The 144,179-nt window shown below is 44.6% G+C and overlaps 1 protein-coding gene across 7 annotated transcripts; it reads right to left on the bottom strand.

Annotated features, from left to right (window-relative positions):
• Nucleotides 1–27,843: 27,843 nt before the first annotated feature.
• ZNF704 (zinc finger protein 704) lies at nucleotides 27,844–143,288 on the bottom strand. 7 transcript variants are annotated; one of them, XM_075415959.1, is made up of 9 exons: nucleotides 143,007–143,288; nucleotides 122,468–122,715; nucleotides 68,138–68,241; nucleotides 63,821–64,053; nucleotides 60,280–60,380; nucleotides 57,971–58,232; nucleotides 52,872–52,976; nucleotides 37,248–37,318; nucleotides 27,844–36,679 (listed from the first exon to the last, which is right to left on the bottom strand). In XM_075415959.1, exons 1-8 carry the CDS (start codon nucleotides 143,286–143,288, stop codon nucleotides 37,289–37,291), a joined length of 1,365 nt encoding a protein of 454 aa, XP_075272074.1. In that variant the 3' UTR covers nucleotides 27,844–36,679; nucleotides 37,248–37,288. The 7 variants fall into 7 exon arrangements, with proteins under 7 accessions (XP_075272074.1, XP_075272073.1, XP_075272072.1 ...); XM_075415954.1 differs by lacking the exons at nucleotides 27,844–36,679; nucleotides 37,248–37,318 and adding exons at nucleotides 44,948–45,615; nucleotides 47,386–47,480 and having other exon boundaries at nucleotides 143,007–143,107; XM_075415960.1 differs by lacking the exons at nucleotides 27,844–36,679; nucleotides 37,248–37,318; nucleotides 143,007–143,288 and adding exons at nucleotides 44,948–45,615; nucleotides 47,386–47,480; nucleotides 142,441–142,517.
• Between the last annotated feature and the right edge of the window lie 891 nt (nucleotides 143,289–144,179).

Here is a 144,179-nt window from a genome sequence, read left to right as displayed (position 1 = left end):
CAGGCTTTAGGAATCTCTTCTAAAGAAGGTCAAAGATTGCTACACTCACATGGATTTAAAAACCCACCTTTGAGCCGGTAGCTGACATGCCCTTGCCTTCCAGTTCCCGCAAAGCCACCTCTAGCGCTATGTTACTTGCAACACCCGCTTGTGAGCTCCTGCACAGAGCTGACAATGTCATTTACGTACAAATCTGCCGTTCCTGTCTGGAATTCTGATTCTTCTCCTATACTGGTGCTTTGTATCAAGTTCTTACTTGCAACTTTCCAAGAGTTGTTTTAGCCCACAGGCAGACCTCTCAATTACTGTTGCAAGATCTCCTAGTAAAATCAGGACCTAATTATTAGTGAGTTTTTTCCCTCTGAGGAGTCGGTAGGCAATCGGATTCAGTGGGGCATGGCCTCTGACCAGCCTACATCCTGAATACCGTCCCTATACCCTTGTGGGCAGCAGTGGCTGCTAGCTGCTCCAGTCAACTCTGTCCCTGGAAGGTGACAGCAGGCCTCCTAGGTGTGGTCCTCGGAGCTGGCTGCAAGAACAAACACAGCGTTAGACCCTCTAAAGAGGGCAACGCAACTGCAATTTTCATGCGTATCATCTGATGCTCACTTTCCATTGCTCAGCTGAGGGCTAGGTCTCTGTTCAGAGCAATGTTTTTCTGCTCCAGCAGAGACTGGAGCTCCTCAGACTTTTTTTGCTGGTAACAACCGCACAATCAATAAACACTGTGAAAGGAATACTGGGAGGAGTGAAAAGGTTGTTTTGGCTTTAAGGAAATAATGCCCTCATTCCATAAAGTTTCCTCTTCTACTGGGAGAGAGGGGAAAGGTGGGGAGGAGCAGGAGGAGATTCACGCATCTCCCGTTCCGCTTCTCTGCGACACAACGGAGGGAGCTGCATTACACATCTGGCCTTAAATTGAGCGCTGGACAGACCCCAGCCCAGCCACTGCTGCTCAGCTACACGCTCTCTCTCCGTCTCTCTCTGGGCTGTGTTCATCCCTGGGAAGGCTCTCTCTCTCCAGGCATGCTCCTACCTCCTCTTCCCACCCACCCACCAGAGTTTCCCTGGCAGCTGTGTCTTAGCCTTGCTCCAGCCCTTAGGATGTCTCCACCTACCACTTCCTGCTACGAAAGCCCGTTAGATTTATACCACATCTGCTAACTTGGATATCGAGGCACCAAACGCTGAGCTGCATCACCTCTCCAAGGCACCAACGGCGGAAGGGGTGCAGAAGCAACTGAACGCGCCTTGGCAGCTCTTTTTCTGCCTGGATTCTAGGGGATGCGCAGACATCAGGGACTGAGTCAGTTTTAGCAGCCCTTGAATTCCTTGAACTCATTCCAGCAGCTCCCATAGCACATAAGAACCACCACAGTGAACACTCCCTGCACAGCAACTAATGTGTGGGAGGGTTTATGACTGTCCTACACAGCTCTCAAGATAGGTCAATGCTCCTGCTATGGTTGTGATCCTTCATGATTCTTCAGCTGCAGCAACCTGTCCCTGATGTGATCCTCAGCAACTGTCGGGGCCCTTGTGCCATTCTGTTGTGCAGAACACGAGCACAAATACTCTGCTCCAGCCTAACCGGGTGTGGAAGGGTGCAAAGGCTTTCAAGATGGAAAGAAGTTGGGAGAAGGAGGAGGAAGATGAGAGCTGCATGGCTCTGCGGAGATGAGGAAAGGAGCTGCGAAGGGCTGCAGTCCCTTTGGAGAAGATATTCCACAGGAAGCTCAGCGAGGAAGAGGAGCGTGTTTCACACTCCCTCTTGACATCTTTTTTGTGGAAAAGGGAGTGAATTAGTTCAATGCATCGTTATTCAGGAGGTGACTTGTTCTGTTTGCTCCACTCCAAGTTATTAAAAATAGAAATACCAAAAATGAAATCAATTTTCCAGAATCTCACTCTGTCAGCAACTGAAAAGAAACAAACATTTTCACATTTCATTTCTAACTGGTATGTCATTTAATGTTGCAAAACTGTAGTGATGAATGCTTCAGGGAATTTGAAAGAAAACTATTTCCACTGGATCTTAAACCACAGAAACATTTCTATTACTACAAATTTCTCACACTGTACAAAAATAAGCTTTGATGCTTTCAAATTCAGCTCTTCTTTATTTACCTCTTAACATTGTAACAGGAAAGCATTCAGAAATATTGAGTATTATACCCCAAATAATGTCAAAACAATGAATGTCAAGATTCCTGAAGAGAAAATCTGTAGTTTTATGACAGTAGGCAGCAGGGACAGAAGAGAGAGAGACAGAGACAAAGAGAGAAGGTCATTTATCAGAAGCTGAACATTATACAGAAGCAAATATATGACTTTATTTCTAATAATGTAACTCATAAAATGTATGCTATGAATCCTTTTGAACCCCCTCAAGACTCATGTGTGGAATGCAATATGTGCCAAAGGCCCAAAACAAAGTACGCATACAAATATTTCAAATTTAAAATACTGTAGGATTCCTGCACATAGTGTAAAATATTCTCACTGCAATTTCAAGGCTCTTTATGCTGGAGATGAATAAAAGCAAGTTTCCTATATTCCCAGAATATAGGAATATAGCCGTGAAATGAGTGATGTCCGTCAAAATAAAGGACATGTGAGAACTCTGAAATTCTGCTCGACTGCATGAGAAATCAGGCCTTTCTTTCCTTGCCTTTACTGGCTTTCTTATATTAGGAACATCTCAGCGCTGACCAAAAGGAAGGGTTTTTTCCCCCTACAAGAGACCAATGACTGTAACATTTCCATCCTGTGTTTCCTGGAGACTCCCCCCCACGCCAGCCTAGTTGTCATGATAATAAAATTATGCCCTGATGAGTTTCTGAAAGACAAAACAAGATCCAAATCCAGGAAAGGGTTCACGGCTGTGAATCAGTTAAGGAGACTTCCTCCAGTCCAGAGTTAGTTAAGTAAGATCCTGAGCCTCAAAGATTTAGATGTCTAACTTGTATTTAAAGATACCTAATTACCTTTAAGAATCTGAGCCTAAGTCCCTTGGGGTTAACTTGTGGCCCTCTCCTTAGTGTTTCAGAGAGATCCCTGTTCAGTTTGCTAGGCATTTCAGGAGGGAACAGGTCTCACTTCAAACCTGTGGATGCTGTTAGGTAGCAGAGCAGGTAAAAATTATGGTGCTTCAAAGGAACTGCTGGCACCTTTTAAATCCCGATCATGAATTTAGCTTCTCATTCCCACCGTTTCGACTTTGCACACACCTGAAATCCACCTGCTGTCCCTTCTTACGCTTTCCACCTTCTGTATGCTGAAATACAACAACTTCTTCCTACATAACATGCTGCCTTCCTCTAAGAAGCAGCAGGCTTCTTCTTTCCTCTCCTGCTTTGCAACATCCTTGCTTTGGAATCCATCCAGTAAGCTCCTTAAGCACATGGAGTCACAAGTACTTAGCACAGAAGGGTATTACATAAATAATAATAATAATATAGTTAATAGCCCATAAACGGAACCTTAAGGGGCTTCTAATCTTCACACGTGTTGGAAAGCAACTTTCTGAAACTATTTGATTTAGGTGAGAGTTCTTAGCAGCAACATAATAAGCAAAATATCAAACAAGTTTGTACAATTACAAAGCCAAGAGGGCTCCAGCAGAAGGCAATAGGTACCTAGTTTGGCTGTGGCAGAGCGTCGCCCATCCCCAGATTCCTGAAGTTGATTTTTAAATAAAGTTTGCAGGGAACGTGTAGGATGTGTTACTCTGCTGCACTACTCACTGGAAAATGGGTGCCAGGTTGGAGGAGTGAATAATTTTGTGGATTTCTTTAAGTTTCCTGCAATAAAAAAATGACATAATGTATGCAGTTATGCACACGCTAGCAACACACTGTTGATGCCTACATTTAATGGTCTTGATTTTTTTAATTTAAGTGATGTCATATATAATTTGAACAATCCTGGTGTTTGTAAGAACATTTTGTTCTCCATTTCCACGGTGGATTTCAGTACTAAAATCGCGAGCAAAATGATGCAAACATCACCGCTGTCGTTTCTAGCCTTACTTGTGACTGAAATGTTGCTTATGTATAAAAGACAGAGATATCCTCAGATGATGATTTTTGCTTCAGACCGATTTGGCTACAGCGTCATCCCCTCACTACCCAGCAGCGGGACCTTCGAAGCGATACTCCTCATCGAAGTTCTCCATGAAATACACATGCTTTAGTAAAAACTTGAACGGTGTAGAGTGCAGTGTTGATCTGCACTTGGAGAAGAGCCGTCCTGGAAGCCAGCATTCCCAAAGGCAGCTCAGACGCAGGCTACAGACCCTCTCCCCGCTGCGCCTTGTGCTTCTGCGTTGGCCGAGACTTCCCATTCCCGGTGCCCCGCAGCACGTCCTTGGAAGCCACCGGCGTGTTTTTCGCCGGGACGTGGCAATCTCCTGGGGAAAACCACCCTCCCCTTGGAGAAAAGTAAGCTGTCACTGCCGGCCTACCTGGCCATGGGGGAAACCGCTGGCTCGGAAACCAGGGCGCTGAGGCAGCCCTCAGGCCTGTGCCCTCTCACAGGCTGTCCCCATAGCTTGGGGGGCGGGTTTACAGAGGATCCTCCGTGGTGAAAAAAAACAAAAGATTCGCCCATATCAGCCCTTCCTTTCCCTCATCTTTCCCTCATGTTTTCCCTCCCGTCTCCTCAGAGTGGCCTCCGGCAGCGGGAAGGAAGGCGCCACTGACTTAATGGCCGCTGCCGCCATGGAAACGCGATCCCCACCTCCGCCTCGCTCGGCCTCTCCTCCTAAGCCTGCCCGAAGGAAGCAGAACAGCACAGCAGCTTCAATTCCAGCACGCTGGGTGCGCTCCGTTGCCAGCCTGAGCTGTCACAGCTACAGCTGAGGTCACCAGACTTTGACTCCCTGTAAAGAAAGCGCCACAAAAATACTAAATAAACTGAAAAACTTAGTGAAACAAAAGCTGGAGGTGTCTCGGACTGAGAATCCAAAGAAGCGTGCCCCTTGTTCATATTCTCCACCAGCCTTAAGGTGTAGTTAAGTGAGCATTTCCTGCTATATCAAAGCTAGATTATGTTTCCCCACGTCGCATCTGCACGTACGCTGTTGCCAGCCCTGGCGCGGGAGCTACCAGCTCCCCAGACACACTAACGCAGCCGTTTCTGGGCCTGTGGTGCAGATGATTTACAGGCCAAGCTCATAAACGGTTGCATCAGCGCTACTATGGAGGCAGTGAACTGTGCTGCGAGAGTGGGACTGGGGGCCTGGAGATGGGGCCAAGAGAGAGAGAACGTCTTCAGCTGCTGTTACCGTGGGAGGAAACTGTCCTGTAACTACACCCCGAGTCCCTCGTCGCTAGAGTAGTAAGGAGGGTGTGAAAACTTGCCCCTTGCCTCCAAAAGGCATGTAGCAACACACACGTTAATGCTGGTGAGCTACTGTGCCATCTGAGCCCCTGAGCAACATCAATGAATAATTCGTTGTGCAGAGCAGAGTTAGGGCAACATTTGGCATATAGAGACACATGGACAAAGGCAGAACAGAGGAGAAGTCAAATTATTGACCAGGTGCTCACCAAGTAGTCACTGGCTGTTCTGCTCACCCAGTGATGCCAGAATCCTACAGGAAAAACCCCTAGAACATCACAGGTAGAATCATAGAATCATTAAGGTTGGAAAAGACCTCCAAGATCATCAAGTCCAACTGTCAACCCAACACCACCATGCCTGCTAAACCATGTCCTGAAGTGCCCCATCTACACATTTTTTTGAACACCTCCAGGGATGGGGACTCCACCACTTCCCTGGGCAACCTGGTCCAATGTCTGAGCACTCTTTCAGTAATGAAATTTTTCTTAATACCCAGTCTAAACCTCCCCTGAAGCAACTTGAAGCCATTGCCTCTTGTCCTATCGCTAGTTACCTGGGAGAAGAGACCAACACCCACCTCACTACAACCTCCTTTCAGGTAGTTGTAGAGAGCGATAACATTGTAGAAAGTATCTTTGCGTGGTTGTGCAGGGGTCTAAGTGAACCCAGCTCTTGCCTAAAATACTTATTTCCTTTGAGATATTCTGTTTATCTAAAAACACCCATTCTCTTCCCATTTAGATCTAGTCAGGATGCCTGTGTCTCCATTTCAACCTGCCTGTGACACCTGGGAGGGTGCTGCTGACTGCGAGCAGCATCTGGGCGCCCGAGGAGCGGCGATGAACTGGTGGAGGCCTCCCGAGGGCTGCCTGCTGCTGCGGCAGCCCAGCCCAGTGCAGCTCATCTCCCGCTCTCAGCCGGACAGGGGCTGCTGTGTGCCTTTCCTCCTGCTGAAAGCGGTGTGGGAGCTGAGAGCTGGGCAGCCTCAGCTGGCTGCGCAGGTCGAGCGAGGCAGCCCGCGTTCCCCAGGGAGAGACAGGCTCCGGGATACATTATTGATTTTCCGGGGGAGAATCTTGCTGGAGGGCAGCTGGGCCCTGCGAGAGGTTGGCTTGCCGCACCAGAGATCAGTATGCTTCAGCAGACCGGGGAGCAAAAGCCAGAAGTTACAAGGGCAGAAGTTTCCTTTGTTCTGTTTGTCTTACGGAAAAAAAAGAGATGAGGAGGTAGGTTTGCATATTCTGGAGATAGAGAAGGGAATAACCTCTTATTACGGAGTAGCACAGCCCATCCAGCAGTGACAGGTTTTTTTAAAGGCTGTTTTAAGGTTGTCTGTAGCTGAGGAAACGGTGACTGGTAAGGAATGGGGAATCCAGAGTTTAGTGCATGTTTGCTGGGTTACTTTTGGTTTGAAATGAGGGCAGCCTCAGGGACAAGTGGCCAAGTTCCCAAGCCAGTATTTTGTGGTTTTACAATCACACTTGCAAAAATGCTTTCTCCTTCCTGTTGCTGTGCAGAAGATCCACCAAAATAGCCCTGAAGATTGCCAGCACACCAGGCAAAAGGAAAAAAATATTCGTAATAGCATCTGTTCTGCAGTTTGTGTGACATACAACACCAGAAGACAAATAGGTTTGAAATGCAAATGTGTTTTCTATTGTTTTTAATTTGACAGTGACTCTTTAAGAACATAACATTGCCTTCAGAGTTTATTTTACATTTCCCAGTAAATAAGAGTTAGGCTACCAGGCATGGTTACTTTGGGTTTTTTTAGTTGTTCCTAAAATCATGGTCTAAAAACTCCTAAAATGCAGATTGTGCTCTTGCATGCTTTTGGAAGAACTCGTTCATTGTGTGTGTCCCCACAGCACTCCATACTCTGCTTTACAGTTGCACTTTTGCCTCTAAGTCTGTGTTTGATTATGTCATTTTCGTAATTTTCTTCTCTTTAAGAAGGAAATATGAATTACTATGATACAAAAATAATGAGCTAAACAGGGCACAAGTGGTGACTGACATGTGACTGTTTGTGCTGATAGAGTGCCTCTTGGGATGGCTTTGGTCCTTGCAGCCAGTACTCCTCAGGCAATGCCCAGGCACCAGCCAGAAACCGTTCCCAGTAGGCAGCGTGGAGACTAGTTTTAGGAGAGAAGGTGAATGCTGCCACACAAACACAAGCTGGGCAGTGCCACTGGCCCTTGGATTCAGAGAACGGGCACTGAACCTGTTTGGGTTGCTAATACAGTCGTGGCTGAAATGATTTATAAAGGAGGCAATTCCCCGTTTTCAAGTGGAAGGCTGAGGAGCAAAAGGTGAGGTGAAGCAGCCAGGGCAAGCAATAGGAGAGCGTGGGATACAACGCAGATCTTCTTTTTATGAAGTTTCAGGCCATAAATTCACAGTGTTGATGTTTCAGGTTTTGATAATCAGGTAACTAGTATGAAGAACTGCCACAAATCTCAGCTTCACTAAGTCCTTCATTGTCCTACACCTTTCCTGTGTAATAGTCCTGGTCCTCTGCAGAATCTGTCAGGAGGGTCTCAAGCTGGCAGAATGTGGAGGGTGCATGGAGATGTTTGCCTGGTTTCTTTATGGAGTGGATAGTGATTTAAGTAACTAAATGCAGATTTTGGCTGCACCAGATATATCTCAGTAGTCTTCTCATCAGAAAAAAGTGCGTATCCCCTAGGATGTGAAATACGAGCTCCAAGGTAAAGGGAGAGAAAAGCTGGATACAATTTGTGTTTTTCTTCTGACAGAAGTCTGTAACCTCTGGCAGCGAGTATCGTGTCAGCTGAGTGTGTTCACGCCTCTGACATTACTGCTATGCCTGCCAGCGTTTGTCTGTGAGAGACCAACATCAATTTGAAGGAGAAGGGACATGTCAGGAACCTGTCTCCTTCAGCATGCTGCTTCAGCTATTCAACCTCTAAACCTAGGGATACAGCAGTTGTAATACAACAGAGTAAATTCCAGCTTCTCTTCCCCTCCCTCCCCAAACACCCTGCATTCTCCCTAAATAATGTCTGTGGTCACCTATTTAGGTTACTTGAAAAGTTTCCACTTACCACAGTCATTTCGGAGGAATGAGTGTGTTCCTTCAGTGCTAGAAAACATGGCTTTGTGATAAAAAGAGCAGAAATAGGGAATGGAAAAAAGACCAGAGGAAAGCAGAGGCCTTGCCTAGTACTGCCCTTTTACCAAGCAGCCTGAGTAAAGGATCAGGGAAGAGCCAGGCAGCACTTCATCCTGAGCTATCACATCAGTTTAGTAAGACTGAAAGAAATTACTGATGGTTTTGCAGGGTTAAGACCACGTTTAGGGTTGGATGGTGTTTGTTCAGGCAAGAAGGCTGGCTGTGCAGTTAACTCCAAGCACTTCTAATTTGTCTGATTCACAGATTGCCACATCTGAAGACAGCGAAGTCCAGTGAAGCTTGGGAACAGAAGGAGAGCTACATGCACCTTCAGACCGCCTGCCTGAAAAACAAGATAGCGTATGCAAGTCCTCCTCTTCTAAAGCAGCTCTGCTTTAAAACCTCTGAGGTTTTGCTCCTCTCCCGCCTGTTCGGCTGTATGAATGGTGGCGGAGTTGAAGTCACAGAGACTGTCACTGGAGTAACCATCTTGCTGACTGGCAGCTTCATCGGAGCAGTAGTCTTACAACCCAAACAGCTGTCTGTAGAAGAGCAGGTGGGCTATGCAGTTCATAAGCCCTTAAAATCAAGTAACAAGCTCACCAGCTACATACTTATGACAGGTCTTTTTTAACTTAGGAAAGACACAGATGTTAAGGAAAAGGTTATGTGCGTGCATACGATGGAGAAGGAGAGCTATCTCCAGCACAAAGCTGGATGTGTGTGGAATCAGGATGTGCTAATCCAGACTTGCAGATAACATGCTGAGTTCATATAATCCTTTGTTTTATGAGTTTGAAATTTCCAAAGGTGCCGCTGGGATTTGGGTATTCAATTTTCACTGGTACCAGGGTGCTTAGATGCAGTAACTAGAAGTACAGACTTACTGCGAGGGCACAAAGAGAAGAGCTAAGCGACTTTCAGAAGTCATGTTTTTTCAGCAAGAGCGATGCCAGTGCGTGCTCCCAGCCCCCTGGCAGTGGCCGTAGCTCTGCACCGTTTCAGTGGGAGTGGCATCTGTGAACAACTCCAGCGGTTGTGCTTTTGCAAATTGGCTTTCAGAGGTTCTAGGTTTTCCTTTTCAGTGTGGAGGAGAACAAGCCACTTTATCTTACAGGGGGTGCATCCTGGCTTGACCTGAAGAAATCTGCAGTGCTTCTGAAATGAGCTGTTGCTGCTTTTGCATCGCTCTTAAGCGGAAGGCTTTCTGCACTTGGCATTGTAAGTGTCAAAAGCCTACACAAGTCTACAGCCACATAAGTGTGTAATTCCCTTTTCATTTCAGTCTTTATTCAGAACTGTGGAATACAGAAAAAATGGTTACGTTTCCCCAAACAATTCCAGTAACCAAATATGAGAACAGTAGAAAAATCTGTGTGTGAACTTAAAAGAAATGTTACAGAAAATTCAACTGGATTTTTGTATAGCATATTTTACAGCTAATAAGTAGCTAAAAATGTACTTGATCTTTGGAATTTCACATGAAAACCACTTCTGAAAGAAAACATTCCTGTTTCTCCTTTTTCTCAGTCCCTGGGGTACTTGCCACAGCTTGTGTTTTGTGTGGTGAAATCGATGTATTGGGCACTGAACTGAAAGAAACAAAGTGATAGAACTTGGCCATCATTTATCCTTTTTTTATTTGCTTGCTTCTTGCCTTTCAGGCCTGAGTTGATACCTGCTGTCCTTCACAGAAATAGTGCTCCTTTACACTACATGCCCGAGCCACCAGCCCCTTGGAACAGCCCACATTTTAGCCGCCAACAACGTCTCCCAGCCCCCTCTTAACAGGCTGGTGGGCTGAACTTGTGGAACTCTTTCTGTGGACTCTAACGACATTTAAGGGGTAAGAAGAGAAGAGGTGAACGTGGTAGAGGGGTGAACTAGAGTGCACAGTGATGTAGCCGACAGGTATAGGAGATGGCTAAAGGAGCACTGTGCTGGTTTTGGCTGGGATAGAGTTAATTTTCCTCATAGTAGCTACTATGGGGCTACATTTTGGATTTGTGCTGAAAACAACATTGATAGCACAGGGATGGTTTAGTTACTGCTGAGCAGTGCTTGCACAGAGTCCAGGCCTTTTCCCAACAAGAAGTCAGGAGGGGGCACAGCCGGGACAGTTGACCCCAACTGACCCAAGGGACATCCCATACCATGTGACGTCATGCTCAGTATATAAAGCTGGGGGAAGAAGGAAGGGAGGGATGTTCAGAGTGATGGCGTTTGTCTGCCCAAGTAACTGTTATGCATGATGGAGCCCTGCTTTCCTGGAGATGGCTGCACACCTGCCTGCCGATGGGAAGTAGTGAACGAATCCCTTGTTTTGCTTTGCTTGCACAAACGGCTGTTGCTTTACCTGTTAAACTGTCTTTATCTCAGCCCTCAAGCTGTCTCACTTTTACCCTTCTGAATCGTTTCCCCACCCCACTGTGGGGAGGGTGAGTGAGTGGCTGTGTGGTGCTTAGTTGCCAGCTGGGGTTAAACCATGGCAAGTACAGAAAGGCTGAAGAAAGGAAAAGAAAGAAGAACATTTTAAGACACTTAGAGCAAAACACTTGCATGTCTGTTTTACAGTGCTGTGTTTTGTGGCAGTGCTTTACACAGTTTACCAGGAAGACCTTTAAAAAGCCAGCCTCCACCTCTCTCATTTATGTTATCATCTAAGCCAAACATTTCACTGGCTTCCCCTCTTTCTTTTTGGTCATCCATTGGGAAGTTCCTCCTCTCTCTCCCTTTTTCTCCATACAGGAAGCTCATTAGCTGTCTACAACTTTCTAGTCCTTTTTCCTCCTATGCCAGGAACTGTCTGACCACATCTCTCAGATAATTTTAATGTACTTTAGAAAATACTGTGTGAAAATTCCTCCAGTTTGAAGACTCTCTTGTTATGTTTCCCTCAACTATACATCGATAGATCAAAGAAGCGGAAATCATTGCCAACTTAAGATAAAACATCTCCACCGCATCTAAGCACAGCTCTGTGATGAGCACAGACTGTCTTCTCTTTTGTCTGTTCTTTCCCTGTGGCTGCTGTCCCTACAAGCCCATTCTTCAATTTCCTACCTCGGCTTGTGCCAAAAGTGGGATCCAGCTATTGAGGTATAATGAAGTGCTCCAGCAGGGCTCAGCAGTTTATCTTCACAGCAGACCAGCAAGGACTGGCCTTTCAAAAAGTAGGATCTACAAAAGGGTGCCTCCTGCTTTACCTTCCTAGAGCAAACAGAGAATTGCACAGAGATGTGAATTATACGGATGGCACAAATAATGGAATAGGAGCATTCTCAGAGTAATAATTTGGATTACCTCAACAAACAAGGTGGGTACCTTGGACACCTAACCTGAGTCCTGCTAATCTAGACCGTCACTTGCCCTCTAGCAGCATATTTTGCCTTCCATGTAGATTTAATTCATCAAATTGAATTGTGTTTTAACAGGGACAGATCAAAGAAGTTGCCATCAGACATCTTTGTCAGATTTTAAAAAGTCTGTTTTTAAATCAGAAACTAGGTGACAAAGCGTCTGGTGGCCTGTCCTCAGAGAAAGTCATTTGCTCAGTTTACAAGATGCAATGCTCTGCCTGCTATAACCTGCCAGGGAACAGTTATAATATTCTCAGAAACAGTTTAGATGCATGCTGGCCTTAAGTGTGTTGCACCAAGCTGGTTTTAGAAAGCCTCCTTTCCTGTCTGGTTCAGGACACAGCCTTTCCACGCCGGGGAGGTTTCTCACGAAGGGAGAGTTTTGATCTGTGCTTGTTGCAGTCTGAGCAGGGCTGGTTAGAAACGGCCCTGCAGTGATGAAGGCAACTGGCCAGCCCTTTGGGCTAGCTGTAGCACCCCGTTTTCTCAGTGGAGAACACCCTCTAACCCCACACACCTTTCAACTCCCAGGCAACGAGCCCTGCATCTGCACAGTGGGTTGCGTGAGTGGGGACCGCACCTGCCGTGCTCACCTGTGAGTGCTGTGAGACAAGGCCAGCACGAGCCCACTGCGGTAGGTTGCCCCTTTACATACTCTGTCAGTGCTCAAAGAAAGCGTACGCGCAGTCCTAGGTCTGTAGGAGGGAAGGATGCTCCTTAGGGCATGCTATAGGAGAGAAGGCATCTTCCACCCTACTGCTTGGCTGCACAGTCAGCGTTGGTGTAGAGTTTGTTGCTGTTGTAGTTACCATTCTTTTTAGAAACTTTGACTTGAGCTGACCTCAGTGAAAGTTGAGGGTGTTTTGCTGAGCAAGTAAGAAATCAGGACACTTTAAGTATTTCAACACGTTGAAATGTTTTTGACTCATGTTCGGAGTAAAGACTGAAAAATATGACTCCCACCACCAAGGAAATCTTTAGAAATGTTCTCATGTGGAAAGTTTCATCTTGACATTTTCCAGTTCAAAACAGGTAATTTCAGTTTTATTCATGTGGAGCTGTATACTCGCAGGTAGTTTTAGTGCCTCTGCTCTGTAGGCCTCAGGATCAATATCCAGTTCAACACAGAGTCACAGTTCTCCTGGTCCAATGTTCCATTCCAGCCAGACTGCATTAAGGGAAAAAAAAGATCTTGACATCTATTGCATCCCACAGAGGAAGAAGGATGAAGTATCTCAGATTACATCTCCCGGAAATGTACTGCGGGGCTTAGGCACAAACAGGTTACTACCAAAGTGATCCAGTTTGTTTCCAATGTGTTCCAGCAAGCCATGCTTGAATCAAGATGATTGATTCACTGATCAAATACTTCATTTTTCTAGGAAAAATTATGAACTTCTCCATGCTTGCATTTTCCTATAAGAAGTGTTTTGGTGCAAGTTTTAAAGCACCTGTAAAACTTAATATATTTTGACATTCATCCTCTTATTTACAGACCTTAATACAGATGAAGGACACCCAAACTCAACTCGTCAAAGTTTTGGTCAGGAAAGAAAGTGTTTGAATATTTAGTGAACAGGTCTATTATAAGATGGATTAATCTCTGCCATAGTTATCCTAGACAGAAATGTCACTTCCAGCTGGATTCCCCCCTGATGCTGATCTTCTCCTCCAGTAACTGGGTTCTTGTTGTCTGCAGCACAAGCAGAAGAACAGTTCCGCTGCGAAAGAAGGAAATCAGCACAGCCACAAGTTCTGTGTCAGCTCAGAATAAAACTGAAGTCTCAGAAGAAGGGCTGAGGTTGAAGGGAGCCATTCAGAATTTCCAAGAAGCCAGATTAGTTTGAAATAGACCAATCGGCAGGGAAGTGTTACCGTGAAACTGAAGCAGAAGTCCTCAATACTGCAGCTTTCACAATGTAAAAACTGTGTTTTCACCTTCTGTCACGAGTCATTAGGAATATCAGTTCCTGTCAGGATAACCTCACTGCTGACTGTACCGCAGCCAGAGGTACTGCTTTTCTGATTTCACTGTCCCTGTCTATGCCTTAAGGCAGCTGCACTGAATTTCCCGGTGACACCTGCAGTTATGACGCCTGCAATGAGAATCCAATAATTCTTCCTGTCTGTCTGGATGAAGAGCTATGGTGGCCAAGTGTTCCCTCTGAAGTCCACGTGTGTCATTCTCCCCCTTAGCCTTTGTATTTGTGCTCTGACACAGTGTTTGAGGTCAGCAGGTGAACAATGCATGCTGCAGAGTCTCCTTTCTGAATTTTGGGATTGCAGTTGCCAATGCACTCTCCGCTTCCCCCAGAAGTAACCTGGAGTAACAGGGAGGAGTCACGGCCCTGCGGTCCGACCAGCTTCCACTTTGGGTAATTACACCCTGCTCGTCTGTATCCCCTTTGCAGAGTCAAGTAGCCACAGTGCGCGACTCACTTCCCCCCAGAGCCTGCCATGTAGTTTGCTAGGTGATTAAGATACAATTCACCGAGAATATGGTGGATAGCCTTTGTGTATCTGAAATGTTCTGAAGTCCTTCTAGATGAAATATAGGCTGCGGGCATCTGAGAGAAGACAGCATCTGAACAGACTCAGCACAACCTTGAGTCTCTAGGCTGCGAAAAAAGAAAAGCCCTCACGTATGGTACTGAAACGCAGTTCCTGATGGGACACGCACCACACAGACTCAAGATCGCACCTTAAGATCAGAAGAGAAATATATATATACACCCACATTACGGTGGGTGTATACTACAGGCCACCTGACCAGGAGGAGGAGGTTGATGAGGCCTTCTACAGGCAGCTGCAAGCAGCCTCACAGTCACAGGCTCTGGTTCTCATGGGGGACTTCAACCACCCTGACATCAGCTGGGAAGACCATACAGCTAGGCAGGCGCAATCCAGGAGGTTCCTACAGAGCATCGATGATAACTTTCTGAAGCAAGTGGTGGAGGAACCAACAAGGAAAGGTGCGCTGCTGGACCTTGTATTAACAAACAAGGAGGGACTGGTGGAGGATGTGAAGGTTGGAGGTAGACTCGGCTGCAGTGACCATGAAATGGTTGAGTTCAGGATCCTGCGTGGAGGAAGCAGGGCGATAAGCAGGATCAAAACCTTGGACCTCAGGAGGGCTGACTTTGCCCTCTTCAAGGAGCTACTGGGAGGAATCCTGTGGGCCAGGGCTCTCGAAGGCAGGGGGGTCCATGAGTGCTGGTCGCTCTTTAAACAACACTTCTTCCATGCACAGGAGCAATGCATCCCCCTGAGAAAGAAATTTAGCAAAGGAGGCAGGAGACCTGCATGGTTAAACAAGGAGCTTCTAGCGGAGATCAGGCAGAAGAGAAAGGTCCATGGAATGTGGAAAGAGGGACAGGCCACTTGGGAAGAGTACAGAAACGTGGTGAGAGCATGCAGGGATGCGATGAGGAAGGCCAAGGCTCACCTGGAATTGAAGCTGGCAAGGGATGTCAAAAACAACAAGAAGGGCTTCTTCAACTACATCAGCAGCAAAAGGAAGGCTAGGGACAACGTGGGGCCGCTGCTGAATGAGGCAGGTGTCCTGGTGACGGAGGATGCAGAGAAGGCAGAGCTACTGAATGCCTTCTTTGCTTCAGTCTTCAGTGCTAAGACTGGCCCTCAGGAATCCCAGGCCCCAGAGGTAAGAGAAGAAGCCTACAAAGAGAACGACTTTCCCTTGGTCCAGGAGGACTGTGTCAGGGATCGCTTAAGTGATCTGGATGTCCACAAATCCATGGGCCCCGATGGAATGCACCCACAAGTGCTGAGGGAGCTGGCGGATGTCATTGCTGAGTCACTCTCCATCATCTTTGAGAGGTCCTGGAGGACAGGAGAGGTGCCCGAGGACTGGAGAAAGGCCAATGTCACTCCAATCTTCAAAAAGGGCAAGAAGGAGGACCCAGGGAACTACAGGCCGGTCAGCCTCACCTCCATCCCGGGAAAGGTGATGGAGCAGCTTATCCTGGAGGCCATCATGAAGCAAGTGGAGGAAAAGAAGGTTATCAGGAGTAGTCAGCATGGATTCGCCAAGGGGAAATCATGCCTGACCAATCTGATAGCTTTCTACGATGACATGACTGGCTGGGTAGACGAAGGGAGAGCCGTGGATGTTGTCTACCTTGACTTCAGCAAGGCTTTCGACACAGTCTCCCATGATATCCTCCTAGGGAAGCTGAGGAAGTGTGGGCTGGATGAGTGGTCGGTGAAGTGGATTGAGAACTGGCTGAATGGCAGAACTCAGAGGGTTGTCATCAGCGGCGCTGAGTCTAGTTGGAGGCTGGTAACAAGTGGTGTCCCCCAGGGGTCAGTACTGGGCCCAGTCTTGTTTAACTTCTTCATCAACGACCTGGATGAAGAGTTAGAATGTACCATCAGCAAGTTTGCTGACGACACCAAACTGGGAGGTGTGGTAGATACACCAGAAGGCTGTGCTGCCATTCAGCGTGACCTGGATAGGCTGGAAAGCTGGGCAGAGAGGAACGTGATGAGGTTCAACAAAGGCAAATGCAGGGTCCTGCACCTGGGGAGGAACAACCTCATGCACCAGGACAGGCTTGGGATCGACCTGCTGGAGAGCAGCTCTGCGGAGAGGGACCTGGGTGTCCTGGTGGACGACAGGTTAACCATGAGCCAGCAGTGTGCCCTGGCTGCCAAGAAAGCCAATGGGATCCTGGGGTGCATCAAGAAGAGTGTGGCCAGCAGGACGAGGGAGGTTCTCCTTGCCCTCTACACTGCCCTGGTGAGGCCTCATCTGGAGTACTGTGTCCAGTTCTGGGCTCCCCAGTTCAAGAAAGATGAAGAGCTACTGGAGAGAGTCCAGCGGAGGGCTACGAGGATGGTGAGGGGACTGGAACATCTCCCCTACGAGGAGAGGTTGAGGGAACTGGGCTTGTTCAGCCTGAAGAAGAGAAGGCTGCGAGGGGACCTTATAAATGCCTACAAATATCTGAAGGGTGGGTGTCAGGAGGATGGGGCCAAGCTCTTTTCACTGGTGCCCAGTGACAGGACAAGGGGCAATGGGCACAAACTGAAGCAGAGGAAGTTCTGTCTGAACATGAGGAAGAACTTCTTCCCTCTGAGGGTGACGGAGCACTGGAACAGGCTGCCCAGGGAGGTTGTGGAGTCTCCTTCTCTGGAGATATTCAAGACCCGCCTTGACAAGGTCCTGTGCAGCCTGCTGTAGGTGACCCTGCTTCGGCAGGGGGGTTGGACTAGATGACCCACAGAGGTCCCTTCCAGCCCCTACTATTCTGTGATTCTGTGAGAAAACATCGAGACACGAGGCAGACCTCAGTATCTAGGGGCTCACTCCTCTCCCTTTACGACAGGGGACACCGCACCCAGGGAACTGGAGTCCAGCTTGCCCCAGGGGAGCAGGCCGCTAAGGGGTTTCCCTGCATGCTGCAGCCCTGAAGTCCTGGCAGCAGGAGGCTGCCTGTGAAGTTCCAACACCCCAGGAAACTTGAACTGCCAGAATGGCCCGTGAGAGCCCTTCTGCTTTGTGCTGCCAATCCAGGAGAGGCCGGACAGAGAACCCCAGAGCCTGCATCTCACGGGAGCAACGTCAGAAGTCACCCTAGGGCATCTGCCTTCCGTGAACATCAGGCACATCACCACATCAGACAAAGAGCACATTTGCACACATATTTCATCAGTGCTTTACACATTCTAGCTCCAGCCCTGCAGCCCATCCACAACTTCTTGTTCATGCTGTGAACCAGCAGATTTTCCATGCGTCATACCTCTTACCAGCCTTCTAAGATAACTGCTACCACTATGAATTCAGTAGCCATGCATACAAAGCGTTATTTCTCTCCTAAAGCCTAGGAAATCAGAACACCACTACCCAGCAAAAATAAACCAACAGATACCACTGCTTACTTTCTTTATTCAAGTAGATCATAAGAATCATAGAACCGTTTAGGTTGGAAAAGACCTTTCAGATCACCAGTTACAACCATTAACCTAACCCTGACAACTCCACCACGAAAACACGCCCCCAAGCACCAGGTCTACAGGCCTTTTAAATACCTCCAGGGATGATGACTTGAATCACCTTGGCAAACAACCTAGTCCCCTCCCGAACTGGAAGCCTTTGAGCTAGGCATCCAGCCCTGTGAGTGAATTCATGTCAGCTGTGCCCATCCACGCTCCCCAGGAGGGCAGCTGCCCTTCCCAGGTCTTAAGGGGCCTCCACGGTGTGTTACATATCCCCTGCGTGTAACCTGTCCAACGCCTGTAGCCATTTGTTGGCTTGCTGATGTTAATGTTCTGTGAACTCTTATCAGATATATTTGTCACCACAGTTGTTAATGTTTTGGGAAGGCACAGGCTGGCTTGAGTTCAAAGGAGGATAATGACAACGAAAAATAAGCCCTGACAGTGCTTAATTCAGGAGCCTGAATAATGTTCCTTACGAAAGAGAAGGTTGAAAAAGGCAACATGATGGGTGGGTGTTGATACTCACACCTGCAAAAGGTGTTTTAGTGCAAGGCATCTCAGTTCTGCATAGCAAGATCCAGTTTCTTGCTCTTGATATTAGAACCTCCAACAACATATCAAGTGAAATATATTTCTGAGAGGGGATTGTAATTAATCACCAGGGCAGGGTGCAGGGGACATCAATAAACTCGCCATTGTTTGAGCTTTTAAAGAGAAAAAGCAAGCTCCATCATCAGAGACATGCCAGTGTGCCGAGCAGGGTAGGGCACGTGAAGGGTGTCAGGTAGCAAGATCATGAGGTCACTCTTTTAGCTCAATAACACATGCAAATCCTTTGTGTTTCTGCAGTGTAGTCTGTGCAGGCGGCAGTGGGAAGGTGTTCAAGGTCATGTTGCGATCTAAGAGTACTAGAAAATGAGGTGCTGCATCTTGCATTATTACTAGGGGATTTATTTGAGTGCAGAGCAACGTAAGACACAACTGTGGTCGCATTTAATTCAAGAGAGGCAATGCTGCATGTGCAAGAGCTTAAAGCAAAAAATCTAAATACATTTTGTCATCCCCACCTCTGCAGATCCTTTGTTCAGTGGTTATCAGTACAAAACTCACGTGAAGGAAAACAAAATTAAATCGCTTGTTGCTCTTTTTATATCTCAAATAGCTCTCATCTTCTCAAGGAAGGTGATAGTGAAGACAGGACGGCATTTGTGATGAACAGAAGTTTGTAACTGTGGATGTGGAAGGCGAGGAATGATGGGGAATGGATCTGGAGGGGGAACTGATAATCTGGAGGACATGAGGAGCAGATGATATTTATAGCCAAGGAGAATACAAGCTTGCTTTTTCTGGAAGATGTGTTGTTCTGTGGAAGATTTTTGTAGGCCAGGATGAGAGTTACAGTTTTGGTGCTGTCCTAGCTTCCTTTTGTGGTGCCTTTCAGTGGCTTTTTTTTTTCCTGAGCTATCAGGATGCTTATTGGAGCTGTTTGACAGGAATTCAGCCTGTGTGAACAAGGGAAGGAAGAATATTTCCATCATGTTCCTCTTCAAATCAAAATGTTTAGTTAACAATATGCATGCTACAAATTGCTTAAATATTATGCAGGCTTTGGTATTTTTGGTATTTTTTGCTGAATGGCCGAGTGCAGAGAGTGAATGGAGTTAAATCCAGTTGGCAGCCAGTCATGAGTGGTGTTCCCCAGGGCTCCGTTTTGTGTCCAGTCTTGTTTAACATCTTTATCAATGATCTGGATGAGGGGATTGAGTGCTCCCTCAGTAAGTTTGCAGGTGACACCAAGCTGGGTGGGAGTGTCGATCTGCTTTAGGATAGGAAGGCTCTGCAGAGGGATCTGGACAGACTGGATCAATGGGCTGAGGCCAATTGTATGAGCTTCAACAAGGCCAAGTGTTGGATCCTGCACTTGGGTCACAGCAACCCTGTGCAACACTACAGGCTTGGGGAGGAGTGGCTGGAAAGCTGCCCGGTGGAAAAGGACCTTGTGTTGTTGGTTGACAGCCAGCTGAACGTGAGCCAGCAGTGTGCCCAGGTGGCCAAGAAGGCCAATGGCATCCTGGCTTGTATCAGGAATAGTGTGGCCAGCAGGAGTAGGGAGGTGATCGTGCCCCTGTACTCGGCACTGGTGAGGCCACACCTGGAGTGCTGTGTTCAGTTTTGGGCCCCTCACTACACAAAGGACATTGAGGTGCTGGAGCATGTCCAGAGAAGGGCAACGAGGCTGGTGGAGGGTCTGGAGATCAAGTCTTGTGAGAAGTGGCTGAGGGAGTTGGGGCTGTTTAGTCTGGAGAAGAGGAGGCTGAGGGGGCACCTTATTGCTCTCTACAACTACCTGAAAGGAGGTTGTAGTGAGGTGGGTGTTGGTCTCTTCTCCCATGTAACTAGCGATAGGACGAGAGGCAATGGCCTCAAGTTGTGTCAGGGGAAGTTTAGATTAGATATTAGGGAAAATTTCTTTACTGAAAGAGTGATCAGGCATTGGAACAGGCTGCCCAGGGGAGCGGTGGAGTCCCCATCCCTGGAGGTGTTCAAAAAAATGTGTAGATGGGGCACTTCAGGGCATAGTTTAGCAGGCATGGTGGTGTTGGGCTGATGGTTGGACTTGATGATCTTAGAGGTCTTTTCCAACCTTAACGATTCTATGATTCTAAGAAGAAGAATGAAGATGAGACTTCCTTGCCAACCAGGGTCAGTGTGTTTCATACACTCAAGAGGCTAGAGCACAGTTGAAAAAAAAAATTGAAAAAGGCCTAAAACCAGTGAGAAAACAGAGAATAGTTGTTCACCTGGTCTTACCTGGTGCTAGTCCTGTGAGAGAGCGGCTGCCCACAAGGGATGGGGCCAGGCTGGGCTGGGCAGCTCCGCTGTGCCTCCTGTTTCCCACCAGAGAAGGCAGCTAGGTTTGTCCTTCGCAGCAGGAGCATCTTCCCTATTGACTTTCTGATCGACTCTGCCACTTCCCTGTCATCTCAGGGCTCTTCTCCTGGCCCTCAGGTCCTGGCGTTCCTCAGTGTATCATCTCAGCCCTGCCAGCCCTGCCATCAAGCCCGGTTTGCAGGGACACGGGACAGGGCAGGCTGTGGCCCCAGGAGAGGCTGGTAGGAGGGTGGGAGCAGCAGGGGAGGGTGGCCATTTTTCTAATAAGTTGAAAAGAAGAGAGATAATCAAGGATCTGCTAGTAACAGATTTTTCCCTTCACATTGAGCTCAGCTTAGCCTTGCATTGAAGGGCATAATTAGGTGTCCCTCTCTGGAGCTCATGTTCTTTTATTGTATGAAATTATAACTGTAGCTTACTTGCAAAAATAAAACAAAGAAGTTAGAAGGAGCTTTCCATTTGTATCAGTTTTGTTGGGAGCTGAATCCAGCCTGACTGAGGTAAGCAGAACGCACAACTTTGCCTAGATTTTGTAAATTTAAACTGGAGACACAATGGGGAAATTAGGTTGGAAAAAAAAAAATGGTTTTACATACATATGCAGCATTCACCCAAGCAGTCATATGGCAAGAAGGCGTGTACTGCGCTGGATCAAAGGGGAAGAGCCTAGCATGAGATTAAAGGGGGGATAATTGCAAGCAACCAGAAAGTTTTATAATAGAGGTGATAATAACATACAGCAGAGGAAGGAAACTGCAAGGAACAGAAATAAGGATAAAATGCAAATAAAAGAGATCCTTTGATCCTTCTGGCTTTCTCCCGATACAACAGAATTATTTTGTCACCCACTGACTTCATTTCCCTTCCACTCTCACCTTGCTGCCCTCTGATAGCTTTCCATCTCCCCTGTCCTGACACTGCACCAGGTCTGCCCCCCACCACGTGTCCCGTCGCAGTGCAGCGCAGCGTGCGTCTTTGTCAAGTGCCAATTCCAAATAGGAAACACCTTCAGTGAGAGCCCGCACTCCTCATTTTGCTGCTGACTTTGGGAAGCAATAGAGCTGGCAGAGGGACAAGCTCTGAAAATCACCCTGTGTAGCGAGCCACACAGCGTGAGTTCAGCCTGAAAGGCCAAAACTCCTGACCACCGTTCTGGGAGAAAAACGTAAACATTTGAAGAGGAGAGAAGCCAAGAAAGAAGAAGCCTGGGAGTGGGATTTTCCAGATATTTTTGGAAATTTCAGATTTTTACCAAAGCTATGGAAGTAAAAAGCATTTTCCTTCCTCCTTCCATCCCTTATCCTGTATCCTGTTGGGTTTCACAGGTCAAGAATTCCACGACTTTTAGAAAGGGAACCAGCCCTTTCTAAAGAGGACGTCATCTGCATCTTCTGACAGAAACCTCTGCACCACAGCACTCCGGAAAGCCTGGTCAGTCCTCGCGAGAAGCTCGGGCTAAACTTGGTTACGTGAGTCACCACTTTGCAAACACCATACCTCAGGCATGACGGGGAATAACGGCGGTGGTACTGATACACACCAGAGCAAGGAACCTGCGAGCGACAGAAAAGAGGGGAAAAATTAAGAGGAGTGAAAATAAAGAGCCGTTTTCTGCTCTAAGATGGCTCTAAGATGGCTAGAAGGTGTGTTGATGGCCTAAAAATGGGTAAAGAGCGTGTCTGGCAGTGATTTCTGGGGGTGGCTTGCTGTGAGGGCCTGAGACTTCAAAGCAGAGGGGCTTTAGCTCGAACGACTTGTCACGTCTGTGATCGAGTAGCAGCTCCAGCTGGCGGGAAGACGGAGGCATCCTCCGCGCACGCCCATTTCTGAGGGAGCGCTGGGAAGTCCCGCTTTGGACACAGCGCTGTTTCTGACCGCGCCGAAGAGCGAGGCTGCGGGGACCGTTTGGTTCCCTCTTCTGAGGTAGGACTCGGAGCACTCTCTTTACTGAACGCTTGTACAGGTGCTGTTAGCGAGAGCCGTGTGGCTTTGAGGGCAGAGGATGCCCCGCATCGGCTGGAGAGTGGGTGAGTGTGGTGGGTTGGCCTGGGCTGGGCGCCAGGTGCCCACCCAGCCGCTCGATCCTCAACAGGATGGAGGGGGAGAGAAAATAAGGTGGAAAAAACTTGTGGGTCAAGGTAAAAGCAGTTTAACACAGCAAAAGCCAAGGCCTTGTGCAGAAGCAAAGGAAAACAGAAGATTTATTCCCTACGGAAGCAGGCAATGTCCGGCCACTTCCCGGGAAGCAGTGCTTCAGTACGTGTAGACAAGCGTCATAAATAATGAATGTCGTGTGTCCCCCCCCCTTCCTCTTAGATTTTATTGGTGATCATGATGTCACATGGTATGGAATATCCCTTTTGGGATAGCAGCCTGGGTCAGCTGTCCCAGCTGCGTCCTCTCCCGAGATCTTGCCCACCCCCAGCCTACTGGTGTGTATGTGGGGGATGTTGGAGAGACAGCCTCGGTGCTGCGGGATCATGGCTCAGCAGTCCCAGGCGTGTCATCACTACCCTTGGAGCTACCAGTGCAAAGCCCAGCACGGGGAGGGCTGCGATGGGGAACGCTAACGCCATGCCTGCCGGACGCGGAGCAGCACAGTGTGTTGCGGGGAGCAGGGCTGGTGGGGCAGCTGCGGGTGTACCACCAGGAAGGAGTTCCTCGTGCAGCTGGGCTGCGAAGTGGGGCGAGATGCTGACTGACCCTGCCTGCCTTGGCACGGCCCTCGGCCCTTGACAGCTCGCTCCCAGCAGAGCTGGTAGCATCTGCTTCCCGTGACCTTAAAGAGGCTCACCATTGAGGGGTGTTGTTGAAAATGTTTGGCACTTACTGACTCATTTCATTACTTAAAGGGAGCCTATAGGAAAGATGGGGACAATCTTTTTAGTAGAGACAACAGTGACAGGACGAGGGGCAATGGTTTTAAACCAAAACAGGGTAGGTTTAGGCTAGATATAAGGAAGAAATTCTTTACAATGAGGGTGGTGAAACACTGGAACGGGTTGCCCAGAGAGGTAGTGGAGGCCCCATCCCTGGAAACATTCAAGACCAGGTTGGACAGGGCTCTGAGCAACCTGATCTAGTTAGTGGTGTCCCTGCTCGCTGCAGGGGGGTTGGACTAGATGACCTCTAGGGGTCCCTTCCGACCCAAAACTTTCTATGGTTCTATGATTTTCTGATCCTCTGGAGGCCGGAGAGAGTGGTGAGTTGTTGTGGGTGATGCGGCCAAGCGCTGGGAGGAGTGAGTAACGGCGGTGCGGAGCGCACGCGCCTCACCGTGCAGGTTACACCATGCTGGTGAGAACGGGGCAACAAGGAAGGCGGCAGAAGCGAGACGGGAGGCTTGGACTCCCACAGGTTAATTAGTCAAATGCACTCGACCATGAGTAATGAGAGGGATGCCTCGTACGCAATGAGAGAGTTCCGTATTGGTGACAAAGCGCTGCGAATACAGCTCTGCTCCGCGAGGATCGATGCCAACACCACTGTCTCTCAGCGCTTCCCAGCCAAAGCTGCTCCTGAAGCTGAGGGAAGGACTGAGAGAAGTCCTTCCCAGGCTGAAGGACTGTTTTTAGCGGACTGGGTGGCCGTGTGTCGGTGCGGTGGGTCCGCCGAGCGGGGCGCCTGCAGGCGCTCTGCCCGCCACAGGAGGTCAGCGCGGCACCAGGTTCCACCTCGGGGTGCTCGGGCCCCAGACACGGGCGCTCCCGCCCGCTCCGGAGGGACTGGGGAGCGCCGGGTCGCTTTCAGGGTATGCGGTACAGTTTTGGCTGGCACATATTTCTAATCGTCTCATCTATCCTAAAAAGGATTGTTTTGTAGTTATTTTCCCTTTCTCTTTCTCATCCTCTTTATCTATCTGTTGTCATTTTGAAAACTAATTTTGTGAAAATCACAGAATCACAGAATGGTAGGGGTTGGAAGGGACCTCTGTGGGTCATCCAGTCCAACCTTCCTCCCGAAGCAGGGTCACCTACAGCAGGCTGCAGAGGACCTTGTCCAGGCGGGTCATGAATATCTCCAGAGAAGGAGACTCCACAACCTCCCTGGGCAGCCTGTTCCAGGGCTCCGTCACCCTCAGAGGGAAGTTCTTCCTCATGTTCAGATGGAAGTTCCTGTGCCTCAGTTTGTGCCCATTGCCCCTTGTCCTGTCACTGGGCACTACTGAAAAGAGTCTGGCCCCATCCTCCTGACACCCACCCTTCAGATATTTGTAAGCATTTATTAGGTCCCCTCGCAGCCTTCTCCAGGCTGAAAAGGGTCTCTGAACCACATTTATGCACACATGCTATATGTATTATTATACGTATATAAAAAATAATATACCTATTAAAACTGTCACTTATAGTATTACGAAGCAAAGCTAAAAAGCCTGCAAACTAGTAAGTTAAAAAGTCTGGGAAGGAAGGGTCAGTTGACTTCTAGTCAAAACAGATTGTTCACATAATCACTGAAAAATAGTGAAGTTCGGGTCCGCTCAGCGATCCGCAGAGTCAGCCCAAGACACCTGGAGCTATGCCATAAGGCTGGGTGAAAACAAGCTTGGTCGTTCAACTCAGTCCTTGGCAGGGGTTCCTCCCGCTCTCCCTGTCCATGGGTTTGGCTTGGGCTGATTTTTGCCACCCAGGGGAAAAAAAAAATCGACGAAGGCTTGTTTCAGAGTGAGACGCTGCACTATAGTGACTAGAAGACACAGCTGAGACCGAGAGTAATGAGAAATCTTCTTGTCATTGGCCTTGCATTGAAACATACGTGTTTGTTTGAAAACTCTGCTCCTTCTCTGAAAATCGTAAAAGAAAAAAAACACCCGCTGCATCTGTTCGTGGTGGTATCATCTGGGGATAGAGCAGGAAAACATAATTCAGCTTGGTGCACATTCTTTCTCCCTCTGTCTCATCTCCAAAGCTAAATTTAGAACGTAAATCTTAGCATGATGTTTGCTTTTTATTTTGTTATCCAAAAAGAGAAATGTAGCTTAGTCTTCAATATGGCAATTTTTATAACCTAAATATTTTTCCTGGCATCATAAAAAAGAGTGGGTGGGAGAGAGAAAAAAGTTGGCAGTTTAAGCGAATAAACCAGAAAATAATGCATTCAGTTAAGGGGCACCAAAACACTGTTACTGCTCTCTGAGTGGCGTTTTGGTTGCTCAAGCTGCTTTTGGTGCAGCAGCTTCCACTAGGACCTCGCAGAAGTAAAATGGTAACTCAGTGGCTCTGCAACGCCACGTTTGGGGAACAGGCCTCGAAGGTAGCGGCATGAACCAACGACGGCAGCATCTGAAGCACAAAATGCACAGGACTTTCCAACAAAAATTGTTTTCTTGCAGCCAAAATTTGGAAGCCCAAATTTTAATTTACTGAATTATTTTAGCTGAAAGAAATGAGGTCAGAGGGGCTTACTGATGCAGGCGGAGAATGAATCGTTCTGTCTCCCAGCTTTCTAAAGGAAGCACATGAGAGTGAAATGTTTCTAAAGCAAATGCAGCTCAGGTGCTGTCACTTCCAAACACTGCTCAGAGCTGGCTCAAAAGCAGACCAAGCCTGTGCAGGAGGGGAGAGGGGGGAGCCTAGGTGTTTGGGTTTTGGGCTAAAATGAAATCCCTTCTCTTCACTGTACAGAAGTAGAAAACGTTTGCGTAAAGAGAACTGTAACGGGCGTCTGCCTGTCTTCAGAAACATCAATTACAGCAGAGATTATTATCTCTGAAAGTGGCATTTAATTAGTGGAATTTAATCTCAAAGACCACTAAAACCCTTCCTTGCTAATTAGATGACTTCATATCCCTTTCTTTTTGTACCTAGAGGAATCGGCAGTCGGGTGACCGCTCTGAGGGTAGAAGTCTGGGAGTGCTGGGTAGCTGCCTGGCAGGGGTCGGGCTGCGCAGACAGCAGGGTCCTCCAACAGCAGCTGCGAGGAGCGCTGCTGGCGCCCGCAGAGCTGGGGATCCGGGGGATGCAGTCGGCCTGCGGGAAGCTGGAGAAGGTCTTCTACAAGGGCATGGAGTGACAGGACAAGGGGTAACAGCTTTCAACTGAAAGAGAGGAGATTTAGATCAGACACAAGGAATTCTTCACTGTGAGGGTGTTGAGGCACTGGCACAGGTTGCCCAGAGAAGCTGTGGCTGCCCCCTCCCTGGCAGTGTTCAAGGCCAGGTTGGATGGAGCTCTGAGCAACCTGGTCTGGTGGAAGGTGTCCCTGCTCATGGCAGGGGGGTTGGAACCAGGTGATGTTTAAGCTCCCTTCCGACCCAAACCACTCTGCGGTTCTAAGGGAGCGCCTGGCCAGGCCTGACGGCGAGTGACGACACGTGATGTTGGGTAGCAGGGCTGAGGCTCTGCCCGAGCGGTTTTGCCTCTGGCTGAGAGCAGAGATTAGCTCAGAGATCCTCTTTACTGCAGATGGATGACTGAGTGTGCACGTGTGCGGTGAGGAGGTGTTGCTTCAAGGGAGGAAAATGCAAACAGAAGAAGAGTGATTAAACCGCTCATTAAATTTAATAGCCTTGCTATTTATATTGGAGCTGGCTTTGCAGCAGTGGGTTGGAATGCATTAGCCAAAGGAAAATCTAAATGCGACCTCACAAAGCTCGTTGGGAACTTGGACAGAAACGGTACTAGCTTATACCTTTTTTTTTTTAAATTAACTACTCCCTCTTTCAGGAATGTCTCTCCAACTTGCAGGTCTAAAGCAGTAGCTTCATTAGCTTTGCTGTGAGAAGGGCACATTCCGTTCAAAGGAAGCTTTGCCCGTCGGGAGCGTTCCTCGGTGTGCAAGGGGAGGCCATTCCGCTACTGCCGGGCGAGAGCAGGACAGGAGCAGGGCTGCTTGCTTAATGCATCAGGAGGCCCAGCGCTGTGGCGTGCATCCCCCTGGAAGTGGGAAACCAGAGTCGCTAGCTAGAGGCTGCACTTCACAGGGCCAGAATTTAAAAGTCAAGGGCCACGTTCCTGTCCCGTGTGTCTGAGCTCATGTTACGGTGTGTAAATGTCTCCTTCTGGCCGAAGGGCAGGAACGCGGTTCTGTTCGTGATGACGTCGACGCAAGGGCTGTCACTGACCCGTGTCGGCCCGTGGCTGACGCGCTGACATTCTTGGCTGTGCAAGAGCTAAAGTTCACACAAACAAGTAAGCAAAAGTTATACACAAGGGTTTTATTATGTGGATAATTTGACATAGTCCGCGGCAGTCAGATACAAGTGCATTTAATTAACGTTTTGTGGACATCGTAACAGTCGGAATACTTCAGCCAAACGGTCAGTATTTGGCTGAATTCAGGCCAGTGCAATTCATGACATAACCATAAACAGGAACTTACAGGTCTACAATGAGGTTAGACTAGAGAGCGACAGCGTATTTATTGTCACACCAAAGCATTACGAAGTATGAAAGCCCAGCATTTCTACTATCTCTAAAACGGCATTTGTACAAACCTGGCACAGATTCCTAAGCGTAAGCATTCGTCGCGTCAGTGACGGATCATGACTTTCGCTATTTTTGGGAGTTGTTTCAATATTCAGAACTATCTGGGGCCACGAGAAGAAATGTAAACATCTGATGGTCCTTTGAAAGTCCCTTCTGAGAAAATACATCGCGTGCCACAGGAAAAGTGCATGCTAACTGCGGTGTCTGCTATGGCCAGGCTGATTCAAATTCACATAGCACCAGGTATTTATCCATTTCTGCAGTAAAAAGTTAGAAAATCTTTGTATTAACTCAGAAAAGAGAAAACAAAGTCAAAAGGTTTTTTTTTTCTTCTTCTTTCTTTAGAGGAACAACAATTAAATAAAAAACCCCCTGCCCAACATTTAAACAGTCACCTCTTCTGTACACGGGAACCAAGAGCTAGCAAAGCGCGTAGCCAGTGAACAGTCTTTATTATTTTTTTTTTCTTCAGGTTCATGTACCTGAACATACGAGTTTATTTACAGGTGGACAGGTATCCACAGAAGTAATAATCAGAATACCTCTATTTGGCTAAAAGTTGTATAAAAAAAGACAAAACACTTTATTTTCAAATACTTTCCAAATATATATATATATATATATTAAAAGTATTCGGTATTTCCATTAGTGCCAGAATTGGAAGCTCTTTCTCATTTTAAAAAGTGAACTTTGTAACAGCGAGCGACGGCAGAGGGCTGGTGGCTGCAGGCAGAGCTTTGCTGTGAGGGATGGCAGCTGGAGCTGCACCAGGCCCAGGGCGCAGGCAGAGGAACGCTGCCGTGCCCCCCGCCGTGCCGCAGCCCGCGTCCCGGTGCGGGAGACCCCCGCGCGCGGCGCCGGGCGTCCCTGCGGCGTCACCCTCCCGCGGGCAGGCCCCCGCCGACGGGAGCGGTCGCAGCAGACCTGTCCTGGCGCGGGTTCTTGCTCGAGTCGCCGGGTGCCGCGGATGGCGTCGCGGGAACCCCCGCTCAGGGATGTGTTTTTCGATCGAGCAACGTACAAAAAGCACTGCGTTTTTTTTTAAAAGGATGGTTTTTTAAACCAACAACTCACAGACCTCTGAAGCAGTGGAAATATTCCTTCTGCAAATGGACAACCAGCGTCGGCGGGTAGCTCAATACATGGGAAAACACAATTTCCACACTGATTCCTTTAAAGAATATAAAATGAAAGGCCTTAGCCCATCAAATACAAATACATGCTGCAAATATATTTTTCAGTTAAACATAACCTAGATGAGTGCAAACCTCTGGACAGGTAGAGAATATACGAACACTACTGCCTACACACCGGTATCAAATATTTGAATAGTTTGCATATAAACAAAACCTTTCTTTGTTGTTGAGTCCAGGCTTGCTTTACTCTAAAGCAAGGACGTTCTTAATACATCTTTTTTTTTTGTGTCTTTCTCCCTGCAGGACGAACTGTAAGAAACACACTCCAGTCACCGACCAGCCTGGGCCGATGCGTCTCACAGCAACGACCCGACACTGAAGTCAGAACGGTGCACGCAACACCTTTTTCCTTCATTTAATCACACCAGCTACGAGAACGAGACCTCCATTTTCCATCTCCCCTCCTCCCTCCCCACGGACGTCGCGCTCACCCCAAGGCCTGGCCCTTCCCCTCGCGCACCCCCGGCCCTGCCGTCCCCTCGGCGCGAGGGATGGAGGAAGGACTGAGCGCTTTTGCGAACGGCAGGCGGCCGGCAGGGCAGCGTCAAAGGGCTCTCACCAGGGCTGAGAGTTTGCCATGGCCGCCTCCTCGCAGCCCGTCCCGGTGTTGCCGCAACCCTCCCAATGCCGTGCGAGAGAGCAGCTGCTGGCCCCGCTCCACTGCCCCAGCGCGCGAGACGCCGAGCAAAGGTGCGAGAGGTGCCGGGGCCGGGGCGGCAGCCGCTCTGGCTGAGCGACCACGGGTACCGCAGCCCTCCGCTTGGCCACGCTGGGCCCCCGAATCCCCACCAGTCCCCCCAAGCCCCGACCAGTCCCCCCGAGCGTGCCAGGTCCCCACGCCTCCCTGCAGCCCACCACGTGTCGGGGTCTCGGGGGGCAGAAGCGAGACAGGAGACAAACACCCGCGGAAGGGGATGGGAGCACCGTCAGCTCTGCCGTCTGGGGGCTGCTGACCCAGGGCCAGAGGCTGGGGTTGAACCGATTCACGGTACAGCAGTACGCAGCTGCAGGAAAGTGCATAGTTCGGAGGCACACATTCACTGACGCAGCGCCAAGGAGGGTTCTTTGCTGTGCAGCGTAACCGCCATCAGCTTTCACCGAGAATGCGACCTGACAAGGCCACAGGAGACCAGTCCAGCACACAGCCGGTGCGCTGATGGCAACGGAGTGGCACTTCCCAGATAAAGAGTTAGCTGCTGCTGCTTCTTGCTTTTCTGAGATAATGTTAAGTAGTTTTTCAGTCGAAGACTGTTGTTTCTGTAGTAACGTGTAAGAGATTTGGGGATTTTGAGAGATTCCGATTCAACCACGGCCATCTGAGTACGGGTGTGCCCTGCTCTGAGGTTTGTTAGCAAGTCCAGGCCCTCAAACCAACAGAAGTCCGGTTCTAACTATGGTGCACAACCCAAATGAAAACACAATTCTGTTGGAATGCTGAAATTCTAGTTCAGTAGTGAGTAGTGCTTTTTTGCTTTTTTTTGGCAATAGCTGAGCTAGTATTTAGAAAATTCTACGAGTTTGCTCACTTTTGCTTTTGTTTCAGTTCACGCTTTGGAACCGAGCTGCTTCCCACGAGGAACGTCTGTTGTCCTGAGCACCCCTGAACGTACAGCAGCAACGCACCAGGCAGGGCGGGCTTCACAACAAGGAGAACACCTTGATTTAAACGATCTAGTTTCATCTTGTTTTCCATTTGTGCTTTTTTCTGAAGAAAAATTGCCTTCTCACTTGTGATACTTACTAAAATACAGTGGTTTGCTACTAAAACGTAATTTTAGCAAAGATCACTGCTTTTTACTAATCAAGATTTCTATAAATATTTAATTCAGCAATGAATTGACTTTGCTCATGATACTTCACCTTCATGTTTCTTCATGTTCTTAATTTTTACTTAGGAAAAAAAGTGGTTAATGCACTTATTAGATGACTTAGATTCTTCTCTGCAATTTTTATTCAACCTATCTATGAAAATTGCACAAAAGCATTTTTGAAATTAGAAAAAAATACAATAATCAGATCATCAGGATTCACAAGCAGGAGAGTAAATTTATCAAAGCGTATTTTGCAATCTAAGTGAAGAAACATTGCCTACTGCCGGTGAACTGATCATTCACTGGGAAATGAAAAAAGCAGAAAAGGGTTTTTTCCATACAAACAATGAATATTAAATGTGCAAGAGGATGCGGCTTGCTCATTCTGAAACCCAGCGACCAGAAACAAATTATTCATTACCTGAATTACTTGAGTAAAATACTCCTTTCTTAGAAAAAGTACCTCTGTCCAAAGCTGTCTTAGTGCATTAACAAACTCGGGAGCCGGTGCTTAGCAGATTAGTAATTCAGTAGTCTTACTACAAAGTTTCAAGTGCAAACACATACTTCTTAGTATTTTAACTCAGTTATTTTCATAGACTTTTAGGCATTAATATACACAAGGCTAATTTCGCAAATGTTTTGAATTTCAGAAAAAGATTTGAAATGCTTGGAGCATCATGACTTGTACCGAGAACGACTCCCGGCATACCTGAAGTCTGTCGGAGGTGCTCTCGGTTCAGCAGGCAGAGTCAACTCAGAAGCAGACAAAAAGGTTTTGCACTAAAACATTTTCAGTGGCAACAGACTGCGGAGGCTTTTTGATGAGCTACGGCCAAAGTGCTCTGAACTCTGGAGTTCTCCCCAGCTGCCGGCGCTACAGGGAGACAGTGAGAGTTTAACAAAGGTCTGCATGGTCATGGTGGCATTTTGTTGTTTTGTGGGGTTTTTATCTTAAGAAGAGAAGAAGCACCTGCTTCTAGGGAGAAACAGCTTTTTGCTCTGCACAGGCCACCGGCTGTGGAAGCAGCTTAGCTGAATCTGCTGCGCTGGCCCACAGACTGCCCCGGAGGGCAGAACTAAATCAGGCTGCAAAGGAGTATCACCTGCACGCAGAGGTCTTCTCTTCTAAGCTTTCCTTCAAACATACACGAAATACAGAAACCAGCTGAAAATACAGAACTGCTGTCTGTGCTGCCTGATGGCTCACCTGAAGGCTCTGCTCTTGCTCCTCAGCCAAACACAGGCTGAGTTCTCAGAGACAGCCTGTGCTCGGGGCAAAGGTTCTGAGCTTAATTCTCATCTCTCTGGCAGGATGCACAGGTACCACTGACCTGTGCGTTCTCTCCAGCGCGGGTAGCACGGTGCTCAGCAGCGCCAAGCACGGAGCCTGATGCCACTGCGCTGCGCTCGCCTCGCTGCAGGGACTCCCGTCGGCCCCTGAAAGGACATGATGGCTTCGCAGAACCCAGAAACACCCAGATCCCACCCATCTTTTGTGCAGGACACTGAGGCTTGAGTAAAGATGGCAAGATGACACGTTTGCAACTCCAGGTGAGACCACAGTCACGCCACTGGAGCAGCTGTTGGCTCCTACCTACGGATGCAGCAATGAAAAAGCCAGGTGTCTGCGAGTCTGTTAAACGGAACTGGGGACTCAGGGTGGAGGCTGACAACGCTTATGCAGGGGTTTCACATCACGGTGCCGAGGGCTTCGTGGTCCGTGCGGACGCGTGCCCACCAGCCTGGGAGAAGGCAGCCTGGGAAGGACTCGCCCTGGGAAGGAGGTGGGAGCGTCGCCGTCTCTCTACCCCCTGTCACTGCCGTGGGCTTTGTTTTCCAGTCACTGCAGGCTTCCACTTTCCTAGGTGTGATTTGGAATAAGGAGTTTGGACAAAGTGAAAGTAGAAAGGCCTTTATTTTCCAATATACTCCACAAGATCTGAATGGATTCAGCGCTGGGGTAGAGAAGCTGTTCTTTGTTCAAAGCGCTGAAACTGGCATCTAAAAATTCTTCAACCAAACTACAGGCAGTAGCATCAGGCTATGAATACCAAAACCAGGGGGAAGACAAGCTCTTCATTAGCTCATTTAGGAACAAGAAGATCATCTTTAGGACACCGGTTTCCAAAATTCGGGGGGACGAAGGCAGAAAAAAACAAATGTAACTACCGCTGTCAGCCTGGAAGCAGGCCCGTAAGTGTGAGGGCTTGGAGAGCTGCTGTTCAAAGCAGGAAAATATGTACTCGCACGTGGTGTCTGGCGGTCTCTTGGACCTGCAGGAGTTCAGCCCCGCCAGCGACGAGGGGCTCCTCCAAACGCCCCCAACGCAGCACTGCACCAGCGCAGTGAAACACGTGTCTCTTTGCGAGTTAACTCCAACCCATTTCAACTTCTCTGTCAGCTCTTTTCATTTTAACCCAGCTTATTAAATAGTTTTGTGCTTCTTTGCAGTAGACTAGTCTCAAGACCCATGTCAATTAAACTAATGCAGGGTTTGCATATAAGCAAATCCCATGCCTAGAACTCTGTCTTCTGCTTATTCCTATTCCATTTTAAACCACTCTACCCATTAATGTACTGAATTTACCAAATGGTAAATCATTTCAGAAGCTATACTGTTTTTCAACACATCATTAAAACTGTCTCTGATCTAAATAGTTTATTTGCTGTATGTTACGGAACTTCCATTTTTATAAAACCATCTTAGTTTCACGGTTAATTTCAAGTTAAAACTAGATTAATAGAACCTTTGTTGTTTTGTGTATCAAAAATAAATGGCCCAACAAGTGAGAAAATACATAAAGTGCAATGCAGAGCAAATTAAAGCTCAGTAATTTTACGCTGAAAGAGGAAATGCTCTGGTTCTCAAAATAATAATTCAGAAAAAAGTTTTTAAAAAAGAACTTAGATTTACTTTATATTCTCCCAAACAATATTTGGTAGGAAACAAAGGAAGAACAATATATGTGGGCAGATATTTCCCATTTGTGGCTAAAGTGAGACAAAGGGATGCATGGATCTAAACACTGCACTCTTATGCAAGCAGAGTGTGTTAGAAATCCCATATTCATAAGAACTGGGCAACTGGGCTTTTGTTTTCCTCCAGCTGCTTAACTTGTCCCAAATTCACCCCCTTCTATGATGAAATATTTTTCTTATATGAAATAATGTACGAGTAGCACATGACAAGAAAACAACACTGCTTTTTCAACAGAGCTTAAAAAAAAGCAGCGTGACTGAGGCTGACAGGTACCTTCCTTCCGCTGCCCTGCGAACCTCCACCTTCTCCCCGGCATTCCCATCACTGCCAAGTTGATGCTGTGATAAAAAGAGGCTGGAAAACGGCACTAGCAAAGCAGCTGAGCATCTTCCCTATTTGCTACCACATCCGGATAAGCGGTATACCCTGGTTTTCCACGGCCCAGAGATCTCATGCAGAGGTCATAGAATCACAGAATCACAGGTTGGAAAAGACCTCGAAGATCATCAAGTCCGTCACCCCAACACCACCATGCCTTCTAAACCACATCCTGAAGTGCCACATCTACACGTTTTTGAACACCTCCAGGGATGGTGACTCCACCACCTCCCTGGGCAGCCTGGTCCAATGCCTGACCACTCTTGATGACATTGCCCCACCCCGCAATAAACCTCACCTGGCCTGAGATCCGCCTGAATAACACCAGACTGGCTCCAGGTTGCCCCTGTGGCCAGGGGAGGAGCAAGGTCCAGTAAGGTGGCTTGTCATGTCCCTTAACTCCTCCAACATCTGCTTAGCAAAACCACGGCACAGTTGAGATGTAGTCTTAAGACTCATTGCATGAAGGATTATTGATCTAACTCCTCTTTTTTCCCCTATAGACTCCGTTTCATATCAAAATCAATGCTGTTGTAACGGTATTTGAGTAGTGCTAGTGCTAAGCAACCACCCGCTGGCGGAGCTCTCTTGAGCTCGCTACTGGAGGAGAATGTGCGAGTGCAGGCCCTTAATGAGTGTCCAGCCAAGACAGGTTGGGATGATGGCGGTATTGTCATGCCTGCCGCATGAAGAGCAGAGGTACAAACCCTCAAGCCGTTTACTGATTTAGCCTTTAGGCACTTTATACAGACCTACGCTCTCAAGAGTGGTTCAAGTCAGCATAAGTCAGGGTGTTTCTCTTCAGAAATGTCTCTGCCAGGGGGCAGGCACAGCTCTTTCAACAGCAGCACAAGCTTACGCTAACCTAACCTGCTGTGGACCTACAGTGCTAGGTCAAATGTAGAGATCTAAATCTAAAATGATATTCCCAGCGCCCCACGACTGACAACGTCAGGTTCCTTGCGAACGCAGTGCTAGCTGGTGCTGCGTTGGAAATGCCACTGGAAAGGGATGGGGCAATGGTGCCTTTATAAAGGTCTACTAATAAAACACCAACGTAGGCAGTGGAGGAGCTGGAAAGAGCCTCCTTTACCCAGGGATCAAACTCACATTGGTCTGGTTTTAGGGCTCTTTGCTGGGTTCCAGCAAATCTTGGGAAGAAGACTTAGTCAAGATGACAGGGCTCCACTTAAGCCCGGGCGGGAGCGTGTTCCCACCAGCTGGTCAAGGAGCTGCAGCACGGCTCTGAAGGAGGGACACCACCACTTCTGAATTCAGCTCTGACAACACCGTAGTTTATTCAGTGACCTTCTGTAACACAAAAGTTTTCCAGTCATTTTATTTTAATCTCTGAAAGAACGAATATTCTTCAAAAGAGCTTTCAGTGCTGTGGGCACGAAGGAATGCAGATGACAACCTCCCTCAAGCTGGACACAACAAACGGAGCACTTGCTCCAGCTGACAGCATGTGGACTACGGTGGCGATTCCCTCCACAACAGGCTGGCTCTCCTGGATCCCATTCCAAGAATCCTCCTTCTCCCCAGGCCTGGCATCAGCAGGGTGGACTGCAGGCTGAACACCATGCGCTTAACAGCTCTTCAGTCTGTCTCTAGGTGACACACCCAAAGTACTGCCACTTTGGTATTGCCAGAAATCGAGCCACCACCTTCCAACAGCCGCACACAGGTGCCCAGGAACGTATCCATCTCTCTCACGAAGCCTAACAGCAAAATTCTCTTCTCAAGCACTCAGAAAGGGGGACTCAATTCCACGCTCCCAGTTACAGTGGAAACGGTCACAGAGAGGAAAACCCAAGAGCCTTCGTGCTACAACCGCCACCCGTGTGAGCAGTCCCAGTCACTGCACTTCTTCACGGGAATAACTGCAACTCGCCTGAGAAAACCCGAAATGCTTCGAGGGCTCGGCCAGTTACGGTGCTATCTGCATTGTGCTCTTAACTGTGTAACAAGACTTCTTATCAGGCTTGTAATTTTTTGAAAAATAAGCCTTCTGTAACTGATGGCTTCAGACTGGTACAAACACGTAAGACGGAACATGCAGCACTGGACCTCTGGGCTATGGACAAATACGCACAAGCTTCACAAGGGTGGCTTGTTTCAGAACAACGCTTTCAGTTTTCCCTCTCCTCCTGAGGTTAATTAGAAGTAATTCCCATTAAACTGTTGGCATGTCTAGGGAGGAAAACAGAAAAGATCGCATTGATTTTGTCTGGGTTATGGTCAATTTATTTACACAATCTAATTTTAAGTATCTGCTGTAATTTTAGTATCTGATCATATCTGGCTTAAGATACTTCTGAGAAAATATGACACATTTGGGCAAGAAAGACTACTCAGCGGGATTAAGTGCTCTATTATAGAGCAATAAATAAGACCAGTGTTAGTACGGATGGGATGGCAGAATCTTTCCCTTATACATTTAAAGGAGTGCAGTGTTTCGGCAGGTGAAAGAGAATCTGTATCAGAAACGATGGTGACAAGGCTACAGGACTAACAACAGTACACTAAAAAGTAGCATCTACACAAAGACGGTACTGCAAGGTTTATTATGTGTAACTTGCTATTCTCAAGCCACTGGCCGCCTCACGAGTAGAAAAGGGCCAAGAGAGAGACTTTTCTCCTCCCGGGATCCAATTCTGAGCAGTTCTGCTCCAGGTTTCACCTGACTGGCTCAAACACGTTTCCAGTAATGTCTCTAAATTGGCGCTTGTCCCTTAGCCCTTTACTAGCAGTCACTCACCCAGGGAAACAACCGAACAGCCTTCTGTTCTACAGGTCCCATTATTTCAGTCTTTCAGTTAATTCTGGATTCTGAGCGTAAGAAAAAACAGTAAAAGAGCTGGGAAAATGGTGCATATGTCATTATTTAACAGCAAAAAAAGGTGTAAGATAGAAAGATACATCATATTCGGCAAGCTGTATGCTGTTGACCCCATGGTGCAGACAGAGAAAATAAATTATCTTGGAAATATGTGAGCAGAGCTTTTAGTTTGATTGTTCAAACCCTTTTCACAACTCAGCGACGAACCCTCAAGGTAATCTTTTCCTGTATGACCTTCTGCTTGCACGAACTCTCCACTTCAGCTGCAGCAGATCACATTGTATGATCTCACCCAAACTGCAATACAATGAAGAACTGTCTCCATTAATAAGTTATTTTCAAAAGAATACAGTTTCAAGCCAAGTATGGGGAATTTAGGAACACCTTCACAATCCGAGTACAAACAGATAAAACCCAGTAATAAGATGCAAGAGACAAAATTCTCTCTGAACACTGAAGTAGGCATTTTTATGACATCACTGCAAGTTTCAGACTAAACTATCACTGTAACCAAGGGCAGTATTTTTTCCTCTTTCAGTAATCCAGATTTGGTACAGGTGTTTTAGGTTACTTCTGCCATGTAAAACATCATACCACTATTCCATGTAATTTACAATTTCCCCTCTCCTCCTTTGGTTCTTAGTAAATCCTGTTTCATAATGTAGAATAAATGGTTATAAAATTATACCAACGTTATCATTTCAGAGAGGTAATAAGATCCCAGTGCTATAAAGTCAGTTTTAAAAGAGTGCACATTTTGCAGCGATGTGCAAACACACACCACCTGTTTCCATAATTTAGCCCTTTGTAAGTATTGCACCTTGTTAATAAGGCTACTGCCTATTTTCCTTTAACACTACAAATTACACATAGACAACATCATTTGTGGCTTAAACGCACAGTATTCCTAAGGTTTTTAGATAAGCTTGTTTATCTCCCTGCATACTCAGAGCTCCTGTGCCTCTGGTTGCCTGGCGGAGCGTTGAGCATACAGGGAACACAGATGGAAATATATGAATTTATATAACATGACCTGCTTGTCATGCCTTTTTTTTTTCTGCTGTGCTCAAATAAGTTCCTTTGAGCTTGATGGCAAACAGACACCTTTTACAAAGCTAAGCAATGCTTTTGCATGCTGAAATGTGCCGTTGAGCTTTTCTTCTTTCTCACTTTCCCTTTGCAATGCAAAAAATAATAAAAAAGAATTCTCTAAATTTGTCTGGTCTTCTAAATACAAGATAAATTGCATAAGATCAGAGAAAGATAGATTGTCTTACCAAGCACACACTTCAAACGAAGCTGTAAGAGTACCTGCCCGTGCCAAGGTCTGATTTCAGCCGAGCACCACAGCGAGTGCCTGGCGGCAGCAGCACAACCAGCCTCGCCAGCACGGCCAGCCTCGCCAGCACGGCCAGCCTCACCAGCACAACCAGCCTCACCAGCACAACCAGCCTCACCAGCACAACCAGCCTCACCAGCAGGCCCTGCCAGTGAAGCCGACCACACGCTCGAGCGCGCCGATGAGCTGGAGCCGACATTCTCCCGTCAGGCCACCAGCGGCTCTACCTTGGCATAGCCATACCTGCTGGTTTACAGCTTATGTGCGCCCCTACCATAGAAGAGTTGTTGGCATCACTGTAAGGATTAGTTACTACAGTTAAATGCTGACACCAAAAATTCTGATGCCATGTCTTAATTACATTTTTGGGTCCTAATATCGAAGGTTCTGATTTTTATTCACTTCAGTATGTATCTTTGGGAATTTGCAGAACGGATATCCTGGACACAGGAAAAAGAGCTGATAGGAAAAATTACTATGGATAATTTAATTACGCACAAATAAAGAAAGAATTGAGAATTTGCTATGTATTCCTTCAAAATACTAGTTAACACGGTTCAATAAAACCTTGGGTTTATGGAAGCTGCTACCTTTGCAGATAGGATTTTTTTTTTTTTGGTGGTGGCATGTTTTCTTTTAATTTCACGTAGAAATGAGCACTTTGCAGAGCAGAGTACTCAACACCTCCAGGATATCACACTATCGTATTATTTTTTTTGCTTGCTGAAGTGATTTGTAAGAAGTAATCCAATTAGAGACAAAGTATGCTTTGACAAAGCAATTACACAAAGAAGAAGCCTTTATATTTACAGTAGATTCTGAAAAGATTTATACAAATGTATAGATTTATACTATAATTAGGTTATGATTCAAGCTCATTTTCTCTATTTTTCAATCATTTAAAATGTATTTTCTCTATATGGAACTTCATAAACTAGCATTAAGTAAGACCATGCTCACCAACTAGTGCTCACTTCTGATTTTAGTAATTTAAGTAGTGACATATTGCTTTCAGTTTTGCCTAGAATAGAAAAAAAATCGTTTTCGCACCCATCTTCCATTCAAACCCACATCCCACCTTTACAGCCCTCTTATGTTCCCTGAGGAAAGCTGTATTAACTGTATCTTTTTTTTTTTTTGGTGTTCCCAAGGCATTTTTTACAAACATTTTAGTAACTTTTGCTTGTCTGAGCATTACACACCACACACTAATTGCTGTAGGGTATCACATACCAAGATAAAGACTCCGAAGTCAAACCTGAACTTCTGAAGACTGGTAAAGACGGTAAACACTCACGTTCAAACATCTCAAAGTGTCTGAGTACACCTTCAGCACTGAATTACATCAAGAATTCGGATTTAATCTCTACCTCATCAGTATAATACTGTGTATACGCCCAAGTAATAGAAAAGCTGAAACCGTGATTCTGTTGCTAAATTGATTTCCCTCGAGGGTGTATCAGAGATCTCACCTTCAGATTCAAACACGGAAGGAAAAAAATTCTTAGTGTTAAGATGTGTCAAAAAAAAGAGTAGAACGCTGGCTTGTTACTGAATTTACCCATTCCCTCACGCTTCCTCAGCTGAGTGGCCACATGAATCCCTGCTGTTAGCATCAGCAAGAACAGGAGCAACCTGTATTTTATTTTGCTCGGTGCCATCAGAAACAGACTGATTTCTGTTCTCAGGGTCTTTCCGGATTGCTGTTAAATGTGGTCTGTGTGAAGCCCAAAGAACACGATTAGTGTTTTTTGTACTGAGGAATGAACCCAAAAAGCTGCAAGGAGAAGATATACACCTTCTCTAATCTTGCATTTCGATAGAAGTGCGAGTGTGGTCCATGCAAAAGCACTCTAGTCCAAGACGGAAAAACCAGGTCAAGCGGCCACTATCAACTGCAGGCGCCCACTGGCTTTCTGCAGTCTTGAAGAAGTTTTTCCAGCTCCCCGTAGATGCAGACAAGGGCTGCTTACGTCTAGCAGATGGAGCATGTGTTTAAATTCTCAGCTTGATTAGCTGTTCCTGATAACTTGCTTTCTAATTCTTTTGCTAAAGGTGCCACAACACTCTCCTGTGTTTACGCTAGAACAAAATCTCCACTACGACGCGTTACAACAGCCCATAGTCATCTACCAGAAAAGTCTGGTCAGATAAAGGTTAAATCCCTTATTCTACACAAGTCTTAGTTCCAGTGCTACCACCTTACAGGAAGATTGAATAAAGTGCAAATAGAAGACCAAGAGGAGACTTTACAAACAGTTCCTGACCAAAATATTTCTAAGAAAAGGCGCAGCACAACTTCCTCCAACAGGTAACTGAAGTTGGAACCAACAGAAGCAAGCCTCACTGGCAACCTGCCGTGTGTCTACACATGGGCCAGCAAGCTTCTACCTCCAAGTCCTGTTTCTGAGATGGTCTTTAAACGTATTTACAGGCAGGAGAAGACTGAAATCACTTCGTATTGCCACACTTAACAGCGACTGTCTTGAATTTACGGCTGGGCCACTCTCGATGACCCCAGACCACAGCAAGAAACAGAAAACCATCCCTCACTGGATCAGAATGAATGAAAAAATAAAAACTCAGTGTCAAAGACATCTGGGATACGACATGGTACTGGAATCCATTCTCACTTGTAGGTTCTACAAGAACTTTTGGCTAAAGCTTTGCCTTCTGTTGTGCTGCCTACCTAGTCATCATCTTAAAAAAACGAAGCGGAGAAGGAGCGAAGACAGCCATGTCAGTGATAGCGAACGGGTGCAAGACATCTGTAGTTAGACAGCTAACGTTCATACCAGGCTAATAATCTGGGTAATGTAATCCAGCCGACAGACACGCTGCTCAGCTGATTCACACAAGCAGGGCTTACAGGTCTGGTTTACATGACAACAGACACCTGCTAGGTGATGACCAGCATTGGTTAAAAGTAAGTGTAAACTGCAAATTGGAATGGAAGAATTTTTGCTCGCTTTTCATCTTGCGTATCCTGTTACATTTGTGCAAGGCACTAGAGAATCAGGCACATTGTTTTGGGTGGAAACCATTTTAGAGCTAAGATGATCTGAGTTTGTAACGTCCAATAGCTTCCTACAGGAGCAGTTGGAGCACAGTCACATTGTAAGAATTGCCATTAAAATTTCCCACTTCTAGAATTATCTCCTTTTCCAGATCGTTTCGGGGGTGGGGTAAGCAGGGAAGCGGGAAATAGCTTTGCTATAGCAAGAAAACTCCTGAAAAGAAGTATTTGGGATCTATACAGTTGATAGCCACTCTGATACTGATGTTGGCAATTTCTGTTACCAGCATCAATATCAATAAGTGGTGAAACCCCATAAAGTAGAACCTTCCATTTTTATATCTCAAGGGGAAGCTCTGGCTCTTGACATAAACAAACCCACATTCAGATCCCCACAGCACAGAGAGACTGCGCGATGCGCTCAGGCTGTTCTTTCTGACTCCTCTGGGAGGTCGGAGACAATGACCTGTCTCCCGCAGAGAAACCAAAAATAGGGGAAACAGCGTGTACCAATGGTGATAAATGACCAAAGCATTCAGGCTAGCCCTTCCTTGGAAAACCAGAGCATTCTGACTCTTTCGGAGAGGCTGGTGTGGAAGTGCGAGATGAGTTGGACGTTAGGAGGACAGCGACGCAGCTTAAAGCAACACTGAAGCAAGAGACTGAAAAATGGAAGAGCTTATTCCCGATTACGCTCGGCACTGCCAGCACAGGCAGGACTTTGCCGGCATTTCTGTCCTTGCTGGCTGTGCCAGGAGGGCGAAGGGGATCTCGGTGGATGCCAAAGCGCTTGTGTGACATGAAGTAATCCCAGTTCCAAGCACGAAGCAACTGGTGACCGCTTCATGGAGGTCCAGACGGTCGTGCCACCTCGCTATCGCTGGCCACGGCTGAGACATGGTGACTGGAGGACTGCCTCCTTTGGAATCAAAATGTCACAGCCATGAGATGCAAAACTGATTTAATATAAACTGCTGATTAAAGGTTGTGTAAAAATACTGGTAATTTAGCTTTGTCCTGGCGGGATCTATCAAGTATCTTCTGTCCTCTGTTTTGTCAACACCAACTTTCTATTCCGGTTTCATGATTTGTGGCTTTGGTGCCTATGTGTAATCCACATCAAATTTATACCAGAGGGCATCTGGTCTGGCAACAAAACCATTCTTCCATGCAGAAATTTATAAAGAATATTCTTATTACAATAATTCATAAAGTGCCCTCAGAAAAGGTGCTCGCAATGCCATGATATTATAAAAACAATATACAATCTGATACATTATTTTCAAAAAAATCCTCCAAAGCAAAAAGGGAAAATATAGAAGGAGGGGAACAACAAATATATGGGCAAATTCTGCCAGTCTAACAACAGTCAGATCAATTATGGAACGCTTTGTAATTAGTCTTGGAGTGCTTGTAAAAATGGGGGGGCAAACTGGCAGGAGTATCTTGGAAAAGCCCCAAACTTTCTAAGTTCTACCAAAGTAAACACACCACCAACAAGCTCAATATTTTAAGATTAAATGACTATGAATTACTATGAGGTATTTTACTGAGGAATTTGAAAAATAATACAACACCCAAAGAAAACCCATGACCCACATTTTTACTGAAAGACAACAAAACTGTGGCTATGTATATCCACTGACCTTTAGTGTCTTGTTTTATAAAGAAAACAACTTTTCTCGTCCCTGTTTGATCCCAGATTTTATATATATATATAAAGTTATATATATATATATAAATAGTCATATACACACACACGTGTATATATTTCAGGGTTTTACCAGATTTATGAATCCATTTTTCTTTTTTTTTTTTAAATGACTTAGAGAAAACAACTGGGCAAAAAAATCAAGTAATTGCGTGCATGCAAGCATATCTTGCCACTTCTGCATGTAAATTACACAAATTGTAAACAACTGCAGAAATGGCATGCTCAAATTAGGCATCTGATTGCCCAAATAACTTGTTCAAAGAAAATCAGATGAAAACCACCAGTAGCTCCGATTATAAATTTTGCTCCTCAGTCCTACTTTACGGAATTCATAGTGTGTATTCTACACAACTGCACTGTTATTCTGTGCTTTTACATAGGCACAAGCAGCGATGCACGCTTAATAAAGCTGTCAAGTGAACTTTGGATGAGATTTCAGAAAGCTTTTTAGATACTTGGAGTCCCCTTTTTCAGTGAGACTGAGCGAGCTTAGACAATTAAAAAAAAAAAAGAAAAAGATCTGGTCTAATTTCAAATGGTACAGAAAAATAAAAATCCAGGAATTTGTGGGTCTCCATGCCTCTATTAATGGCCAGAATTTTGCTTCTGTGTATTTGATTTTTTTAAGGTGTTTGGTTTTCTTAAACAGTATTGTTTAACTGTATACATTCATATCCTAGTAAATCCTTACTTTATTTTTGCATTGAAGTACTTGTTAATTAATGGTAGTTCGATACCAGTTGAGACAGACCACCAGCTTGCTGCATTCTGGTGTATACTCTCCTAATGGGCAGAGAAACTAAAGCACCCAAATCTATCCTAGTACTCCAAGTAGAGAAACTTGTTAACTGGTGTATCAAAATGAGTTAAGAAATGGACTTTTACCATAAATACGTTGCTCCTTTGCTGTTGTACTTCTTTTTCTGAGATGATGCTGTGGAAAGGGGGTATTTTCTCTACCAATTTTCATGTCAAATAAATCTCAGCAACTTTAATAAGGGGGAAGAAAAAAAAAGCCGAGGAAATCATTATCTTAACAACAATCTCTCAAATACGAGAAAAGGAAGCAAGAGCAGAACTGCTGGGCTGGATCGTGTCCCTGAATAGGTATTACATATAATCCTAGTGGCTGCATTTACCAGTTCTTTACAGGCCTCCTGCAGCAACAGATGTGCTGGTCCAGCTGGTCGTCCTCCCTCGGGAACAGCAGAGCGCTGAGAAAAGCTACCGGACCCCCATTATATTCTTAGGGGTTTCAATCAAGCATCACTGGATTTCTTCCCTCAACTTCTTGCTGTGACAGTATCTGCTGGTGACTTTCCATTGCTGCTTTTCTTCCTCCAGAGGATCAAAATCCAATTTGGTACTTAAATTACTTTGTTCCACTCCACTGGTCTGTGCCTGGTTTAAAAATCTTCCAGGAGCACTGCCTGTCCTTCTCGCGAATTCAGACTTTGCTTTTCTCCTATAAACAAACAAACGAAAATCCCAACTCCTCCCCACATTCTCTTTCCAAAAATATAATATAATCACAATCATTTGTATCAGGAGAATTATGTACCAGTCTCCAGTCTTGGTACAGTTTTGTTGAGTAAACTGTAGCTTATACGACTCAGAAGTGTTTATTAGAAAGCTTTCAAAAAGAGATCTTCGTTTCAGGAAAAGAAAAATTGTTCAGTTTAGCAAATACAGACGTTCACAGCACAGAGACTGAAATGGTTAAAAATGATCCTAAGGAGCAAGTAGCTCACCGAGTTAGCAAAAAAATTAACTTTTTCCTTTTTTTGTACAGAAAAACACTAATAGCTGCTCTGGTTTCCATACTTAGTAAGACAGAAATTTGTTGTATGTTCTTGGTTTTGCTTTTTTTTTTTTTGCTCTATTGCTCCACACAGGTTTTGATTAGTGCTTCTCCTTGGCTAGAAGTGCTTCACTTTGAAATACAAAGCTCTTTTAGAAAAAAAAAACAACACTCCGAAAAGCCAACAAAAACCCCCCAACAGCACACCACTGGAGGGAAAATGGGAAGTGGTACGGTGCAGCTGCAGCAATCTGGTTCTGCTGTTGTCCTCCCCCACCCCCAAATCCTCTGCATAATTGCAATCTCTAGTCGATGAACCTTTGGCAGGCCTTCTTCCACCGGCAGGCAGTGCACCACATATCTCTGTTCTCCATCCCATAGACCTTCCGACACTTTTTGCCCTCCCCTCTAGGCTTCCTGTCGGAGAGAAAGGGAAGCTTGTTAACGAGACGCTTTTGTAGCTTTGCTTTATCACCCTAAGATCAGGACAGCAACCTCAACGAGTGCAGGAGGCAGAGAACTCCCAGCCTTTCACAGGCACTCGGGTTGTTTTCAAGGAGCTGACGAAGCGGACAGACATACTGCCGTGACTCCACAGCTCTGAGGGACCGGTCCTTCTCCTCGCCTGGCTTCTATGGCCTCTGCAGCAACTGCTGAGCCTGCTCCTCTGCTCCAGGGCTGATCCTGGGAACATACAGCCCCGACTTTAGTCAGCGATTAAACCCAGTCTAGATGAACGGTACTTTGGCCCCGTTAAGTGCCGAGCCGTAACGGACAGTCATAGCTACGCCGCAATACGGTCCAGGCCACACGAGGCAGAAGGCCGCTTCACTTTAGAGCCGTGGTACAAATATTTTGCACAGCTCTGAGCAGCAGACCTTGACCACCAGCAGGCAGCAGTTAGGCAAAAGAGGGGAAAAGCTACCAGCTTCTAAGCTCGCCGGTCCTCCCTGCATGGTTCGCTCTGAGCTCACTGACTGAAAAACAGCAACAAAGTGATGGAAACCAAGTTGTAACCCTTGCCCTCGCTTGCAGCATGTTCACGTGGGCTTCTCCTGTGCCGTCCCCAAAGCCAGCAAGGCAGGCAGTATCTGCTTTTAAGTCTTCCACCTTATAACCACACTCAGGAGTTCACAAGTTTAGAAAACAGTCAAAGTAACTGTTAAAATGGAACTTTTTTTTATTCAACACATAGCAAGCTGGCAAGCCTGAGAAGCAATGCTACAAGTAACCTAACACTCACTACAGCAGTGCCATCCATCCTGGCATCTTTAAACGAAGTAACTGTGCAGGCAGAGTTGTTCAATACCTGTATTCCACGCTGCATGGCACACATGGGAACTGCCTGGTGATTCCGCTCTTGCATACCTATATGTTTTTTGATTACTGAACATTCATTACTGGGCACAATCCACGAATTGGGAAGATCCTAAGTTTGGTTTGTAGCCTATGCAATGATCTGAGAGTCACGACGAAAATACAAAGCATGAAATCCTCCTTTTGTCTCGTTTTAGGGTACAGTCACCTTGAGGACTGTGAGAAATAAGGAGTTTCTTTACTGTAAGACATTTAGTGTCACAGTTTGATTTTTTAACACAACTTCTTGAATACTTGTAAAGAGGACTCCAGTCAAACATCAGTCAGCTTTAATGGAAGTGAATGCAGCTTCTGTCTAGGATTACAGGGTATAAAAAGGTTTGCTTTGATACAATTTATTGTAAGCTACGGTTTCTTACAATTCAACCGAAGCCAAATACCATACTGACTGAATGGTGATGAACACACAAAACAGTCCAGCCTTTCAGGGACAAATGCAAAGCCACATAATGCAGCTCAGGAGGCTTCAGCTGGAGCAGTGAATCTGGGCAGCACTGCTTTACAGGGCATTTTAGATCTGCATCTGAACTCCAGACACGCCTGGCGTAAGGCCTGCAGTTTTGCCTCACAGTCTCCCTTTTCCATTTCACAAGAACTCACTTTTCCCCTGAACTTTACCTTTAATGGTAATGAAAAGCAATGTAGGTCCAGAACGCTTACTCTGAAGCGTTCTAGTAGGAAACTGCCTGACAACTGCCATCACAGTTGGTGGTGTGCTTTCTGTTTCTTTAGCCACTGACATCTTATTTACTAGATGCCCTCCAGGTTCTGAGGCTGCTGGTCTGTCAGCAGGAGCTAATGGTCCCGTACCTCAAGCCAAATGCTACTCTAGGCGGTGATGAAAGAACTGTGTGGGACTGTTTCTGCTCTCCACTCCCTGCAGGACGATTATGAGTTGGTGAGACCTGTCAATACAGACAAAAAAGCTGCTTATAAAGAACATACACATACGAATGCAGTAGAAATACTTTTCCCAGAAAACGCAGTTCATGATGCATGATGGCAGGGATACCCAGGGAAGGCTGCTATACAACATACAAACGTAAGGTAGTTGTAGGGCTGTTTAGAAAGATGGCCATTTAGCGTTAGGTACATTATATCAGCTCCACTTTGTTTTCCTGTACTTCCAGTCATCCTAACAGAGCAAATCAGAACACAGATCAGCATCATTTCAGGTTTTGGGAAATACAGAAAACGCATTCATTCTTATTTAGGAACTCCGAATAGCTCTTATGAAAACCTTCTCCAATTTAAGCAGAGAAAATAACTGTAAAAAATAAACTCTGGCCTGTGCTGAGAACAATACCAATAACCTCTCACAAAATAAAGGGATTTCACGTGCTGCTCCTGTCTGTCACTTGGCACTCTTCGTGGAGAGACAGCCTTGGAGCAGGGGGTTTGCTGCAGGGCAGTCAGGATGCGGCCCTCTGGGTTTTAGTGGGAGTGTGAGGCAGCCCTTCTGAGCCAGGCTGCTGACAAGATGTACTGGAATATTCCCTTTATTCTGCACTGTAAACCTGCTCAGCAGGTGTCCTCCTTTCTGAATGTCCCAAGTGAAGGGTGCAGTTTGGTCTTCTGAGACTTTCCAAATGAGCCTCCAACATGAGCCTGGGGGTTGGCAACATTATTTGTGTAATTACCTGGCATAAAGCTTGGCCTTAAATAATTCCTAAATTATTTACTGCTAGGGTCTTCTTTTGCTCCTGGGTGAAGGCCGCAACCACTTTACATCTAAAACACCAGAAAAAAAAAATCTACAAACACCCATTTTCTGTTATGTACAGAATGTGGCAAGCTTCACTTGGGCATCTGGTGCACGGAGTCACTGCCTCCTGCAGCCAGGAACTGCAGGTATTGCCATAGTTCCCTGCATTGCTATGACTTTTCACTCCTGCCCTTTTGAAGTCTCATAATATCTGGAAGAATGGGAACTGACCTGATTTCAAGAGAGTTACTGAATGTGCTTTGATTTTTGACATAAAGTCTATTTTATAGCTACTCCACAGCAGCAGAAGACTAACTAATACTCGTAAAGGAGTGCAGACACTCTTTCAACTTCTACTCTTGGCTGGTAGCTACAGAAATTTCTGATTTAACTGCATGTCAGCTCACACTCTGAACAGGCTTAGGCCATTACTGATATATGAAATGTATCTCCAAAACTTGAAAGGAATTTCCTCTCTCAGCCTGCTTACCATAAGTCATGTTTTATACACTGAGACCACACTAGCTCCTTCTGTGCTAGCACTCCAGCATATTCAGGGCAGCTTGTTGTCTACTACATTTTTTCCCTATCTTTTATCAATCACTTCCCTTGTTTTACCAAAGCATGACTGAAACACTGAAGATAAAAAGCAAAGCAGTAACACTTTTCTAGTCTTTGGCATTTACCACACACCGCACGGTTTTCCAGGCATTACCAGCAACCAGAGATCTCCAGTCAATTCTGCTAGGGTTCTTAACAAAAACCAGCAAATTTGTATATCTACCACTAATAACTGATACTCAACATATTCCTTGGTTATCAGAGAACAAAAGAAGTACTTTGATGGCCCCCTGTGTTACAAGCAATTATCCTGATTGCTTCCAAACACAGAACAGGCCTTAGCAGTAATTGCAGTGTGCAGACTTGCTGCCCTCACATTCTCCAGAGAGGGACTCTGCACGATGGTCTCCACGGACTGGTGTACCAAGGCAGCTAAATTGCAGTGAAGTTGAGCTTTACTGTATTTTGCATACGCTTTGCAGCAGGTCTAAGCAATACCAGTTGGCTGTACTCCTTTGTAGGTGACACTAAAAGCAGATCAAGAGGAGGGTGTGAGAAGGCAATCCTTGCCCTTGGAGGCTTTTCCCGTTTGAAGTGTTGTCTAAGGCAGAGAATTAATGTGTAATGGTAGTGTGCATTTGAAGGGAGGACCTGGAGTTTCCAGTTACATCTCCTGGGGGAAAGTGTGGTTACAGAGATTTGTGATCTGTAAACATCAGATTATCAAACTTCAAGATGTATTCCTGTTCAACATTTTTGGGTCTTATGAGCAGGCAGGTAAAAATCAATATCACACAGTGGAGACCATGCTGGTGTTCAAGAAGACTTTTATCCTACACTGCTGAAACTGGAACTATATGTCATTATGTTAAGTTCTCCAGTACCAAGAGATACAGACTCCATTGTTGCTCATCCCACTTGCATCATTTAATTCGTCCTCCTCATACATCCCCATGCTGTGCCTTATTTCTTCTCCTAGTTCAGTCTCAAGCAGTAGAGCAAACACGAACTTGTCCTTTCTGCTTCACACCGCAAATTGCACCTATCGAGGACTCACAGCTTTGCGAACACTCAACCTCCGCTGGCACCCGCAAAGTTATCTTAGGAAAATGGTACAAAAAAGTGTATTTCCCATCTGCCTTGGCAACCTAACTCACACATGATTCAGAGCACAAGATATATGGACTTTGGAGGTTCCCCTAATTCTCCTCCTTTATGACTACAAGACTTCTAGATAAATCCCTGCGGTTGGATGCTTCGAATACCGTGAAGCCTGAAATAGCTGCATACTGAACCCCGACTGATCCAGCTGTGCACACAGCTTGTGTGGAGGCGCTTAGGAACATGCTGATAAGCACACTCACGTTCACAAAGGCCTTTCGGTGCTGCTCTGCTAAAGACTGCTCGAAAGCGAGGACTTCATGCAAGTCACGATGTCTGTCTGAACACCGCACGTCCTAGGACAGCAAGCAGGGAGTGCTCAGTGTCATTGAAATTCCGTGTCCACGGGTATGAACGGGGAAACACCTGAAGCAGGTGTCAGAAAAACCACAAAAGAAAAGTATTTTGGAATTTCATCTCTCTCGTGGACTTAACTGCTGACATATAGGCCTAGAAAGGAGATCGTTTAAACGAGGATTCAACAGCCCTCTAACGAGCCAAGGACCGGATGGCTCCATTCCAGCATCACTAGTAACATGAAGAAATACGCAGACCTACACACTTTTGCAAATCTATACCTAGTCCTTCACTGCTCAGTGGTTTGTTCAGGCCAAAAAAGTATCCCAAAGTAATTTTAGAAAACTGCTTGAATAAATATTAAGGGTCAGGCAAAAAGTAATGGTTTAGCCTTATTGTCTGAAGTTCCCTTGTGTGCTACAGACCTGCATCTAATCTCAGGGACCATCTATGTATACAATTGCATGAGTTTATAGCATGCTGGCTCTGTCACATAGTCTAGGCTTAAATAAACCTCATAAGGGAAGGAGAAAGTCCCCTATGCTATAGCTTTCCTAAAGTAGTTACACTCAGTGTAAGGGTGGGAATTGACATAGCCCTGCTTTTGTAAGGCAATATCTAATTTACTTTGAAACAGGAGAAATTAAACGTTCAGTTGTAGCCTCACTTACTGCACATTGTTTTCCACTACAGGCAAGCCTCTGTAATTCCTAAATGATCCCACTGACAGCAGAGTAGTCATATGTTTTTTCTCTCTCTTTTTTTTTTTTTTAGCTAAACGGCCTTATAGATGTTGTCAGACAACTACAAAGGCAGTTCATACGATTCCCCGAGTGGTTTATAATTCTGCCATCACCACTGCTTCCCCAAGTTTTTGTACTGGGTTTATTTTTAAATTGTACTTAAATCATTGGCATCTCCATACAATTCTCAAAAGTGATCTGGCATTTCATAAATTCTCTTGAGAACTCTCAGCTCTACAGTCACAGATAAACGTTGTTGCTTGAACAAGTAAACTCAACACATGCATGTCCTGTCCTCTTAAGTGTCTGATTTACAATGTGGCTAATTGCATTTTTAGATTCCCAACACTCCTGGCACCAATTTCTGCTACTCCACAAAAGGAGCCAGTTTCATAATTACTCTGTATCAACCCCATTGTTGAGAAATCAAATTCTCAGGAACTTTATGGATAGCATGCTCTGTCAAGGCACTCTTGTTCAAATTGCTGCCAGCGTGAAGTCTTTCACTGTTAGTTGTTCCTTGATGGAATTTAATAAATATTCATTGGCAGAGTGCAGTGTAATTGATTCAGCCACTTTCATTTTTTGTCAGCCCTGCAGGATGCCACAGCCTCTGCAGAAAATCTGCCAGATTTGCCAAAGGTTGACAGTAAGAAGCTTTGGAGACTCACTTGGTGAAGGGAGGGAAACAGTATCTCTTATCACCATGTATAATATTCACTGTCAAGAGGGAGAAAAAGCTATATGGTTCTTTGGATAACCAATGTGCCTTATACAACACACCTGAAATATTCATACATTCATGAAGTATAATATTAAATGAAATGTTATGATATCAAAAAGGTTTATCATTAAAGAATATCAATTTATACTGAAAAATGCTTTTGAAGAAAAATTAGGATACATTACAATAATATTTATTTCTATTTACTATACAGAAGATTTCCCACTGCTTATAAATAGCGATTTACATTTACTTTCAGTATTCACCATGCTAGGCAGCAGAAACCAAATCCCTTTGAACTCTTCATAAAGGTTTTTAACTCCCCCACAGTATCCACACCTATATTGCGTTATGTTTAGGACTACTGGAAGTCTGTGTTAAAGCAAACATTGCATTTCTGCAGTCCTGTTCACGAAATTAGACCTTGTACACTAGCTTTTTTGAAGAAAGGGTCAGAATTGCCTTCACATTTAATACATACATCTAATACATCTTCATTAAAAAGCTGTCAAATTGAAAAATGTATTAATATCAAAATGCAATATGTATTGAACGTATTTTCTGAATAAAACCACAATTTTCTGCCATCAGCAGGGGCTACATATATGTAGCCTCCTAGAATTAGACTTTGCCTTTCATCTTACTGTTTCTTTCAGTTTGCCTTTCAAATATGCTTCATCTTCAGAGTTCATTTAGGTAACAGCCCTACTGCCTGAATCCAATTAGCCTGTTGGCATAACCATCATGTTGCTAACTTTCCATTCAGTTTTGTAAGAAATCTCTTAGTGGCACAAAAAGGAGCAGATGGTGCCAAGCTCTGTACCTACCAGAACGTTCTTTTGCAAGCATATAGTTTAAAAATCTATACTATAGATCCAATTTTCTGCTTGTAGACACTGATGCAAAAAAAAAGTAACCACACGGAATTAAAAAGACTGCCAAAAGTATTAAAATCAGCCATGCTGGCAAACTGAGGTACGTCTTTCATTTGTTTTTTTTCAGTACCTGTTATGTCAAATTTACTTCTATCATGAGACACTGTTGAAACAAAACAGTAAGTTCGAAAAACTTATTTCTTTTTTTTATTTTGGTGTCGTTCACTTACTGGAATGCCAGTGAAGGTAACTGGAGGCGACTGCCAAGAGATGCTAAAGCTACTGCCATTTGGAGTGAATTTTGCTGACCCTGGAATGTTCACCGGAGGAGTGGCCTGTGTGAAAAGAAAATATTATTCCAGTTAGAAGAACCATTCCTCTTCCCAAGCATTTCAAGGGATCTTTCACTCCTTGAAACTGTAAATCTACAGATTTACAGATACAAAGACTTTCTGAAGTAGAAAAAAACCTTTGTAGTGCTGACGGCAACAAGCATTTTACCCTTATGAGATGTATAAGCCAGTAAGGAAAGGAGGTACTTATATATATCACTGTTCTTAAAACCTTGTTTAGAGAAAGACAATAGCTCTCACAAAAATCCATGCAAAACCCCTAAAAGCTAGATCTGATAAAAAACCACACAAAATCAAACATTGTATACAAATAACTTTTAAAATAATGCCAACTAGTAGCCAAAAATATTCAAAACCATCACCTGTTCCACGGTGATAAACAACAGTATTTAAACTGATGGTAGCTGGTTTAAACAACTGAAGACTGGTTGGCGAGTCTGCCTGGACAACAGGGTTAACGATCAGCTGTAAGGGTTGGCCGTTTCTCACTTATCAGTTCAATGTTGTTAAGAATCATCCCAATTAAAATAGTCTTTCCTATTAAAAACAAGGAGCTGAAAATCATCCTTCAGTTTCAAAAAACAGCTCTTCAAAGACTAAGCTAAAGAAAACATATGGAGGACCCCCGGGCCCCTTGAACTCTTAGGTTCTTCCACTCTGGGCTGTAACACCCAGCGCTGCCCTGGGGTGCAAAACCCGATAACCTGAGCTCAGACTGTTGAGCATCTTTCATCTTGTGCCTTCCCTCCAGTTTTCTCACTGGACTATGAGCCCTCACGAATTCTTCCCTGTCCCTTTTTGAATTCCACTTAATTTACAGAGTCAGGAAATTCATACCTTCGCAGTTACACTGCCTAGCAGGTGCGGAGCAGCCACCATGAACACAGGCTCCCTCTGACACTTTAATTTTAAGCTTTCACTTCAAAAAAAGGTTACCTGGTTTAAACTTCTAAGGAACTTGCTATTAAAAATGAGCTTCTACTTCCACCTTTCAGTTGCCTGCGCCTGACAATAATGCAATACACTTCTTTAAGCATTGTTTGTGTTTGAGGCTACTGAAGTTGTCTCACTGCTTCAGGGAAGATGCTTCCCTGAGCCATCAGGCAGACAGTGCTGATGACAAACTACAACCTGATAGTCCCCATTAAAGATGATTTTCAGAGTAAACAAGTGCTGAAGCAATCCCCTGGAGTCTCTACAAGGAAAGAAACTGAGACCACCGGATGGCTCTGTCTACGGCAGCGATGTTCTGCGGGCTGCTGAGCCTGCTGACAGCTCCAGAGAATCCACAGACACGCAGAGCAAACGTCCACCGAGCTCCTTAAAATGTAAAAACCTGGCTAAAAGGCATCAATAAAAATTTGGCAACTCCAGATGGTACCAGTATTGCTTCATCACAACCCTGCTGAAACGGGAGGGAGTGAATAACCATGGCACTCCTGCCAGAGAGAACTGGAAGCAGCTGGGTGGGCAGCGAGGTGGCACAGCCTCCCCTCTCCCCTCAGCATCCCACCGGGATACCAGTGCAAAGCCGGGGTCAGCACAGCGACTTCCTCACGTACTCGGAGAAGACCTGCATGGGAAGTCATAGATGCTGAACGAGCCTGCCTGTAGTTAAATTTAACAGGCACTAGTTTCATAATGAAACGTGAAGTAGGAGAAGTTTAAAATTGCTGTAACTTGCAGTTGCCTGAAATACTATGGTGCTCAATTCTTTTTTCTCAGACATGCCCAGACTCAGACAGTCAATCACCTTGTCCATTTGCTTCCCAGATGTGCATCTCTGCTCATCAAGCACAGCCACCTTTCTCAGGCTAACATTTTAGCCAATCTCTCCCATAAGATACGCAACTGCAACATTACAACAAACTGAAGAGTTTCTATACCCCAATCTCACTTTGCTGAGAGACCTCCATCTAATTTCCAATCAAAGTATATTCATGGATAATTTATAATTATTTATTTGTGCCAACATTGCCCTTCTATCTGAAAGAGCATGTGCTCGCCCTCTTCCCCTCTCACTTTCTTCCCAGGCAGCAATCCCACCGTCTCCTCGCCCTGCCTTCACCGTGCTGTCAGTCCCGGGGCTGGAGGGGCCTCTGTGTCCTCCCTGTCCTCCCTCAGCACTCTGATCACCTTCTTTCTACCTATTCTCACTGGAGCCCAGCATCCGTGAACTTGGTTGACCAGAACTCTTACTCAGGATCTCAGCTGAGGTTGTCCAGGGGTCTTGTACAACAGCATTAAAAATTCCCTGTCTCTCCTAGGTATTTCTTACCCAAGAAAGCTGACAACTTTTTTTTCTCCTTCACAGCTCTGTTGCTGTTGGCTCATGCTCATTCTGTGCTTGATTAATGAACATAGGTTTCCTCTTCATGTAATCTGCTAATTACCCCAGTTTATAGCAGAAAAATCTCATCGGTTTCTAAGGTGCAGGACTTTGCATGTTCTGCCATTAAATTGCACCCAAAACCTATTATTCTTAAGATCACCCAGTCATGTAAGCATATATACAAATCCCTGTACTACTGACATCTCCTGAGTTCATTATCAGCAAAGTTTATTATAGTATTTGTCCAGTACTAAAATGATTTAATGAAAATGAGATCTGGCCCACATACAGCTTTTCATTCAACTTCACTAACAACATTCAACAGCCCTTTCAAATTAACTCACTGCTGCTCTCCCTGACTCCCCAGCTCTCTCTCCTACACTAAATTTAATCTCTAGCCCAACAAATACTGCCTGTATGTTTTAAGATCAAAAGCTCTCCTGCTTCTTCGTTGTTTACAAAGCTAACTTGTCCAAGGACACTGTTAGACTGTTCTAGCACAATCTTTATTTGGAGTTCCTCCATTGCAGTTCACTTCATCTGCTGTACTTTGCACAATTTCTTCGATTATTCTTCTAAATCTTTCCTCATCCATAGGACTGGGTCACAGAAGAGAGTGAGGACTTGCCTGATCACTTTCCTGTTACACCTTTCTTACTACAGACACTGTAGCTGCCATTTTCCAGTCACAGGGGAAATGGCAATTAACAGATCTGTTTGGGATTCCTGTAACCCAGCTTTGGGTTCCATGCTTTTATCCCTTTTTTAACAGGAATTCTGGGCTGAACATTATTCAGCTTCCCCTTCTGAGTTCCCCGAGCTGTGAATTTTGCCTCTTCACTCCCAGTGAAGTAATTTCCACTTTCGTGCTCTCATTCAGATTAGAGATTGTTTTCATCACTACATTCCCATTCAATACTTTGTTTCAGTTTTGATGCAGATAATATTATCAGAGTAAAAAAAGTTTTGTAATTCTGTATATGGCCCACTCCAGCAAGCAAACTGCAGGAGATATGGTGGTATTAAAGATGCTGTTGCCACCTTCCCTCCAATTCCCTTTTACTTAACAGATTAGTCACAAGAACGCTTAAATGCCACGAGTGAAAGCCTCCTCTTGCTGGTGAGAGCTCAACCTCCGCCTTGCCTCCTCGAAAAAGCTCTTCTTGCTGGGCTAGAGGGACCCAAGCACACGATGCCACTGACCTGCTCTGCAGAGGCTACCTCCTTCGCAAGGACAACCTAGGTGCTTGAGCAGGGACCCAGCCTCCTGCTTCCAACCAGAAAGCCTTGAACAGCGTGGGCTCTGTCAGTCCTTGCTGATGAAACAAAGTACGTAAACCAGAGCAACTTGAAAAGGAGAGAGGGCTCAGGCACTTCTAGTCTCATGTCGTGGAACACACCAATTCAAATCCAATTCAAGTGGCTGCAACATTTGAACTAGGATTTCCTCAGGCAAATGCTCTACTCAAAGGCTGCTTATGAAAAACGATTGAGTGAGTCTCCAAATTGCAGGGAAGACTGTCATGACTGCTAACGCCAAATTAAGTGAGAGTCTTCTCAGCAGCCTAGGCTTGGGGCCTCACCCTGTGAGAGGCAGGGCTTAAACCAGACTGAGAAGAAACGCTTCCTCCTAGCTGGCTTGATCAGTCCCCAGGTTGGTGTGCTACCCAATGCAGCTCCCACCTGAGATGCCAAGCTTCCACCCATGCTTTCTGGCATGCATAAAAATCTAAAACAAGCCTCTGAATTCTGTGTGGTTTCCTCTACCTTTTTAGTGGGTCTGCTCCAGACATACAACAAAAAGGTTTCATCTGCACAATGCTGTATTACGAAATTTATTGCATCTGATAAATCTAACAGGGTTCAGCTCTCTGGTGGATACACAGGTCATGGACCACACTACTTCAAAGCCTCTATTCTTCTTTTCTCATATGGTATGCAAACCAGAACATGTCAAATTTTAGTGCACTTTTAAAATTAATGCTTTCTGTCTGAACTTAGTTGGAAGCTTTTGAACAGCAGGTTTGGGATCTGATTGGATTTTTGCCATTTGCTAAGCATTACCTCTAGAAGTAGGAGGATACCATACATGCCTTTTTGTTCTTCCTGCTCTACTTCACATATGCAAACTGACATATCACACTGTACAAATGAAGGAAATAAATTAATTGTTCCTGGCATCCCTTGTGTACTTGCCTACAGACGCATCCAGTACAAGCAGAGCCGAAATGCAGATTCTCAGAGCGATTCAGCTGACCAAATGAGAATTTTTACAATGCAGGAGACCACATCTGAGCATGTCACCTCGGGTCCTCCTTATGGTCAGTAAAGAATCAACTGATGTAGGCAGTGGGATACACAGAGCAACTTTTCTTAATCTGAAGTATGCACCTATGTGTGGCTGGATAAATAGCACCCCAAAATCCACTGGCTGGCAGGAGCACAAACAAACAAACAAACAAACAACTAGCACATCAGCGGACATCTGAATTTAAATGAGACAAACCCCTTGGGCTGCCGTGAAAACTTTTCAGCCCACTAAAACTAGACTTGGATTTTTAAAACCCAAACTTTGCGATCTGACATTTCTTTATACATTAATGGCATTAGTGTAATCAACGGAGTTCGGTCTCCCTGGCATTACCTGGTAAGCATGGTCCGTGTGTACGAGGTAGAGGTTGGTAGGAGCTGAGCGGCTCAGAGGTGTCATCAATTTCGTCTCGGTTTTGGCACAGGAAGTTTCAGGACGGATTGCGTCTTGGGTGGGAAAGGAAGGAGGAGATGCTAAAGATGGAGAGACTGGGGAAAGACTGCTTAAGCCATCAGCTACTGAGTCCGTGTTGAGCCTGATTTCTGTATAGTAAAAATCCTCCTCTCCATCACTGCAGTCAGACTCTCCTACACGTCTGTATCAAGACAAAGAATGAAGGACAGATCGAATGAAAGCAAGAACCCCAAGGTAAATTTTAAGTTCTAGATGCATGAGCAAATATATTCATACTGTCAATAAATTAATATTTCCAGTTGCAACCCCACCTACTTTCTCAGCATTCTGGCTGCAGGGAAAGGGGAGAGGAAAAGAAAATCATCTAGTCTGCAGGGAAAACAAGAAGGAATTAGATTTTTTTTTTCCTCTCTGTGTTATTCTTGACTAATTCTTTGACCTTGGAGCAGATGTTTAACTTCTATGCTTCAGCTTAAATATCAGCTTCACATTCCCAACTACTGAAGTTAACAAGAATCTCTACACACTCTGACTTCAGAAATGACAGAGCAGCCACAGAAGGACAGGTAAAGATAACAAACACGGGCAAGATACACTTCACTAATGTTATGGCAAACAATATGTAATCTTATCATAGGTTACTTAATTAAACCAAATATAGTTATGGCTGCGGTTCACCGTAACGTTCCTTGGCGTAACAGAAGGAGCTGTTAGAAAACAGTCTCACCATGCAACTCACTCAGACGCAGGTAGAGAAAGGACACGTATGGGCTGGCTTGCCAGCGCAGGACTTTCTGGTCCTACACTCCAGAAGTAGACTTGCTGACAGAGGAGATGTTAAACTGCCCCTGTATCCCTGGCACTATCTGTGTGTCTGAGTGCAAGTGTTAGGACCGAAGCACCCCAGTCAAAGCAGTAGTTCCCAGTAAGCTACACATTATCTTAAAGTCCAAAACAAACCACTATGTTAGCATGTTCATAATCCACAGGCTATACAGATGTAACTCACAGCTCATACATGCGTATTTTCTCCTGAATCTTCTATATGGGAAATATGAGAGCCCTAAGTGTCCTCCTGCCTGCATGTCCATATCAGGGCTGAACACTGAGCCTCTCCTTTTCCACGCATGCACCCCAAAACCAGCCCCTAGCCAGTTCCTCGGCCTGCTTGCCTGTGTACCTCTACCTGTGGTCCTCATCACCTTGCTAAATAGAACTCATTGAGAGAGCATGGGTTCAGCAGGTTTGAAAGGCTCTACCAGGAGTACTGTCTGTCAGACCGCAGCCAGTCACTCACCAAAACTCCTCTCTCCAGCACAGTTACAAACTCTGAATTCCAGGGAAGTTCTGCTGTGTACTTCTCCCTTTCCCATGCCACGGAAAGGATGTTCCCATAACTTACAGGACAAAGCAGCATTCGTAACTGCATTTTAAGAGAGATTTTCTCTGTTTCTGATGGCCTCACTCTTCAAAGCCTAAGCCCAACAGCAATTACTATGACCTTTGCAAGACTCTCCTGAGTTCCATACCAGACTGCTTCCTCATGGTCACTTTAATTTTTAAGCACTTGGTGACAACAGACTTACACAACAGAGCTATATTTCCATGTACGTAACAGGTGAAGACCACGAGTCCCCAATGTAACTACATGTGAGACAGCTAGGTCTCTCCACGAATTGCACAGGAGATTTCAGTTGCAAACTAAAGCTCTGAAACAAGCTTGTGTCATACAAGACTCGTTCACTGTTGCTTCTAGTCCAAGTAATATACACATGGAATTGCAGCTCAGTTTCTTTTTCTTGGGGAATGGGGGGTGGTGGTGTGTGAGTTAATTTGACTCAGAACTAGCACAAACACATCATCTGATGTAAAACAAAGCCAGAAAGTATTTATGCAAGACCCTGAAACCTGCTGGCTTTTGCACAGCATCAGCCTGGACATGAAGATGCGGACAGCACATATGAAGTACATGCCACTGAGCTGCGCTGCCATTAGGGAAGTGCAGCGTGACCTAGAGCTGTATTTGACCCTCTAGTAAAGTCCAAAAAAGTTCAGGAAAGAAAGTGCCTCGCTGTTGGAATATGTTCCTGTTCACATCAATGCACCACTCCACAATTTCCTCCGAAATCTAGGGAGCCAAGGACAGGCCAGTTCACCTCCTCGGCCAAGTGCGACTCCTCCCCTTCTCTACGAAATCCTTTAGCCTTCTGACGAGACTGCTCTCTTACCCAAGGTGAATGGTCCGTATGTGTTTCTGAATCCCTGCAGCTGTGCTCAGTACCTTCCCACAGTTCTTCCACAGGCATTTGAACATCACCTTCATGGAGTTCTGGAAATTATGAGTAAAGCAACATTAGTTGCATGGAAGATAGAAAGAAAACCAAACCACCCAAACCAGACATACAGTTACAAACCACTGCGAAGCTTCAGAGCCTCTAACTCCAAATTTGTAATGATGCAAGTGTCTCTGTCAACAGTGTCACCCTACTGAACTCAACAGAATCCCAGCAAGAAGCCACAGGAGCAGCTTGTGCCAAAACTTTACCTCTCTCCACTCTCTGGCATGGCTTTTCCATTTGCCAGTTCCAGTTTCTGTCTCCCCACTAAAGGAGACAGACGACATAAAACCTTTCTACATTTCTGTGAAGCCTTTCAAAGAATAAATGATGAGGACTTCTCACTTAATGCAAGTTATCTTCTTAAATTAACATCTTTCTAAAGCATGAATATTTCTGCTCATGAATTTTGCAACACGCAAAAAATATTGTGCCAGAAAACTGCAGCTTCTGCAATGACAATATTCACCCATGACCTGGCAAAACCTGCTTTTATTTCATTCAGAAGCTGCTGTGACCCCTATTTGGACAAGAGAATGAGAATCCATCTGTCTGTGTTCAACATTTTTAAAAGAATACGTGCATAATCTCATTTTAATATTCTTGTTATATTCTTTAATATAACTTCATTAGCATAAACTGAGTTACCATTGATTTAGAGCACAGCCAACAGGGTTATAACCAGGCCAACCTTCAATATTTTGAAGACTCTGGAGAAAATGAGTCTTAATTTAAAGCACAGTATGTGGTAACAAACAACACAGATGTTGCAGAACTGTACAGACTTTTTTAAAAGCTAATGTTATCCCAAAATGAAACCCACTTCATAAATTTTAAATTAAAAAAATCTAAATAATCTGTACTTCTCAAAAATAATTTTCTCTACTATTACAGAACACATCATTAAAGAAAACATGAGGAAGAGCTTCAAAATATTGTTATTATTATCCTATAATTTTAGTTACATCTAAGATTAAATGAATGTATTCGTACAAAGCTCAATGAAAGAAAAAAAAGGGGGGAACAAGCACATCCTTAGAGTTAAGTACATGCTTCGCTGTGTCTTGAACAGAAGCTGAATGGTGCTTTCTTCAGTTTGGACCCTTTGGAACTGCAGGCCAGTAGATGTTAAGTTTCAGCATTTGCTAGAATGACGATGATTAGAATATAATTTAAAAAAATCTGAGCTGATGGGCTTTTTAAAATACAAGTTGATTATAGCAGCATGTTCTCACAGTTACTTGTCCAACATCTCCTGTTTGAAAGCATGCATGCTAAGGGCTTTAAGATCTGAGGTACCTGATCATACTGTTTGTATGAAAACTCCCTCTATAATTTTTGCTCTGATAATATACTACCATTCAAATAGTTACAGAACTCTTTTTTCCTAAAATTAAATGTAATTTAGATAGCAATTCTGATAGACACATTTCTTACTTTTATAATATAATACTAAATACTATCATCAGCTCAAAACCCCACAACCAACCACAGCAACAAGATGAAAACTAAGCTTATCATTTACATCCTAGGAATTCTGATATGCCATCATGAACACCATATGCATCTTTACGAACACAGAATGGTTTAACATCGATCTCCAGTTTGATGGTAAAACCAATCACCTAACGCCACTGAGTTTTTAACTTTATCATCAGTGCTAGGACTCTGCAAAAACCCGTGCCTTTTAACGTAACCAAATGAAACCTCACTCCGTAGAAATACAGAATATACACCATGCTTCCATTTCTGACTAGTCAAAAAATTACCTAATCAGGCTTAATGTTTTATTTAAGAAAATAATGGAACATAAATGGTTTGGTGAAGAATAACTACATTAGTGGAAACTTTTAAGCAAGCAACTTTCTTAATGGGAAGTGGTTGCTAACATGACATTTCCCAAACATGAAATGGAAGAAACTTTAATGAGTAAAAATAAGGTTACCGATCGCTCTATTTCCAGGTTTACTCCCTCTGATTTCTGCAGCCCTGAAGAAGATATAACCCGAACATTTTTATTTCAGCTTCTAAAGCTGCAAAGCTGTATTCAAAGTACTATGCTGGGACCAGAATCAAAAAAACTGCAGGAAACGCAGTTCATTTATAAAGCCAAATTTGGCAGGTAATGTTATTATTTATCTACGCTAAACATTTGCCAAACAGAGCAAAATCCACGTGAACCAGAACAGATAGTGTAATAGATCTGTGGTGGGTTCATAAGTAGAAATATTCAAAGACAACTCAGATAACAATAAAGATGGCAGCTGCAAACCCATCTGTCTGATCACAGCTGAGCAGTAGAAGCGGTGCTAATCAGCTGAACTTCAACTGACAAGTAAAAGGCAAACCAGCACACTTCTGCATTCCTGTTCCACACCCTCCAAAATCATCTCTGTCTTTAGTTGAACAGTCAGCTTTAACTTCTAATTTATTATAAGAAAGGTGTCCTCCAAAATCTATTTTTTCCTTTTTAGCAAGAAGCACAAACATTTTGCATCCCTCTCCCACAAACAAGGACAGAACAGTGTGGGTTGGCTAACAAGCAGCTTCTGGAGCAAAATGATAAATCTGCACAGGTTTAAACAATCATTAAAACTTCTTCCTGCTGGTGATGAAGCAATTAACTGTCTTAGACTGAGCCAGAAACAAAGTCACTAATAAGAATCAATTCTCTGTTATTTCTCCTCCTTACAAAAAGCCCTTATTCGTCTTGCTATGTAAAATCTGTCCTGTTGCGTTGGGAGGGAAGGAAACTTGGACTAGTGCCATCTCTTTGTTTTCTTTTTCTTCACGAGGAGCTTGCTTGCTAGCGTATCGTTGCTTTTTGGGGGTTAGTTTTGGACTTTTTTTTTTACACTGTGTTTTATTTAGTCTGCTCTTGCACTCCTACTGAGGATAAATTTGGCCACTGCTAATACTGTATCAAAAGCCATCAGATTTGATCTCTCTCTCCTCTTTTCACTCCATATGTTTGCGCAGAGAAAGCTTCACAGTATTAAGGTATCTGACATGCTGTCAGACAAACAGCACTTTCAGGGAACAAGAAGTATTAAGGCCATATCCAGTTTTTGCGATGACATGTAAAGACTGCCTGTTGCATCCTGCACACAAAGAATTTGCCAAAGTAGGACAGAAATCCCTTGAATGGCCAGAGGCAACACCTTCTGGAAATCACTCTAGTGTTTTCTGAGCAGGAGGCTCTGTAGAACCTCACCATCTGCCAGCAAATACGTGGTGCTGATGGCAGCATGTGTGTGCAGTAAGTGAACAGGTTGAACGAGACGCAGTGACCAGGCTAAGTACCAACGTCAACTGCATGCCAAGGAGGGATACACATACAGAGCTCTTTGTGTGACCTGTTCCTTTCTCACAGCAAAATAAGTCTACCAACATCCTATCTGCCCATGGGTATGGAATTTAACGTGAGGCTAACCTTCCTCTTCCTAGGAATGGGTTCATCAAACAGAAGATTGCTTGTTTCAGCTTCATCAATACCATCATCTGGCTGGGAAGGTGTCCGAAAAGCTTTGAAGCTATCAGCTGACAGAGGTGGAGATGGGGTGGATGGGTTGGACTGGTCACTGGGAGCGTTCCAGCTCCAGTACCCACTGCTGCTGGTACTAGAAGGCACAAATCCTCCTTCTTTCCAAGATCCATTTAGGGATTCTGTCAAGAACAACAACAGCCATCATTACAACAATAGCATATGCCAGGGCTAAGCTGCTCTTTCATCTCAGGCTTAGATGCCATGTCGGTAACCAACTGTATGTTCAATGAAGGAAAGTGAAAGCATTGGACTTAGAGAGGACAACCAAATCCATCCCACTGCACACAAACTATATATTCCACACTTGATTTTTCAGGTGTTTTTAAAAAACAACTATTTTTCTAAAAAGAAATGCTGGGTTTGGAAAAATAACCTGTTCTGCAGCATAAACCGCAATAAGCAATCCAATATTGCATGCACGATTCAGGGAAAACATTGAAATATATCCTCAACTTTCAACAGGAACACACGACTGTGGTGGGGTGTCAGAGCAAGCTCCAAGCCACCACACAGACAACAGGAGGTCCCCTTGGAAGGGGACGAACATGCTGAGCCCCAGACGCTAACTAGATCTGCAGAAACATGATTGTCATCCCAGTACTAAAACATCAAAGAAAACCATACTTCTACTCTAACTGCCTTCTCACAATCCCCAGTGTACACACCTCCGCCTAATCTGAATCTCCAGCTGAGGTGGTACGTATCCTTGGAAGGATACCTCTTTTTCTTCATACACGTGTATCGTTAGGCACCTGGTTTCACAAGTGGGACGCATAGATGCTGGACCACCTCCACACCTCCTTTGTGGAGGAACCCCCTCCTCACTGCAGTGGTTCCCGACACGAGGTTGTAAGCAGATGCTTGGACTAACAGGTTACTCTACAACACGGTGGGTGGGAGTAACAGCACTGCTTCCACAGTCTGAGGCACAGCTTGAGCCATGTGCTGAGGTCCACAGGCATTACACATTGGCGTGTCACTCTTCCCAATCCCCAAAGTGCTTCTGGCAGAAGAACGTGTATGCCATCAGCTCAGCAAAGGTACGGCCCGAGCATGTCCAGCAGTGCAACTATGGGCAGCTCTGCCTGGAGCTTCAGGTTCTCACAAGGCTTGGGCACGTGTCCAGGGACAGTTTAGGTGCAGTTTCTCCCTAACTCAGGCACTGGAAGCTTTTCCCAATGACACCGTAGGTGCCTGTATATTGTGCAATACCCGACTTTGGACTTGGCAAGCAAGTAACATCTTATCTGTTCGTGAAATGTTCTGTAAGTGTGAGACAGGAGTCTTTTCAAGCCAGCGCCTGCATTTAAGAGTTTTGCAGAAGTCACTCCTTCATTCCTTCTCAATTTCTTACAGATACTTTTAACTAGGAACATCAGCAACGCTATACTATCTACCACCTGCTACCAAAACCTTATCCCAAAACCAAAGGATTTCTTTTTTCCTCTTGATTCAGTTAATTTTGGATGAAACCCTAAATCAGTAACATCAGCTGCTCACAAAACAGAATACAGTGCTCCATCATGTCAGCACACGCACAAAGATATCCCCGCGCGTAGGCTGCAGCCAAGTCCCCGCACTTACTGATCAAGGCCACAGAGTACAAATGGGATCCACCCTCTGTCCTCCCCACCCCCAATTCCTCTTTGGAAAAGGACATACACATTTCTGGTAGCTAATAAGTTAACGTATGAAAACATCATGTTTTGGTTCATGATTACAGCCTTCATGGGACTGTAACGGAGGTGGTTTTTGCTTCTTTTAAGTATTTATACTTCAGTCTTGTGCCAAAGCCAAGAATTACATCTGGTATCAACTTGTGACCTTAGCGTAGCTTAAAATTTCCATTTCTTCAGAAAAACAAAGGAAACGGCAGTCTTTCAACTACTACTTTCTGACACTTTTATGGTGGTACTTTATGTTCTCAGGGTTTACAGTTTCTCCTCACCTGGCTGAGAAAGAGATGTAAATCAAGAACATATTTAAAGTAGTACGGAAAAGACTGAACGAGGCTGACAACAGGGAAAAAACAAACATTGGTTCTCATTAATACTAATAAATCTGTCAATGTAAAGAAGTTTAAAGTATAAATAAATGAAACTTACTCTTCTTTTGGGGCTCTTTTCACATTGCTGGAGTTGCGTGAAAGAGAACCAGACCAAATATTACTCAGCTGCAGGGAAACAAGGGCCAAACTCTGATCCAGTTTACAAGGGTGATCATCCCCAGTAATTCCAGCACAGATCAGACTTTAATACTAGTGGTAATGTTATTTAATTTACTTCTAGGCAAAATTCCATTTGTTTAAACAAATGTTCCTTTAATTACACTGCTACTTGCTGCCCTTCTTTGGAAAAGGATTAGAAATATTTCATCATTAGTACATTTGTAGCTCGTATTACTAAGATCAAAGCCTAGCCTTGCAACACCAATTGAGCTTTAAATTATCAAATCTTTACACTTTTATTGAAGGCTTAAGTATGCCTTCAGTCAGGCAAAACTAAGATATTCAGGGAGAAGGTGCCCAACAACAGGTTCAAAATCTTGTCTGTGACTACGGAAAACACATGAATTACTTTTTCAGGCTTGTCTTCCCTGATTCTGGGAAACAAGCAGACAAGCTATGTGAAGAAATATCAAAGAGCACTCAGGCTGCACGAAGAAATATCAAAGGCAGTTAACAGCTACCTATTAGCAATTCAAAAGGGCTTGTTTGGAAGATCTTTCCAACCGACAGCTGCTAGCTGGTGTGCACCGCTGGTCCTGACGGCCGTCATCTGCTCCGACTGTCTGAGGTGGGAGATACTGCCTTGCCCCATGCAGGAGCAGCTCCCTGTGCGCAGGGGTGCAGCGTGGGACACGCGCGTGCCTCAGGCACTCCCGATCCCTGCCTGCCACATCAGCACAGGTCCACCTTCTTCTGCGGTTTTGGCTGTGAGCTGGAGCAGCTGGAGAGCAGGTCTGGCTTTTCCCCCTCTGATGCCCTTCCCTGGGGGCTGGCAACCTCCAGCCCTGAGGTGGGACAGTCACCGGGGATGTCACCGCCAGAGGTTTCCCAGGGCTCCTCAGAGCAGTGATACTCCATAAACACTTCTGGTTTTAACATTTCGTAAGCGTGTGGAAAGCACACAGGCAAGAGCCATGGCTGTTCACAGATAGACTTCCAGCTAAATGGATAAAATTTATGTTTTCTGGAAAGAAATGAAAAATCCCACACTATTTGTTCAACAGTCTTGAAAGCTGGGACACTCCTCATGGTACAGATTCAAGTACAACACCATTCAGTGGAATGCCCCTGCTTCCATGAAGAACTGCAAATATTATTTTCCTATTCATTTGTAATCAGTTAGCATTCCTCAAACTACTCCAATTATTTACTATAGAAGGGCATTTAGTATCAATTTAACAGTTAGGAGTAAGAAAAGCCAGTCATACAAACAATGCTGAGACATCCTAACACATGTGTCCTAATTTAAATTAGTCCTTAAAATATAACAATTCAAAAAAATTATTGTAACTCCAGTCAAGCTTGCATAGATTAATTATATTTCATTAGCAACCTCATTCTTACCACTAACTTTTTAGATTTCTTTTTATATGTGTGTCTTCTGCTCTACCATAAACGGAGTAGTCTTTAAAGGGATTATGGATTTGATGGTAGACCATCAGAGAGTTACAAAGGGCACAGGAACAACTGAGGGTGTGATTCTGCATCAGCAGAAACAGACCTGTCGCCGTGCAGACCGCTCGAGCACAGCCTCTCAGCTGAGGGCCGAGATCTACAAGTGCTTTGCCTCATCGTAGTGTTGAGTAAAATCTGATTCGATTTCCATGGGATGGGGGCAAGAACAACTGCTGTCATGTTTATCACATATGTGCAAAGGCAAATAAAGCTGTCTGGAAAACTAGCGTTCCAGTGAGGCCGGCAGCCCTTCCACAGCCCCCATCTCCCATTTCATAAACTGGAGCCATGGTTATGGAAAAGGTTTCTTCTCATTTCTGTCAATGCCGCACCAAAAGCCTTGACTATGTCAGAGCAAAGCTCACTCAGTATGATCCCCAGCACGCAGGGGCCACTGCCAGAAGACAGCCACTCACCCTTTGTCCTCCACCATGGCCACAACTCCTGGAAACAAGCCCCAGGCACACGGCCCCCGCACCCCTCCCGGCAGCCCCTGCCCTGGCGCTGCCCCGAAGGCTTACCGGTGGGTCGGACAGGAGGGCTGCGGACCAAAGGGCTGGTGGACAAGCTGGTGAGTACCATGGCTGCTGTTACTTTATCCATGTCCAGTTCTTCTGACGATTTTCTGAAACACAGTGAATGAGAGGCAGAAAACACATCAGCAAATACTTCACTTTTTTAGTTGGGTTTGGTTTTTTGGTGGGGTTTTTTGTTTGTGTTTTTTTGTTTGTTTTTTTTTTTTTTAAATACAACCTGAGCGTACCAAGTGGCTACTTTAAGCAAACGAGCTCACCATACATACAAAAAGCAGTGGGAAAAGAGAATACGTCTTTGTACAAAACTGTCAGGATTATTGTGACCCTCCTTTAGTTTGACCTTGTTCCCTTTTTTCAGAATTTCAGCTATTCATATCCTTAAAGCTAACTGTCTGTTTAAGGTGTTTTTTTCTTAGATGAAGACACAGAGACACAAAACCAGGTAAGATTACCAGTAACATTAATAACATACACCACTCTCTGTAGGGTGAGGAAGAACTACCAACCAGAACTGAGGGACATAATTTTTCCTTTGTTGCTTCCACTTAACACTATTAACCTTCCTGTACTCTCTCCCAAAGACTGATCCTAAATTTTTTCCTATAATCAGTAAACTGGCAGAAAACCAGCGCTGGGTGGGGGGTGTGTGTCAGTTGTCTGCAGGTGTGATGGGCACCCAAGCCAGTGGGGAAAAAAAAATACAATCAGGAGAGAGGCAGAGCAGAGGGCATGGGGAAGCGACAACAAGGGAGAGGAGGGCAGCCGGCTTTCCAGGGCAGGGAGGAGAGGATCTGGAGACAACGGACGCCTCCAGAAGCCAGGCTTCAGTGACCCACTGCTCAAGGAGCAATGTTTTTTCTATAGACAACGGAGAATTTTAGTTGGCTGGAACAATGTAGATACCATCACTTTTTGTCCCCAGAAGTAACTTTTCCTGACAGGTTATCAGTATAATGTACTATTTCTGCAGAGTGAACATACCAAAACAAAACTACTAAACCCAGTTTAGCAGACTTTAGCTTTCCGTCCTTGTGGGAGAGTGGAACCACAGCAGGCAGCTTCTTGTAAACATTTGCTTTCAAACATACAATTGATCATCAAAGACCATCTTCTCATTTACTAGAGATGAAGTTAAATTTGTTCTTACAAAAGGACACATATTTCCCCCTCTGTTCTGCATTGCGGGGTTTCTAGAATTTCCTCTGTGCCTTGCCAGGAGCTCTACTTAGCCACCAGGTTGAGTCTTCATTAAAAGCCCAATATAAGAAGTGTTCAGCTATCTGATGTCTTCCACTACTGTTGATCAGGAAGTCATCAAATCACCATGCTGCTTGCAGTCCCCTTCCCAGAATCCCATTTCACCCATCAGGTTAAAAGCTCATTAACTGGAAACCACGCTACAGTCAAAGCCTCTTGATATCTTAGTGAGCAAACCTCAAACTTGTCCATGAAACAGTTCACAGCTGCTTTCTGGCTGATGCAAAGACCCACGCAGATGCCGCTGAACACTCTCCCATGCTGCACAACAGCTTAGATCTCATGACTGGCTTTTGCAACACATCAGCGCCTGGAACTGAAACGCTGATGATGGTTCCTGCTGCATTCTGATTATATCCTCAGAAACCCTCCTTTCCTTCAGCCAAGGTTTTTGCAAAGAGCACAGCAGCCACATGGTCATCACCGAGTACTGGGAAGGTCTTGGGTATCTGCTATGATCAACTAGTACCTAAATCCATCACTCATCAGGTCCTCTGGCTGGCAGAGGAGTATGTCACTCAGAACGCCAAATTCCTCCGGGCCCAGAAGACCTTTCCTCAGGGATGACGTGGAGATGCTACATGTTCTGGAGACCAACCCTGCCAGATGATTTTCCAATTACCTAATAACCCAGTATGAAAATCCGCTCTCTGAGAGGCATTCACCTGGTCTGTCGTCCACTCCTGCAAGACCACACCGATTACCTCTACTCCTTTATCCAGCTGTGGATGACCCACTAATATTTGCAACTTCTGAAGCACATGAGGACAAAATGACCGCAGACTCCTGAGGCGGTGGAGAAGCTGATCCCTAGTGTTTGCAACCAGCCTCCCAACAAGCCTGTTCTGTGTGCGTGGCAACAGGACTAATGCGCTCCTGTCCAGGCCTCTGCAGAATTGCAAAATCACACTACAGAACTTGTTGCAAGCGTTTGCCAAGTTGGTGTCAAGATGTCAGAGTCTAGACTCAGAGCTAATCCCAAAGTTCCTCCAAATAGTCTGTAATTTTAACAACTTCTAGCTCGTCTGTATTGGCGGGTTTTTTTGCCCTCTACAGTGACTTTGACTACTGCTCTGAAAACTAACCTTTGTTCCAAATAATATTGTCAATAATGCCCCAAAACTGTCAGCATTGGCATCCATGCCTAAGGTGAAAGTTTCCATAGGTAGGCAAAGGACAGGAATGGTCACGAGACCTTCCTATGTCTAGACATCATAAACCACACTCTTGCAATTACTGAAATGCTTTGTCCTACCTGACCCAATTTAACAGGTTTTCAATATGGAAAGCTCAAACGAACAAAACTCTGAACTTTTACACTGCCCATTTTGAACCACAGTCATTTTTACTACTTACTGTCCCTCAGCTGCATCCAGCAAACAAGGAATGCTCTGCTCGTACTTCCCAGCCACAAGAAGTTTAGCAGCTACGAGTGTTGGCTTATGTTAACTCTGCTCCCAAAGACATTTTTACAGTTTGGCTCATGCACGTAAACACACATATTTCATATATCACTCAGCCAGCACCGCTGCAGCAACAGCAGCCTTCGGGAGAGAGGCAAAGCACAAAACCGAAGACAGGAACCAATTCAGCCATCTGCATTTCGTCAGCATCACAAGTGAGTCAATGTCTTAAGACTGCGCTAGTCTTTTCCAGCTATCTCGGCTGGAAAGTTGAACCCACACACAGCTGTTTAACAGTATCTGCACTCAGAGGGGAGAATAACTTGTTTGTTACACAACAATTGTTCACAAACCATTATTCCACCATTGCTAACGTGATTTTCTGCAGACGGAAGTTATAACCTCTGATGTTGCTTATACTGTTATTAGGTGTAATGAAACCTAAATCAGTTGTAAGATCATCTACTACATCAGCTAGGAAGATTTCTTCTTTCCGCTAATCCCGCATTCCAGTCTCCAAATGCCATCTCCCAGCTTCTGGACAGATATATTTGTGTCAGTCCAGTCTGTATTTGAGATCAAGCAATTTGGATCCTTCATTTCCAAGTTTTTGTAAATCCAAACACATGCCAATAGCTGAATTATAATGAACCAGCTGAGACATACGCAGCAAAAGCTAGAGGACCTTGGGGACGGATCTTTTACCACCACCTCATGTCTCTTGGCTTCATGCCTCCCTGCTTCCTCAGCAGGGAGAACGGTGTCACTTGATCCCTGAAATACCCTAACCTCGCCAGCCTGGTATTTAAAGTTATACTTCTCTTTAATAGACAAGCTCAAGTTAAACTTGGTTACTACCCTCACTCTTGCTCAATCCTTTCCTTGGTTTGCTGATGAATTTACATCTTTTCTGATAATCATTTAACTGTGTTAAGAAACTACCACATCTTCCTCAGACAGAGCTCTCTCTGAGGAAAGTCTGGGTTTAAGCACCAAAAGATGAGCAAAAGAGGGTCCAAGACAAGCCCAAGGCTACGCAAGTAGCTCACCTGTACCACAGCCAGGTCAAAAGATGACACAACAGAGAATCACAGAATCTTTCAGGTTGGGAAAGACCTACAAGATCATCAAGTCCAATCATTAGCCTAACACTGCCAAGTCCACTACTAAACCATGCCCCTAAGCACCACGTCTACACAGCTTTTGAATACCTCTAGGGATGGTGACTCCACCAACTATGTGGGCAGCCTGTTCCAATGTTTTACAACTTTTTCAGTAAGAAATTTTTCCTAATATCCAATCTAAACCTCCCATGCTGCAACTTAAGGCCGTTTGCTCTCATCATAGAATTGTTAAGGTTGGAAAAGACCTCTAAGATCATCAGGTCCAACCATCAGCCCAACACCACCATGCCTGCTAAACTATGCCCTGAAGTGCCCCATCTACACATTTTTTGAACACCTCCAGGGATGGGGACTCCACCGCTCCTCTGGGCAGCCTGTTCGAACGCCTGACCTTTCTTTCAGTAAAGACATTTTTCCTAATATCTAATCTAAACCTTCCCTGACACAACTTGAGGCCACTGCCTCTCGTCCTATCACTAGTTACTTGGGAGAAGAGACCAACACCTGCCTTACTACAACCTCCATTCAGGTAGCTGTAGAGAGTGATGAGGTCCCCCCTTAGCCTCCTCTTCTCCAGACTAAACAGCCCCAGTTCCTTCAGTCGCTCCTTATTAGACCCTTCACCAGCCTCGTTGCCCTTCTCTGGACACGCTCCAGCACCTCAGTGTCTTTCTTGTAGTGAGGGGCCCAAAACTGAACACAGCACTCCAGATACGGCCTCACCAGTGCTGAGTACAGGGGCACGATCACCTCCCTACTCCTGCTGGCCACACTATTCCTGATACAAGCCAGGATGCTGTTGGCCACCTGGGCACACTGCTGACTCATGTTCAGCCAGCTGTCAACCAGCACCCCAAGGTCCTTTTCTGCCAGACAGCTTTCCAGCCACTCCTCCCCAAGCCTGTAGCGTTGCATGGGGTTGCTGTGCCTGAAGTGCAGGACCTGGCATTTGGCCTTGTTGAACCTCATACAGTTGGCCTCAGCCCATCAATCCAGTCTGTCCAGATCCCTCTGCAAAGCCTTCCTACCCTCCAGCAGATCGACACTCCCACCCAACTTGGTGTCACCTGCAAACTTACTGAGGGAGAACTCAATCCCCTCATCCAGATCACTGATAAAGATGTGAAACAAGACCGGACCCAAAACTGAGTCCTGGGGGACAGCACTGGTGACTGGCCGCCAACTGGATTTAACTCCATTCACCACAACTCTCTGGGCTTGACCACCCAGCCAGTTTTTTACCCAGCGAAGTGTACACCCATCCAAACCACGGGCAGCTAGTTTCTCCAGAGGATGCTGTGGGGAACATCGACCCCCGCCTCGCTACAACCTCCTTTCAGGTAGCTGTAGAGAGCGATGAGGTCTCTCCTCACCCTCCTCTTCTCCAGGCTAAACAACCCCAGTTCCTGTCCCATTTTCTAAGCCAGCAGCTGACTCCCCCAAGATCCTATGTTTCTTTATGGGACTGAATCCACAGTTTCAGCTCTCGGTGAGATTCCTCCTTACCAGCAACTTTCTTGTGAGGGGGCATCTTCCTGACTTCCCTTCGTGAAAGGTACACAGGTCCTCTTCTGGCCGCTGTCACCTTCGCGCCCCCTACTGTTATTCCCAGCTGGACACACCCATACCATGCCTTTGGTTTTCCTCCTCTCTATCAGCTACATCATCATCTATGGTTACAATTTTTTTTTTTTAATACTTTCTCTCAAAAAATCCTTAGAAATACAAATCTTACTCTAGTTTTGAAGTCTTAATAGCCTGTTCTTCATTATTTGCCTAGTTTAGATCAAAAAGCCTGCAGACTGCATCTTAGGTCAGTACTTTACACAAGCATATTTTAAGGGCCCTGGAGAATATTAGAGCAGAAAAACTGGTAGTGGTAGCAGGTGTTTTTAATAAAATTGATGTATTTAAAAGGACAACTCAAGTTCATTTTAAGCAAAGGAAAAACAGAAAACAGACAGAAATCTGTTTTCCCAGCCCACAACTCCAAAGCTTTCAGTTAATTCCCTGACCCAAGCGCAGCAGTGCTGAGAGCAATGATGCATGGGTTCACCACAGAGCAAGTGCCCTCCCGTGCTCCGCAGCTGCCTTGACACCGCGTGAGCAGGGACCAGACAGCATTTCTTCACCAGGTCTCTCCTCCCAGTGAGCAGGGGAGCAGGGGCAGCAGCATCCTGCAGGCAGCAGGACCAGGCTGCAAGGCGGTAGAAGCTCCAGCACCGGCAGACGAGCCCAGGGAGGAGGGAAGGGGAAGGATATTTCCAATTACTTCACGTGGAGGTTGGCTACAGAAGCTGACGGTCACAGATCCAGCCGTCTTCTCCAGAGCCACGTCCCTTACCTGTTCCAGCACTGATGAGCTTGTCCTTCCTAGTCCTACTTTCTAAGCAATAACCACCCTAAACATTCAGATTTATTAAAAGGCTTACATTTTATTTTGTTTTGGCAGAGATATGTGCTTACCTATTTCTTACTGCTGTCCTCACCAGAGGGACACAGTAAAAATAAATCAAAAAGTTTTCACTAGGATTAATCAAGAGCAGGGGAAGTCAAGCACAAAAGTGCTAGTATGTGATGTCAACTGGCTGCTGACCTCCACCCAAAACCCAGCTGATGACAGTGGTTCACAAAACACCTTGATCTTTTGTTCAAAGTGACAGTACCATATAAACATGCAGGGATTAATATGCTATAAAATGACAGTATATTGAAATTGCTCTTTCCCTCCCATACTTATAACTGCCTATAGAGGGACCTCTGCAGACTTACTCTGACGACCTGATTACAAGCACATTTCACTGATGCTGTCCTACTGAGCACTGTACCAATACTGACAGATAACATCTTGTCACAGGCTTTCATACACCAAAAATATGATTCATCACATAAGGAATCCTTGTAATCGGTGCACTAGTAATAACAGAAGTACTTCTGAAAGAAGGAAAAATCCTAAATTACATTCCACAGGTAAAATAAAAACATTTTGGGTTTCTTCAATTCATCATTAATGGCAAACGCAAGTTCCTAACAGGGAACCAGCAAGGAAAGCCATGCTGTGTCTGTGACTCCAGATATCGAAAGTAACTACAAACACTCTTCTATCTTGAGCAAAAATCTAAAATACTATGCAGAAAATTATTATTAATCCATAAATACCTTACAAGAATATCTGGTTACTACCCAACAACTCAAAATACTGACAGTACAGATAAATGAACAATCTTTCTTGTTGCTGTTATGTTCAATTGTTGATTATGAAGATTAAAAATTAACCCACTTGCCAAAGACAAAATTATAGAGAATGATCTACATAAACAGTCCAAGGTCCTCAGCACTCTTTGGTAAAAGCTGTAACTTTTCACAATAAAGCAAAAAGCAAAGGGACATATTTTCAAAGATTATATTAAATCAGTACAGTACTATAACGATACATCTGAAAACATAAGGGAGCATTACTATTTACACATCTAAAAAGAGAACTCGTGTTTGATATCTGAAGCAGAGATACAGTAATACGATGCACTAATTAGAAGCTAGGGACTTCTGCCTTTGCTCATTGTGGCCAAATAAAAAATTAACCTTTTCCACACTAACTTTTAGATATTTTCAGACTAGTTCATATACAGAATAACTGGCCTTTCTTTGTCTGTCCTTGTTATACACAAGCAATTGCTTTTGGATACTGACAGCTACTAGAAATGAATTATGTTCAAAATCTTTATTACACAAATATAGGAACCCCATATACCTGAACTTCTCAAGGAAAACAGAAAATGCATTAAAGGCCACCCCAAAGCTCTCCACCTCCCCCTGGCCAAGCTGATAGATTTTGCAATTCAATTATTCAAGTGACCTTTGGAAGTCTGGCTGATCCGTCAGAGCCTGAGATGAGCTGATAGAGTCATCGGTAATGCAGATACTGACTTTCTATCTCAACTGTAATGGTTTAAAGACAATATAAAGTCTCTGTAAATTGTGGATCTCAGCATCCTGGAGCAGAAAATACATTTAACAGATCTGAAGAGAAAGTGGTGTGTAATGCAGGTGTTTCTCAAAGTCTTTTATTTTTCCTCATGCCATACAATGCATCACTTTTCCCTGCTCCGCAAAAAGATGACTCTGTAAAAACAGGTAATTCCCTGGCCTTTATTGTTAAAAGCACTAAAACTTGATAGCAAATAATATATCTGTTTTTACAACCCTTTTCTACATTTAGATGACCAACAAAATGCAGTATTTGGTTCCAAAGGCTGGCTGACGCACTCTCCCATACACAGGGGTCTCGCCTGCATCTCCCAAAGCCGCCCCCTCCTGAAGCCCCCGGACGGCAGACGGCTCCCCGAACCAGGCGCGTCCCCAGCACCCCTCGTCTCCCTGCGGCGTACAGCCCGGCAGTGCTGCCCCGGCTGCTCGGCAGGCTGCCCCCGCAGCAGGCCTCGGCAGGGAGCACCAGCACAGCTGCACCCGCGACGAAAAGGATGCGAAATCGCTGCGATTTCTGTGGTCTGGTGCAAACGCATCCCACGGAGACGCGCTGCTGCCGCCGTCCCCTCTGCAGCCCAGCAGCAGGAATGGCTCCTTTGCCCTGTAAGACTCCCCAGAAAAGTCTGCTTAAGGCAAAGCCTGCAAAACAGATGGTTTTTTCATAGATGCCTTATTATCACCGCTTCTCAAGCAACTCGTCTGCCTTCCGTAAAGGCAAGTGAAATGTCAAACCTGTCCAAACGGGAACAGGACTGAACTCCAGGTCTCGTTCTTCGATTTGCAAAACACCGGATACAGCATGCTGGCGGTGGGGAGTAAAATGCTGCTCGCATTACCGGCCAGTGATAAGATCTACAGTTTTTCAATGTTCTGCGTAGTTGGGAACAGTTAAGCAAGCCAAATTCATCACTGGGAGATAAGCTGCAGTTTACAGCAACAATTTATTCTACATATTGGAAAAGTTGATCCAATGAGTAACTTTTCAAACAGCTGTGACATATCAGGAGAACTTATCTGGGGAAGCGCCCTCAGGGCAGTGACAGAAGCTGAAGTAGGAATATGACACAGAAATTGTCTGCTTCAAAACAGAGTAATCAAGTAAATGGTAATCACTTGATTGATTATGAGTGCAAAGCAAAAATTAAATTCAGAAAGGAACAACAGAACCCTGCAGAGAATGGCTATCCCTTACGGTCATACATGAAACCTTGCGGATTTTCTGGGAAGACTTTCTGTTTTCCATCTCCTCTACTTTAAAGGCCCCTTGCTGATACAATACACAAATCACAGAATCACAGAACGGTAGACGTTGGAAGGGACCTCTGTGGATCGTCTAGTCCAATCCCCCTGCCGAAGTAGGGTCACCTACAGCAGGCTGCACAGGACCTTGTCCAGGCGGGTCTTGAATATCTCCAGAGAAGGAGACTCCACAACCTCCCTGGGCAGCCTGTTCCAGTGCTCTGTTAAGTCCCAATCGCAGTCTGAAGCAATAGGCAAATTATTCCAAATGTTATCCAATATATTCATGTTCATCCCTTTCCTGCCTTTAACTTATGCTACTGTTCTCGCTTCTTCACAGGCACATCTCCCTTCATAAATGGGACTGCTTCAACGTGGTACTGTTCACAGAAAGATAATTCCACACTTCTGAGCACTGATGCATTCTTCGGGGCAAGGGGCTGGGCTGCTTCCTATGACACCCAAGAGGTGCTGCTCAACGCAATGCGAACTATCACAGGTCGCAGATCACCAAACAGAACAAGCACCGTGCCAAGGAGCGCTGCGCTGTGCTAAGGTGACGGCCGATGCCACCCAGTAAGACAGCGAGAGGGCAGGACACCTTGCCTCTCCAGGCAGCGGGCATTCCCACTACGAAGCTGGCTGCTGAAGAGCCGCACCGTCTGCGACCCTCACCCGGCCTCGCAAGTCAGAGCCGCCCGAACGCTATCATGTCCAATGTCTCTTCTTCACAGGGCCTTCTGCAAAACTGTTCTTGTAAATCTTCCTTAACCTTTGTGAATAACCACTTTACCAGTGATGAGCTGAAGACACGCTTATGGCAGATGCTACAGGAATTATGCCTTTCCCAAAGTAAAATACAAAATACAAGGCCACAAATGTTCTGCTCTTCCTCCTTCTTCCCCCCTTATCTATTGCAAACAGTACGATTCCCACTCTGAATTAATTTATTTGCAACATTCCTAAAATACGTTTTATAATATCCATGCTTATATACAGTCCTAACATGTCTATATGGATAACGTTTAGCAGAACCTTTTATGAGGTTTGATTTCATCACTTTTCTGACCGTTCTGTTGTTTTCACACTACCAGACATGGAGAACAGAAGCTCTAAGTGCAACTTTTGCTCATCATTGCTTTATTTGATATGACAATCCCTCCTAAAAATTTCCTTTTTCACCTGAACGTACACAGTAACTTCAGCATTCCTTTTCACCAAGCTCCTTCAACGTTTATCAAGCCACAGTCCAGGATACTGCCGAGGAAGAAAAGGTAACAGGAGTTTCTGAAAGATAATGCCTCAGTGAGCCAGAGACCCAGCCACTGTTTGATACAATCTATAGCAACCCCCGGCTGCTCCAAATTAAATGTAATATAAACCAAAGCTCCACAGGCTATTCCAGTGGCAAGAAACTGACTTCACCCATTCTCCGCCACGTCAATTCAGGAGCCAAGTTGATGTTCCGACTGACTGGCGAAGTCTTGGAGAGCTGAAGAAGGACTGGGTCCTTCTGTTTTAGGAAAGAGAGTGCTAAATTACAGACTGAAATAGATACCACTACACTAAAAATACGTTCTGCAGTAAGTAAAACCATATTGCACGTACTCTACACTGTATAACCTCTTTCCACTGTATCATCTCATTTCAGGTCACAGGTAGCTTGCCATCAGGTCTTTACAATTTTTCAGGCAGGTTTTGCTTTTTTTTTTTTTAATCTCGCATTTACAGATAAGAGGTTTTTATTGTTTGGTTAAAATGTACCTGAAACTCAAACTTGACACAATGGACTGCAAAAGTACCACCACCAGAAGGTCTCCAGGCCTAAGCAACACGAAGTGTCTCAAGGGCACCTCGTCTTTTGTCTCTCAAGAAACAAACAGTGCCCAAAGCCACCTGTTCTCTGAAGCATTTCTTGTAAAGATGAAATTCATTTAAGCCTAACACCAACCTTTTCCTTTTGCCTTTAAAACAATTGCTTGACCCTTTCAAAGATCTCCCTAACAACTTACTTGCTTCCATAGGAACCAAATACAATCACAAGGATGGCCACCAAATACAACCTCATGGATGGCCACCTTCTCACTAGAGCTGAGAAGAGGTCAGTCTTCTCATCCCACGATTTAAACATTCGCTGCATGACCTGAATATATTTTTTAAATTCTGGATATGAAAGCAGACACTGCAAAACACCTAAAATCTGCCAGCCCATTCAGGTAGGTGCACGCTCAGTAAGGAAAAGCCTCTGAAGCCTCTGGGCAGAGCAGGACCTACCGGGCACGACCCAAAGGTGACAGGCAGCACACAGCCCTGCCGAGCATCCCGGGGCCGCCAGCTCCCTGCGGCACTCGGCATGCGGAAGGGTCACGGCTTCCTAACAGCACCGACCCCTGCGCTTATGCTGTACAGCGTGGGCGTGTGACTGGCACGGAGATCCCAGGCAGGAGTAACCGCGCTCTCCACAATTCTCTACAAGAATATTTAGGTATCTACGTAAAGCAGAATGATTTCAACAAGAAAAGGAGGAAATCTGGACCATCTAGACTGTCTATTCTAAGTGGCAGCCAGTGTTCACTGATGTCAGACACTGGGCCCCCTTATTATACATATTTCTTCATTATTCAATGCGAACTACTGCATTGAAGATGCTCCTCCTTAGCAATTTCATTGATGATGATGATGATTTTAAAATAGTCTCCAATGGAAGGCCCCTCTTTAGTCCACAAGCCATTAAAATTGTTTCCCTATTTTTCCCAACTCAGGATGTTCTTTTAGGGTACAATTTTATAAGTGATAAATGTTTGCAATGAGCAGTGATGCCAGATGAGTCATTACTTTGCCTCATTCATGTTAGGATTATTTGTTCAAAGTCCTGCATCTCAAATTATGAGTTAAAAATTACAAAACTAGATCCAGAGCTGTGCTCTCAGAACATACCATGGGCACATGTCAAAGTGAACTTGATGTTTCAGGCACAAATCTGGCGATGCTGCAGTTGAGAATGATTGTGTTTGCTGAAATGGCATAAAGTGAAAAGATTGGCCACAGCAGGGAAAACAGTGCCATGCACCACTCCTTTGTGTGACACTACATTAAAGATCATCAAGCAAGTTGCCACAGTTCACTTTTACTATGCAACATTATCATACCTGGATCAGATCTTCAGATCTACTTTAAAGTAAAAAAGCATTTTATTTTGGACCCCTTCACCACCAATTAATGTAGACTTACTAATCTATAAACAGTCCTAGCATTTAAAAACCAGCAGCATACAAGCGGTGATTTGTGACAACTACAGATACCCGACGGTTTCTCTTTAAAGCCACTGTGAAGTCATGCAAGCCCTCCAGAAATTTTGGAGGTCTGACTTTTCACCATTGATGCCTTTCTTTGAGGGAAGGGAAAGCATTGCCCTTTTATGGAGAGATGGCAATGAAAAAAAATAACAGTTTTTATATGTTGATTATATTTCTAAAATATACACAACAATCCTGGTGGAACAGACTGGACGTGAAGCTGGAATCCGACCCTGTAACTGAGATTACTGCAACACGGTAATATCAAATCACCAAAAAATACCAGTGGCACCGTCAAGCAAGTGGGGGATAACACACCACTTGAGGGCAGGGGAAGATATATTTAATCATCTGCAAGCGGCAACACATTAAACACCTTCCAAGTGGCAGAGGACCCAGAAAAAGTGGGGGCAGCAATTAACACCTATGGTCCTATTGGGATGGTGGGAGATGCGGGCAAACCCAATCTGCAAATTATTGCTTTGTCATTTGTTTCCCAGTAGTCTACCTTTGATCTGTAACTTCATTATAGGAAAAGGTAACAAAAATAGGTATTTATATTTTGAATGAAATAAAGACAGAACTCTATAAAAGCACAGAGATATTCTGAAAATAAAAATGGATTAGGAAGTCTTATGAAACTTTTTTGTTTCTTTGATAAACCACTGTCAGCACACAAGATGGTCAATTTAGATGGATTAAAACTGAAGGGAGGCATCGGGACTATTTATAAGTACTCCCTAAATGTTTTTACAAGACGCTTTTAACATTAAACATTCATTGTGCTATATAATGTGTCTGCTCTGTGAGTCCAGGGGTGGGGGGTTTTGTTGGGTTTTTGTTTGTTTATTTTTAATTACTTGAATGCTTTGCATTTAAACGAATGATACCACTGACATAATACACTGTAGCAGAAGAACGCATCTGGCTTAACTCTCTACTATCATCTTTCGCGTTCTTGTCTGAAACTCGACTTTTTTTTCATTATGAGAAACTAACTGAACTGTGCCTGAAGGTATCAAAGTGAAACTGAGAGTACACTGCCCAAGCTCTGGCTACTACTAGGTCCAGCTTGTTCTCCAGTTTCTTCTGTTAGATGGAAACACTCTCCTTGGCAATACACATACTTGTGTTAATAACTGTTTATGAAGCCATAATGCTGTTGTACAGACTCAGCTATGTGAAATCTGTTCTTGTAGATTTTTAAATAACATAGCAGAGCATGCACTTGCATCTTTTTTTTGTCTAGAAACATACTGCCGTAACAAATATCACAAGCAATAATTACCATGACATAAAATAACCAGTCACTTCTGCTGGGTCTAATATTATACTCATGTTATCCAGTCTCACGCTTACTCCTGATACTGAGAGGTACATGAACAACAGTAACAGTCACCCAAAGAAATCACAGAAAAAATACAACTGTGATGAAGATACCTTCTTCATCTTGCAGATACCATCTTCACCACCTTCCATACTGCCCCCCTGGAAGCTGCACATTGTATTAAACCACAGATGTACATTGTAAAAATTTACTGAGGTCTTACTGAATACTGTCCAGGTTACAGTTGGTATTACTAACCCTATTTCTACTTCTGTCTACCAAAGGTAACACAGACCAGATGGCATCATTTTCCATTACAGAATTAAGTTCTCTTCCTGTTCCCGTATGGAGAAGTGGATTCTTTTCCACTGTTTGTCAACAATGCACAACATTTTCCATCTTTTTTGCATTTCCATACTATCAGACCTGGCCTAACGGTCTAGTTTCTTTCTCTTCATGTAACAAACTAGAAGCAGTTGACCATGCGCAATACTCCATAACAAATGAAAGTATTCATAGTCACAGAGGTGTCAACATTTCAAGTTTTTTTGCTAAAATTTTTTAAAGTAATTCTTTCCACACACAATACAGCGAATGGCACCTCTTTCTTCAGAATGGAGGGAGGTCTCAGAGGAGCACTGTTGTTAGTTTAGTCCTAAAAACACACCCACTAGAAACGCAGGCTTGGAGAGCGAAAGGGAACTGTAAACGCGAAACGTCCCCCTTTGCATACCGTCAGGCAGACGGTCCGTAATTTCCATAAATTCAAGCATCCTCTCCTCCTCCACTTTTCCCGTCACCTCAGTCCCTCTGGCTCGTGATGCTCTGCTCCATTTTCCTATACTCCCATTTTTTCTTGACGCCAGACTTCCCCTGGCACACCTGCCTTTTCCTACAGCCATCAGACAATTTCTGGGAGAAAAAAAATCCTGCTACAATTTAATAAAAATTCAAAGGTGAAGATAAATAAAGCCATTAACAAATAAATACATCTTTGAATAAAAGAGATAAAAAGGAGTAGCTGTAGCCTGTGAGTAGCTGGCAGTCAAGGGCTGGTGCCTGCTTAACACCCATTTTCATCGAGTCCTCTCTGCAGTAGCGGGCAACCACAGCCCAGTTTGGACATAAGCTACTTTGGACAAAAGGGATACAGCCTTTGTGGAAAATTATGTACTTCTCTATGAGTCACTGACTGAAAGCAGCATTCATCTGACAGCAGTTTATAATATGATACAAACATGACCACTTCCAGAGGCAGATTACATTGCTATCCTGTAGATATACTACATTTTGTGTAACCTAGAGCACTCCAGTTGAACACTATCTTTGCAGAACATTTCTGTGTTTTGAAAATTTACTATTTTTATTTAAGGAATAAGTTGTCTTTAGAATATTCAGAATCAGGAATTATTCTGATTATTTTTTTTCCCCCAGAAAAATCAAGTCAACTTTCTCCTTTGCACATCTCAATACAGACGTAAAAACCGCAATGCAGCTGCAAGTCCCCAGTGGGGCTGACAGCACAGCCTAACTACAACTTCTTCTCTACCATCACCTTTTGGCTTTTCAAAATAGAGAAATCATATTATTTCTCTCTTACTTCCCTTCAACAATCTCTTCTTACACACACGAGCTTGATTCTCTTCCCCTCCTCAGCACAAGTCAGCAGGTCACCGATTCCCCGGGCTTGCTTAGGGTAATGTTTGCCTTATTTCACCTGCGTGCAAAGTCCTTATATAACCTGACATTAAGGAAAAGATTCAGGTAGGAAAGTTTTCCTGGACGCATGACACATCCCATCTCCTCCTACCTCTAAAAGCACCCCTCCAGCCTCCCAATCCCCAGTCCCACCGGTATGGCCTAGCTGACATGAGTGACTATGGAGGTGCACCTGACAACCTGCCCAGTAAAGAGCTTCCCTGGGCAGTGGGAATTTCTCTCTGTCCTCCCCGTGACAAGTTTTTGCTGTTTGCACAGCAGATCTTAGCAGATGAGGAGATCTAGACCAGTATCCTTCTTTCAAGTATGTTGTGAGTAAGGAAGCACAAGTTTATTTTCACAGGCTGCACTGTCTTCAGTTTGTGAAGTTCTTCCTTTTGCTACTGCCAAAGCACTTGGCTCAAACGCTTGAGCTGGGTTCTCATCCTGGCAGGAACAAGCCCTGGTAGCAAACCATCTGAGCTGAAGCCCATGACAGCAGTAGTGTAACGACAGCTCGCTGATGAAAAGTATGACCCCAGAACACTACGGCCTATCGTCCTGTTGTTGATGATGTCAAAAAGTTTTGTAAATTATCCAAAACTCTCCCTTTCTTCAGGGAAAGTAGATGCTACTCTTGCAGCCCTGATGATTGTGGCTGCAGCTTCAGTAGTAGGTTCAACTCACTCCTCGGTTTGCATTATCAGAAAGGTATTGATCACTGACAGCACACAGAGACCCATCCCCCACCCCCCAAAAAAATATCAGCGTGCTTCATGCCCTACTCCGTAGGGAAGAAAGGAAAAAAACGGACCCTGAACTGGTTGACTTGGGACTTTGAGAACCGTGGGACACGTAACTTGTGCAACTAAAACAGATTAAAACAACATTCGTGACAAACCATTCGCAGAGGAAAGCAGCACTTTTGTGCTTCACGGTGGCAGCTAATAGCGAAGAAACAGAGGGCAGAGCCTGCTGCAGAGTCTGCATTAACTGCAATGGCTGGAAGTTTTACGAATGTTTTGATAATGTACACAATTAAATTGGGGTAAATGGGGAAAAGAGAGAAAAAGCATGTATGCATGTGCACAGAAAATCAGAAAAGCATTGTACCATTCGGATTTTTATTTTCTTTTGTTCTACATCTCATCTTCTATCCTCCTGTGTAGAACCTTGTAGTTAAATTTTTGATTAACTAATTTCATATAAAAAAAGAACTATTCACCAGGTGCATATTTGTCCTTCATTTTAAAGGAATATCTTAAAAAAGAACTGTTAACTTCTAACATACACAAAAAAAAAATCAGTCACATGTTTGTGTCTATGCATGATCCACAAACAATATTTGCTAACAAAAGGTATTCAGCCATAAACAGCAATATGCAGAGCATGATAAATCACTTCGAAGCAAGCGTCTATAAAGTCGCAGCCTCCAATAAAACATTTCACAAGCAAAAGTACTACTAAAATAGTAAAACATGCTTTACAGAATCACAGAATCACAGAATGGTAGGGGTTGGAAGGGACCTCTGTGGGTCATCTAGTCCAAACCCCCTGCCAAAGCAGGGTCACCTACAGCAGGCTGCACAGGACCTTGTGCAGGCAGGTCTTGAATATCTCCAGAGAAGGACACTCCATAACCTCCCTGGGCAGCCTGTTCCAGGGCTCCGTCACCCTCTTTAAAGACGAGTGGTTTTTTTTGGTCTCAGTTTGCAACCAGGGCTATGTTTTGAAGAATTGAAAATGAGCAAACTCAAGGGGCAGATTCAGACTGTGACGGCTTCCATATGCCTGCTCTCCCCGCTCGCCGCCGTGCTGAAGGGATGCTCTGCCAGAAGGGATACATCAGCCGGCCGACCAGCAAGGCCATTACGCAACATGTCCATCTGGGGTTCCTCTGCTTGCCTTAGGAAAGCCAAGCGTGTTGGCATCCTCACTTTGTATTCAAAAGGCTCTCCTCGTTCTTTAAATAACTCTAAGGATGACATTTGTGTGACTCCTCACTGCCGTACCTGCCTCATGAAGAGCAGCGCGTGGAGTCCTGGCAGTACACCACCGACTGCGTTGCCTCTGGGGCTGCAGTGCTGACTTCTGATGACCGAGAACGTTTGTGGTTGAGTTGCACAGCAGAGACTCCAGCCCAGGAGCAGCAAGGGAAAGCTGCTCCCTCCCCGCTCCCACTGGTCCGTCAGCGGCCCAAGCGCCCCGGCACTGGGATGTACAAGACTCCCGCTGGCTTGAACCGGTCTGGTTTCCACGCTTCTGCCCGGATAATGGAACTGTTGGTAACCATAAAGGTTTGTTCCTCAGTTTAGATAAACACACACCTGAGTAACACCCATGCCTCAGCCAAAGATGAATAATTAGAAAATACACATTCTCAATCCGACAGCATTGGGTGCAAACACAAATCAAATATATTGGGGGAGGGAAAAAAAGAAAGAAAAAAGCTTTGGCCAACTTCTGCAATTCACAACTTCTTTCAGCATACCTCACTCCCAAGCAACATATTTCAGACAAATTTAAATATTTATCTACTGATGTGAGGACAGACAATTGTAGCATAAAGCTACGAGCGTGGGGGCTGTTTAAACACACTCCCGTGCTGTCAACTCCAGCAGACAAATGTAATTTTAGTATCCAGACTCAGAAGAGCACATTTGAACCACCTCAATCCCTTGATGATGGAAAATACCATCATGCCAAAAATACCATCTTCCCAAAATATTTCGCAAAAATCTAAACCAAAATAAAACTATGCTGTTGCATGTGCATTCACAGTCATGCTTTTTCTGGAATAACCAGTAATTTGGGGCACACAAGCTAGCAACTGGGAAGGACCAGCTTTTCAGAAAATGTGAAGGTGGCAACTTTCCAAAAAAAAAAAAAAAAAAAAAAAAAAAAAGTTGTTGCAATCAGTTGTTGCAATCAGCCAACACGATCAACACAGCCTCACGCACCACTCTTGAATCAGAGATATGCAGAAGTAAAACTGATTCCACATTTTGGCCTAGAGGGCATCTGAGTTATACAGGGAAGCCCAAATGTCTAGCACAACTCTGATGCAGTATTATTGCCATGGCGAACAGTCAAGATTTTTGATAACCCAAACGTAGTAATCAAAAAGGTAAGTGCAGCCTTCATTTTTTGATTCTTCTTCTCATTTCTCATTCCTGAAGAATAAGCAGTTTCTTTCTTAGATGAGTCTTTTAAAACTACCATGACTGGGAAAAATCACAGAAGACTCACTACAGTCAGAGAAACATCACGTTTTAAAAGTTGCCTTCCCAAAAATTTTCACCAGTAACTTACAGCTCAGAGTATAATCCAGCCAGCAAGGGCTGTGGTCTCACCAAATACAACATGGAACAGGATTTCTATAGTATACGTAATATGTTCTCTAACACTGCAATATGTCTGCAAAAGTAATATGCAATATTTCTGAGTCATTGCGCACGGGCTAGGGGTTATTACAATGTCAGATCTGGGGTGTTTGCTTCAAAAACTGGGAGAAGAGAGACAGGTATGAAAGAGAAAGACTTTCTCTAATGATTTCTGGCAGTGATCTGAATAAGTTCTGTTCCCAAAAGGAAATCACAGGGACAAAATCATAGAATCATAGAAAGTTTTGGGTTGGAAGGGACCCCTAGAGGTCATCTAGTTCAACCCCCCGCAGCGAGCAGGGACACCGCTAACTAGATCAGGTTGCTCAGAGCCCTGTCCAACCTGGTTTTGAATGTTTCCAGGGATGGGGCCTCCACTACCTCTCTGGGCAACCCGTTCCAGTGTTTCACCACCCTCACTGTAAAGAATTTCTTCCTTATATCCAGCCTAAACCTACCCTGTTTTAGTTTAAAACCATTACCCCTCGTCCTGTCACTGCTGTCTCTACTAAAAAGATTGTCCCCATCTTTCCTATAGGCTCCCTTTAAGTACTGAAACGCTGCAATCAGGTCTCCGCGCAGCCTTCTCTTCTCCAGGCTGAACAAGCCCAACTCTCTCAGCCTGTCCTCATGGGAGAGGTGCTCCAGCCCTCGAATCATTTTTGTAGCCCTCCTTTGGACCCGCTCCAACAGTTCCATGTCCTTCTTGTGCTGAGGGCTCCAGAGCTGAACGCAGTACTCCAGGTGAGGTCTCACCAGAGCAGAGTAGAGGGGCAGAATCACCTCTCTCGACCTGCTGGCCACGCTTCTCCTGATGCAGCCCAGGACACGGTTGGCCCTCTGGGCTGCCAGCGCACGTTGCCAGCTCATGTCCAGCCTTTTGTCTATCAGTACCCCCAAGTCCCTCTCAGCAGAGCTGCTCTTGATCCTTTCATCCCCCAGCCTGTATTGATAGCAGGGATTACCCCGACCCAGGTGTAGGACCTTGCACTTGGCCTTGTTGAACCTCATGAGGTTCACACAGGCCCACCTCTCCAGCTTGTCCAGGTCCCTCTGGATGGCATCCCGTCCTTCCTTTGGGGAAAATATTTGTCTTTGTTAACTTGAGGCTCAATTCAAATCAACTTTTATGAACAGAAGTTTGTAAAAAAAAAAAAAAAAAAAAAAAAAATCCCAGGCAGGGACTGGGAGAATGAAGAACTGCCCACTGTAGGAGAAGATCAGGTTCGAGACCATTTAAGGAACCTGAAGGTGCCCAAGTTCATGGAACCTGATGAGGTGCATCCACGGGTCCTGAGGGAACTGGTGGATGAAGTCACTAAGCCACCATTCCATCATATTTGAGAAGTTGGGGCAGTCTGGTGGTTCCCACTGATTGGAAAAGGGGAAACATACCCCCATTTTTAAAAATGGTAAAAAGAAGACCCAGGGAACCACAGGCCAGTCAGTCTCACCTCTGTGTGTGGCAAGATCATGGAGCAGATCCTCCCAGAAAAAATGCTAAGGCACATGCAAAATAAGGAGATGATTGGTGACAGCCAACACGGCTTCACTAAGGGCAAGTCATGCCTGACAAATTTAGTGGCCGCCTACAACAGGGTTACTGCATTGATGGATAAGGGAAGAGCAACTGATGTCACCTACCTGGACTTGAGCAAAGCATTTGACACTGTCCCTCATGACATCCTTATCTCCAAATTAAAGAGACATGGATTTGATGGATGGATGAGCCAGGGCAATCCCAAGCATAAATACAGACTGGGCAGAGAATGAATTGAGAGCAGCCATAAGGAGCAGGACTTGGGGGTGCTGGTTGACAAGAAGCTCAACATGACCCAGCAGTGTGTGCTTGCAGCCCAGAAGCCCAACCATAGCCTGGGCTGCATCAAAAGCAGTGTGGCCAGCAGGTTGAGGGAGGGGATTTTGCCCCTCTACTCCACTCTGGTGAGAGCCTACCTGGAGTCCTGCGTCCAGCTCTGGAGCACTCAGCACAGGACAGACATGGAGCTGTTGGAGTGGGTCCAGAGGACAGCCACAATAATGATCCGAGGGCTGGAGCACCTCTCCTGTGAGGACAGGCTGAGAGAGTTGGGGCTGTTCATTCTGGAGAAGAGAAGGATGTGGGGAGACCTTACTGCAGCCTTCCAGTACCTGAAGGGGCCTACAAGAAAGCTGGAGAGGGACTTTTTACAAGGGCCTGTAGGGATAAGACATGGGATATGGCTTTAAATTGAAAGAGGGCAGATTTAGATTAGATACTAGGAAGAAAGTCTACACCATGAGGGTGGTGAGGCACTGGCACAGGTTGCCCAGAGAAGCTGTGGCTGCCCCCTCCCTGGCAGTGTTCAAGGCTGGGTTGAACGGGGCTCTGAGCAACCTGGTCTGGTGGAAGGTGTCCTTGCCCATGGCAGTGGGGTTAGAACTAGGTGATCTTTAAGGTTCTTTCCAATCCAAACCACTCTATGATTCTATGAAACACTGTGAGAAGCCGTTTTGCAGCCAGAATTTTAATGGTACTCTTCAATCAAACTTGAAAGCGAGTATCCATTTTTCACTTTCTTCCTACGGAAGTTGTGATTTTTACAACTTCTTTATCAGATGAAAATCGTGCGTCTTCAAGCCGTGCCTTAGAACATGACTTAGCAAAGCTGCACATATAGACCATAAGATTTCAGCACTCATAGACTGCATTTTCCCATGTTAGGCTGCTGGGAGAATTCATTAGCTGAAATTTTACTTCAGAAGCCTGCAATTCTTCTAAACAAAAAGTAGACATGATAAAAGGGGTAGTGGCTTCCCCTCCTGCGTATTTGCACTCCAAATATATTTCATGAAGTTGTATGCTGTCTTTTTCATCCTTTAGTTAGGTATCATTTGACAAGGGAAGTTTAACAAGTTGAACTACAGCTTGTTAACATGCAATAGCAATTGATTATGTAACTCTTTTTAGAAGTCATTTATAGCAGTGACAAGAATATAGTTACTGGTGGAAAGAGAAAATAAATACCTGCTCTACTCAGAATTCAGCTGACAGCCCCGGTGAGTTGCTACTTGATTTAATTTCCATTAATTTTCCACAGGAGAAATCCCCAGCAGGGAAACACAAAAAGACTCGACAAGAAGTTTCTGCAAATATTTGGCTCCTTTAGCCAAATGATGCTTTCCCCTGTGTTGTTTTTAAGTCAAATGTGCTAAAATCAATGGGCTGTGCATGACTGGCTATTCCAAGCCTCGTGGAAACCACCAAAAAGCAGCATACCACCAGTGCACTGCACAAAATGCTTTGAGAAGTCCTCAGATTAGAAAAATCTAATTGTGGACTAATGAAAACTATGTATTTTTTCAAATTTTTACTTTTTATTCTACTTGCCACAAATATCACGGGTTTAATCCTGTAAAATTCAGTTCTTGCCAACAATTTTACCAAAACACAGTGTTTTTTTTCTCTAGAACAGATCCTCAATCCACCCAGAAAACATCTGTTTGGCATTTATTAAAGGATTAAAATGCACCTGTATTATGACTTCAGCCCTACAAAAGGGAGTGTGATGAATTGCTATAATTTTATTTATTTATTTAGGAAAATGAAATGCAGGCTTAAGCAATAGCTAAGTGCATGAATTGCCTTACATTTCCAAACCAGGAAAAAATGTTCCCATTAACTTTAAACTCAGTTCTGGAAACTATGTACAGGAAATGTTCACGTTAAAATGTACATGTCGGGTCACTCCCAAATAATGGTTTTCAAAATGAGAGTTCCTAAAATACACAGTAACTAAAAAGGAGCACATGTTGAAATATATCTGTATGGCACAACACAACAGGATTTTATCACATGTAATATATATGCATATATATTCTATGTATATATGCATGGGGGGTGAGGGGGGGTGTACACATATATACACGCGTCAGCTCCAAATCAGCCATCATGGGTCCCAACAGGTAGGATGTTAGACACTGGGGAGAAGGCAGCACAAGGGTGTTGCTGCTCACCGTTAGTCTCAGCTCAGAATTCAGCCCAGGCTATGGGCCACGAGGCGTGATGCCCTGAGTTTGATAATACATAAAACCAAGTGACAGTTTTTCTCCTTCTACCCTCAGACCCATCTTCTCCCACCACACCTACAGTCAGCAGTATCTTAAAAAAACCAGCAAACAATAAAAACCAGAAAGTATTCAGAAGGCTTTGGTAATAAACCTAGGACACCCATGCCTGTATTAAAGTTTTCAAATATAGTAAAATATTGCCTCCAGCTAGATTAATTCAGTTTCCCGGGAACAAAGAGGGTACAGTTGAGAGCACTGATTATTCTCACTTTCCCGCAAGCCATTTGCAATCATTCTTGATTTGTAGTTTCCATACGCTTCCTTAGCTACCACAAATTGAGGGATGTTTTTTGGTTGCAGCTCTAAAACCCAATTTTATATCCTTATCAGGACTAGCAGGAAGGCAGCACTACATCTCCCTCCAGGTCCCTGTGCTCAAATACCTACACTTTAACCTCAATGCCTACAACTGCGTGCTTGTTGCTGCGACACCCAGTGCTGCTCCTTCTGTAGGATCTGCGAAGGGAAATACAGGTTTCTGGCAAGAAGCACTTCTCTCACATAAGCCTTCTTGCAATTTAAAACAAATTGTCTTTAAAGCATCAGTAAGTTTTACAAACCACTGCTATAAGCAATAAATGTGTTTTTAAAATGCTCCTTTTGAGGACTTTTAAACTAAAAACTTGGGATACAGTACACTGAGCTTCAGCTCAAGGACTGGTCAGAAACACAAGTAAAGCTGGCTGACATAGGGTGGGATTCAGCTCCAGATGCCCTCCATTCAGGACATCTGTACTTCTGTACCCAAGTGGACCACGTGCCTGCACTCCCACCACTGTCAACAGAAAGCTGGTCTCACTGATCAGCAGAGCACAGAGACCAGCCATCACTGGCAGGGTTAAGATTGGCCCTGCCTAAATTTAGGTATACAGCATCTTTGAGGGGCCCTAGCAGACCCCCCTGGGCGTTACCTCCTGTTCCCAGAGCAAGGTCTCGGGTCACATCCGGAGCTCCACACAGGCGCCTCAAATACCTGACAGCGTATTACACGGCACTGGATGCTGGCTAGCCAACTCCACCTCCCACTTGGTGCTTCCTTCGGGGTGAGACGAAGTGACCTCTGAGTCAACTGGCCTCTGTACTGAGGAGTTATCCTGACCCCAATGACAGCTTACATGAGGTACTTACTTTCCACTGTCTGGAAGGAAAACTCCATTCTTACTAAGTTTTTCAGAATAAGAAATCTCCTATTTTTAATAAATAACTTTTACCAAGGTACTTGCTGTTGACTGACAAGCTTAACTTTAGGAACTACATTCCTAAAATGAAGATACAGCCTACTGTCCTGTAATCACAGAATCATAGAATGGTTTGGGTTGGAAGGGACCTTAAAGATCATCTGGTTCCAACCCCACTGCCATGGGCAGGGACATCTTCCACTACACCAGGTTGCTCAGCATCCAGCCTGGCCTTCAACACTGCCAGGCAGGGGGCAGCCACAGCTTCTCTGGGCAACCTGTGCCAGTGCCTCACCACCCTCATGGTGAAGAATTTCTTCCTAATATTTAATCTAAATCTGCCCTCTTTTAGTTTAGGGCCATTCCTCCTTGTCCTATCACTACACATCCTTGTGAAAAGTCCCTCTCCATCCTTCCTGTAGGCCCCTTCAGGTACTGGAAGGCTGCTATAAGGTCACCCCGGAGCCTTCTCTTCTCCAGGCTGAACAGCCCCAACTCTCTTAACCTGTCCTCATAGGAGAGGTACACTTCCAGGGAGGGGGAAGCCACAGCTCCTCTGGGGCAACCTGTTCCCATGCTTCACCACCCTCAGAGTAAAGAGTTTCTTGCTTGTATCTAATCTAAAGCTCCCCTCTTTCAGTTTAAAGACATTATCCCATGTCCTATCCCTACAGGCCTACAATTTTAGCTCTTTCCAGGAGTCCCCCCAAAAGTACAGTAAAATAGTTGCAATTTTATATATGGAAAGGCAGAAGAGAGAAGGAATTTGCCCAGCATTAGCTACACCATCACTATTGCCTGGTGCTACCAATTCAGCAGTTGAAACCCAGAGCAGATCCCCCTCCATCATTACTCCTGGAAGCAGCAGCATGCCCAACAGCATTTTAAGGTAACTTTCCAAAACAATTAACTAAGCTTTACTTCAACAAAACCAAGGTGTGAGTTTGCCTCAACACTTCCACATTTGGGTAGGAAGCTTATTTTTGCTTTTGTCTCTGAATGCAAACTGCTTGCCGTCTCGAAGATTAAGTTCATCCTTGAGCACAGCTGTACATTAAGTGCTGTAAAATAGTGGAAAATAAACAGTGTTTATTCGACATTATGGGTTTTGTTCAGAGGGACATGCTGGGCTGTTAATGCTGAAGGTATTTTGAGTTCACCTCTGAATAAGTGTATTTTGGCACCGCTCCCATTCACAGTGTGAAATCAAAAGATTACTGTTTTGAAAGTATACAAGCTAGCATGGTAAGCAATTTCTCTGCTGCAGATAAAGCTGATTATAAGGAAGTGGGCACTTAAACTGCAAGTCTATTTGCTTTATTCCAGACGTTCCTAACGGAGTGGGAGAAGGACAAGACGCACTAGCAGGCTCCCAGCTGAAGCATTTCATAGGCGCTGAAGACGTGTTACCTGCTACCTATGGTTCTAGAATATTTTCAAGGAGATTAAAAAAACCTGTTTCTTCCTCTGTTTGAGTTAAAGTGACTACAAGTTATTACAGTAAGTCCTTCTACACCTTCAGTAGCAGGCATAAGGTTTTTTTATTAAAAATCTACCTGCAGTACTGTATACAGAGAATATCCTTCTTTTCCCTTCAGAGCAGACGATGGCTAGTGCAGTATTTCCATACTTTAACTGGCTGCAGTGATCTTTAGAAAATGATGATTTTCTAATTGGGCCACTCCTCGGTGAACTTACTGATAAAACCAGCTTGGCCTTTGGACTGAGTTACTTCTGCCAGCAACAAGCTCTATTAGTAGTACTCCCCAGCAAAATATTAATCTGTTCATTCAGGGTATTCAGCCAGACTCTCCCCAGACCCCAAACCCAAATCTGAAAGGGGGACACAGTGATGTTAGAGTAACCAGGTGCAATAATTCAAACCCAACCTCTACTTAATTTCAGATTTTCCTGTATTTTTATCGCTTGCTGTACTACAGTTACTACGACATATGCATCTAAAGGAAGCAGCTAAAGTACCTTACCATCAGGAGTGAATAATGCTATAAAGCTGTTGCAGATAGTAGCAATAATTAGGGCTTCAGAAACACAGAAGTCTGCCCTATCCTCAGAGAAGAACCCAAGGGTGCTGGTTGACGAGAAGCTCAACATGACCCAGCAGTGTGCACTCGCAGCCCAGAAAGCCAACCGTAGCCTGGGCTGCATCAACACAAGTGTGGCCAGCAGGCAGATAGAGGGGATTCTGTCCCTCTACTCCACTCTGGCGAGACCTCACCTGGAGTCCTGCGTCCAGCTCTGGAGCACTCAGCACAGGACAGACATGGAGCTGTTGGAGTGGGTCCAGAGGAGGGCCGCAAAAATGATCAGAGGGCTGCAACACCTCTCCTGTAAGGAAAGGCTGAGAGAGTTGGGGCTGTTCATTCTGGAGAAGGGAAGGCTGCGAGACCTTATTGCAGCCTTCCATACCTGAAGGGGCCTACAAGAAAGCTGGAGAGGGACTTTTCACAATGGCCTGTATGGATAAGACATGGGATAATGGCTTTAAACTGAAAGAGGGGAAATTTAGATTAGATATTAGGAAGAAACTCCACTATGAGGGTGGTGAGGCACTGGCACAGGTTGCCCAGAGAAGCTGTGGCTGCCCCCTCCCTGGCAGTGTTCAAGGCCAGGTTGGATGGGGCTTTGAGCAACCTGGTGTAGTGGAAGATGTCCCTGCCCATGGCAGGGGGTTTGGAACTAGGTGATCTTTAAGGTCCCTTCCAACCCAAACCACTCAATGATTCTATGATCCTCATCTGAGAAGGCAGGTGTTGCACTGAAGGAGAAGGCACCAGGTGCTGATGAGAAACCAAAATAATGTTGAACATTTATCCTGCGTCATGCTTCTTAGAGGTCCCAAAGTAATTTCAGATGCTAGACACAATTCTGCTTTCACTATTTGCACCCAACATCTCAACCTAGTATCTTGTATTTGGAAAAATCTGTTAAACACATTTCTGAGGAGAATTTCACTGAATATAAGTACACAAACCCACCAACACCTCTAGCCCACAGCTAGAGTACTTTATCCGATTTTCAAACAGCCGCTCTGACCTGTTTGCAAAATGGCATGATTTCTGTGAAAAAACCCAGACTGGATCTTCTGCCGCTTTTGGAGTCCAACTTCCTTCACAGAGAAAGCAGAATTTAATTTTTTTTTAATTTGTGTAAGGAAAATCCTAACTACCTTATATTAAATGCAGTCAAATTCCTGAAAACAGTGAAGGGTAAACCTATTTCGTTCTCAGATATTTTCTCATGGATTATTTTTTAAAAATTAATAAATACTGAGTCTAAATATGGGCTCTAGAAATACAGGAATATGCTTGTTTTTTTCTACCAGTCCAAGTTTTATATTTAAATTCCTATTAGAAATGAAAACCCAGTTATAGAATAAAATAATACAGCCTTGTCGATTCTACACTACACCTAAACAAGAAACATACACACATATACATATTCGGTCTACATACCCACCTTCCACAAAAAGGTAACTCAGATTGTTGTTGAAAACTAGTAGTGCAAAAATGTTAAGGAGTAGAAATAGGGGGACAAAAAAAAACCCAACTGCTTATCCTCTTGGGAACGGTAGACACGTTGTTTTCTAACTGCATTTTGGAAGCAAAACAGAGTTCACTCTTTTTTGTTTTGCGCTGATGCTTGATTTTATTTAGTAGAAGCTCTTTAAATAATTCATAATGCAGTGCCTGTTGTTTAGTTCAAGGAGGGAGCTTGGAGAATGTTAATCAAATCAGAGATGAATTGGCACAGCTGTACATCTGCAAGACGCCTCCCCGATGAGCTCATCCCCTAGCAGTGCAAATCAGAATGACATCATGTTTGCAAAGCCACGCGCGCGCACTCACACACACTCACTCCCTGTCTCCTCCTCCCCACGCAGGATTTCTGCTACTTTTTCACATAGCTTTTTTCCAGAAAAGATCATTGTATACAGCTATACCTAGGTAGAAGGAACAGAAGCTGGAGGACCTGCTGCTACAACCGTGAGTTTTGTCCTGTTAGACCTCTCACAGTTCCAGCACAGACCCAAAAGATAATCTTTCTGTTTGGAAAAGATTGAAACTGTGTATGTACCAATCCAGCTCAAAAAGTACTTTTTTTTAAAAAAAGTAATTATTAGAGACATGCCTTTGAATAAGATCCACAAGTACTTTTTAAAGGACTGCTCAATGCTTTTACTTGATTTCCATTGAGCATGCAACATCATGACCTTTAGCTCGCAAAACCACTTTCAAAACCAGGTCTCAAACTGATGTGTTTGAAAATGTTCATATAGCCATGCTGTTGAAATCCCTCATTCCTCTAACCCTGTTTCAGTTAGCCACCAGACAATTATGGCACAGATACAAAAATATGCAACATAAGTGAGTAGTCAAAACCGATTAATAATGGATAACTTCACAAACTAAACAGTTAATAAAAAGCCCATAGGCAGAAACAATGTATGGGAATTAAATGCTCAGAGAACCATTTTGATACTAACCTGGAGAAATTCAAGGTGTTTTCCTAATTGTCCATGAACAGAAAGGGCAGCTGCATGTGTTTGTTCTTATGAATATACTAGCCCAGGTCCATAACAAGCTTCGTAACTTCAGAAAGTACAGTAAGCTTTAATAGTAACCAGCTCATTTAGGTCTATTTCATGCTCTTCAAAGTTGTTCTGATTTGACTGCCGAAGCTTATAAAATTACTGGAGTGGAACGCACAGCTCAGTTGTCCAACGCAGTCAGCACACCACCCAACGAAACAAAATTAGAAACACCTCTCAGTCTCATAGCATCTACCGGTCTGGTAAACAGCCCACGCAAAGATCAGGTTTCTTTCTTCATACTGAGTAAAGGCATACTATCTAAACCCCCTTATGAGAATAGAATGGGGAAAAAATATTCTAAGAAAGAAGTCTTAAGCTTTATCACTGTGTATTCCTCATAAACTCCCACCAAAAAAATGTTTTCTACAATTTTGCCTTTCCACATGTGAGAATGACAGAATCTGGCTGCAGGAGGTTTACAAGCTTGCCAGTCATAATTCTGAATTACTGTATCTTGTGTTGCCTGTTGAACTATGCTATCTAAAATCTGCAGTCTGGAGAAAAAAAAAGGCACACAGATTCTTAGTAACGTATGAAGAGCTTTGCAGACAGCAACATACAGGAGAATTAAAACAGGCCTCTGAAGATTCTAGCTCTTTAGATGCACGGGAAAAATAGAAAACAAGAAGAAAACCAACACAGACAAGATAGAGAAATAGTGAATTTGATAGCGATGAAGGACACGGGGCAGCAGGACGTGTTCAGAAGTCAGTGCCACACGGCCTAAGCCAGATAAAAGGAGCAGCGCAGCAAGAGGGGCATCTCCAGCCACCAAGGAGGCAGGGCTGCTCACCTCAGGGGTGGACACAACTGGGATGTTTTGAAAGTGCTGGAGATGTCGGAGGAGCACTTGGAAAATACGGCAGGAGAAATGAATCAGTCAGAGGTCATGAGGAGAGGAGTTGCAGAGGGGCACAGCACAATTCCAGGCTGACATGACCTGGCTGGCGCAGAAGCAGAAGAGGAAAAAGCCAGACTTTTAGGTTTGAGGGCTTTTTTAGGTTAGAGGACTTCAGGACTACGACTTTGCACAGAGTTTTTAGTGTCTAGTACAGTGCTGTCATTTCTGGACTAGGATTTTCTTCAGATACTAACATAAAAACAAAACAGAAGAGGTTCATTGCTCACTGAATTGTGGAACAATTTTTCCATGAATGAGCAGAGAGCTTCACTATTTCAAACTAATACAAGTTCCAAATACATTTTCAGATATGAGATTAAGAAAACTGAAATACATACGCTCAGAGAATAAATGCATCAACAAAGCCCATACTTTAGCAGTAGAATCACACAGGCAAATGCCACTACAAAACACCAAGTCCAAAGCAAAGGACTGCAGGCATCTCCCACTGCGGCTACCCGAGGAGCAGCTCAAAGTCCCTGTGGTGAGCGGCAAGTGAATCAGCAGGGGCTGATACCCCAGGAGGGCACAGCAAGGCAAGGCATGATCCCCTCAGAGGGGGGAATCCCTGCGGGACTTGTACAAACACACGATGCAGTAAAGCAATGCCTGCACAAACGCTTTGGCTTGTCCATGAATCTCCTTCCACTTCGAGGAATCCTGCCTAGCTTTCTCACATAAACATTTGCGCGGTGATACGCTCAAGATTTCACAAAATAAGAGGGAAAACAAGCCAAAACATCCCTTCTGATCCAAGCGCAGATTTTGAATCTTGTAAACAGACTTTCTACTATGAAGAACTGTTTGGATATCTCCCATCTTAGCATCAAAGTCTTTGGCAATTAGCCCCCACATCCAAATTCTGCGGCTTCATTCTTCCACAGTTTGAGGATACACACTTATCCTTCCACATTCACTCTTCTGACAATGTCAAACAGCTTGAATCTCTCTTTTCTCCCCCCCAAAATAGCATGCTTCAAATTAATCTGGACAAAGGCTAAGCAGAAAGTTCAGAAGAAACAACAGATCCTTTCACCTCACTATGCTATTACTTGGCCCCAGAAGATGTTAACAAAATGCACCAGTAATGCTTCTACTTAAAAAAAGTAATTCTGGATTTGTAATTTAGAAAAAAACCTTTTTACTTAAGCTTTTCCCCATCTTCTTTCCATCTGCATACAGCAGCAGAAAGATTTAATGCATTTTAGTGACTAATGGCACACAATTTTAGTCTTTAGTGCTTGATAAGCCTCTCCAAGCAGAAAATATGTAAATGAGGAGCTACAATATGGAAAAACTCTTATTGACATAGAAGACTTGTTTCTCTGCTGCTTTCAAGAGATGCACAGAATGATTCCCACTTGGACAGTCGAAGTGATAGGCACGCTTTGATTACTTATATTATCAGTGGTTTTTTTTAATTCCTGGAATTCTGTAAAAGTTATTCTGAAAATCTATGGAATGTAAAGCATATCCTTTCTGGGGATTGTTTCAATGATACTACTATAACACATATATATATGTTGACAGCCAGCTTAACGTTTTTAGAACTTTTTAAAGGATGGTTTAAAAAAACCTCATAGAAGTGCCATAATTGCATGCAAGGCTTGCTTGTGTGGCTTTGTTATAACAGTATGTATTAATTTACATTTCTTTGATCTATAACAACACAAGATCAGAGCCAAGGACTGCTGTCAGTTTCTCGCAGGCAGGGATCTAAACCATCAGATGCAAGATGGGCAGGTGCACCATCACCAGCTGCAGAAGAAAGTGCATGCCCGAAAATGGATGGAGGTGGTGAATCCATGATGTAACATCAGGCAGACGTGGCACTTCAGGGAGGATCTGAAGACCTGTAAAACAAATGAGGTTGTGCAAGCCACAGGAAACATGGAGCTCAGCACAAGGCAGGAGACCCGCATGGATGAGCAAGGAGCTTCTAACGGAACTCAGACAGAAGAGAAAGGTCTATGGAACGTGGAAAGAGGGACACATCACTTTGGAAGAGTACAGCAATGTAGTTAGAGCATGCATGGAAGCAACAAGGAAGGCCAAGGCCCACCTGGAATTAAATCTGGCAAGGGATGTCAAAGACAACAAGAAGGGCTTCTTCAAGTACATCAGCAGCAAATGGAAGACTAGGGAAAATGTGGAGCGGCTGCTGAATGAGGTGGGTGTCCTGGTGATGGAGGAGAAGGCACAGTTACTGAATGCCTGCTTTGCTTCAGTCTTCACTGCTAAGGCCAGCCCTCAGGAAACCTAGGCCCTGGGGTTAAGAGAGGAAGCCTGGCGAAAGGATGACCTTCCCTTGGTCAAGGAGGATTGTGTGAAAGATCATTTCAGCAATCTGGACACCCAAAAATCCACGGGCCCCGACAATGCACCCACGAGTGCTGAGGGAGCTGGCGGATGTCATTGCTGAGCCACTCTCCATCATCTTTGAAAGGTCCTGGAAGACAGGAGAGGCGTCCGAGGACTGGAAAAAAGCCAAAGTCACTTCAATCTTCAAAAAGGGCAAGAAGGAGGACCCAGGGAACTACAGGCCAGTCAGCCGCACCTCCATCCCTGGAAAGATGATGGAGCAGCTCATTCTGGAGGTCATCATTAAGCAAATGGAGGTAAAGAAGGTTATCAGGAGTAGTATCATCATGGATTCACTGAGGAAAAATCACGCTTCACCAGTCTGATAGCTTTCTACGATGACATGACTGGCTGGGTAGATGAAGGGAGAGCAGTGGATGTTGTCTACCTCGACTTCAGCAAGGCTTTTGACACTGTCTCCCATAACACCCTCACAGGCAAGCTCAGGAAATGTGGGCTGGATGAGTGGACAGTGAGGCGGATTGAGAACTGGCTGAATGGCAGAACTCAGAGGGTTGTCATCAGCGGCGCTGAGTCTAGTTGGAGGCCTGTAACTAGTGGTGTCCCCCAAGGGTCAGTACTGGGCCCAGCCTTGCTTAATTTCTTCATCAATGACCTGGATGAAGAGTTGGAATGTACCCTCAGCAAGTTTGCTGATGACACTAAACTGGGAGGAGTGGCTGATACACTGGAAGGCTGTGCTGCCATTCAGCAAGACCTGGACAGGCTGGAAAGTTGGACAGAGAGGAACCTGATGAAGTTCAACAAGGGCAAGTGCAGGGTCCTGCACCTGGGGAGGAACAACCTCATGCACCAGGACAGGCTCAGGGCTGACCTGCTGGAAAGCAGCTCTGTGGAGAGGGACCTGGGTGTCCTGGTGGATGACAAGTTGACCATGAGCCAGCAGTGTGCCCTGGCTGCCAAGAAGGCCAATGGGATCCTGGAGTGCATTAAGAAGAGTGTGGCCAGCAGGTCAAGGGAGGTGCTCCTCCCCCTGTACTCTGCCCTAGTGAGGCCCCATCTGGAGTACTGCGACCAGTTCTGGGAGAGGTTGTGGAGTCTCCTTCTCTGGAGATATTCAAAACCCGCTTGGACATGGTCCCGTGCAGCCTGCTCTAGGTGACCCTGCTTTGGCATGGGGGTTGGACCAGATGATCCACAGAGGTCCCTTCCAAACCCTACCATTCTGTGATTCTGTGATATAGAGACTAGGTGATAAAGGGACTTCTGGATTAAATAACCAGAAAGATTTCAAGAGCTAAGATGGTCAGAAGTAACTGGAGTTCGACAACACAATGGAGAATCAGCAAAGAGAAGACTACATGCAAAGAAAAAGTAACGCTTCCTCACCGGCTACTTAATTTCTCTGCTTGTATGGTTTCTCTTCCATGTGCCAGTGAAGCATCGTAAGATATTACTAATAAAAAAGGAGAAAGAAAATCAGTCCAGGTCTTGTGCTGGCCTGGTTAAACAGGGAAAATTACCAATTCACCAAAGCACAGCCCTAATCATTATTTAAAAACAACAACAAAATGATTTTAAAATAAAGCCAAGTTACTGTCTGTTCTAAAACTACTTATTCTACAGTTAAATACAAATAGCACTGGCGTAATCGGGAGAATGCTAACTCTGCTCTTCTAAGCTCCTCCTGCCCTAAAAGAGAGGTTTATTGTGGTTAAACACAGCTTTCCCAGTTTCATTAAGATATGGCAATAGTGTATTTTGTGGATCTCCGTTACTTCAAACTTCATCTAATCCTTGCTGCTAGACAACCTACAGACAAGAACTGCAGGGCATCAAGGTGTTACTTCAGATCATCACATCCGTCAGCAAACACAAGCGTTTCTTCTGCCAAACGACGCACTTGCGTAATCTTTTGTTTAGCTCTGCTGCCTTTAACCAACAGCAGACTGTCACATTTAAATCCAATTTTGTTTTCTTCAAATGCAGAGGTTTCCACTATGCGGAACAAGAAACAAGAGTTTACCAGACTGGGATCAGAGCCTTTTAAACATCTTCACGCTATTCGATCCTTGTGATGCCATGCGTATCTTGAAGAGTCTCACTGAACGAAAGCGAAGCACTGCAAGAGACCGGCAACGTTCCGCATGGGAACCACTGATGCTGTACCACTGTGACTGATCTCTACTTTCAGTAGTACTGTTTCAATTACTAATACATACTTATGTAACAGGCACACACACTGTGTAGCCCATTTTAAGTCTCCCAGAAGCTAAAAGACCTGAAGAAAGTACAAAGACCTGAAGAAGCTAAAGTCAGATGAGAAAACTAGAACGTGAGTTTTGAAATGATTATACAGATGAGAAATGGCCCGATGAAAAAAAATTACATTGCCCATATAGCTTTGAGAAGAAATTCACCTTCTCTCTTAGATCTCTAGCCTTAAGGTAAGGGCCCAGAGTAAGACAAAAAAATATCCATGATGCAATACAGTGGATGTCTATTACCTAGAGCTTCATTTAGCTTCAACTACCCAACCACCTCAGACCTCCAAACACACTTGTGCACCCCATGCTGCGGCTGGCAGGGCAGAGCGACCTGCATGGAGCCGCACGGCAAGCCCTTGCAACCACCTTCCAAAACCACTTCCAGATCAATCCCTGCTTCCGAATCAGTTATGCTGATTTTTAAAGAAGATGGATGAGTTGGGGGGGGGTGTTAGTACCTCAGCACCTTTCAGGCTTTTGTCCAGCTGGGCTTGCGGCTGCATGACTAACGGCTAAGCCAGACCACTCACTGCGGGCACTGCCTCCTCCTCCCCAGGTACTGCCCAACCCTCAGTGACAACACTCCTGGAACCACAATTTACTTAATAGGTGATTGGTAACAATTATTTGTGATTCACAAACTAATCTCAAAGTTTAATAGGTACCCTGCTTTGTTAAGGTCCTCTAAAAACCTGCTCAAACAAATTTACTTTGGCCCAAATATTGGAGTTTGGGTTTGACCCAGAGGGACAGGCAGGTTGTTTATCTGGAGCATTTTAGCTAAATCTGTTTAGCAGTTTGAGCTCCCTATCTATAAAAACAAATACTTTTTTTTCATATGTTATACTAAAAAATTTTATGTGCACATAAAATCTGCAATGACTAAACGTGACTTACTCCGTCTTAAAGCTCTCATTGAGAATAAATGCATTTGAGAGAAACAAGTGAAGCCTGAACTCCCACCTTCCTCCTACGAGCATGCAAGAACGATTTTCAAAGGCAGAGAGTGGCCAGCCCCTCGTGCTCCTCGGAAGCGACCGGCTGCGCACTCCCCCAGCACGGCTGCCTCCACCTCGGTTCTGCAACGCATTTCAGCTACAACACGCAGTGCTGGCTTGGACAGCTAAAATCGCCTCTGGCAGCTGTAACCGCTTCTACAAGCACCGTCAAACTCCAAAGATTATCAGTGTCCACAGGTGTTTCCTTTGTTATTTTTTATTTAATTGAAAACAAGCAAGCTAGATGTAATTAATCATTGGAGCTAAGAGATTATGTGGAGTCTGCTTCCCTTGAGGTTTTCCTGAAGAGCTGGAGTGACCTGGGAGCCTAAGTCCCATTTTCAGCAATTCTTCATGAGGCTTAGGTTGATCAGCGTGTAACTGCTGAAAATACAGTACAGGTGCCTTGAATTCCCCCATCCTCTCGCAGCAGAGGAGTCACCCAGCTCATTCCTGTGGCCCGAGCTGTAGAGAATATCAAACTCACGAATATGTGTTTTCTTACCCAAAAAACGTACCCTTCTTCTGCTATTCACTTTCATATTTGGAGTAAGTGAGGTATAAGGGCTGGTATCACATACACTAAGCTCTTCATAAGGTAAGCTAAAAAAAAAAGGATGACTGATGCTTTTATTCTTCTTTTAAATCTCTACTGGTGTGAAACACACTCTCCTGTCTGAAGACCAACCTGACTGCAAAATCGGCTTAAAACTGTATGAAAAAATAAAAATCTCAGTTCTTCATCCCCAGACCACTACTAAAATTTGCTGTTAAGCACCTCATCTGGACTGATCAGAGACTGGCAGCAACCTAAAACTGCTACATGCAGCAGGACAGATAGGCAGCTAACAACTCCATTGTGTCCACCTAGACAATTTGTTTACTCCAACATTTTTAGCAAGCAGACGATTCCCAGTTGGACAAACTCATACACAGGTCTCATTGCAGAATGTCCTGGTCAACTGCAAGTCTGGGTGCTCAGCACCTTTAAAAGCCACACTTTACATGACTTGAATCAATCACCCAAAGATAAAAAGTTTTAAATAAATAAATGACATTTTAAGACTGCATGCTTTTGACCATCCTTTGAATCCACATATAAAAAAAAAGCATTTTAACATTTAAGAGAAAACCATGGGCGTTGGTTTTTATAAGGCCATTGGGCATGCAAGGCAGGAATGATACAGACTTTTTCATAAGAGGGGTTGTAAGCTTTTATATGGAGTAGAAGGTATTTCGCTTTGGGTTTGGATCAGAGGTTCTTCCCTATTTTTCAACTCGACTCGGAGGCAGGGTTTCAAATGAGGGACCTCAGATGGGCAGTATAAATGGGGCACAGAAGTTAGAAGCTGGCTCTTGGGAGTCCGAAGGAGGAGGAGGACAGGGCTGGTAGTCAGGAAATCTCCGCCTGTAACCCTGGCACAGCCCCTGCTGTGCTGGGCAGCCACTTCCTCCTGCTGTATCACTTCTTGAACATCTTCAAAGCGGTTCTGCTTAGTGTTCTCTGTTCTTTTACAACATGGTACTGTCTGTACAGCACTGAATCATAACAATGCTGTACTAAGCATTGTTACTTTTCATGTCAGCACAGTTGCTATCTTGCCCATGTTGAAGCAGACTTGATACATTTTGAAGCTATCACCACCTGAGTAATTCTATTTTCCCCAAAATAAACTGTCATCTCCCTGTGCATGCATTAAGTTCACTTATAAAGCAGAAAGCACCTTCTCTTCTGAATTACACAGCACACTAGTAAGATCTGCTGCAGTATGTAAGTACACAACACTGCACACACACAGACAAGGGAAAGTACACAGGAAACCGTTTGTATCAAATGTAGCTTGCAAAGCAGCCATCCTCCGAGCGATTAATTTTTGGATGCCATGTGTTTCAACCGGATGATGCACCTGAAAATGCTCAGTAGGAAACAGTCCTTCACTTTTAACAGATGCAATCTGTTCAACCATCCCCCAGGTCTAACTTCAACGCAATTCCCACAGAAAACAGTTAGAGTATCCTTAGGAGGGGAAAACAGAAATGTCCTCTGAGACTCGGCTACACCACACACTTTTTGAATTCATGTTCACAAGGCTCTACAGAGATGCATACATAGTTTATATACACTAGACATACATATACACTTACACAAAATGAATGCTTCATCACCACTGCTTTGCGATCTGGAGTTTGTCAAAACCTATCTAGTGCATTGCTATTCAAACGAATCATAATTAAGCTTCAAAGCTGCATGGAAGGACGGTTGCCAAGGCCCCCCCCCCCCCCCGCCTTTTGAGTGTAAAACAATGCTTTATACCTGCTGTAAACAAACCACGTTCAACGCATGGAATCCTCAAACCAAGCCTCCCTACCTCCAGCGGCACTCTGCTGTCAGGAGCCTACGTGCATTTTGGGGAGCACTGAGGGAAGGAGACATGGGCAGAAGGAGCAGCTGAAGTACATTGAGCATTATGAAGAAGAGACGACTCCATTTAAATTGCAGAGCTAGCAGCAGCAATAAGGTTATTGCTTTTACAAGTGAACAACAGAAATTCCTTCCCTAAACTAGCTTTAGTGCCATCCTTCAGTGGACAAAAGTGGCATTTCTGGGCTTCCAGCCATGCATGAACTACAGCAGACTGGGCTGGGTCCAACGCTGAGCCCATACAATGCATTAATGTGGAAAATATTACGCTCCCTTTCCCAGAAAACAAATGCCGGATTCAGTTTTCGGAAACTGTTACTTCTATTATCACATGAAACCACCAGCAATCTCACCTGCTTATCCTGCTCACTAACCTCACTGAGGTACTCAGCTCAACCAGCTGTGGAGCTCCTCTAACCTTCTTCACCACTGGTTTACCTTCTATGTTAAAACTGGAGAACAGAGGCAGAGGAGGAAAAAATAACAATGAAGCCACAGAAAATGTTGATGCTTAAAGGGCACAATCCACAAATTCCTCATGAACAGCAGAGAAGCCCCAGGTATCTTTGGTTCCTGCTTGGGACGTGCTCAATGGTTTCTGCCACTGTGCGCCTCTTGTTGACTGGCATCAGTCCCCAGCTCAGCCCAGCCCAGCCCCAACCTCACTCCCTGTTCCCCAGAGGGTGCCTCTATCCCCTGCCCTCGGCAAAAGGCCAGAGCCTGAACATCTGTGCCACCATGAAACGGGATCTTTACATGCGGGATGTTCTTCTTCAACTTTATTCATGCAACCTGTATTAAATGGCAATTGGGTAGAAGGTGCCCCTCCCAGTCACCAAAAAGAGACTGTCTTCCACTAGGTAAAATGATGGGAAAATAAAAGAAAAAGGACGGGGGTGTACCGTTCTCTGTGTCCATCTGGGTACAGGGAAAAAGCAATGGAAGTAAAAAGCAATGAGGGAGGTTTTAGCTATAATAGGAAAAAAAATCTAGCAGTAAAAATATTTAAACCCTGGAACAGACTGTCCTTCTGAATTATGACCTGTCAATAGGTATCACCTTAAGAACAGATTAGATAAACAGTTGTCAAAAGGGATACACACAGCTGATCCTGCAGGGGGGCAAGCAAAGACCTGTATGATCTGTGGAGGATATCCCACCTGTATTTTTGCTGTTCCAATACTATAAATCAACAGTATTTAAGCTACCAGTATAATAAGTGAGCAATTATTTGGCATAGATGATGATACGGGAAATCTGGCAATACACCAGAAATAAAAGATGCAGTCATACATTTCCTAAAAGACAGAGTTTGGGAAAGTATTCAGCATATTTTTTAAACAGAACATTGTACAAGTTTAAGGTTAAAATCTGTTCAAATGTTTTCCATGAAAACAACATCAATTCTCTCTACTAACAAGACACGAGTCTGAGGTAACCACAGTATATCCAGTTTTCCCATAAAGATAAACTCTAACACAAAATAAGAATTTGCTCTATGTACGTACATACACACACATATTCAAGCAAATAAATAAATCTTTACCAATCACGGTGTAGCTTTCTGTAATGTCTTTTATAAATCACACAGCTTTTTCTATGCATGTTGGATACTGCAGATGACGGCCTTGTATTCATTGAAATCAGTTAGGGAAAATGTGTGGTAGCAGAGCCAATTTGCTCCACCGGAGCTTCACCAGTTGCAAGCACAGCTCATCGCAGGTGCAGCTTGGCATTGCTCACCCCGCCTCCAGGTCTTGTCCTTTAGAGGTAGCTGCCCTACTGGGTATGAACAAAGCTTTCTGACAGCCCAAAAAGGGGCTGGTTTTGTATGCAAGGAGGAACCAAGGTGCCCCCAACCCAGTAAAACCATAACAGGTACTCACTCACATTGCGCAGCATCGGCAGAATGGGGTCCCCACACTCCTATGAATGGGTTCCTATAAAGGTCTAGAGATAACCATGAGCATTTGGGGCTCAAGTATAGTGTAAACAGAAAACAACTCATTAGACCTAGCAATATATACTGACAAAACTGGTTTAAGATCAGAGGAAATTAGCCATCTACTCATTATGGTTGTTCTCCAGGCTTTTTGTTGTCTACCTTTCACTTGGCTTGTGGGTTTTTGGTTTGGGGTTTTTTAGATTTTTTTTTTGTTCTGTTTGTTTGTTGTGGTTTTTTTTAAACGAGAAAGATAGGCTTCTTCAAAGTCTATTGTTCTCCTTAGGTTATTGTTCTGTTTACAGAAATCAGTAACAATTTGTCCCTCCCTGCTTATGTAAAGAAAATAATGTGCATGTTGTTTGCGGCCTCACCACAGGTGCCACTCAGCAAATTTGAATTAACCTGTCGGTGATTTAACATTGTATAGAAACATATCCTAGCATGTATACACATATGCCCTTGCTTATGAAAGTTTGTTAATTTTGGCTCCGTGACAGAAATGAAGCAACTTACCACCAGGCAAAGCAGATTTTGAACTTCAGTCTGTTGTTCACCCTTTCCTGCCTGCCCGCTCCCCCAAACAAAAACTGGATATAATCAGTTTATATAACAAACGGTGATAATTTCACAAAAATAGCAGTGAAAAACTGATGACTGGGATCATGTATTCAGTTAGCCAGATTTGCTTTCTCCCAGCTACTTCCTTCCCTCCACGAGCCTGCGCTGCTCTCAGGAGCCTTCCTTCCCAATGCAGCAGGGCAGGCAAAGGTTACCTGGATATTTTCCAGGCACACAAATACACTCAGTGCCTAATATGAGAACAGGAGCTTTTAACCATGTAATTCCTTAATTCAGCAAAATACAATTTATCCCAAACATTGCTTAAGAATACATCATAGAAGCTTGAGGAGCAAGTCATTTCAGAGTATTCGGAAGTACATCTTTTGGAGAGGAAGTAAAAAATGTATTCCTCATTAGAACTGAAGGAACAAAACTGAACTTTTGGAAGTCCAACTGTGAAAAATGTCGAGTATTTGAAAGAGGGTGAGGTATGAGAGTTGCTGGTGTTTGTAAGGGACGGCTAGAGCAGAGGCATACCCACAGAAGGAACAGCACCAGGAGAACAAGTGGGAGGACAAGAATACGCAGCAATAGATGGGTAGGTGGGAGGCTGTATAGCACAGTGAGTCAATAGGAGATTTTACAAAGCAGGAGGACAATCTAGGCCAGATGCTTTGTAAGTTCTCATGACATTTAGCTTGGACAAGCCTTAATTTAAAAAAGTAAGTAAGGAAAACATAAACACATAGAACGGCTTAATACGTGCCCCTCGATGTAGGGATGGACAGAAGGACAGACTTTTTCAGTTTTGAAGTCTAATTAAAGATTTTGCCTTCCATATTTCCTGTTTCTAATATATTTGATAGCAGGTAAATAAGCCATACTTCTAGGACCACAGAAAGGCAAATAACTACAGAGCCAATCGTACATTAAAAGGCACAAATGGCACCAAAGGACTGTGATGAATCAGAGCTCCTTTACGAGGGCTGTATTTTACCAGACACATACAATAAAAACTAGCTGGGAGCCAGGGTCTCCTCATCTGTGCCCGAGCAGCCCTCTCCATCTCGGGGGACCTCACAGGTGAAATGAGGACAGTCTTTATCACTGTGGAGGCTCAGCTGCAGCCACAACACTGAGTGGCAGCAATTGCTGAGACCTCAACCCTCATTCCACGGAAGGAAACCTCAGCCGTGCCAGGCAGCACCGACACGTGGCACATCTACCGACCCCACATGGTTTCCTTCACAGCAACCACGTTTTTCCCTGGCTCGTAAATCCAACTCCCCACCACAGATATGCAGCCTCTCCAATTCCTCTGCCATAATAATGACAGGCAAACTCAATTAATACTGTGAACAGTTTGGATGTCTGCACAACAGGTTGCCAAAAAAAAGAAACACCCAAGAAAAGAAAACCCCAAAGATAAGTAAGAACATTTGCTGCATAATGTAATTCAAAGCTTCTATTTGTTGGACCAATATAAGCCACGTTTATTAATGTTACACATTATGGCTTAAATTAAGATGTGAAAGCTTGGTTTTGCACTGCTTTAATGTTAATGATTTATTATAAGTGTAGTATATATCTAGTTCTTTTTGGTAAGACCTGTATTATAAATTCAGTGTAGATTTATCTCTCCAAGCTTCTTACTCAGATCAAAACATAATAAAATGACAAAATCGCTGTGTTCCCCTGCACATATTTGCTTCCGAGATTAGCAAGAGATAGCAGTGTATCTTCCTTTGTAATACTTTGAATCTCTGTCAACATCATCATAAAATATATACCACAAAATATAAATAAGTGTAACCACAAGCCTTTTTACATGACGTGTTTTAAAGGGCTTTCAACATCCATTAGACGTTTACTACTGCTGTTATTATTATTGCTGTGATCTAAAAGTATTCCAGCTAGGTACTAGAAGTAGAAACACTAGTTTAGAAAGGTTAAACAACAGCAAGATACTTCTCAGGATATTAGAGATGAGTGCACAAGCATATCACACAAACACAGGCTTGCCCTCTGATTTTATATATATGTATGTATATATACACTAAAAAAATATTTAAGAGCTACGCTGCACTAACTATGAGAATTACACATCTGTAATCTTCGAGCCAAGGGCCTGGTGAACCGTGTAAAAGCAACCACCATTTTGTAAAATAAACTAAGCAACACTGCGAAGCAAGAAATAGCATGAGTGTGCCCCATACTAACAGGTCCACTATCGCCGATTTAGAGGAGAGAGGAGAGGGAAGAGAGAAGGCCAAATCATTTAATCCAGGAGGACATTAACAAAACAAAGGTCCATGACTTCAAGATGTAGTTCTCGGGAGTTAACAAGCTAGGAAAAAGCAGACAAAATACTCTTCTAAATCATCAGCACAGACTTCTCTGGAAGTAGCATCAAACCTTTTTTCACAGACACTTTGCATAAGAAAGAAATATCAAAATAGGCCCAGCACATAGTCTTCGTCATCTTTTCCCTCCCCACAAAGCCAGGTGAGGAATCTCCCCACACCAAGCCATCAGGCACACAGTGCTTCCCGCTCCATGCGGTACGTGGCACTGTGTGTGTCTGTGTATGGGACAGTCCTAAGCACGTTTTTTTAAGCCTTACTTCACTGCCTGCCTCAGCTTCGAGGGAGGAACCAACCAGACACTCATGGTGAAAACAAAAGAGATGATCCAAATTAAGATAAAGGGGAAGAGCAGACAGACAAGGCAGGGAGCTTAAGTTTGGGAGCACAGTATGGGATGAAGAATGTCCTTCATATACAAAATTAAGTAAAATACTACAGAGTGTTTTAATGGGGGTTTCCCTGGGGAAAGCATTATCTAAACACCAGCTTTACATCCTTATAAAGCGGACCATAATGACAGTACATCTGCTGCTGGTGGAAATATCATCCCCTGTCCCTCCTCAAAGAAATGGCTAAGACAGTAATTTTGGGTAACAAACCAAATCAAATGAGGAGCAACACTATTACAATACAAGAACAACTTCTTAAAAGCATCAGTTGGCTTTTGACTCCATTTACCATCTGGAATACTGCTATTACTAAAAACATCCATGTGTCAACACAGTAGCAGCCTCAAAGCAGTATGCCAGCGTTGATGCTGCAGAGGACCACTACTGCCATAGGACAACACAGCTCTGGTGTCCAGTCACACACGGGCTTCTGGTATCCTCCTGGAGAGAAGCAAGGACAACTCTCAGATACCTAGAACTTAGTATAATGTGTAATTAAAGAAAAGAAACACTCTGCTACTGCTTTCTGGCAGTGTTACTCCATACTTTTTCCCTCAGTTCCCCAAGGAGGCTATTTTGAAGATGTGGTTATCAAACAAACCATTTCACATACACAGCCACTAACAGTGAATGTTTTATCCCAAAATGAGAATGAAGTTATGTCTCTAAATGTTGGTTCTATACAAAGTGTAAGCATATATTTGCTAGGGAATGTTAAATATTTTTAGCAAAATGTCTCATCTCATTTCATCTTTTACAATGTAGATGGATAAGCAAGGTACTTAGGGATGTTCTTTCTTTGCTAAAACCACTAATAGCAGAAGTTCATATTTCATGCACAGCTTCCTCCTGGTCCACTGCAGATGCTACTACCTCTGTTCTGTTCACTGGGTACCAAGCACAGACGGCCCGAGGTCACTTGTCAGACACAGTATCAGATCACCTCCAGGAATTCCTGGGGCAACATCTAAAATACAGACCCGTGAAAACCTGCAAAACTCCTTACACAGCGAGCCTGACTAGCGTACTTGAAGAACAAAAAATACTTTTTATTGTTGGCTCAAGAAAACTGTGAACTAGTCATTCAGTATGTATCAAACACACATTGAACCCAACAGGTTAACTCTTGCAAGCTTCCAAAAAGCAGCCATTGAGCCAGGTATGGAATGAGGCTTTCCACCGCGAGCAAAATCCACCCTGCAAGTCACGGACAGTACATGGCCGGTGCAACACACTACCATCGAGTGCCGCTTCAGTAACGAAGTCAAAAGGGTATTTTACTCAGAAAGACTACCAAGTTAGCACAAACTGTAGCTGTTTCATGCAGACCTTGTGTATCTAGCAACACTTCTGTTCCACTATTTTCCAAAAATGATCAGGGAGTAACAAGGGAAGAGTTGGAGCTTGTATTAAACCATGAGGATTACTAAAAACCACAAAAAGATTTGGTTCTGCTTCAAATAAAAAAATCCATTAGAAAAAAATGGTTTATGTAAATATCCTAATCTAGATATTGATATTTCAAGTGATTAAGTGCTCCATCCTTTGACAATGCTCCTGTTGTCACAAAAACTGTAGTAATAGGCAAACCAGGTATCTGATGTATATAAACCATCATACAATAGAGATGAGCAAATCTTTCCTATAGACATCAATAAAAGGCATCTTAAAAATAGCCTTTCATCTATACAAATCAATTATATACTTTACATACCACATAAAAAAAAATCAGGTCAGATGAGTTTCATTGTAGTGTAGTTGTCTTAGGGATACAAACAAAACACTGAAAAACCCTCGTGCACATAATGCAAGCATATTACTATAAATGGAGAAAAGTCACACTTTCTACCACCCTTTAAAAAAAAAATGTGTAATACGCATTTTTCACGGAAATAATGCTAAAGGAGTTAAGACAGAAATTTCTAAAAATATTTTACAAATAGCAATCAGTGATACAACTTCTCTCCAAAAGGCAGGCTTCATTCTTTGCTGACCTCAACAACACAACATTGAATACCACTGCATAAACTGGAATGTTTTAATTTTATAGCACTTCAATAAAATTGTAGCTATGAACACAGCTATGATGTATAGAATCTATGTAACCACATACATGGTAACCCATTCTTGCACGTTTCACAGATACACAAGTTACAAACCATGTACCCATTGACTTCTTTCTTTTTCTCAGCACAGATGGCATTTCAAGAGGAATTTTTTTTGTGCCATAGCTATCACAAACCACAAAGAAATTACTCTTATTGAATATTGCCTGCTGTTGAAGAGTGTTTTGAAATTACACTCCATTTTTTTAAGAGAACTGAAGAGCTGAGAACAAGCCGTGCATTCACAGCAATGGCTAAGGGATAAAGCAGCAGCACTCACTGAATGCAGCTCTTCAAGAACCAGCGCCTAACGGTCGCTGCAGATTAAGGACACATTTCTCTGCACCACATTAGAGGAATTCATTGAAATTTGCTTGGTAATGAGATCATTGTCCATTGGCAACTTCCAACACACAGATCAAATTATTTAGCCTTCTGTCTTGGCTACCAGGGGAAGAAGATTTTAATGGGAAGTAGTTACACCTCCATAGATGAAGACAAATCTTTCTCAGCAGTGCTTTGAATACAGGATTTTCTAGAGAAATGTGAAACTTCTTTATAAATACATGCATATATACATAGGTATGTGTATATACATGTATACATGCACAAGCAAAATCTTCATTTGAAAAATACTAATTACCTAAAGTAATACAGACTCCAATGTCAGGCAGTAAGACAACTTAGCACTACCACATTTAATTGCACAATCAAATTTTCATGGTTTTATTTTTCACTGGAACGTCATTCCTTGGGAATGTCATTGCAAGTCCACAGTTAAAAAACTGGACATTGGCCAGAAAACTAGACAGCTGAAGTCACCAACTGGTGTTAGAAGGTCCCTCTCCTAACATGAATACTACCGCACACATCAGAAGACAGGGTGAAAATTGAAAACCCAGGAACAATGAACTAAGACGTCTCTGTGATGACTCACTGCTACAAAAAGCTCCACCAAACAGAAAGCCACTTCTTCATGAGAAGTAAGCTTCATCTGTATTCTTGAATGGTCCATCACTCTTAAATCACATTCTGCTCTCACAGGATCAAATATAGTAAACCGGGCTCCAAGAGCATAACGACACGTAGTTGCCACTATATTAAATTGTGTGAAAATCACTATCAACTGCAAAACATTAAAAGTAAAGAACAGAAAAAGCACTTTGCTTTATTTATGAGACTAATGTTCCCTCTGCTTTGAACATTACTGGGAAAAAAATACCTCAAGAGTAATGTTAACTCATCCAAAATTCACACTCTAACAAGAATATTACGTTGGCAAAATCCTGCTGGATAGGCCAGCCAGCGTGTCTAAGACTGATGGTGAAAGACTAAATGGTGTGAGTCACATGACTGGTTCCTCTCCAAGCTGCATTTGACCGAACACGATGGTTGTGGGGATGTCAATAATACAGTTATGTACAAAACTCTCAGATGTGCACGCAGTACTACACAAAGGAGAGAAATGGGGGAACTGACAAAAGTCCACTGAAAAATGCAGATACATTATGCACACTTTCAGAGCAAATTTTTCTATAGCAGGGAATGTTACACCTTTTTCAACACATTATCCTATCCAGCATACTGCTGCAGCTCTCTGGCCATGGGGACTTCTGAATGCTAACACCCGAGCCTGTACCACCTCACACTGAAATCCAGTCTTCTTTGTACCAAGCTCAACCATCCCTATGTTCAGCCACCCTTTGAATGGGACAGTCCTACTGAGCACGTCCCTCTGTTCTGCAGCACTCTTGAGACTGGATCCATCTCACCACTTGAAAGGTGAGTTTCCAGCAGTTTGCAAGCTGTCACAAACACCATCATCTGTCTCCGTAGCGTGAGAAGCATGTTCTGCTGTCGGGGCAACGAACACTATGGACACCCAGGCAAGTAATCTGGAAGATGACATTCCAGTTAAATGAGCAAGGTGACTTTGGGAGTTCTTGTCTGGCTCTGCAGTAGCTACCTGCATAGTTTGTTTGCAATTTAATCTACATTTTTCAAAAAAGCTTCTGCTACAAAGCTTTCACATGCTGCAGGCAGATCAAAGGCATCTAGAGCTTAAAGCACATACACAGTCCTTCTAGAATGCATAGAAAATTTCATATTAGAAAACAGCATCAAGAAATACATAGTGTTTCACTTCAAAATGTGCTAAGAGACCAATTCTTTGGCTGCTCTTTGGATAAGCCTCTTTTTCCCTTTAATAGTCAGATCCTAGAAGGCCCCACACCTTTTTGCAGCAGACCATGACGAGCAGTTTACCATCAATATTAAACATAATCAAGCTCTAATGACTGCTTGGGTGAAACCCAATCAAGCTGCACACAAATTTAACTAAAGTAGTCTAGCAAAACAAAGCAACAATTTACTACTTCAGTAATTGGCTGCTGTGGATATTTGAAGACACTGCTTTTAAACGCACAGTAATGCCAACTACCAACATTTCCACAGAAGCCCTGAAATATGGGAATGATTCAGGGAGTAATTCTTATTCCATTAAAAACAACTGTCGTCAAAGTTTCTAACTATCATGGATGCCCAGAAAATAAAAGTTAAGAAACAGGAGCACTCAACTTACGGCATGGCAAAAAAACTTGGGGAAAAACTCACACCCCAGCGAAGTACTTCTGGGCTAGAAGGAAAGCTACAGAGCTCAGAAACTCACAGAGCTGCAGTAAATCTGAAGCACAGCCTGATTTCTTGGCCTTTTGTTTTCACCTATTTGACTGAAAAGCCTCAGCAGCCAACAAATAGTTGATGCCCTCTGAAGTTGCCCCATCAATCCACTCTGCCAAAAATGTGAGGAATACAGGAAAGGAGCTTCCACAAGGAGAACTGAGAAGCCTTCTAAAACAGACAGAGAAGCATCACGGAAGACAATCTCTGAATAAAGAACATCGCAAAAACAGAAAAGCACAACTTGGTCGCCAGGTTCTTCTCTCGGCGAGTAGAATGGGATGTCCTCCTAGCAAGAATATCATAGTTAAGCAAATACTGCTTTTGACCTTGGAGTCAGGCTCCTGGAGAGTTTTGGCTATGAAAATATGTAAATGTTTCCATTGATATGCATGGTGCATAATCAGTCATGCCCAGCAGGCCTTACAGATCAACACGACCCTCTCTAATCAGAAGGCTGCCCAGAGCCACATTCCTGGAGAGACCAGGCAAGAAAATAATTTAGGGATGAAAACGCAGCATTGCCTATACTGTTTCTTTCCAATGATGGTCAGAAAACACAGCTGCAATTCATTTTGCTCCAGTTTTCTGCAGCTATTCTAGAAGGACCTAAAGAGTCAACAGGGGAGAGAATTCCTAGAGACATTTCATTTACTTTATTTCACTTATTTCACACATTCCTCCATTAAATTATGAACTAATTAGTAGATATAGGTACATGAGTCAAAATAAATTTTGCCGTAATTGAGCATTTTTTTATATAAAAAGAATATAGTAAAATCCAATGTATTATTGTCATGGCAAATATCATTGCTTAATAGCAGTGAACCAGAGGGTTTTATTGCACAACAGCTATTTTCACACTATAGGAAGTGCTTAAGCAGCTGAGGTTTAGCTTTGGCTTGTCCTTTAAGAGCACAAACTTAATGTAGAACAAGTTAGGCAGTTAGAAAGTTTGTACTTTTTTTTTTTTCTTTCAGAGAACACAGGGTATAGAAGGACTGGAGGAAAGGAGAATGATATGTCAAGGGGATAATACAGATTTCACAGTATTTTGAGGCCACCTAGCAAAAGGCTAACAAAAGCAAAACTATTCAAACACTCCCACCCATCAGATGGGTAGAAGGGAAGCCTGCCTTGTTCCTTCTGTAATTCTCTTAATCTTCCAGATGTTTCCACTTCTGCCTTTCTGGGACACCAGAAAGGACACCACTTCTGACACTAATGCGTATGAGTTTTGAAGGGTTTCCAGATACAGCTGTTCAAAACACTTCTGTCTAAAAGGACCTTTAACCCCATCACCATTTCCAGACATCTATTCTCACATTTTACTCGAAAAAAAGAAACTTCATCCCTTGCTCTCCATCACCCACCCTTCCATCCTCGTCCTCCACGGGACAGAAGCCGTTCCCCATATGCCTGACCTGCGTTGGGTTCCTACACCACGACTCACACCCTCACACCCACCGTATCAGCAGCCCAGGCTTTTTCTCGCCGTTCTTTGACTTACTTTGGGAGCCAGTGTGGATTCCCGTAAGTAACTGATGAGAATACAAATGAGCAGAAAGGCTCTGTTAACTTGCATGTCGCTGCCTACTCAGGACGTCATCTTCGCTTACATCCGACCTCCACAAATGTAGCTGCCCAAAACTCTGGTAGACCTGTGCTTGCTTCTGCCCACAAGACAAGGCGGTTAGTCCCTCAGTGACACCACTCTCTTTTTAGAAAATGACCTTTCACTACTCAGATCCTAGGGATCTGGGCTATGTTTGAGAGCCCGTGTTTGAACTGGAGGTCAGTGTAAAGCACATTCTCCTCTGTTGTACAGATAACATCTCAATTCTCAGAGATAACTGCAGTTTATACTTGAGTGGCCAGACCACTTTCTCCAAGACACTGGTCCTCAATGCACCAAAACTACCAGTAAATTTAAACTTTAAAGAGACAGCAAGGAATTCAAATTTCCTTATTATTTGAAATGATTCATCTACTCAAGCTTAACATTTCTGCTCATCTGAGCTTCAGAAGTAGAAAAGCTACTTAACTTGTATAAATTTTGTTCAAAATGACCAAATGAAAAAATCTGAAAAGGGAAAGACTTTATGCTGTTAGCCTCTCATTTCATTTTTGCATTTCAAAACACAAAAATCAGTACAAAAAAGTCATGGTCTCCCCTTATTTTAATGCAAAAGACACTTCCAGTACAGCACATAATATAGGCAGAAAGGTCTGCAGTATTTATGCAAGACGAAATAGCAAACGTAAACAATCAACTTCAGAATTTAATTTCATTTCAGTATTAATGTTCTCCTTCATATTATAAAATATTTATTTTCGGTCTGCTACATTTAGCCTGACACTATTGAAGAGCTGCCCTATGAAGCACCTTGAATATGCCAGGACTTTAATGGTTAAGACACCTCCCTTGTACACCGGAGACCCCAGTTCAGGTCTTTGCTCCAAAAACAAGAACAAAAGAACTTGAACCCACATCTTCCATGTTCCAGGCAAGTGCGTAACTGCTGGGCTATTAATTACACTGTATTATTATTATTAGATGTACCTCTTCTTCCCAGATTTCATTAACAAACAAAACTCTGAAGTGTCCATGATTTTATTCATTTCCAATTTTCTGCACACGCCGGTGAGACAGCCACCAGCCTGTCCCTGCTCTGCAGTTCCATCTACTGTAACTTCAGCGCACCCGAGTACCAACCACTTGAAACCCCAGGTACTCAGCTATTTTCACATTTCTAAAATTTCAGAGTCTATAGCAATAATGAAAGCCCTGCAGCTGAATGCCTCAGAAGCAACATTTGTTATGCCAGTGTTTTATGAACCATTAGTTATATTGGATGCAACGCCTCACAAAGATTTTAATTCTTATTCACTGAAATCCTTAAAAACAGGTAAGATGAGATGGGCTTTGTTTCATTTTGTAGTCACAGTGAAGTACAGTTATCCATGTCACCAGCTCTTCTGCAGACACCTTTTCAGAGCTCTTATGGAAATACTCATATGCCCTTGTTGATAAGGATACTGCAGTACGATAAAATTCTGCCTCAAAATCACTTACATGCCGTCCTGGGTTTAGTGGGACACTGCAAAATTTAATGTCACCCTTCATCTTGGCATCTGAAGTAAAGCTGGCAACCTTCTCAGCTCCACTACAGTTTTAAAACAAAATAAATAGCAAGCTTCACTTCCATAGAATTCTTCTGCTTCAAAATGATAGCTGGAAGTTTTTTGTAAAGAAGCCATATGTAGCAATAAGAAACTGAAGATCATATTAAACTCCTTATTTCTCCCACGCTTTTGTAAACATCATCTGATTAATTCACGAGGACCTTTCACAACTGGATATGATAAATAATCTGTGAAGGCAATCAGCAAGCTGCAAAGGCAGATGGATGTTCTCACCAGAGAAGACAACAGTCGTCCCAACAAGCCCTACCAGGAGGAATTCACCTCTACGGAGCACGCATCTCTATCAGCGCAGTCCTACACAGAAGACTAGAACGGGCTTATAAAGAGGCAGAAGAATGTCAAATGCCTGGACTCTCACTTCTCGGTGATCATAGCGTAAAAGATCAAACTGTGCTGAATCACAGAATTATGGAATCATTAAGGTTGGAAAAGACCTCTAAGATCATCAAGTCCAATCGTCAACCCAACACCACCATGCCTGCTAAACTATGCCCTGAAGTGCCCCATCTACACGTTTTTTGAACACCTCCAGGGATGGGGACTCCACCACTCCCCTGGGCAGCCTGGTCCAATGTCTGACCACTCTTTCTGTAAAGACATTATTCCTAATATCTAATCTAAACCTTCCCTGACACAACTTGAGGCCATTGCCTCTCGTACTACCGCTAGTTACTTGGGAGAAGAGACCAACATCTGCCTCACTACTACCTCCTTTCAGGTAGTTGTAGAGAGCAATAAGGTGCCCCCTCAGCCTCCTCTTCTCCAGACTAAACAGCCCCAGCTCCCTCAGCCACTCCTCATAAGACTTGTTCTCTAGACCCCTCACCAGCTTCATTGCCCTTCTCTGGACATGCTCCAGCACCCCAATGTCCTTCTTGTAGTGAGGGGCCCAAAACTGAACACAGCACTCCAGGTGTGGCCTCACCAGTGCACAGTACAGGGGTAGGATCACCTCCCTACACCTGCTGGCCACACTATTCCTGATACAAGCCAGGATGCCGTTGGCCTTCTTGGCCACCTGGGCACACTGCTGGCTCATGTTCAGCTGGCTGTCAACCAACAACACAAGGTCCTTTTCCAACGGGCAGCTTTCCAGTCACTCCTCCCCAAGCCTGTAGCATTGCATGGGGTTGTTGTGACCCAAGTTCAGGACCCGGCATTTGGCCTTGTTGAACCTCTTACGGTTTGCCTCAGCCCATCGATCCAGCCTGTCCAGATCCCTCTGCAGAGCCTTCCTACCCTTAAGCAGATCAACACTCCCACCCAACTTGGTGTCACCTGCAAACTTACTGAGGGAGAACTCAATCCCCTCATCCAGATCACTAACAAAGCTATTAAACAGTAATCTCTTCCTGAAGAGGAAGAGAGACTCAGCATTCCCCCCATCACAACAACGAATACTTAGTAAGACCTCCAAGCAAAGATTTTAGCACTCTTCCCATCCCACGTGGACAAACAGCCTAGTAAATCTCCTCACGTTAAAAGGGAAGCTTAAACTTGTCCTCAGAACTGTAGCAATAGTGACCAAGGTGTTTGTCACACTATCAAATTCAGGCTGTAGGTTTGTTTTCTACTTCATTCTCTAATTCTGCTTATGCAGCAGCTCAACCTGCATGTCTGAAAACATGCAACAACATAATACGATCATTTATCTGTTCACACCAAAATACAGGAACAACAAACAATTTTAGAAGGCACCTTTGCAAATGAATGTATTTCCTATCATCTTACATATCTTGTGCTCACAAACTGGCATCAAAATTAGTCTTAAGAAGGCATTAAAGATCTTTCTTTGTTCTCTTTTCCACGTTGTTCAGGAAAAAATATCCTCTCTTCCAAGGAAGGATGATCTTGCAGTTACAAAAAGTGGAGCTCAACTCCTTATGCAGGTGGATTATCTGCATGAAGCCACACAAAAAGACACTTGGATCCTGTACCTGAGCTGCCTGAATTGTAAAATGGAAATGTTAGCCTATGGTTTGAGCAGGAGGTGGGACCAGGTGACTTCCTGAGGTCCCTGCTGACCTGAATTTTCTGACCATCCTATTTGCTTTGAGGCACATAAGCATGAATGAGAAGGGCACTCAGCAATTAAGGGGTTGATTACTGGTGAAAATGTCAAATAACTATCCTAATATTTTCAAGGTTTTAATGCATAGCTTTTTACTAGATACATGTGGAGAAAAAAAATTCCTGTCAAAATGCTCATGAACTTTACAAGTCTCACAAGTGTCACCTATGAAAGCCAGAGGAAAACGACATTCATCCTGTTCTGGATAATGTGGCAGAACCCGCTGGTTTTTAGAAAGCAAACAAACCAAAAACCAACCAAACATCTAGTCTGACTACGTATTTTTTAAGCAGCACTATAAACTCGGAAGGCATTTCACTGATCTTTGCAGGTAAGACTGATGCCAACATGAAATCACAAGCAACAAAAAGGAAAAAGCACTTGTCATCTTGCAATGCAGAGTACCCAATTTGTTGTCAGTTTTTCACCACTGATACAAGTGAATCTGTTTAGCATTACTAGATATGTTTCTTGCATACTGATGTTCAGCATTTCATAGAGGAGTCATACCCTTTCTCTCTCTAAGCAGTGAAGTCCTTCCCCAAAGTTCAAAGTTCTAGACTCTGTATTTTCCAGCCCCTTCTCTTTAAATCACTGGCCAGTATGAAACTCTCAGTTTCTCCTTCTCTTACTATTATTCCACCTAAGTATCAGGAAGGAAAAAAAATCAGACAAATCAACTTTCAACTCCTTGCTGTGATACACATTAAGTCTCAGATTAAAGAATAATTATTTTTCTCAAAATAATTCCCTATAAATAGTTTACAATTAAAGTAACTGCCCAGATGCGAATGCTGAAGACACAAACATTTCTGTGCGTTCGCAACAGATCCTCAAGGAATAACAGATTAAAAAGCAGTACCAAAATCCTCAAATCCCTGTTTTGTACAAATTTTACTCCCCTGCATTTGCCCTTCCTCACTACTTTTTTCTATTAATTCATTTCACAGACCGCATTACGGCCCAGTTGTATACCTATACAGGGATATAAGAGAACATAAGATACTACATCCTCACTATGCAGCACTCCCACGAGTATAAAGTGGCTGCAGGTATCACAGTTTAAAATTAAAAAAAAAATAAATTGCTAGCAGGTAAGATGATTCTGTGTCTAACTTAGAAGATTACTTCTCGGGGTGAAGTTGGGTCAACAATCTCTTCCTGTTAAGTCACGTCCTCTTCTGGGACTACCTCAGGTGCAGCACATTATAAAAGCAAAAACATTGCAAAAGCAATACAAATTCCTACACTGAAGATGGTCACAGTTTTTGCTACCAGTGTTTTGATTTTCTAGCGGATCTCTCAAGCAGCAGAGCTGTGATTGACTTCGGACTGCTTGGACACAAATACTGGTCTCTTACCAGTTCATCCTACTGCTTACCAAATTTGCCTGTAATATCCCATTTAAAAAAAAGGGGGGGGGGGAACTTAAAAGAAAACACAACAAAAAAACTCCAACTTCACCTACCTTGCTGGTGGCACATCAATATTTGAAGAAACAACCTTGCGCTTCTGTTCCAGAAGACAAACAGAACGAGTATTTTCCTTTTCATACTCATGAGCTCTGTTTGTTTTTTTGGTCTCTGCTGTTTTTAAATCTTCCTCCTTTGCGGTGAACAGGAGACACTGTTGGTCTGGCAGTTTTTGACCGATGTCACTTTTTACATCCTCCTGTTGAAACGCAGGGAAGGTCATTTCACTCTTGATGCTGGCTGCCTGTAAAATTTAAAGCAATTATTAAATTTTCCTCTAATTCTCCTAAAACATGGGGGGGGGACGGGGGGACGGACACAATACCCACAAGCATTTACTTCTAATTAGCTCTTTGAATCAGAGAATGCCATTTCTTTGCCCTTCATAAATTCTGAAACTGCCATTAATTTCTCAACAGTGTTGAAGACTATCCAGGAAAATAAGCAATTCTCATCCATTTAATAAAGCAATCAGTTACCTCTTAATGCTAAATCAAAAGGTACTTGAATTGGAATACTGGAAATGACAGTACACACAACATATATTTAATGTACACACATCTGTGCTGTATAACTACGCAAAAGAAATCCTAGTGGCCCTCCTCCTAAAATTCCAGGGAAAAAGGCAGAATTTATCCAGATAAAAGGCAACCAAGAAATTGAAGCGCTTCTGACAGCCACTCACTGGATTCTCTAACAGCGGTATTTGTAAAAGAGGGTTTCTCCAGGAGCAGAAAAATAACTCACTACGATCCAGCTCAGCTGCCAGAGGCAGAGGGGAGCAAGCGACGGTGGCAGGATCTCCGTGAGGAGCCCAGCCGGCAGCAGCAAGGGGCATGGACACACACAGGAGTGGTGTCAGGTTGTCTCTGGGGCTGCCAGTGCTTCCCAGAGCCTCGGGCCTGCTGCCTCCCACACATGAAGACCTCCCAAGCAAACAGGTATCTCCACAAATACCACACCTCTCTGGAACACAAAGCACTGGTGTTTAGAAAGAGCACTACTGCAGAGGTGCAGTAGTGGAAAGCCAGCAGAACCTAACCACCCCGCCTTCCCACCAAGCAAAACAAGGTCCAGGGTCTGGATTTTGCGCTGCAACGTGGTTTCCCCAGGCAGCCAGGCTTCCTCAGCATCAGGGGACAGACCTGCCTCGCAGCCTGCCGCCAGCCCCTCGGCCTCCCGCGCATTGGCCAAGCTCCCCCAGCCCCCCGCCTGCCAGCCGCCTCGTGCCCTGCGGATGCTGAGCCTCCCGGAAGCATCTGCTGATAGAGTCATTTAGAATCATAGAATCATAGCATGGTTTGGGTTGGAAGGGACCTTAAACCTCATCTGGTTCCAACCCCCCTGCTATGGGCAGGGACACCTTCCACCAGACCAGGTTGCTCAGAGCCCCATCCAACCTGGCCTTGAACACTGCCAGGGAGGGGCAGCCACAGCTGCTCTGGGCAACCTGTGCCAGTGCCTCACCACCCTCAGAGTAAAGAATTTCTTCATAATATCTAATCTAAATCTGCCCTCTTTTAGTTTAAAGCCATTCCCCCTTGTTCTATCACTACAGACCCTTGTGAATATCTGGATATCTGTGCTTCCAGCACCACGAGCTTCAAGCACTTTCAACCCAAAGGGCCAAGCGAAACGGCTGCTTGTCCCGCCTCGTGCAGAGCTACCTCCACGCCACACGCACCACCGCGCAGAAATCCGGACGCCTTCCAGGACTCACAAGCTGGATTTTGAGATACTCGTAAACTATTGCTGAACTTTACAGTGGAGAAATCCAGGATGTGTCGCCCTCGCACAGTAACAGCACCAGTCAGCTGGGATTCCTACGTAAACTCTTCGCCCTTACTCCTCCTTTTCATTGTCCAAAAAAACTAATCAATGTATATGTGTATATATTTATGCATTAAAAAAATACGTTAAAATTTATTCCTCTCTCCACAAATGTCCCTGTTTATAGCTTTCAAACCCTGGCCTGGTGCAAGCAATTTTACGTTCACAGGAAAGACAGTCTTGCCAAGGTAATTTTGTTTTGTTTGGTGAAGTATATAACATCACTAACGTATAAATACCTAAGACCAATGATTTAATTTTCTTATTGTAGTATTTCCACTGAAGGGCTTTTAGCAGTTGATTCAAGAACAAAACTAGAATTGTTACTTTACAAGTGTAAATAGTAGAAAGAATTAGTCATTTTACACTTCCACAGACACAAACAGATGACACATTACCAAGAAAATCTGCATGGAAGACAAAACAGTCAGCATGTGATCACAGAGAATTAGGAGAAGACAGATAAACAACATAAATTTAATTCTGATTTGATGATTATTTTTAAAAAAATTTCTTAGAATTACAGTAAGCCTTTTTTTGAGTGTCTGAGGATCTTAACACATACTGAGTTGCCTTCAATTTTCATCAAAGTTGACTTAGAAGTGAGGTACTAAAGCAAAAAAAAAAACCACAGCCTGAGAACAGCCAAGTTCCAATACCCAGCCTCTAGAAATCATGTAATGCCAAACCAAGGTATGTATGAGACTTGAATTCCATCCCCTCCATTGCCACACGGTCTTCCACTGCACTACCACATATCTTTTCCCCTCTCCCCAGGATTTCCACCTTATCCAGTGCAGAGGACGGTGCTGCGCAGGGCACGAGCTGCTGCACCCGCTGTGCGTGGCAGGGTGCTGCTCCATGGTTTTTTTCAACCGAATAAATCCATGACTTTACCAAAGGAAAAAAATTATTTTTTCCCCTCAGTTTATGGAACTGTAGTATTTTACTCAGTTTCAGCAGACATATTGTGCCATACACTATTAAATTTTTCTTTACAGATCTAAATAGTGACAACAAAAGGTTGCAGACTCAGACTACAGTTATACAAATAAAGCCTAAAACGTAAAGAGCAGAGTATTTGTACTGTCATACCAGATAGTCTATTTATATACACCAAAACTATTAAACCCATTTCAAATAACAGTTTGGTTTTCATACGTCAGTGTGCTGTAATTAATAGCCAGCCTCACACAAGTGAATGGAAGTGAGGAATGGCTCACAAGGTTGCAGAGCTGCGGCTAACCAGTTCAGGTCCTTTGTCTAAACGGCCAGAAATAGTCAAATCCAATGCTTACTAACCCTTCTCCCTCAGTCTTCAACGGATGTTTGGAAACATTAACCTCTTTCTAAACTTTCCCTTGAGAGCAACTGCAGATAAAGAATCTTATCTGCTTTAAAAGCAGATGATCATGAGAGAGAGCCAAGAGCTTCCCTTGGTGGCCACTCTCCAGTAGCTTTCTCCCACTCCACTGGCAGTTTTTCTGTTTTAACTCATCCATGTCTCCAAAAGCCACTTCCACTTGAGACACCTGCCCTATCTGGAAGGGTACGGGGTCTTCTGCTGGAAATTCAACCACCTACACAAACAGCCATTGTGGGGAGCGCCAAGGGCCACAGTCACTCGTCTGATCAGGTTCCTCGCTTTGTAGCAAACACATTGATTAACCACCAGGACCCCTCTGCTTTCAAGCTCTGCTTCACCATCACTCATAGTTTGGAAATAACATGGTGTCATAGTTTATTTCCAATATATCTTTCCATGTAAGCTGACTGTTCTGTCACATCTTATCAGCAACTTTTTTCTTGATTTCATAGATCCTTCATATTCTTTAATGAACTTGAAGGCTTGTTCTGGCTCTCTAAGTCCATAATATATTTCATCAAAAATTTCGTGGAAGGTTTAGTCCAAACAGACCCAGCCTGCCTTGCAGACAGCCAGATGTTAACACCGTAACATCAATTTATTTCAGCGTACTTCCAATACTTTGCATTTCTCTCTCTGTAGTTGTTCTCAGACTCCATAATTATGTTGTTCCCTAATGGTTTGGCTTTTCTTGTCATCATACCTCTGTATTTGCCACCTTAATTGCCTCCAGTATCAACTACACAATTTTTTCCATACCCTTGATAATTATCGCTCCTACAAGCCATTTTATAATAAGCTAACTGTTTTTCTATGCAATTCATTGCATATTTTCACCCTTAAGCCACTGGCAACCTTCAGCTTACTTTCAACTGAGTCCTTTGCAACTTGGCCTCAGGCAACTGACATCACTTGGAAGCTCAGTCACAGAACCAGGAGTTATAAACCATCTGCAAAATTTTAAAACTAGCTATGTTTCTGTCTGCAGCTACCCTCACCTGTCCTTGACAACCTCCCTCCCATCACCACTGGGCAAGGGAAACTTTTGATATGCCTCTGGTTGGAAACAACAGCTCGGTACTACCCGCACCTTCCTCCCTGGAGCTCACGCTTGGGGTCTGATCTGGCTTTACTCCTTCCACTGCTTCTCAGCCAGTACTGGCCTCCTCGCTCACTCTCCTCTGAGTTTTCAACACCTAACAGCATGACCATTTCCACGAACTTCTTCAAAGCTGTGAGCTGGGTCACAGAGTGGTCCTCCCTCACTCGCTTTGAGATACCCTCGCTCACCGAGCGCAGCGGCACGGTGCCATGGCAGCCCTTCTCCAGCAGACCGAGACACGTGCCGCTTCAACCAGGGAGTGTGGTAATCTTCCTGCAGAAACGGAAAGTCACTTCATGCTTTGGTTTCTAAGCAGAAACCTTAGTAAACAAAAAAAGGAAAGCGTTTTAGTTTCTGTTTTGAAGTTGTCAAGACAATGGTATATATTTAGGTTGAGGGTTTCACTTGTAAGTTAATAATAATGCATCGAGCAAGAACTTTACGTGAAGAATTTTAATACTCCATATGACAGCTAAATGATTACCAGTGTTAATATTTCAGCAGTATATTAACATTTGTTCATTGCCAAAACCATCTTAAACTGCCTACAGAGACTTGTATTTGGTGGTACCTTGTCATAACCAAACTGCTAATCCCGAACTCCGCATACCCCAATCAAGACCACGCATTGCAATGGAAGTCTTGCCCAAATTAAAGCATGCTCAACATCAACACAAATTGTGATGAATTTAGACAAATTTTTCTTTATTCTTTACAGAGGATGCGCAGACTGTAATTTTTCAATAGTTCAAGCCTTAACTTATCTGCAGTCAATTTGTGTTATGCCCAAAAGCCCTTCCTGGTAAGACAATGAAGTTGCAGTCAAACTTCAGTCTTCTCCAATTGCAGTTAAATTCAAGCTTGGATTTTGCCTAGAACAGCAGATAATCACAGAATCACAGAATCACAGAATAGTAGGGGTTGGAAGGGACCTCTGTGGGTCATCTAGTCCAACCCCCCTGCCGAAGCAGGGTCACCTACAGCAGGCTGCACAGGACCTTGTCCAGGCGGGTCTTGAATATCTCCAGAGAAGGAGACTCCACAACCTCCCTGGGCAGCCTGTTCCAGTGCTCCATCACCCCTCAGAGGGAAGAAGTTCTTCCTCATGTTCAGACGGAACTTCCTGTGCCTCAGTTTGTGCCCATTGCCCCTTGTCCTGTCACTGGGCACCACTGAAAAGAGCTTGGCCCCATCCTCCTGACACCCACCCTTCAGATATTTGTAGGCATTTATAAGGTCCCCTCGCAGCCTTCTCTTCTTCAGGCTGAACAAGCCCAGTTCCCTCAACCTCTCCTCGTAGGGGAGATGCTCCAGTCCCCTCACCATCCTCGTAGCCCTCCGCTGGACTCTTTCCAGTAGCTCTTCATCTTTCTTGAACTGGGGAGCCCAGAACTGGACACAGTACTCCAGATGAGGCCTCACCAGGGCAGTGTAGAGGGGAAGGAGAACCTCCCTCGTCCTGCTAGCCACACTCTTCTTGATGCACCCCAGGATCCCATTGGCTTTCTTGGCAGCCAGGGCACACTGCTGGCTCATGGTTAACCTGTCGTCCACCAGGACACCCAGGTCCCTCTCTGCAGAGCTGCTCTCCAGCAGGTCCACCCCAAGCCTGTACTGGTGCATGAGGTTGTTCCTCCCCAGGTGCAGGACCCTGCACTTGCCCTTGTTGAACCTCATCAGGTTCCTCTCTGCCCAGCTTTCCAGCCTATCCAGGTCACGCTGAATGGCAGCACAGCCTTCCGGTGTGTCTACCACACCTCCCAGTTTGGTGTCGTCAGCAAACTTGCTGAGGGTACATTCTAACTCTTCATCCAGGTCGTTGATGAAGAAGTTAAACAAGACTGTACAATCAATACAATAATGTATTGATCAGACAGACAGCTCAAGTACTGAACTGCCTAGTCAAAGGATCAGCAAACACTAGAATAAGTAGACCTATCTCATACTTACATGCAAGTGCAGAGACTTACATCTGACAGCCTATACACGTCATCTCTGGACTACAACCTGAGTGGGGTTTAGCATCTTCCCTTGCGTCTGGTGCACTGCTGCTTAAAAACTGAGGTTAGTTATTTTCGAATAGTTCACTAGCATTGAACAGGGATTAAGATGTCTGTGTTTCCTACACAATGGAAAGTATTAATCTCCCAAGAATGTCAGCATCATTTACCTGTACACAACCCACACGTACAGAAATACGCCTTTAAATGTAAAAACTGACTCCCGCCTACATTCTTTCAAATTTCCTATTTTTTTGTGCAGCACCTGTGGATCCAGGTAGGTGCACCAGAAGCACAGACCTCATTTTTAACAGGTTTTATAATGGTCTACACACACAGATGGCAACAGAAAAAACTATCGACTCACCACGCCACACACCGTGCCTATTTTGCTGCCGGTTTCATAAACAACTCCGGGGCTGATTTACCGACGAGGAGCTGGGCAGCGAGCACTGGCTGCAACGGCAGCAGGCAGCTGCCCAGCGCAGAGCATCGCTCACCCCAGCGGCACTGCCTCCAGCCCTGGGACTCAACGCAGCTTCTCCAGCGAAGCTGCTCTGACTTACGCCAGGTGAAGAAGATCTGGCCACGCGTGTGGTTTCGTCTGCCTACCGAGAAGCAAGCCGGCAAGCAGAGGCTCATGTCACGCTGTCGGGCAGCAGGACAGCAGCAAGAGCCCAGCAGGCTCCTCGATCTTCTGGGGGGTTGCCGGCTGACTCCTGTTTCTCCTCATGTTGTCTACTGGGATTCTGGAAGGACTCAAGATGTCTGAGAAAGTCACCTCCACGCACAGTATGAATCTTAGAGGCCTGGGTAAATTAAATAATCTTGCAACTATGGTCTATTTTGTGCCGTTATGTTTTGTTCATACAGATAAAAGAGCTCATTTTACAACTGCAGCAATAGAAGTACCTCTAAAAACCACTAAAAATATTTTATGAGGGTGGAGGGAAGTATCCGTACAAAAGTTGACTGCATTCAAAACTATCTATTAAAAAAAACATGCTAGTGGGAATATGCTTTGGGAAACTAGTTGCTCAAAAAACCCACCCTATCTTAATAATCCTGATTGCCACGTTTCCATTTTTGTACAAACTTCCTTTTCTCCCTCACCCTGTAAAGCTGTACTTCCTTTACTTCAGCTGCCAGCCACCATAACTGGACTCAACCCCAGTGTCACTTCATTCCAAAAACAACAAGATCCCTCACAAGCCACGCTGGCTGCTTTCCAGACTGGGGGGGAGGCGGGAGGGAGGGGGAACACGTCAATCAAAAAACACATACCAAAAATCCACACCCCAACAACAGTTACCCAACACACTACTCCAATTCTAGATAACTTCACATTGTCAACAGATAAATAATTAGAACTTAATTTGGACTCCTAGGCCTATGTACAATATTAACACTACATGGCTGTTAAAGAAAACACAGCTCAGGATGAGGATTTTTTACTTCCATCTGATTTACTACGTAATCAGTTGGTCTAATTCCATCAAAAAACTCTGCTGATTAAACACCGATTAAAAAAACACCAATAGCTATAAGACAGTTTAGCACCAGCCAACCTGCCGTATAACTCCATAGGTTTTTATAAACAATTTTTTCATTCTGACTTTGTGACCATCTCTTTCTGTTTTCTGAAATAGATGTAAGCATGCTAAGTGTTAGGGTCTGTCAATAAAACTTCCATCTGGTAACAAAGCAAAAGTCACAGGGGTTTTTTTAAACAAGTCTTTAGCAACATTTTTGATCCACTACAGAACAACTATGCAGCTCAATGGGGGAAGCAAAAGAAGGAATCCATATATTTCAGCCTAGCGTATTAATGGAAAACAATAATCAAATGCATACATATAATGTGATACACATTTGAGAAATTCAGCCAAAACAAGAGCTCAATAACTGCAAGACGCTTTTCAGGCCAGCCTGAACAGCTAGGCTATGCTCTAGGGACAGGGATAAGCCACTTCCCTGAACAAGAAAGAAATCAGGAGTAAAGTTCACCGCAAAATACAATAAGCACAAAGAGAAACAACAAACTTCACAAGAGAGCATCAGGCAAATAAAAAATACTTCAATAAAATCCCTGGAAGGACAAAGGTTTTGGTTTATTCTTCCCACTTCGTACAGTATTTCCAGTTCAAGATCCCATAACAGAGCATTTTATGTAAAAAGACTCTAATTTTTGCCATTCCAAAACAGCGTCCTCACTGGAAGGAAAGAATGCATTGAATTTCCATTTTGCCAGAAATCTCTATTCATACCAGAATACAAAGAGACAAGACAGATTCTTGCAACGATGCTTGGAAATAATCTGCCCTGAATTTCAACGTATTATTACATTTTCAAGTATACTTTGCATTTAATTACTTGCTTCACAAGCAGTTGCTCACTACACATAAACTATGTCATCTAATCACTCTAACCATTTGTAAACCGCTGCTCTCTGACAACACAGAAGATAATGCATTTTAAGGTCACTGTAAGTGTTCTTTACAGTATACAGTATGCATTAGTGCATAGTAACGTAGTATTCATTTTCAAACAGGGTAGGACAAAGTCCCTCTCTTCACCATTTGACTGAATATACAAAACCATCCAGAGTATTTATTTTTTTAGACATTAAAATACAAACCTAAACATTTGTGGTGCCTGTATTCATAATATGGTGTTAGGCAGCAAGAACTGGAGTCAGCATGAAGTTTCTACCCTTTCATTCTCACGTGTAAGTCAGCGCTTATCTGGATAAATACAACTCATGTACAAAAAGTGGATACCCCAGCACCAGCCTAAGGTGTTTCGGAATTACACAGCATCTATCCAGATGAATGACAGCAACTTCCATTTCCACCTTTGAAATTCAATACCCGTCCAGGCACCTGTTGTACCCCAAACAGAACAATGACCAACTTGTGACCTCTGAAATTCTGCACAAACTGGCACAAGCAGCACAGATGTTACTGAAACTGGACAAAGAAGTGTTACTAAGATTACAGAAGGAGACGGTGAGGAACACTGGGAATCCATGGCCCTTCCCACACACCATTTTCATGTCTGAACAAAAATGATTCAGAGATATCTGAGCCTTTTTCTCACCACCACACGAACAAAGGGATGAAGATGTCAAAGTACAGCAGCCTCCTTTCCCATCCCATATGCAGCCCTGGTAAGTTCCTTACAGAAAAGTACTCGACATGACTTCTAAGATAATCAGACACCAACTACTAACAATTATCAAATATGAATACTAATTATCCAATGCGTGCATCTTCAAAATTTGCTTGCAATGTTTGAGTCTCAAAGAAATTAACTCCATGCTCTGCATTCTGGACGTGCTGAGCACACGAGTGGGTGCCTTGCAGTCACCCGGCTAGCTGGGTTCGACCGGACGACAGCCACTGGGCATGGCATCTCTGGAAGGATCTCCGCGGAGGTCCTTCAGCCCTGTCTTCCTTTTCTTAAACAAAAACAAGCCCCTGAGAAACACATTGCCTCTAAACATCTGAAAACCAAGATGCTAGCTTGGAAAGCCTTTAACAGCAGGAAAGTGGAGAACCACAGTTGCAAAAAAACACGTGCATTTTTCATTTAGCAATCCTGTTGCTGCCCTTCAGGCTTGGATAAACATGCTCATCATCGAGCGCTCGGGTACTCCACCAGGCTAAAAAGGACTTGGCTGGCCAGGAACGAGCAGCCACAATTGCCTTCCCAATTACTGGTTTGACAAAAGGTGAGTTTAAAATGAACTAAAGCAATTATCACCTTTTCTCGCAGCGACATACGTGCCTAGCCGCACAAGCGGGAAGGGTGCCTGCCCGGCACCACGTTCCCCTCGCCCCTCCTGCGGCAAAGCAGAGAGGGCAGTGCCCAGTGCCGCCGGGGCCATGCACAGGACAGGAGAGCGGCTGGAGACACGTGTCCTGGGTTGGCCAAGGAGCACCAAGGGACAGGACAGCGGGACACATCTGGGTCTTGCCAGCCACCTCCGGGAAAGTTTGAAAGAAATGGAATTGGAGACAAAGATGAGCATACTAATGTGGGGTAGCTGGGGAAGTTCAAACTTTTTCACTCTCATTTCTGTTACGTTACTGGTTGTAAATACAAGCTGAAGCTCTGAAACCTCACGTCAGGGTATGCCTATGAACATCTATTTCCTCCGAAATGGCAATTTTCCCTACCATAAAAGATGCAAAGAGGGTCCTCAACACCTGTGGAAACGTATCTGCTCTCTTTGCTGCCCTTCATTTTGATTCTGTCTATGTTAAGAAGTTCTACACCACAGCTTAAGCTTTAAGTAGCTTAATACAGTCTTCTGTATGGACTGTCTTATGGACAGAAATGTCAATCTGGCCTACATCTGCCAATTTTCATGTGTAAATAAAATATGTTTAATTTCAACTATATCAAGACCATTGTTGAAGACACAGGAGAAGCTCCACTTGCTTCTCTTTCCATTTGCTGGTGGTTTGGGATCAGTAATGATGGCAACAGATCAAAGCAGAAGGGAGAAACACCACCACTTCTATCACCTCACTTAGGATCACGCAAGCAGAGTTCCCAAACAGACCATACAAGAGGCACTGGGGAGCTCCCCACACTTAGCAGAAGACTTCGGAATCACTGCCTCGCTGCTCCTCAGTAAGCAACATTTGTTTGGTTCATCTGCATTTGAAAGCTCTCCTCCTCTGTCTGGGTAGAGCTATAAAGTGGAGAATATTTACTGAAAAGAAAAACAGATTAGCTTTATTTTCAAGATCTCTTGCAAAAAAGGTACAGAGAGGTGCGAGATTTCTGAGGTCAGCAGCGATTGTCTGACTCTGGAAGCAGCCAGCCGAGATGAGATGCTGCAGATCCTAGACCACGTAAAAGGGTGTGAAAATATAATCCATTTGCCTTAACATCCTGGGAAAAAAATACTCTTTGCACTTTTTTGTTTTTGGGGTAAATGATGGGATTTCAGTTAAATTAACCTAAGGTAGTTCAGAGATGTATCCAACTGTTGTAACTACTGAATGAAACAGGCACTATGAATGAAAGCTTCCAGCCAGTGCTGATCCCTGAAGCTGAGATCCTGGAGGAGATATTCCAAGATCAGAATTAAGCACAAGTCTGGAAGTAGAAAGCATGGTACTCCAGAGGAGATGAACAAGCAAGGAGCGTTGCCCCCAGTTAAGAGATTCTCCCAAAGCTATGTTTGGCTCCAGACAAAAACATTTAGCAGTTTTCCTGTTCAGAGCAGGAGAGGTGCCAAAAAAGAGAGTTTATTTTTTGGGTCTGACTACACAGAGAAACAGTATCACAGAGTTTAATCTCATTATCCCTGGAAGCAATGGAATAACACCAGCAGAAACCTGCAGAGGCCAAACCTGACCTTCTCTTCCTCAGCCACTCCAGAAACCAGTCCTCTATCAAAACACTTGCAAACTAGAGGGATGCAGCAATGTCTTACGTAAGAAGAGCCTTCACAAAGAACCTGAAGAACAACCAAGCCCAAAGTCAAGCACAGCCCAACCAGTCAAATGGCTACTGTTCTCTAAAGCAGAAAAGCTTGCTCCCTTTCTTGCCTTCCTTTACCTCCCTATGCATGCCCTAGCTGTGACATCCCATCCTTTCCTCTGCACTATCAAGATGTTTGATGAGCCCTTCCCTCAGTCACCTTAACCTACTGAAATCAGAGAGCTTACAGACACTCTGCTGTCCATGTTTTCCACTGTTTCAGCACCCCACAAAAGCACACAATCTGGCGTAAGCCCAAGGTAGCCAGTGCATGGCTGGGAGCTGGAGGAAGGATCAAAGGACGTAGAAGGGAACACTTTACCGGTTTTGGAACTGAAGAAACATTAAATTACCTCACCACAGCTCCATAAACACTGTCTGGTTTTACTCTGTGCCCGGACACAAAGCATGCTGTGCTGCAAAGGCTGCTGCTCCAGCAGAGGGACCTACCAGCACGGAAACACCTGGAAGACCAACCACTTCTCTCCTGCTCTGAGAAAGTAAGGACAATTGTCTCCAACAGTGGTGGCCACACACGTTGAAGCAAAATATCACTGTAAATCCTTAACAACCACCAGTTCACCCTTCTTCATTTTTCTGCTTTTTCCATCTCTCTCTGTAAGCCAGATGGTGACCGCTTTCCATGCTTTACGAAGCACCCGTGAACAGGAGCTACAGAGGAACCACCACTAACGTAGACCTAAGAGCAGCAAGAACTGCATCAGTGTTGTCTTTAGAAGTACTTTGCAGTAGAAAAATCAGATTTTTTTTTTCCTCTGGCAGTACTGACATTTGTCACAATTACATTAAAAGACACTTATTGAGAAATGAGGTCAAAAGCATTTTTGATCCAAAGAGAGTTCTTTTCACCATTTCAAAGGGACATGCATGTATACACAAAAGATCAAGCTGGCTCAAATGTTTAGTTTGCCAACTTTACAAAGTCCAGTTTATAGAATGTGATTGTACAATTTGTTTTCTGTGTCAGTATGATGCAGGCATTAGCCACTTTATCTCCTGAAGCAGAAAAAGAAATTTAAGTAACCATCCAGTCTTGTGACTGCTTGTCATAATTGCACTGCCTATTTAAAGTTCAAGTAACCTTTTAGCCACTACGTTAAAAATACATTAAAGATGGTAAAATGATGAGCCATATAATTTCACACTTCAATATCTAATCATTGAGGCATTTTACTTTCCCGCTGATTCTGTGGCCAGTGATCATAATGGTCTCCTATAGTCTGAAGCAATGCTTTAAAATCATTAGGACCAAGGTGGAAAGGTTTTAGCAGACTAATGCATTCACCCCTGTGGTTATGTAATTGGGCTGATATTACACATCTCCTTAAGCTAGTGGAACTTTACCATCAAATTCAGCTGGGTCAAGATTTCATGGAAATTTGATTCTTCATTTTTTGCAAAAACACCAATAAAAAGATCTGGGGTTTTATCCAAAGTTCAAGCAGCAGAAGTTGTTCGGTTTCCTGTCTTCATTAGTTTTGTTGTCAAACAACAAACACCACCCACACATGTACTTTTTAATACAATGAGACAAATGTTACCGCAATCGTCTTTCGGGATTGGAAAGTTTGGCAAGGTGCCCGAGCAGTGAAAGTGATCCCCTCACAGACTGTTCAGCAGCAGTGGTAACAACAACTTCCTACCCACTCTGTTCGGCAACATGCTACCATGAAAAATGTCAACGCAAGTCCGTGAAATCGAAGCTGATCACCATAGGAGCTAATGCACTCTCTTTTTATTTGTTTTGTATTTCCTGTTCAATTTTCTCAAGTAAACAAAAACACTCACAAGAGTTTCTCTCTTTGCCTACCGTCCTTCCATTGTCTTTGGGCTGGGCTCAAGCGGCAGGAATGGCCAAGCTGCCGACTATTTTTAGAAATCAGCAACTCAGTAAATCACTTGAAAGTATTACAAAGCCAATGGGCACTCTCATTCTGAGGGAAAAAAAAAATAAAAAAGCACTTTTGCTCAATCCACAGCAGTACTTAAAGAGCAGACACCAGCCACGACCAGCATGCTCCCTACGGCCCAAGTAGCAAAGCTCCCATCTTTGAGATGGCCAAGTGGCACAGATTGAGGCACAGATCTATCCCACAGTCTGCCAAGATCTCTCTGGTGCTGTCATGTAACTGGAATTTCTAATCTAGCAGCTGGGAAAACACAGAGTAGGACCTGAGAGTTCAAAGTTGATCTACAGGACCGTTAAGCTTCTCCATAACCTTGGGTCAGAAGCAAGGCTGGAAGAGCACAGGGTGAAGAAAGGCACAGATGGTCTGTGCATCCACAGTTGTCACAGGACACATTACAGATATTAATTACCAGACCGTGAAAAGCACTTTCTCAATATTTAGTTTTCAGACACAAAAAAATGTCACTTCTATCTTCAAGAAGGAAGACCCGGGTAACTAGAGGCTGGTCAGCTTCACCTTGATCCCCAGGAAAGTGATGGAGCAGCTAATCCTGGAAACTATTTCCAGGCATACTAAGGACAAGAAAATTATCGGGAATAGTCAGCATGGCTTCACCAAGGAGAAGTCACGCTTGGCCAGCCTAATGAACTTCTAGATTAAATGACTGGCCTGGTAGATTAGGGGAGAGCAATGGATATTCTCTGTCTAGACTTCAGGAAGGTTTTTGACGCTCTCTCCCATAATATTCTCACAGACAAGCTGCTGATGTATGGGCAGGATGAGCAGACAATGAGGTGGGTTGAAAACTAGCTGAATGGCTGGGCCCAGAGGGCACCGATCAGTGACACAAAGCCTAGCTGGAGACCAGTAAATGGTGGTGTACCCCAGAGGCCAATACTGGATCCAATGTCGTTCAACATCTTTATTGACCATCTGTGTGATGTGGCAGAGTACAGCCTCAGCAAGTTTGCACACGACACAAAAACCAGAGGATTGGCTGGTAGGCCAGAGGGTCGCGCTGCCATCCAGAGGGACCTCAACAGGCTGGAGAAATATGAGCCAACAGGAACATCACGAAGTTCACCAAGGGGAAGTGCAAAAATCTGCACCTGGGGAGGAACAACCCCAGTCACCAGTACATGCTGGGGGTCACGCAGCTGTAAAACAGCTTGGCAGAAAACAACCCGGGGTCTTGCTGGACACCAAGTTCAAGACGAGCCAGCAACATGCCCTTGCAGCAAAGGTGGCAAGTGGTGTCCGGGGCTGCATTAGGGAAAGTATTGCCAGCAGGTGGAGGGATCCTGCCCCTCTACTCGGCACCGGTGAGGTCACACCTGGAGTGCTGAGTCCACTTCTGGGATCCTCAATACAAATGAAACATGGACACACTGGAAAACACACAGCAAAGGGCTATGGCAATGACAAGGAAAGGCTGAGAGAGCTGGGACTGTTCAGCCAGCAGAAGAGAAGGGTCAGGGGGATCTCCTCAATGTGCAGAAATATCTGAAGGGAAGGTGCAAAGAAGACACAGCCAGGCTCTTTTCCGTGATGCCCAGTGGCAGGACCAGAGGCAATGAGCACACACTGAAACACGGAATGCTCTGTCTGAACATCAGCAAGCACTTTACCAGCGTGAGGGTGACCAAGCACTGGCACAGGTCGCCCAGCGAGGCTGTGGAGTCTCCATCCTTGGTGATATTCAAAAGCTGTCTGGACATGGTCCTGGGAAACTGACTTTATGGCGCCATGCTTGAGCAGGGGGTTGGAGCAGATGACCTCCAGAGGTCCCTTCCTACCTTAACCATCCTGCGATTCTGTGATAAAGCCTGAGCAGCACATGTCTATCTACCAGTGCATACACCGCATATCTGAAAGCGGCCAACTGATCATTCTCAGCTGAACTCATTCTAGCCTGAAAATAGTCTAGCAAATAAGCAATTCCACCGCACCTCTTCACTCTCACATAGTTAGTTTTTTAATACAATTCCTTTTAAGGGCACAGTGATTATGCTTGGTCCGAGTCCAACAAACAACAACAACAAATTACATCAAAAATCCTCCACAAATTAGTCCCATTCATTCTTTATTATGGGAGAGTGGAGAAAAAAAACATCTTACAATCTCACCACCCTCAGCTCTGCCTCCACTAATCCACACTATGTATAAACTTTTTTTTTTATTTATTTTTAAGGAAGAAAAAAAATCCCAAGTCTAGTTGTGCAGTTTCCACACCAACTTCACTACCCAGGTTATCACTCAAGGACTGTAACAAATGGAATGAAGTCTGAAACTTAAAAATGTATGAAGTTTATCTACTTACAAACCCATGGCTAAACTGCTGTTAATCTGCCTCTCTCGTCCCACCCTTCAGTTGCTCTCCGCAGTCTATCAGCACCCATTTGTTGTCTGGTGTTACTCTTCAACTTTGCAGAAGAGGGTCACACTTGTTCTGGGTTTGCACACAGCCTAGCCTAAAAAGGATCCGGCTTCAGAGTTCTGGTGTTATAACAACTATCAGCATTTATAAAAATATCATTATTAATCTGAGAGGGAACATTTCAGTTTACTCTTTGGTTAGTAAGCATATTCCTAATGTGTCTCTGAGATCTCTCCACTGCTAAGTGAATCTGGTATTTGAAGCTTGCATTTTGCAAACGGCCTGTTGCATGCATGTATGCTAGCTAAATTAAACAGCACTTAGCTAATGAAGCAAAAAACAAGTTTGTTTTCCCAAGATGAGCATATAATCCACTCAAACAGTAAAGCAGCAAGTTTGATTTAAAGGATGACAAAGAATTCACACCTGGCTTTAGAAAGCATGCAGAGAAAAGGAGCAAAGGACCAGGGGGAGAATTCCACTCAGCCAGACAACACATATAACAGGCAACTGATTTCTTCCAGACAGACTCTGAAGATTCTTCTACCTCCCATATATCACACAGATGTCTCTATATTAAAAAACAAAACAAAAAAACCCCATCATGTCCAAAAGCACACTTTTTACTGGATTAACCTAGACTCCTACCAGCATCTGCTATCCCTGCTCCAAAACCTTTAGCACAGACTTGCACGTGCTCCAGATTTTGCACTTGTTGCAAATTCCACTTTGCAAGATGGGCAAAACTGAGCCCAATGGGCGTGAAGTTCAAATCTTGCTTACACAGCTTGGGCTTTCATGTGCCTCCAGTGTGACAGCACAGCTCTCTGAATCTCTAGTTTTCAGACTCTTCACCTGCTCATTTCTCACTATTTTGAGGGCTGCATATTTGCAGGAACAGATCAATTTGCAGGAAATTTATCCTTCTGAACCACCAAGGAGTGCTCACACACAAGGCAGTATCTGGTACGGACAATTTCATGGCTGCTTATGGTAAAGGGCAGAGACCACAGCAACATAACACTTGAGGAACAGGAGCAGCCCCCGTAGTCAGCTGGGTTAGAAATGTCCCGTATCCATACTCTGAGCCTGAGGACAGAAGCTGGCCTGGAGACAAAGTGGCAGCTCAACTGGGCTAAACAGAAGAAATCACTAATCCCTTTTCTATTTACAATAGTAGAGAAAACATTGCAACACATTGACAAGTTATCGCAAGCCCGTGTTCATTACAAGCCCAAATCCCCAGTTGTAGTGCTTTCGGGGTTTGCAGGCAAATTAGTGCAGCTCTGCGACCTGCGGTGGAGCTTGCTTACCAAGTACCAGCTAAACTCAGCATCGCAGATCGCTGATGGGCCCTGCTCCATAACCTTCTCTCCGTATCACCACATGGAGCAGTATCCACAGACTGAATTAACCCCATCACGGTACCAGCGTGGCTGCTTGTGGTATCTGAACCAGGCTCCATATAAAAGACGAAATAAAGAGGACTGCAAATTAATCCACGCTTCAAGACAAAGTACTGGTAACTACGCTATTTATTCTTTTTCATCTAATTTCAAGTGGCTGGAAATCCAGATGCAGCCAAAGCAGCAAGTATGCATTGCAAAAAAAGTTTCACATGCAAAGTGAGTCTGTATAATCAGCACCTTGGTGTTACTTGTTTTCCCACACAGATGAATGAACTAGTTCCGACAAAGTAAGAAATACCAGCACTTCTCAACACAGCTTTACAGGTTCCTAAAGTGCTCACCGCACGCTCACGCCTCTTCCAGCATCGTGTTAGAATAACAGGGGGAAAAGAGAGCAACAGAAGTATTCTCGTGTCCTTCACTTGGACATCTGTGTGGCTACAGCAATATAAAGAAGCGATTTTTGTCTCTTCCCCGTAACCAACAGTCTCTCCCACTCTCTTTTTTTGTCATGTCTGTTCTCTCCTTCCAAGACTTCAGAAACTGGAGAAATAAGATTTGTCTTTATAAAGTACTCCTTCCTCTCTCTAACCCCACGCTTAAGAGTCAGGGTCAAAAACGGACCACCAATGGTGCAAGCACCCAGCAGACATCTTTCTGGCAGAGACAACACTACTATGAGACCTGATGGTGCAGGTACTTTCTTCATCTTGAGTAGTGGACCAAGTTCTCAGGCACTTTTTAAAAATACTAATTCCACTGCAGACCCTATGATGCATTCATCCATGTATCACAGGCATTCCACGGAAGTGATTTTGTGAAGAGCCCCCAAAACCTCTAGCTTTAAAATGCCATTCCACCCAAGGACATAGACATCATACGTGTGCATTATCTGTATTTATACTACTCACCAAAACACTGTGTGCTGCTTCTTAATTGCATTACCTGAACAGTCTACGCTGCAAAAGCAGCACACAGACCACTTTGCCTTCAAGTCTGATTAAATTCTGAAGCTCTTCAGGACATCTCTTGCTCTGAAGGATACCATACACTGCAACTGCCCAGTCTCAGCAGTGGACACCCCTTCAATTCCCTTTGCTCCCGGATCCCAGTTGAGGCGGACAGGTCTGGGAGTCAAATCCTGCTGACCCCATGCCAGTTCTCCGTTTAGCAGCAATCCCGTTTGACAAACCACAGCCGGATCGTGCCAGCCCTCCCATAGTTTTGCAGTCAGTCCTCTGCGTTCATTTCATGCCCACTTTTCTCATTTTTAATCTGTTGCTTTAAAATGACCTGGAAGAACACTTAGATTAAGCTTTATGTACTCCTACACTAACAATCCCTACAGAAATATATAGAAAGCAACAACAATTTCTTTAAAATGTTAAATTATAACAGTTATCTTAGTTTACGGTACTCAAAGGTATAAATAGTGAAAGCAAAAACAAAGCAGGTCATGACGGTTAGAAATCTTCCTCCAAAGAGGGAAAATACCTGCACCTGGCTACTGAACCACAGGGCTGCAGACTACTTCAGAGTTTACTACGCACCCTAAAAGCGGCCTAATACAGATTACTCCACTCATCTCATCTGTGAGGCACTTTTACTGTCCAGGAAAGTACATACATGCGAGCACAACATTCTTACACGTGTGTATAGTCTTAAGCGCCAGGCAGAAATACCAGCAACCTTTACCTGTATTAACAGACCTACTACTTGAAAGCGTGCTGAGGGCTGACAATGAGCAGAGTACACTCTGATAAACCACATTATATTCAGATTATACCTGCTTAAATCATCGGATATTTCAGATTATTGTTCTCCATTCGAGAATTTCATGCTTTTTACCTATCAGGTACACAGGGGAAGTTTCTCTACGCCTCTTCCACCACTTGGGGTTTCGGCGCAACCAGGGGACCGACGGGCCCAGAAGCCCGTTACGGTGCCCTTCATCCTCAGACTACCAGTCCAGTGTCAAAAGGTTCTGTACCAACAGAGTGATCCCCGCCTGCCAGGCCTCAGCAGCACGGCCGGTCCGACGTGGCCAGGACGCAACCACATCTCGTGGCCTTTGACAGACTCGCTGCCGAGCTACGCGGACAGGGTCCAATGACCCAAATGGGTCAGATTCGTCCTGTCACTGCTAGAACAAACCTGCTCTGAAGCAATATGGAGATAACTTCTACTGCTGCTGCTTTCCTTTAGGGATTTTTTTTTTTTTTCTGTTCTGGTTTTGTTTCCTATTTTTTCTTCCTTCTATACATGTAGGGAAGACCCCAATGGTAACATGGGACTACTACTAGGCCAGACTTGATCTCTTGTTAAGTAAGAATCATTATCTAGATGGGGAAAAAAAATAAAAATCAATCCAAATGGATAGCCATTAAACTTTCATACACATTTGTTTTCCATTCCCTATCACATGAGTCCTCCGCAGACCTGCACACAGACTTACCCCCACGATCCGGGAGAAGGAAGAGCAAAGCGCTCGCAGAAGACCCCTCACGACGGAACAACCACCCCTGACCTGCGGGGCCGCGGCTGGCCTGGCCCAGGCCCCTCCCAGGCGCGCCGAACTCCGCGGCCCGCCCCGGCGGCCCCGCACCGCGCCCCTCCGCCCGCCGCACCGCCGCCGACACAAACTTTTCGCCGCCGGCCCAGCCGGGTCCGCTCCCCGCGGCCACCGCCCCGCCCAGCTCCGCCTCGCCGCGCACCCCGCAGGCACGGCCCGGCCCGCACCCCGCCGCCCCGGGGCAGTCTTTATTCCCGGCGGCCGGACCACGCCGGAGACCGGCGGCCCCCCTCAGCCGCCCCCGGGGCTCCGGAGCCGGCGGGCCGCGCCGGGCACCCGCTCCCTCGGGGACTTGTTGAGCGCGGGCCCGCTCCCCGCCGCAGGCCGCCCGTCCCCGCCGCTCCCCCGGCCCGGCCCGGCCCGGCCTCCCCCGCCCCGGCACCCAGCCGAGCGCGGCGGGGCGGCCGCCGCCACCGCCCCGCCGCCTCCCTCGCCCTCCCGGGACGCACCTTCAGGCTCCCCCGGAGGGGGCCCTTGCCGTGGCCGGTCAACGCCGGGGGGGGGCTGCCCAGGCCGCCCTCCTCCTCCTCCTCCTCCTCCTCCACCTCCACCACCACGTCCTCGTCTTCGTCCTCCTCCTCCAGCGCCGCGGCGGAGCCCTCCCGCCGGGGCGGCCTCCAGGCGCTCTCGGGCTTGGGGGGCCGGGCCCCGTCCGTCTGCGCGGCCGCCGGCCCCGCGCTCAGCCGCCGGCTGCCCATGCTGGAGCGCTTGGCCAGGCGCCGCGCCTGCATGGTGCCTCCGGCCGCCCCGGCCCGGCTCCCGCCGCGCTCAGCCCCGGCTGCGGGCAGCGCCGAGCCCAGGGGGCGGCGGCGGCGCTCACCGGCGGAAGGCGGTGGGTGTGTGCGGCGGGCGCGCCGCGGCCATGGGGCCCGCGGGCGCGGCGCGGCGGGCCCGGTGCCGGCGCGGCCGCCCCGCCGCTCGCCCACCTGCTCCCGCCGCCCTCCTCCTCCTCCTCCTCCGCCGCCGGCCTGCCCGCCCGGCCCGGCCCCGGCTGTCGGGCGCGGCGTGGGGTCCGCTCCCGCTCGCCCTTCCCCGCCGCCGCCGCTCCCCGGCACCAAAACCCGGACTGGATTCCCGCCGACCGCGGCTCCGCCAGGCGCGGGCGGGTCTCCCTGTCGAGCGGCGCGGCGCGGCTTCGCCCCCGGTGCGGCGGGGGAGCGGGGTGCCGGGCCGGCCCCGCCGGCGTGCGGTGCGCTCGGACGGCGGGAGGGCCGGCGGGCCCGGCGGCCGCGGCATGCGGGGCGGGCTGACCATGCCTCGGGCCTGGGCGAAAGGAAATCATTTCACCCCTCCCCGCAGAACGGCAGTGGGAGAAATGGAACTTGGGGGGAAAAAAGCTAAGGAGAGACAGGTTTGGGTTTCTTTTGAGATGAAACATCAAAGCAGAGCTGTCTGCAGCCCGTTAAGGAGAAAACTACCCAGGATCTTCCAGTTTAAAGGGCACTACTGCTGCACCTTCAGCTTGAAAATAGCTTTCAGGAAAGTTTTTTAAATGAAAACAGTTTCCAAACAGAGTTTTAAGTTATTACAGTCAGCATTTAAATTCGTTGTAGGCTTCCATACCGTTTATTAAAGCCTCCTGGGATTGAGTTAAGGTTACCACATGCTTTTCCTAACCTCTT

This window comes from Opisthocomus hoazin, chromosome 3 (assembly GCF_030867145.1).
Source record: "Opisthocomus hoazin isolate bOpiHoa1 chromosome 3, bOpiHoa1.hap1, whole genome shotgun sequence".
Taxonomy (NCBI): Eukaryota; Metazoa; Chordata; class Aves; order Opisthocomiformes; family Opisthocomidae; genus Opisthocomus; species Opisthocomus hoazin.
The sequence above is the reverse complement of the archived record's forward strand: the minus strand, read 5'-3'. Positions and strand labels throughout refer to the sequence as shown.

What these genes read in the sequence shown, in the direction of transcription:
- ZNF704 (XM_075415955.1), bottom strand. Translation starts at nt 143,288, where the DNA reads ATGCAGGCGCGGCGCCTGGCCAAGCGCTCCAGCATGGGCAGCCGGCGG. An exon ending in CCCTCCGGGGGAGCCTGAAG is followed by an intron (nt 122,716 to 143,006) that starts GTGCGTCCCGGG and finishes TAAATTTTACAG; the next exon opens with GCAGCCAGCATCAAGAGTGA. An exon ending in ACACGGACCATGCTTACCAG is followed by an intron (nt 52,977 to 57,970) that starts GTAATGCCAGGG and finishes CTTTTCACACAG; the next exon opens with GCCACTCCTCCGGTGAACAT.